Genomic DNA, 125,807 nt, shown 5'->3' with positions numbered 1-125,807 from the left:
TCGTCTGTAGTCATAAACAACAACTTCATTAATTCATCTAAAAAAACGTAAATCTGCCAGGTTTTGTCACTTGTTCTTGACCCCTAAGGTGCAGAGGAGCCAGATAAGCAAGAGGGAAGAAACTCAACAAATTACACAGCTTTTTTGGCTGGGTGCTGTCTGTGCCGCCTCAGCCACAAAGACCCCCATTGTACCTTTGGCTGCAATCTTGTGTTCTTATCATAAATCATCAGCACTTGGTGGTAGTGGTTAACTTACCCCAGCACTGATGCCCCCCAGGGCAGCGTCCTGGGAACCCAGAGGCATTGTCCTTCACCTTGATGCAGGGTTTGGTGAAAGCAAGATGGGACAAAAAGCCTTGCAGGTTTCACATGCTGCAGCTTTGTAGTGCTCTGTCAGGGGAACTGAGGACGGGGCCCAACCGCAGAAAGTAGGCTACAGGTAAACTGCGCTCAACACAAAAGGAACAAAACAGGAATTGTGCATTTGAATGGCCTAACATTCATACATTTGAAATGTGAAACCTGTGGTTAGAGACGGAGCCTTGGTATTTCATTTCACATCACCAGCAAAACTGATCCAGAGGACATTTACTCCTGAAACTTTATTTTATTGTTCAACCTTTAATGGAATACTTTGACGTTTTAGGAAATATGCTGGCTGTTTTGCCAAGAGTTAGCTGAGAAGATGAATACCGAAATCTCTGTTAAATATGAAGCTACTGCTAGATGACAGCTAGCTTAGCATGAAGACAGGAAGCAGGAGAAACAGCTAGCCTGGCAAAAACTATTCCTAGAGTTTGACTTTGGAAGAGATTAAACAAACAACATAATTTAGTGAGTTTAAGGGCGCTATTTGGCAGATTTTTGTTATAGACTATTTAGAGCAAGGTTAGCTATTTCCCTCAGATTCACGTCTTCATGCTCAGCTAACCATCTAAACGTAGCTTCATATTAAAGAAGTATTGGGGAAATTGGGAAATACACTTAATTTCTTGTTGGATGAGAAGATTGATATGGTAACTATGGAGCCAGCGGTCAGTTGGCTTAGCTTTGCACAAAATGGAAATAGCTTACCAAATCTGTCCAAAGGCAAGAAAATGGACAGATCCAAGCCAGCTGTTTCCCTCTGCTTCCAGTCTTTATGTGAGGCTAAGCTAACCGTCTCCTGGCTCTTAGCGTCATATAAGACAGATATGTTCTCAACTTACTCTCAGCAAGAAAGCAAATAAGCACATTTACCATCACCTCTTTATAGAGTGCTGTAGGGATGACATATTTTTGAAGGCCGACCCAGAAGTTAGCATCGCCCTGGTTTCCTTGTTAGAAAGTCAATGGGATTTTGTAATTGTAATCTACAGAAACAAACATCACTTTTATGTTTTTTGAAGTGTAAATGCATCTGCCAGAGTAAAAAGCTACCATTAGGCTATAAGCTAACGTCACCCCCAACTAGCTTGTAACTTGCTCACGGCTTAATGACATACACTTAGCCACTTTCTTTTAAAGACATGTACAACCTTAAAAATGCACAACAATGCAAAGTGAGGTATTTACTGACGTATTAGGTCGAAAAACAAAATGTTAAAATCTCTTAAGCCTATGTTAACCACCTTACTTTAGGCAACCAACCAAAAAAAAAAGAATCCACTGACTTTAAGGGATCTGGAAGTGAAAAACGAATTTCGTTTTTTTGTCAAAGTTACATACTTTTTTGATACATTTTGTGTGCGCTTCTGCTGTATTTGTTATATGAGTGAACCATCTGAACCTTAGTTTAAACATGTATTTCACTAAATATTAGTTAGCAGATGCTAAACAGTTACATTCCCAGTTTTGAACTTCATATAAACACTACTATACTGATGCATCTTGGTCCACAAATAGAAAGAACATCCTCTCCAGTGTGCATTGTGTTCCAATTATAGGGACTGGCTGGCCAGAGGGTTTGATAGATTGACTGTTGCTGGGTTTTAATCCAGTCATCAAACTCAGTGCCAGATCCACTTACACAACCTGGCGTGGGGAGTGATCCTCATCCTCTTAAAACTCTCAACTCAACTACATTTAAAGAATCCTTTGAATGAACTGCCTCATGGTTGTTTTTGCATGAAGGAATGTTTTAAAAATCGCTTTCACACACTTGCTCTGTTGCAGAGTCATTTCCACCTGTCCTAATCCTAACGCTGCTGGGCTTTAAATTTGGGCCTTCATGTGATGTTCTAATCCAGCCAAACATTTTGCTGCCACGAGAGAACTCGTAATCTCTCTTCTGCTGAACGTTTTGAGTCACTCTGGCTCTGCAGCCAATGTTCGTAAGAATGCTTCAACAAAACGTATTATTTTACGGTGGAAAAATGCGGATAGAAAACAATGAAAGCATGCTTCAGGGAGCAATGACATACAGAAAGAGAGTTAGTATATTTTGCAAGACATCACATCAAACTAGGATTCAGTCACTATGGCAGACTACAAATCCGCAGTGAGATGTGTTCATCGCTCATTGATCTGTATAGAGTGTACTGCCAACTCAAGTGAATTTTTTTGCGAAAGAACCACAAAAACCGTAACTGTTGGCTCTGAAACTGTTGAACCAGTGAAACATTTTTGTCGTTTGCTTGGGAATTCTTATACACACATGTAATCCAGAAATATTGTGAGTTGTTTATGTGGGGAAACATCATCCATATGTTGGGAAAACTCAAGTTCTCCCGATTTGAATTATGAGTTTAATACACAAATTGCATTAAATGCATATAAACCCCATGTCTACCATCACATAATGCGAGTCCTACTTACATCAGTTTAAGTTATCCATTGTCTGGATGAGGGTGCACCAGCTCTTTAGACAATAGCTCCTCTCTGAAACCAGGGAAACCTCGCCACAGTGTGGGTCAAAAGAGTTCTATTGTCCTGTCTTCTATTGTGCTGCTCGAGTAGCTTGCAAACAGAACACTGTCAGCCTTTGTCTTTGTGCGGATCAGCTGTGCAGCCCTTTTTTTTCATGCTCCACGGAGTCCCATGTGGCTGCCATGCCCTACATGTCACCATAATAAAGTTAAGCACACTGCTTTTACAGTTGAGAATGGAAAGGCAAATATGTTTCACCAGTTGAACGTTGAGGAAACTGGAGAGTTCAGCATATGTGTTGGGCCTCAGGGCAGTTTCCTTGTGCCACACACAATGATGTCCCTGTGATCTCGTTTGCTCACTTTAAAGGTCTGAGAGACTAAATGGCAGAGTGTGGGAATAAAGTGTTTAGAAGCTCATGGCTAGCTGATTATTTAAATGCGTTGTGTGATTGGAAAGTGTGTCTTAATCAACACTGATCATGGTCCATTGGTATATGACTTATTTTATCTGTTTCATAACTTACTTTCAGTAAACATGCAGCTGTATTAAAAGCTCAATATTTAAAGTATCAAAAGTACTCATTTGTAGAATGGCTGGAGTGTTATGCTATTACATATAGAATAAAAAGTATATTTAAATATTTCCCTTTCAAATAAAGTGGAGTAGAATTACAAAGTAGCCTAGCACAAAATAAAGTCTTAAAAGTACCAGTAGGCTATCTCAAATGTGTACACTACTTGAGTACATACTTGCTACTGTTCATTTTTATGTAGCAGTTTGTCAGGAGATATGTAGTTTATTATTTATTATTATTATTATTATGGGAATAAACTACTGAATTATTAATAAATATATATTCATTCAATTCAATTCAATTCAATTTTATTTATAGTGCCAAATCATAACAAAAGTTATCTCAGGACACTTAACATGTATTTCAATTACATTCTATTACATTTAGGGAGATAATATCACAACTTCAATGAATACAATACACGTGAAATAATATTGGAATAAAACATCAATAGTGAAAGTAAAGTGGAATAACTACTATTTTATTGAAGTAAAAGTACCATTACCACAATTTGAAAATACTCCATTACATTATTAGAAATGCAGAATGGTCCATTTCAGAGATTTTTGTTGTCATAAATATTATAGTATTGGTTGAGCTAGCTGCAGCTAATTTGAACTACTTTAAATAGTGTTTAGGGCATTGTCGTCTTGACAAATGCACCATATTTTACCACAAGGTGATGTGCTTTGTATAAAAACTTCTTATCTGGAAAGTAACTAGTAACTTTAACAATAAAATAAATGTAATAGAGTAGTAGTGCAGCATATAGTGGAAAAGCTCATGTAAATAAAAAAAGTACATAGTCGTTACTTTCCACAACTGCAGATCAGAACCTGTTTTATTGCCATGTAGGTTTTCACATAGAAAGTTTGGCTTCAGTGCATAACATAATTAAATCAGCAATAAGCAATTAAAAATATTAAGAGACAAAAATACAAAATATACGAAATGTACAATCAAATTTATAAAATAACATCATATGTACAATATTTGTGATATATCTGAATATACTATAAGACAAAGTTCCTTAATACTGATTTTCAGCCCAGTGACCAGAACGGACCAGCTTCCACTCTTTATTGAAATCGTTATGTAACAACGCCTCCAATTGGCCCGCTTCGAAATTCCAAATTTAATCCGCCCATCTGATTGGTCGACGCCCTTCGGAGGGAGCAAAGCGGAGGGGCGGGGCTTCAGCAGAGCCTTGGAGGTTCGTCTAACTCCACACACAGATTGTCGCGCCGCCAACCGGGGACCACGGAGGAGTACATGTTACTTTTGGGGTTTGGGTCTATTTGGACTGTTTTAAACATCGAAGTGAAGCTTTGAAACGATGGGAAATGAATGAACACCGGAGGTTGCTTTTTCACGGGGTGTTTCATACAGAAAGGCAGGCTGCTGGGCGTGCGCCGTGTTTTTCCCACTGTGTTTTCCCTAACAGGTAGTGAAGCCTCCGCGGTCACGAAAGGAGCCTGAATATCCCGCTCCGTAATCTCTTGACAGCCCTTTTTGACCCATCTTCGGACCCGCTCTTCTCACCAACATGGACCCGGTGTTGGGCGGGTTTTTTCGGGCTAGTTTTGTGCGTTTGTAACAGGTAGGTTCTTTTTTTGTTTTGCCGTTGTTCTTTATTATAGACCGCAGCAACAACCTGTCGTCCAAGGGGGGGCTTCCTTTGCTCAAAGCGACCTTCAAAAAAAAAAACCTCAAGAAAATAGGTCGTTTTTGTAGTGCATGTGTGTCCACGTCGTAAGGGAGAGTGTTTAGCATCCAAAGCCTCTGCTGTTTTATTTTTAGCGTGTGGCTTAATTCATGATGGCCGGTGGCGTGGCGCTCTCACACCGCAGTGTGCACTTTCTTTCCCCCCGCAGAGAGAGCCGTGAATTCCGCTCTTATTTGACATGCACGTTTTGTTTTTTCACCGAGGTGGTGTGTCCCCTCTGTAATACTGTTTCCACACAGATACTCAGATATTTTTTTAATGTAAGGGTTGCAACATCGCTGGGATATCCACCTGCCATCACCCACTTTTAGCCCAACGCACCCTCCATGAATAAGATGGAAGTATTGGCCGCGTGTTTACCGTTAATTGGATTTCAGATGCACCCTAAATCACCACAATATTCTTCTTTGGGCTATATCTGAATGGCATATTAGCATTTAAGATATTATAGAGAACTGTAAGTTATTCATTTTTGTAAATAATGAATTTAAAGGTAAGATGTCCTTGTTTGACCAGGCACTTGCTGCTTTAATGTGACATTTAATGGCTGTAGTATTTTCCAAAATGCATTTCAGAGCCTCTTATTGTAGCTCTTAACACTTGATGGTGCGGTTATTTGCCCACTGTGGGACCCCCTGGCTCCACTGTGATGGGACAGGGGCAGCACTGACTTCACTCACTCCTTGTGTCCTTTTGTGTTTGGATTGCAGCCACCGATGGACATGAAGAAAGAGGACGGTGTGGATTAGGATATCTTTTTCCTTTTCCTTTTTTTTTCTCTTCTTTCTTTGGCTTCATCCTCCTCACCCCGATGTGGTCTCTAAAGGACTTCTTCCTCCTCTGCGGTTCGAAATGAAATGATGGCAGCGCGTTGGAGTGATTCACCACGGGACAATGAAGAGAGTAAACACACAGCCGTGACTCCGTCCTGCGAGGTAAGACTTTGGAGATGTGCCTGGATCCGAGGCCGTTCACTGTTCACTGTTCCCTGTGCGTGCTCGTACGACTTTGGCATGGTTGACCTTTTAGCTATTATGGTGCTTTCACAGGTATCTGCTGACATTAAGTGAGCATGTGGCCTTTGGGAGTGTTCCAGTGAGGAATTTTAACTCTGAAATGGTATGCATTTTCTTTGCCAGATTACTCTTGGAACGTCTATTTCTGACACAATAGAAGCTTTATGCTGCTTGACTGGGGTGGAAAACATGCATATGGATTCACTAGATCTAACTGTCACCTGGATACATCCTGAAAACCTCAGACAACTTAGCGACTGTCACTTCCTCAGCGTGGGTTTAAAGGTATCCTCACCTCCAGAGAACTCGTGACTCCGCAGAGAAGTGTGTCTGCGCTCAGAGAGAAAGTGTGAGCCAAGTGTTGCAGCACATCACATCTGCCAGTGTGTTCGGGGTGACTAAGTTCATTTCTTTCTCACTCTGACAACTGTTTAAGTGCACAGAGAAGAGTTTTATACACGCAGTGATAATCTTGGTGGGTCTTTTGTGGGTCTGCATGCCAAACTCTGATAAATGGCACACTGTCGAGCTCATCCTTTTCCTCTTACGCACGGTAGCCTCGTGGTTACATCATCATAATCATCATCGTAGTCCGGCTAGGCTCGATGCATGTCATAACAGCATTGCAGCGGTGGCTTATTTTAGATTAATCCATCATCAGAAAATGGCAACAGAGTTGTGTGCGAGAAGGGGCTGTAATCCTCTTACTATGTCAGAACCAGCTGAGGAAGGAGAGCAGAAATCGTTGAGGTAAAGGGGTAGAGCAGCGGCCTAACAGCGCCAGAGTTTTTGAGACCGTTGATAAAGTAAAGGAGGAGCTGGTGTTTGATACAAAATGTCTTAATGAGAAGTTTGAGCAGAACATTTGCAGCATTGAACAGTTTTTTTAATCATACCAGTGTCCGTATCGATTCTGCCTCTCAGTCCGATTCCCTTATCGATTCCTGGTCAGTTTTCTGCTGGTGTTTCCACCCTTGCTCAAAATGATCACTTTACAGACATCACTAGCTGCAGTTTGGACTGTCTCTCCTAGTGATGAACCGATACATGGGCGATGTTTGTGTTTTTTAGGTTGGTATCGGCCGATGCGGGCTGCTGCGTTCACCGGTAGCTTACCCCCCGTCATTATTCACAGACGGGAGTCCACAGGCAGCTCTGTGTTGCTGGAGACCCTTTTAAGGCAAGGCAAGTTTATTTGTATAACACAGTTCAACAAGAAGGTAATTCAAGGTGCTTCACGTAAAACATTACAAGCATTGGAAAGAAATACGCAAAAACATTTTTTTTAAAAACATTTAAAAACATTTTCAAAAGACATTCAAGTAAAATTATTCAAATTTTGAGAAAAGTTTTGCAAAACACATAAAAAATGACATTTGAGCTATCTAAGTTAAAGATCAATGAAAGCATTTATTGTCATTTAAGTATAATTTTCAAGACATTTTAATTTCAATAAATGATCCTTTTTAAAGAATCTCGTAACATTTGTTATCGTGTCATTTCGATGACGTAAATTGAGGGAGCAAAAGTAGAAACAAATATCGGCTCAAGAAAATCGTCAGTCCGTGTCGCAGGTGAATGTGGTATCGGCGTCGGCCCTAAACAATCCTTATCGTCCGATCCCCAGTCCCTTCCTCTCCACCATGACTCCTCGTTGCAAGTCTCCAGCAGCGTAGACGCATGAGTTTGGCGCAACTGTCAGAATAACATGCAGGCTTTGATAAAAGGGGTTTATAAGCTCGGAGGCAAACCATTCCGATTCCAATTTGTTGCCAGTTCTCAACTATAGAACCCCTGAGACACGGGAGCGAGGGATCATCACGAGAGAACTTTGTCTTTCTAATCTACTTGCTGCTTAAAGTGTGGTTTTTTAACTGACATCCGTTCCTGCAATTCTAACAAACGTTTCCCGTAACATCACTTAACTAAAACTACAACCCACCGCAGCCCAACAAACCCCCAGCTGTTGAGCACAAGCATCAGAAATCCGTTCATTAAAACTCAACACCAGCTGCCTCTTCTTCTACTAAATTCTTTCGCTCTAATGCTGGGAAGTTTTTCTGCAGCTTTGAATCAGTTAAACCCACGCAGATTTTTTATTTTGAGGTGTGTTACTGGTTGGAGGTAAGCAGAAGAACGGATGCTGTGTGCAGAAGTGTGTGCTGCAGGTGCGTGTCGGCCCCCTGACTCTCCGGGTCGCCCTGGTAAAAGTGAAATTTGATTCCATCGGTTTCTTAATAACCCGAGGAGCAGAATATTTTTGGCAAGCTCTCAACGGTGCCGCACAAGAGTCACCTGTGTGTCAGTACCGCTTTTTGAGCTGATTGTTTTAGCTTGACATGTCTTTTTTTCCCCCTCCACCTGATGCCTCTGACAACATGAACACAAATCTCACCAACTTTTCAAGCTTCACTGCTTATAAACCGCTGTCCTTCCCTGGGGTCTATTGAGAGTTGAGACCCCCTCGCCCCTCTCTTTCACCATCACGTCTGCATCAACTCGGCTCGCTAATGAGGGAGATGGCAAAGGGGCGTTTTCTCCCCCCTAACACACACACACTCACACACATATACAGACACCCACCCCGCTCTGCTACCGCCAAAACGATGTTAGCAACGCTGGGATAATTTAGGCCCAGCTGCCCTGATCATTAAGGGAAAAACGCCCCACGTGTATTAACGCCTCTCTCTGTCTCTCTCTCTCTCTGTCTGTCTGTCTCTCTCTCTCTCTCTCTCTCTCTCTGTCTCTGTCTCTGTCTCTGTCTCTCTCTCTCTTTCTCTCTCTCTCTCTCTCTCTCTCTGTCTCTGTCTCTCTCTCTCTCTTTCTCTCTCTCTCTCTCTCTCTGTCTCTCTCTCTCTTTCTCTCTCTCTCTCTCTCTCTCTCTCTCTCTCTCTCTCTCTCTCTCTCAGCATGTTAGGGATAAAGCCGACTGGAAGAAGATCAGTAAACTAAAAAAGTATTGATTATTTTCTCAGGGTCCATAAAACGTCAGCAAATAGAGTCAAGTCCGAAGCTGAAACTGGGGAATTTTGGGCCTTTTTTCACTCAATTTTCAATTAACAACAATTTTCAACATAAATTTGAGTTGCCCTGAAAAGGAAATTTGTGGGTAAAGGAAAGTGGAGCAATAAAGGAAAACAAGCACGGTGGTGAAACACTTTCCAGCATCTATTGATCACATCCCTCATTCATGTCGGGGGCGGATGAAACCAACGACGGCGCTGCGATCTAAATATAGCCCCTCCCAACTTTATAAACCCTTGCTCTTTTTTATTTTTTCCTCCCCCCGCCCCGTCCACATGCTTGTCTTTCACTCGTCCTCTATTCCCGCATGTTTTTTAGCGATGCTATATTTAACCCGTGGAAAGATGAATGCCGCTGAGGGGAAAAAAGGAATCAGTGTGCTGGAAATCGCTGTCTCTTTTCTCCTGAACGCCATTACAAACAGCCACTATGTGGATGTCGGTCGGGACTGTGTCATTGTAGAGGTCTGGGAATGTGACAGTGGTCAGTCTGAGCCATGTGACAGCTTGTTTTTTTTTCTGTGGAAACTAGAAGGACACAGTCTCTTTAAGGTTTTCCACATACCCAGCTGGTAACAACTTACATTTCCAGTGTCATATCCCAGCCCTAATTAAACTCACAATGAGCTCACTTTTTAAAAAAGTCTGATGGTTTATTGTAATCATTGCAAGGGGGGAAAGAAAACGTCAAAAAAAGCGATTAGTTTCCGCAAGCAAATGACTCTGTGTTTAAGGCCGTGGCACTTCATCAATCAGAGAGACAAAACAATTTTGATTTGCATACATTTGAAAAGCAAATGTGTCTTGTGCAGCACATCAGGGTTTCTCTCCTATTCAGCAAACAAGACGCTGACCCGGACATGCCCTGGCTTCTGTTTTAGCACGTACGCTCTCAGAGAGAAAGTGTCTTGGGAATAACCAGGAGCACGCTGACTGAAGGGCTTCCCCCTCAGTTTGGAAACACCAGAGGTGCGTCACAGTCATCACCACCAAACTGAAACCGGGTTGTGTGTTTTGGCATTTCTTATCTGAATCAAACTTCCTAGATATTATTGCTATTTTTTCTTGGAAAAAGACTCAAGGTCAACCAAAATATGTGTGTCAGATGGTCCCTTATCTTTTTCCTTTTGTGAGGTGACGTTTATGGCTCCTCTGCATGTCATCGTTCAGTCTACTAAAATCCCAAAGGCATGGAGAGATGGATGATTGATGGATGTGTTATAGGAGGAAAAGGATGGAGCGTGAAGAGGGCAAGGGTGTCCTTTTGCCAATTGGCTCAATGTCACAGCCTCTTCTGCCTAGATGCCTCTGTAAGATGAGGGCAGAAAGAAGATGGCGAGAGGTTGGGGAGGTTGTTGCAGACGCAGGCAGACAAGCAGAACAGAACCAGTCTAATGCTCAGCGAGGCTGAGACGCTATCCCTTACACATGCCCAAGGCGTCTCCGTCACAACACTCACAGCCTCCTATCTGGCTCCAAGACGTGACATACACCAGTTAGTGTGTAGAAAACAGTGTGTGTGCAGTTAGTGTTAGTGTGTGCGTGTGCGAAGAGCATTTAGAGCCCAGTTTTTCTCAAGGCGGTATCATGTGTTACACCCTACAGACATTATAAGCCACACATTATGTAACGCACTGTGTAGTGGCTGGTATAGATACATAGACTGCAGCCATGTAGCATTTTCACATGGGAAAGACCATACGTTTCAGATCACAGTGCACTGTGACTCCTGGAGGCACTTCTACTTTTTTATTTCTTATCTTAAAACCGCACATAACCACGTGTGTATAAGCGGTATTTGTTTTTATGCGAGCCTTATGTAATAGGGTGTTATCAGAACGTATCTGAACCCACGGTATTAGTGTGGGCTTTGAGGTCTTGGCAGGAAACCACATTATTTCCTGTCAGCGTCAGCAGTGGAAATGAACAAGGGCACCCTGATGAAGGAATGGTTTCATGAATGGATGGCAGAGAAGCCACCGAATGGCAGAGCCACTCTGTTTTCGGGCCGCTCCGATCCTCTCTGATTTGCTGCGAAAGCTTCTCGAGCTCAAGACCGAACTCTCGGCAAGTTGTCTATGACAGTAAATATAATTCCCTCAAATTGACCACAACTGCTTAATTGTAGCCTAGCAGTTATTGCAAGAAAAACCACTGGGTTTATGTCATCTAAGGAGAAGGCCAACACGCTGTCAGTTCAAACGGGTGAAGTTGAGAACCTAATTTTACACAGATTTGAGGTCATGGATATATAAATGAGGAGTATTTTCAGAGCTAACGAGATCACAAGTGCTTGATTCAAGAGGCAAAAAATGAAACTATAACTATTTTACACTACAGTCAAGCAAACGTTCCTGCTTTTATCAGCTATATATCATTTGAGTTTTAATATCTTTGAATTTTTGACTGTTGCTTGGACAAAACAAGTCATTAGAAGACGTATTATTGTGTTCTGGAAACTTGTCCGGGCTCAACACTTACTTTTAAAAGTAGTTTCCAGGCAGGCGAAAAGGCAAAACTGAAAAAAATGGCTGCCATTTTTAATCACCTTATATTTTGAATAATTAGGAAACTAAACAGTTATATGTCAGCTTAAAAATGAAAATGTGACGAAAGAAAGGACAAAAGAGCGGACAGAATAACTTTATTTAAGTTTCCACAGTCCACAAACTTAATTTGCTTCACCGTCTCTAAAACAGAGGAAAACGCACCAACACAGTGCAGCGTTGTCACGACGACTGTAACAGCAATATTTAAATATCACAAAGAAATATATACACTATGTATATATTGGATTCTATTTATGTTATGTACAAAGTGTTTATTTTCTGACCCACTACTGCTGTTACAAAATAATTTCCCATTCTGGGATCATTTAAGTAATTCTATTTTATTCTATTCTATTCCAAATGTTTTGATTTTGGAATGCATGTTTTGCTGACCCTATGAATTGGTTGCCAGTTTTCTCAAAATGGTTGCCAGTGGCAACCTGTCAACTGTTACTGTGGAAACGTGCTTGTGATGAGTGTTTTTATAGACTAAGAAATGATTTAAAGGACATTTATCAGCAGATTACACAAAAATGATGATGATGATGATTATTAATTAATTAATTATAAGTTTATGCTGTAAAACATTGCAGGCTGGAGCAGCTGATGGACACCATAGAGGATACAGATGTTGACTAAAATGTGTGCTACCTCTCCCTCTTCTTCTCTGGATTTGAATAACTCCTGTCCCCACATGACTGTCACACAGTTCTATTTCTCTGCCTGACGCCCTCATCTATTTTCTGTCAGTGAAATGACCTCAGCATTCTTAAACGTGTGTGTGTGTGTGTGTGTGTGTGTGTGTGTGTGTGTGTGTGTGTGTGTGTGTGTGTCCCACAAGATCCATAACTCACAATTGATTGGATTATATTGGGTTCCGTGTGGGGGTAGGGTGCATGCTTGTGCTCTTAACTGGCCAGCTGGCCGGCTTGTGATGGGGGGGGGGGCTCATACACATGTTGCTGCATGATGTCACAGCGGTTTTGTGTGTACATCATTTCACAGTTGTGTCTTATCAAGTTTCTGCAGAGCTGCACAAACTGTGCTCTGTTACACGCTGCATCTTGAACAGTGAGGTAAAGCTTTGTCATCTCACTTTAAAGGTAGTTTTTTTTTATTTTGAAGCATCGCCCCACGTTTTGGGCGATTTGTGAGATTTGCTTGACCTAGATATTTGTGAACAGTGCTTCACTGTTACAGCTCTTTCGTAGAAGATTTGCTCGTATTAATCCCTTCGACTTCTTAAACATTTATAATGTTTTGTTTTTAGGCGTAAGATGGTGAAACGGGGACTTTGAAGGGTTTCATTATGCCCAGAGCAATCTGGTATCTGGGTGGATTCTTGGGTCTCTGATAATTTATCTTGGTCATGTCATTACTTATTTTTCCCTTCATGTGATGGATGTGTTGAGGGTGTCCGACAGCAGTCCTGAGGTGCTTATTTTGTTGTCTTCAGCATGAGAATAAGCTGCTTTCCCGGTGAATCATTCCAATTCAGGCCTGGCCTCCCAAGTTAAGGAAAGCAAAGAGGTTGTGTGTTGTTAATGGGGAACACGAGGTGGTTTAGGACAAGCAGAGGAGCACTAAGTGATCACCTCCCCAACTGGGCTGCTGATAGTGTGTTATGGGGCCCAGGGTTGCCATGTCTGGCCACTGAGTGTGACCTGTGGGACTTGGCTGACCTTTCTGACCAGACTGTGTGTAGCCTCCTGACCTAACACACAGTCTTGAGTCGGTATTATCACTCAACTTGTCTATACTCGTCTTTTTGTGTTACCTCTGATATACAGTTCTGATATTGCTGCATCTGTGCAGCTACTAGTCGTCACAGTGGGGTGCTGGTTACCACAGGGATATTGTCTCTCCTTCAAGGCTGGATCAACACAATATCTGCGTCCACACGAAACCAGTTAAACCAGATGAAAACACTGTAATACACATGCCAGGCCTGGGTGTGGCGCTGTAACTGCCACAGAAATACACCAACAAGGAGAAGAAATGATGGAGCGCTGCTGTTGTGTAGAATCATAATATAAACACCGGAGACTTTGTTGCCAAATCTGGAGACCTCCCAAATCCTCCTCCATCGAGAGAAATGTGTCGCTGGTGTTAGTGGAGACTTTTGTGGTGTTTTGGACTCTACAGTTAGTGTCCTCACCGAGCAGAGGGTGCTGTTGTGAGCCCCTTCCCCATCCCAAAGCACTCACAGGCGGGAGCTCTCTCGCTACATTTTGCGACCTTCTTGGCAACTTTATTTATAAAAAGCTACTAGCGACCAATTTAGCGACTTATTCAGAGCATCAGGGAAAAGGGAGAAATATATGGTCGGCCTAATTCAGAGTATGGCTCAGAGTCCAGTTCAGTCTATTGGTCTGTGTCTCTCTCCACGCAGCAGCGCTGTTGTTGTTCTGATGGGGTTAGAGGTCCGAGGTGTGGAGATGACGGCATCGTTAACAAAGTATGCGTTTTCGCCGTCCAGACGACAACGCCATTGGGGGCGTTCTCAAATATTCCCACTCTGGGACCCGGTTACAGAAAAGACAGCTTTCAGGCTCCGATAACGCCAACTGCCTGTGGATGATCGGCCTAACCGGTATTAAAAATGTGCGTTTATAGGAAAACACGTTCTCGTGTGGATGGGCCCTTACTGTATGGGGTTATTAAAACATATGAATATCTTAAACCCCACCTGAGGATACTCCTTGCCCCTTAGTGGTTGTGGCATTTTTCTTATTTGAAGTGATCTTAGAGCATCTCACTGATGAAGCCGCCTTACAGCTAATGTCACAATCACAACCATCTGGACGTCACAGAGCATCAAAGGGTGCCAGCAACATAAACAATCCCAGACTAACTATTTACTGGCATCCAGTAGTTTCCTAATCCTCTCTTTGTGCATTTCCGGCATATTTTCCTTCCCTAAAAAGGTTTGTTTGACATCCCATGGTGACACGGAAGTCTTTAACTTGACGTTAATTAACTTTAAAGAGACGACTTTGAGTTTGTGCTTTGCAGCGGTGGGGGCTGCGGCACTCCTCTTGTCTCCTTTTGTTGAGGAGTCTTCCCCCTGCAAAGTAGAGAGACGATTTTGCAGAGTAAGGAAATAAATAACTCAGGCGGGATAGAGCACCGCATTGCCGGCAAAGTGAGGCATCAGTCAGAGGCAATGAGCTTGCACAGTCCTCTGGAAGGTGCACGTTCAATCGATGTCCAGCAGAGTCAGAGGGAGAAGAGGTGACACCGTCTGGTCCCCGGTTGTGTCCTGCACTGCGGCCTGATGCTTGATGATTTAGAGTGAGCCTTCGCCGCTCTGATTCTCGGGTCTGCCTCAGCCTGGTACGACTGCGGAGACGAGCACAGGGAGGCACCACCAGCTGGGAGGAGGCACCACAACAGAAAGAGAGAGACAAGGAGAATCAAAAAAGAGGGATGGTAACCAAAAATGCAGATGACAAGAAAAAGTGCACTCTGGTCCGTCGTCTTTAAGGCTTCTCCTCCGCCGGTCAACCTGCATTGTGCTGCGTAACCATGGTGATGCATCTACCACACAGTGATACCCGGTTGGACTTTTTTGCTACGGACTGCTGATAACTCCTGCTGCATCCCTCTCTCTCAGGAAGGCTGTTACATCTCAAATAATCCCTCGAGATTCTGCGTTAACATATTGTTAATGAAGCGCGGCAGGGACGACAGCCACGGCGGATAGGATGCCTGCTGGGTTTGCAGATGGGCACGGAGATGCACCCTTCGCCGTCTGCTGATGATCTCCCCTCCCGCGTCCTCTCCTTCAAGGTGGCAGCGAGAAGTGTTGCTGTGCCAGCAGGGCGCCGCTGGGAACAGCAGGGTCTGGTACACACAGCTGAGGGGCAGGTGTCTGGGCAGCTTGGAGTTCCTCAGTGAAACATAAAAAAACAAAAATGGCTCATCTTAAAGTTCTCGACTGTATGATTCACAACAACTGGAGCCTGATCTGTGATCTGTACTGCGCCTGGAACAGTCAGGTCAGTTTTCTCTTTATGTTGTAAGAATTTTACTTGTAGAATGGACTGGGCAGGTAGGGAATTTTTTTTTTTTTTTTAATATTCTTATTATTTTTTTATCATACAGCAAACTGGCAGTTAATGGAGCATCAAACTAGTAACCATGTGGAGCAGGACAGCCTCTCCAAATGTCAGACTACCCTCCACCCTTTACAGATACAGTCATAATGTATTATAGAGTCATTCTTGCTGCAGCTGGATGTGCAGCAGCTTTTTTCTACCTGTACACTTGGTCACCCTTTTACCCCTTCCTCTCTGTCCTGTATTATCTCTGGAGTTCTCCAGGAAAGGCATCCCTGACATCTCGTGTATTAATAGCCAGAATTCATTCAGTAATGCAGCGTTGAACTGGAGACTCTGGAGTGCCTGGCACGCTGACCTCTGAGTGTCCCTGCCCTCGCTGTCTGCAGCGCCTGGTGCAGTTTCGGGTGGCTCGAAACTTAACTCTATTTTAAACAATGATTCTTATTTAGTTATTCAACAAGTGAGACTTGGATTGAAATATCACATTCTCTTTTGTGGCTTCTTTTAGACATTTGACGCTGTGTAACCACCTTGAAATGATTCCTCCCCAAAACTAGAAATCTTGGACGCAGCCTGATCTAATCAAAGGGTGTCTGAAAAAAAATAAAGTGGAAGATTCATTTCCAATAGGATGTGGTATGTTAAGTGCAAAGGTCAAAGCTGGTCTATGTTCAGAGAATGACATATTTTCCTGTGAAAGTGATCATATGAATGTGGACGTTCTCTCTATCATATAGCGCTCTTTGTTGAGCTGTGTTGTATGTATTCGTTTGTCTCTATATGCACAGAAGTCAACTTGGCACCCTTATATAACACTTCATATCTCATATTCATGCCTTTTTTGGCTTTTTTACTGGAAACTCACACAGACAACTCATTGTTTCACTCATTTTTCCCCTCTTCCCCTTTTTCATTTCACCGTGGAATGCCCGATGTGAGGAGTAAAGAAGTCTTGCTGTGTCAAGCATTGCAGCAGAGCTTCTCTCTGGCATGCCCCTTCTCCTAATTTAATTTTAGCAGTGCTGAAAATTGTTTGCGTCCCAAGTCGAACTGATAGGCTTCTGTTTCCAGAGAGCCTCTGCTGTCCGAGGCGCTGAAAACGGCCTTTGTGCGCCAGTAGCACAGCACAGAGGTCTCATGAAATATTTACAGGCTAACACCTGGTGTGAGACACAGAGAGAGAGGAGCCAGGGAAGCAACAACACTGCCACCAATAACCGCAAAGCCTCAATTCTATTAATATGTTGGCCTGACAGAAAGATTTGGTTTGTTATCATCTGATCTTTAGCATTCTTGTGAACAATAGCTTTCATTTAAGTCTCAGTGAAGCGAAGAATGAAAAACGACCATAAAACTATTCAGAGCAGAAACGGTTTGTCACTCGATGAGTTCGTTGACCAACAGAAAAGTAATTGAGAAATCATTTCATTTGTTTTATATAAGGAAAAGTAGTGAAAAAACCTTTTATTTGCCATACATCATTGTATATTGAATTTCTTTGGGTGTCTGCCTTTTGGATCAAACAAAACGACATGTAAAGACATCATTGTGACTTTAAGGAATTTGTGATGGTTAGTTTTTGATGTGTCAGTTGTCTGTTGTTGCAGCCCTAAAAGTATTACTATTACAACAAAGGATATATTTTTGCACCAGGTGAAGATAAAATCTCATCAAGATTTTTGCCAATTAATCCCAAATCGCAGATGCCATCAAAAGAAACTCTCTTTCAGCACTGGGTGGATGCAACATCAGATTGCACACTGTAAAATATTACTTTCCTGCCCCTAAATCAGTTTTAGCAGAGAAATATGATTTCCTCTAAATGGTAGCATACTCTAACTACAACATTTCAAAGTGCCCATTTTGGATGTTCTTGTAAAACAATCAAAGACGGTACCATTCCATCCCAGGTTGTCCTGGAGTCCCCCCACTTTGTTCTGAGGAGTAGCTTTAACATGGCACTGGGGAGGGGCTGGTTAAACAGGAGAGTCTATGTGTCAGAGGCCACACTGTCATGACCCTACCCTGTCAAAAACCTCAAAGAGCAAACCAGGATTAATAATTCATAGATGAGGAAACCAATTATACAGGGCTTTGCTTGCATCTGGGTGGGGTGGGGGGGGGGCCCTCGGGACCCTAATTGGCCCACCTGCTCTCTGTCTCTGAAGGGCTGGGCTGAGGTGGCTGGCTGGATGTCAGGGTGGTGTGTGCATGTCCTCTCTTTGTTTGGATGCCCCTCTCTCTCTCTGAGCCTTTAATGTGGGGGGATGGCTTCATCAGTGGTAGCCACCTCAGCTGACATCCCTGTAGTGATGGGCCACACCCAACACAGCATCCAGGGCGTCCCATGTGCCCGCTGCTGGTTCTGGATCGGAAGGCCGGCAAGGAAACCCCAAACTGTAAATGATATAATAGCCGGGCTGTTTGTGTTTTTATATTAAGTTGAATATCTTTTGGTGTTGAACTTCAGGTCGAACAAGACTTTGAGACGTCACCTTGGATTCTCAAAGGTTTGGTGGCAATTTCTTCACTATTTCCTAAACAAAGAATGGGTTAATAGACAAAATAATCGGCAGGTTAATCAATAATGAAAATAATCATTTGTTGCAGCTCTAGCCTTAGTGTTCCTGTATAAATGTAGGAAAATAATGAGAGAATTGGCAGCCCAAAATTCAACATTCAGTTGACATTGATATCAATTTAACGGTCATCTACTAATAATTTAATACCTAATGTATCTGATATATTATACAAGATGTTGCATAGTTAGACATTCTGGTTTGTTGGCTAAATAAAACTAGAGCTGTAACAATTATTTGATAAATTAATAGACTGAATCTGCAACAATTTTGCCAAGTGATCAATCCTAAAAGGGATTTTTTTAAAGCAAAAATGCCAAAAATATTCACTGGTTCCAGCTTCTCCAGCTTCTCTTGTGAATATTGCCGGTTTTTATTCATCTTCTATGAAAGTTAATTGAATATATTTGAGTTTTGGACTCAACACAAACAATTTGGACTCTGGAAAATATTGATTTTCGAAACTTTCTAACATCTTACAGACTGAACAATTAGATGATTATTTAGAAAAATAAGCTGCAGATTAATGCTAAACAAATCTAGTGTAGTACACTGACTAACATATGCTGGAAACACATTAGAATAGAGCCACACTTGGGCTCTTTGTGCTCTTGTTGCGAACCCTTCTTTAGACGGTGATTTGAGCCTCCGATGTGCATCAGCCCAAAGTTTTGTCTGGTCTCTCTTTCTGTCCGTCTGTCCCTTTCTCTCCTCTCTCCTTCCATCTCTATTTCTCCTTTGTGGAGAGGAATTCCAGGCTGTTGGCCCGCACAATTGCCCCGTCCATTAGCATATGAAAGCAGCCGAGGGGCAGTGAGGGAGGCGGGAAAAAGGGAGGGAAGGGGAGTCATAAAACTTCCAAATCAGTCCCAAGAAGACTACTTTTAATCAGCCTCATGGTAGCACATGTGGCGCATATTTCCCCAAGGGAAGTCCTTCATACTTTAATGCAAAAAAGACTAGTTAGTGTGCTCTTTATGTTTCATCCCTGTGGCTTTATTCATGTACTGTGTTGACTGCCTGACTGATGCAGCATGTCAATGATAACTGACAAGCTTCTCTTTTTCAGCCCCTGGCAGCGACTCTTGTCTTCAACCCAAGATGTGATATTGCTCTGCTCCTTATACACTTCTCTCAGCCATAAAATCAATCAATCTGAAGGATTCGCTTCGCTCCCATGAGATCTTAATGTGGTCCCAAATGAGGCCACATGGCGTTGTAAGGTGGATACATCTGACAAGGCTGTGTATGTTTTTCTGGTCATGATGAAGTAAGAAGTGGGGCTGACGTGGTTATTGCGCCGAGTTTCAGCCGTTTAAAGCTCTGTTAGTATGGGGCAGTGTTGTATTTTATTATAGCGGACCACACACTTCTGGATCTGGAGATCAGGGGCATCATTTACAGAAAAGATACTGCTGGTCCTATCTTAACTCGAGTTTCATATATAGGAAAAATCTAATTTTCCTATTACAGCAGGAGTTCTTAAAATCCTGTCTTATCTTAACTAAATAAGTCATAACTAGAACTGTAAACTTGATTTTTCACTCAGCACTCTTCCTGTCATGTCTTCAGAATGTTCACAAGACCGCCTGTATCCATGACAACAACTGTCTCACTTCAATTGATACTAGCTAACGTTTGCTAGCTCGCTGTAATAAACGGATAACTTTTTTTTGGAAGCTTTCTTCAATAAAGACCCTTCCTTAGTCTGACTCCTTTTCACTATGTGTTCCAATAACATCTGAGCAAAACCGATAACATCCAATAACATCTGAGCAAGACATTAGCAAACTAGCTAATCAAGAAGAATTGGCTTTGATGTTTTCTTACTAGCAATAACTCAACCTATTTCTCCTTCTCTATTGTAAGCACAGTAATACGGAGGACGGAAACGTGGCTTACTTTGGTGACCGGGCGTTAAGCTAACTCCCCTTTTAAGTAGCTATAAGCTATATTAACTACCTATTTAACTACCGTTTTTCTAACATGAAAGGGGAAAGTTGAGGTTCTGCTAGATACCAAGCTTATCTTTGTTATACAAGAACAACCGTGGTGATTTTTGGCAGTTATTTTTAATTTAGGACAGGGTCTATGCCATCCTAACTACAGTTTTCTATCTTTGGAAATTCTTCAGGACAGCTCTGTAATAGCTATTCCTACATGCACTTAGGAAACATGTTTCCGTAATGCCAAAAACCCTAAATGTCGTCATAAACTGAGATAAGATAAGGATTTCAGGCTTATGAGGCTGGAATGAGGCCCCAGATCACTATTTAACTAAACATTGATAGTTCAAGTAATTCAGAATGGATCTCTTAACATTACTGCAATACTGCACCTGATCATGTCTGTGAAAGCTCGCATCATTATAATGGGAAAGCTTTGTTTCCACACTGCATTACCTTTCCAGATTTATACGTAAGTGTGGAGCCTCCCTCTAGAGGAAAAGATGATTTTCTGAAGTGAATGCAGCTTACTAGTGGACACACTGGAAAGCATGTGTATGTGTGTGTCAGTGAGGTAGGATGCACTGAGGCGTTAAACTCTGAAGTAATAGGCCTACCTCCCACTGAGACGGGTTAATGTTTACACACAGAGGACCGTTTTGAGCTCTGCGTCATAGATCTTCTTGTGATACCTGAACCTGTGACTTAAGCATTTTGTTATAAGCAGCAGTTATTGGACGTTTTATTGAATCAAAAAGCAAAAATTGTGTCCGGTTTGGAGTAGAAAAACCACAAAATAGTCACAATAAATGATTTCAATTGTCAGAAGTGCTCAACACTTGTAGTTTTTACTCAACTTCAGAAAAAGGGCACATTGGGCTGTCTTCATTGTCTGCCTGTGGTCGTAAATTTGAGCCGCACTGTAGCCTAGTCCTCAGCAGTTTGGCTCAGAGTTTTGTAGTGAACAGAATGCTGATTCACCTCACTCTGCCACAATAACCCCTCACCCCGCCCTCCTCCCCACGCCTGCACACACACAGACACATAATCCCTACGACATATGTGCACGACGCTGCAGTAAACATACAGGGATGCTCTTTGTAAAGAGGCAGAATTACAGAAAACAAAGCTGAAGAGAAAGTGTTTCTAGAGGCTCGGACAAAACACTTTGTCCTTGGAGGGTAACCTTGGCAACACAGAGAAAGATGGCACATAAAGACACCTTTCTTCTGTAATACTTCAAGTGCGCTGTTCTGAGCTCGAGGAAAGAAAAGGAGAGAGAAGGAAGACAGAGGAGGGTGTGAAAAGAGGAAGTAGCTGGATGCTGCTGAGTCTTCTCGGTCCGAGTGATGTAAAAAAAAAAAGGCTCAGGGAAAAAAGATGCAGCTCTCTTTGGTGCAATGCAGACAGGGCTGGGAGGAGCCTTGGCCGGGTGGGTGGAGCTGTATGCGCGTGCATGTGCGACTGTTAGAAGGTGTTGTTTTGTTTTCGTGTGTATAAGTGATTACACATTTTGCCCAACCCCCTCTGGCTCTCTCGAGGTGAGGTTGTAAATATCGCCGGCACGCTGGAAGAGAACAGGGTTGCTATGGTGATTTTCTTTTTTCTTTTTTTTTTGCATGTGTGTTTTGAATGCCAGAACTGCGCTGTGGTGCACGGTAAATCTAAACTCGATCAGCCTACTAAGAGCAGTTACGTCATGCAAGACAGTCAGAGGGGTGGAGAACAGGGGGGGGGGTGAATAATCCCTCTGCAGAGCCCTGACAGAGAATCCATAGATCACTGGTGTGTGTCGGTCACCCTCTCTATAATATTCTAACCCTCTCTGCTGCTGCGATCAGAGCCACACAACCTCATTTAGCTGATACGGATGGATCAATAACTTTAGGAGAATAGTTAAAAACTCAATAATGCACAACTCTCCAGAAACTCTTCCAGAAAAAAGTGAGCCCGGCATTTTTTCCTCACATAAGCCCAGAGGCATCCCAGTAAAAGAGGCGTTAATTGGCTGCATGCTCAGTGCCAGAGCATGCGATTGGCCACGCGGTTTGACAACAGATGCAGACAGTGATAACGATGCCCCCTGTCCCGAGTGAGTCAGTGCACGCCGCATGCTGCTTTGTTCGCTGACGAGACGGCGTCACATTTGCATTCAGAGCAACTCCACACCTACGGTCCTCTCGACAGTGTGACGGAGATGTGCTGAGCCCTCATTTACTAATCAACAGTGATGAATTGCAAGCAAAAGCAATCTGACAGTGTCACAGGAGAGGTCACCAGAGGAACATGGGTCCAATTTTTTCTTTTTTTAGCAAAACCAAATACCTCTCCGCCCGCTCTAAAGCTATTTTGTCGCCATTGTCTGTCTTTATAACACAAATGACATCCATGTGTTTCTCCTTCGCTGTTTTCGTTTGGCTTTTTTATTTTTTAAAAGGGGGCCTGTGCGTGCATGCCAGAGAGAATGGCTCACTCAAGTCGAGTGAGTGTTTACTGTGGAGATGGAGAATGCAGTGGACACTCCCTCTCCTCTCGTGTTAACCCGGAGGACGATTGGAAAACAGTCTGATAAAGGCAGACAAAAGAGAGAAAGGTGCCAAGAAAAAAGCGAGATGGTGAAAGAGAAAACAAGACCAGAGCTCAAGATGCTAAAGTGCTGTGAGGTGCAGCGAGAAGGGGACACAATAAGGGACAGGAGATGGAGAGAAAGAGGAAGATATGAGGAGTATGAGGTTTTCATTGTTTCCAGCTGGGCCTGGGTGTGGTCATTATGGCCTGGAGACCTGCTGTGTTCAGCTCTGCTCCGAGTCCTCCTTCATAGTCTCCCACCCATCTGCCAAAGGGCCTCTCACTGTGTGCTGTTGTGGTGTTTGCATATGGTACAGCACGTGTTCGACTTAATGACGTTTTAATTGCGATATTGTGTGATATTATTATTATTTCACGTCAAAATATTTACATTTGAGGGATTTCTGTGCAAATTGGAGCAGGTTGATCAATGCTGCAGTGTTAGGCTGCAGGACACACATCAGCTGCTGCAGGAATCACCCCGGGGCTCTTTCCATTGCGAGATGATCTATTGAAATATTAGGAAACCCAGCAAGTGGAATATGTGTCTGCAGGCCGTAAATCTAATTGGGCGACAGCTCATTTTTTTTTTCATTGTTTGCTGTGACGACCATCGGTTTTTGACATGTTTTATTCTCTGGTGAGGGTCAGCCGAGGTAGTGACAGCGGTGTAACTTTGTCAGCACTTCCTGTCCATGCTGGCATGTATATCAACATTGTCAGCAGTGTCTTCTCTTTCTATGACTCACAGACAAACTGCTTATTTATTTATTTCATTTCCCGAAAAGCAACAAAATACCTGCAAATCAATCAGTGCTTAAAAGTGAATTTGTAAAAGAGACGTCCCCTGTTATTGTGTTGCACCACAGTTTGAATATAATTCAACACAGTGTACAAATGAGATGGAAAAAGCAACAAACGCTTCCAGAACAGCCAAACATCCAAACAGTTACGGGAAGAAAACAAGCTGCCAGATGGACTTTTGAAAAGCATCCATTAATGAAAAAACACCAGTTAACATGAATTAAATTTGCTTATATTAAGCCCAACTAAATTATGAAGCATGGATTTAATTACGTAACGTGATGCTGCACTTAAAATGGCTTCTATCGTGATCACAATGATGGATAGAAAGGACAAAGGGAAGTGGGGAGGTGGGGTGGTCAGTTTTAGTTATAAATTTAATTTAGTCTGAACAAGTATAAAAGATGCTGAAAGTGCTGCTGACAGACTTGTTGCCACAGCGCTTCTTAAAAGGCCGCTTTAAAACCAAAGCATTCGGCCTTCACCGCACAATCTTCCTCTGGCAGCCTTTTTGGTGCAGTCCTCTGCCGCGTGGTTTTTCCTCTTCTCTCATCGCTTCATTATTCAATTAAGGAGTAAAACACATGTTTAGCTCAACATTAACCGCATGGAGGATCCCCTATTGGGACAAGAGCAGTAAAGATCAACCGTGGACTCTTTTATCATGCTCCATCAGTGGTGATGAGACTCTCTGCCTGGTTTTCATTTGGACAAAGGTGATGCTGCACGACGGGCGCACCTAGTAAATACCTTCTGGTTTGGAGGGTGAGACTGCAGAGCTGGATTGCCAGGTCTGGGGTGGATGAGGCACAGATGGATGGGTAGAAGAGCCAGGGAGAGCCGTTTTAGATAAGTGGAGGAGACGTTTGGTTTCTAATAGTTGTGATTGCTGTCGAAGGTTGTTGCTGGCAATAATCCTAAACACTATATCTGTATTAGCCTGGTAGAGCAGGGCCTGACCAATATGGACTTTGTAATCTATTTAGACGGGAATAATTCACCAATATAGCAGGTAAAATAGTGCATTTTTGAGCTGGAATTACCTTGTGTGTATTGTTATGTGTATTGTGCACCGAAATTACTCTGAAAAAGTGCTCAGAAGGCTGTTTTCTTAAACAAATAACTTTATTGAAGTATATTTAACATTATGGTACACTATTATACATACAATGTATTTATCCATCTCTAGAAATTGAAACTGATAAAATAAAGAATAAATAGAAATAAAACATAAAAGGTTTTCATATCGGCACAAATTGGAAACATATATGTCGATACTGATAGATGTAGAGGCTAATGGGGTCAATAAGCAGCAGGGTATAGAGCTGTAATTCAGGTGCAGAGATGCTCCCATCCAACCATGCCGTCAGTCCCAGTGGGGGCATCAATCAAACGAGCTCCGGGGCTTTTTCTACTCTGATTTGATTGATTGCTAATGACTGGCACTAATGGACATGTTGCTGCAAACGCACATGTGATACAATACCAGGCGCATGTGAACACAACAGCGTGCAGAGTATCACATCCCCATTGTAGATATTCACACTCCTCTTAGACACACTTATTCCGGGCCTTTCCACAGTCTCCACATTCCACTGGCCGTATCTCACCGAAGGCCCCAACTGCTTTTAATCAGTTGGGTCACGAGGCGCTCCAGATGGGCCTCAGTGTTGGGTGGGACTGCCGTGGACGTGGTGGAGGAGAAGGAGGAGGAGGAGGGTGGCTTGAGCTCGTAATAGTCAACATATTTGTGCCCCCCTCTCCTCAATCCTCAACAACCCCTCCCCGTCCTGTATTGCGTCACCCTCCTAAGAGACCCGTGCTGGACAGCTTGAGCTACACTGCTGTATTCAGCGCATGCATTTCTAAAGGCTCTCACTTTTCCAGCGATTTTTACTAGCTAACATTTTCCATCGTCAGACTGCATGCTCCGAGTGTTTTGAAAAGAGCACTGTGTACTTTTTGGAGATCGCCATTGCAGGATGTGCTTTTTACAGTCTGAGGAAAGATGTAGGTGTACATTGCAATTTTTAGTATTTTTCCCCTCCTCAGATGTCTGTAATATGGAGTTCACTAAGTACAGAATGTCTTGATCTTGTACATGTGGAATCACAGGGCAAGATATGTGCAGAATGCCTGAAATCTCTTAGTCCAGTATGTGTCAGCCTAATGAGGGTAGGACTAAGACCTCATGGGTGTACCAGCATCGTTTTCCGTCAGCATCCCGCACGCCCTATTTAGTCAACATTGGAAAAGAGGAGGAGGTTGAGGAAGAAGAGGGATACATTGTAAAGATAAGATGTCCAAAGCTAAACTACTATGGCAAGAATTCTGCTGGCAGGTGTAATATCAACTTTCTTTCTTGCATAGTAGCCAAAACAACACACAGCGTGCACATAATCATGCAGAGTAATTTCATCCCTTCAGTTGTTTAACTTCACAAAAGCTGGTCTTTGTCAGCATGTCATTATTCAGTCTTGTGCATTGATTCACTCTGTGTTCAGTCTTGCTTTGACAGTGTTTACGACTGTTACCTGGATACTGTAGTACTAATCTCCCCTTTCCTCTCTCCCCTCGTCACATCTCCCACTTACTGCCGAGGTCTCACGTTACAGGGGGCTGACGTTGCCTCGGTTCTCAGTTCTCAGCACAGGCCTGTTGGGTTAATACGTATGGGGCGCACGCCCTGAAGGTGAAGGTCACAATACATCCGCTCTACAGGAAATGTCTGGGATAGCCTCACATATTCTGAGCGGAATGGGATCTAACATGGTTTTGAGTTGTTCCTCAAAGTTCATCCCCAGCAGAGTGATTCCTGTCCCCATACTGAGAAAGGGGTTAAGTGTCAAAATGTGACACGGCCAGCTGCCCCATGATGCTTCGATTGGCAGGCAGAGTAAGATGAGAGAAAGAAGTGGATACAAGAACAAGGAAGGGACTTTCCTCATTTATGGGCAAGCAGATCTTATGAGTAGCCTCTTGGGAGACTGTCCTCCCAAGAAAAATAACACAATCAGTCATCTCAGTGCCCTGAAACGACACGTTTATGTTGAACTAACAAAATCTTGTAGCAGATGAATTAATTGTGACGGGAAAAGAGGAAATCAAATGAAATTATTATAGAGCGACAAAGTCTACATATGGACTTAAACACTAGTGGCTGCTGTTGTGTCTGGTTTCCAACCGCCAGTCAATGTTTTTCTCGTTTTTTAAAACCCTGAGCGTTAGCCTGGTATAACCAGACTAATTGGAAATGTGGATTTTTAGGGCTGATGCCGATACCGTTTTTTTCCCATCAGCCTTAGACGATGATCAATACGGACTGCAGATTTTCGTGAGCCAATGTTTGGAGCCGATACTACTTTTGCTCACTCAATTTGAATCATAAAAATTGCACAATGATTATGTCCTCTGATATCAAGAGTAGTCGTTTTAACTCAAACCACGATGCCAAAGTCATTTTTGCGCCTAGCGTTATCACATCACTTTCGGTTTTGCAGCCAGTTCAGTGCATTTAAGGCCTCATGCAGCAGAGCAGAGTGAAAGTAAAGTGTCCTCTGACACGATGGTAGAATATTCTTGTCAATGGGATTGACTGATCACAGTTTGCTCAGTTTAGCATCAGCTCTCCTAACAGGATTAGAGTGGTTGAACCTGTGTGGTAGACATTGTGCATCATCCATTAATGTTTCTACTGTAGCTTAAAGTTGCCTGTGACTGTACCACTGCCAAAGTCTCGTCCACATACTTGGTTTGTCCTTTTCAATTAAGACCGGCAAGGTGCTAAACAAATAAGCTCTGGATTTAGTTAACCCCTTGCTGCTATCTTATCCGTGTCTTCTAACACTTTCTCTTTGCTAGCCATTTAATCATGACTTGTTGCCCTGTCAGCAATCCCCAGCCCTCTGGGCAGGCTGATCGCCACTCTGATCGACGCACCCTTTATAGGTTATTGAGCAACTTGTTTGATTGACTTTTTTTCTTCTCTGCTGCCAATGCGTTTTCCTTGGCTGGAGAGTCCCACGGGTTAAAGACAGGAAGCTCTTTACTGTGATATAATACTGCTTTTTATGGTAGGAAACATTTATAGCTAGAAGGTTCCTTGATGTTTAGGATTATCTTCATTCGTCATTGAAAGCCAGGCGTAATAACAAAAACACATCTGTGGTTTTTAGTCTGTTACAAATTTATGACATGCAATATTTCTTTTTTTTTTGCCATGTTGCCCTAGTAGTAGCTGAAATACTGCATGATTCTGAAATAAAAAGTGGGTGCTCTGCTGAGCACCCACCCGCCCACCCACTCACCTGGTCTGAGTCAGTGCGACATTCACATAAAGAGGTAATGGCATCATCTGTTCAAGGTCACCATTAAGGCAGAGCGCCTTTTCTGGTGTTACTCACATGTAGCCCTTCACTTTTAAGCCCTAACCTCGAAACCTACTTGCTGGTGAAAGCTCAGCATGTGTGTCAGTGTTTTTCACCGCTCTGATTAGCACTAATATGTGTTGGTAAAGAACATTCAAATAACACGGGAATGAAGAAAAAATATATATTAAAGTCTACCAAACTAGAGGGGCTGGTAATATGGTCATTTGGCTCCCAAACTGGCAGAGAGGCAAGGGGGTGTGCCCAATTATTTTGTTTGCTGGTGAAACCATCTGGTGCTCAATATGGACTTGCAGTTCCACCAGCAGCTCTTTCCTGTTCTCCTCTTACAGTAACACATAAGCTCACACGTGTCATGCAAGTGCAAACAAATGCTGCTGAGTCACTGTTTTTGTACAACTTTTTGTTTAACTAGGGCTGTGATCATTCTGTTTTTTAAAGAGTTATTTCATATTCTTGTTATAGTAATTTAATGTTCAAAGGGCCTCCAGGTCTTCAGTTTGTTTGTGTTTGATAGCCGTTTCTCTAGGGCAGCAGCAGCAGTGTGTATTATACATTAATGTATACATGTTTAAATTTGAATGGCTGCTGCAAGGTAAGTTTCCATTTTAACAAACAAGGAAGTAAAGTTATTCATAACAGCAGAGAGTTTTAAATATTTCACTTTGGTGCCTGTACCGGTTCAATTATTTAAATGTTGATATAAGACATTTGTTTCCAGCACAGCTGAGATAGTGATTCTCAAAATAAACTACTTTGGACAATTATGCAGAAGTGCATGCATTGTGTTCATCTCAAACTGTTTTTTTGTCAAGTGTCTATGTGACAGGTTGACACAGCCTCATAAATTGCTCATGTTCACATCTTTTTGCACATCACCCTCCACTTAAGTCATTCCAGTCTCAAATGTACACAAACCATGCATTCACACCAGCATGACAACAAAACACAAAACAAAGAGGACTCATTCATTTCAAATGAGCTCTGGGAGATGAGGCATGACAGAAAGCGTATTGGCAACAGGAGAAAGTTGAGTAAACAGAGATCAATGTTAGTCAATGATGTACGCACGCCATGTGATGCAGGGTTGTCTAGCTAATTAAATGGGGATATCTATCGAATTATGTTTTACTGATACTGTAACTCATCCAAGGAGCTATCATAAACTAAGACTGTTTAGTTGTTCTAGCTTTTGATGTGTAGTAGATGTAAGTTACACTGTGTCACTGATGAAATCAGTTAGAACTCAAAGTGGTGATGAAGTCTTAAAATGTGTTACATTTAATTTGAGGATTCCTGCATACACCCTGCTCTTGTTTTCATTATACATTTATTTAAACATGCAGTCGGCATCATTTGTTTGATCATTTTCATTGAAGCAGACACTATGCTCCGATAGAACAACTTCAATCATCCGGCCTCTATGTGCACGTAGAGCCTGTTGTTTGTTTTGCCAAAATCCACAGCACCCGTATCATTTTGTCCACTCAGCGCAGAGCTGACTCTCAGACACAGTTTGTGCACACGCCACAGATCTCCCCTCGTGCATGTTACAATGTCACAGGCACACGTCTCAAGCTAGGCATACGCTAAATTATATTAGCAGTTGCTATCTATGAGTAAGTTAGCCAGCCTACCTCCATGTACTCCATGCTGTTTAATGATGAGAGAAGATACAGGTGCGTTCACAGAAATCTGGTGCATGCGCACTGACGAGCACTCAATTGGAGAGAGCTGAGGAGCTCATGGTAGAGGGGGAGGGGCGTGAGAGTTGTAAACATTTGAAATTCAACTCGACCTGCCAGACTTGCCGACTGCAGCTTTAACATTTAATACATACGTTGAAAGAGGGGTTTTGTCTCATGAAAAAATGTGAACATAGCGGCTGTGGTGGTTACTTGCCACCGCTTGTGGTTAAGTATGCCATTATTATACAGCCCTAATGTTATGTAGCAGTCGCCGATCAAAGGGCATTTTATTTTCTTCTGCTGTAAAATATCATTAGCTCAGTTCCGATCATTCTGCTCTCTGTGACTCACAAAGCACAGGGGCTAATTGCTGGGAGGAAAGTACGGTATCCACAAAAGTACTGTATCAAAGGCCGCAACTGACGTCCACCCTTTTTACTGATGTATCATTTCTGTCAGACACCTACCTGATGATACGGCATACAGCTGTGATACAGTTTGGGCTGTTTGAGAGAGAAGCCTTGAACATTTAAATAACTGCACAATAGTACGCACTGTGCCTTTCATACAGACCACAGTGTTTAGCACATCCATTGGTGTGGAGCTGCAGGATGTCCCTGGGGGCATGAGGACATTTTAAAATCCTTTTACAGTTACACTCTTGGCATTTAGCTGTTGAGTTAATCCCAAGTCTGACAGTGAGTTCAGTAAGTAAGAGTTGAGTGTCATCATAATGAGTGCAAGAGTCTCACTTTTGGTGTTTGTTTGTTTTTTTTTGTTTCGGTGACAGTCTGAAAACTGATCTTTTTGTAGATGAAAATATCTTGCCCTAACTTCCTTATAACAATGCAACGGTTATGTTTTTTTTGACCCTTTAATGGTTACATGAAGGGTGCGTTTGACTAGACAACTCATCGGTAAAGAACCCTTAAAAACTCTTTTTATTAAGTGGTTCCTATAAAGGGTTACTCATCAGTCAACTTGAGCTCATTTACTGCAGAGTAAGAAAATACAGACGGACAGATAGACAAACACACACTCACACAGAGCACTGATTTGTCAGCCCTATGGCTTCGGGGTCTCAGCTCCCCCTGGACAAACATTGGGAGGAAAACATTCCAGTGAATAATGGCTGAGCTGCTCTGCGCTGCATGGAGAGAGGTGGAGAGCTAAATGGTCTTTTCTTCAGCTCATTTAGCCAAGGTCCTCATTACATAACTAAGGTTTTATTGGACAGACGCAATGAGACCCGGCTTAAGGACAGAAGGGACTGTGAGCCTCTGATGTCCGCTGATAAAGGAGATACTGCTTGGGTAAACAGTCAGCAGTACAAGAATGCTTTGATGCAATTTGATATTTGTATGATGGGCTCTTTTGAATGAAACGTGTCTGGCTACTTGTTAACAGTCAGACAGACATCAAACAGCAGCAGCAGCAACCCCCTGAACAGCTCTCCACCGGGTGACGTTAGCGCTCAGCTGAAAGACAACATTCTTCTCTCCTCAGCTAATACAGGACATTACTGTTCGGTCACACCAGCCCCGCCCTCTTATAATTCCCATGTCTGTATGTCTGCTGCAGGTCAGATGAACTCTCTTGAACCCCGCCCTGAATGGCAGTCCTGGCTGGGCTGACATTATAACAAGCAACGCGCCGTCCAAACCGTTTTTCCGCATCTCTTGAGGCTCTCAGATTCTCTGTATTTCACTCTGAATCCAATGCCTTATCTTACGCACTTCCCCTGGCGCCTCTTTTCCTCTTAGGATACTTTGCTTCCAATGTCTTCCACATTCCCGTCTGTATTCACGGATTCTTGCGTCAAATTCTTGTCCTCGTATTGGTTCCCACCCCTTAACCCAGTCCAATAACCCCAGGCTCCAGACCCTCATTGACTTCAGTGAGAAGTACCAGCTGACATTAGACAACCGCTCAGACAAGATGTTAAAAAAACAAAACAACCCCTCTGATTGCAGTCATGCTGCTGATCCACAGAAGGACCATACATCAGACCTGCAACGTCTCTGAGATGCTGCCATGAACTCAGAAGAAAAGCCTTTCCCTGTGTGTTATCCTATCTGGGGAATCTTGTTGGGTTTTCCTTGGCCATGAACTTTTAGTTTTTTTATTTGTCACATGACTTATAAGTAGAGCTGCAACTAATGGTTATTCCATTTGTCCACTGTCCATTACCTGCAGAGGTTTTGGGGGGATTTTTGTCTATGAGATGTGAGAAAATACTGAAAGAGAATGCACACTCTAGTTTCCCAGGATCACAGTTAGTTAGAAATGCTTAGTCGACTGTAATGTAATCTGAGTTTCACCCCAAAGAACCCCTAAAAGGTGACCAATCGACTAAAGAAAGAAAGACTAAAAAGGGAAAACTGGAAGATATTTAGTTTACAACGATATGAAATAAAGAAAAGCAGCAAACCTTCACATTGGAGAAGCTGCAGCCATAAAATGATTAGCATTTATTCACAATTTTTGCTTGAAAATGACTAAAAGAAGTAGAAGAAGCAGAGCATTCTCTTGTCAGTTGACTAAGTGACAAATTGATAGTTTTTAATTTTCTGCGGTGACACTCTGACTTGTCTGCTGGCCTGGATCTTAACCATAAGACTGTGGGTTTGCAGGGACTTAACATCCAAAAACACCATCGTGGTCCCATTTGACGAGATGCAACATGATGTCACTAAGGGAATTTACGGGCGTGCATGTCAACGTCTTAATTGATGAAGCCGCTGCGGCTAAACTTGGATGGTATGATGAAGTGCAGCAGAGGGCGTCTGCATGAAGGGTGGAGTTCAGAAGACACGCCCATTAGCAAGAAAATTAAGGATTGAAGAAGAGCGGAGAAAGAAGGAGGGCAGGTCTACAGTACTGCATGTGCTCCATGTGTTCACATAGGAGAGCAGCGTGGTGTTTTCCAAGCTCCCTTAAACACTACAGCTATCCACAGTGCACATTTTCTTCTCTCTTCACTCTTCCTCTCACTTTGCCCCCCCCCTCCATCAAATCATCCTTCTCTTGGTTGGATCATAATAGTGGTGTAATTTACAGCTCTTGGTCAGCCCGGGGCTGTGCGTCTGCGTGTGTGTGTGCGTGTGTGTTTAAAGGGTGTGTCCCACAGCCCTCATCAGTGTTGGCTCCAGTGCGGAGAGCCTCTCTTCATAATCAATACCAGATCTGTCTCATACCAAATTTGTTACAGTCCACTGAATGCCTTTAAAAAATGCAATGACACTAGTGTTGCTGATGATTAACATTATTTAGTATATATAATTGTATGAATGGTTGCTTTGTGTGGATAAAATATAAGTAGCATATCCACTGTGGTACCCATAATGGGAACTGTCAGAAAATAGAAAAACAAAATTCTTCAAATTGCTCATTTTGTCCAACCCATGGTCAGAAATCTTAATATATTCAATTTATAAGGATATAAAACCTGGAAATGCAGAAAAACCTCGCACTTTAGAGGCTAGGGCAAGCAAATATTTTCTTGATGAATTTACAAAAAAGCACCAAAATACTTTTTAATGATTCTCCTGTCAGTTGCACTAGAGAAAATATGAAAAAGTCACACCGAGGAGCCAAAAGCCTGAAAAGTGTTTTGGCCAGGGATGCCCAATCCTGCTCCTGGAGAGCCACTGTCCTGCATGTTTTAAGTTTCTCTCTGTTCCAACACACCTGAGTATAGTGATGTGCTCGTTATCAAGCAGCTGAAGCTCGCCACAGGTTTGATAATCGTTAGACTCAAGTGTGTTGGAGCAGAGAGAAACCTAAAACATGCAGGACAGTGGCCCTCCAGGAGCAGGATTGGGCAGCCCTGGTTTAGGCAATCTTGTGTGAAGGCCCATCCTTCCTCTGTAGAGCTGTCTATCACCCCCCCCCCCCCCCCCCCCCCTCCCCCGATCATGTGGGATGAGTTTCTACAGTAACAATTACAATCAAGAGAAAAGCAACTTCTGTTTTGGCTGCAGTGTTGAGCAGCAGGAACGCATGTAAAGAGCCGCCGCACGTGAGGGAGGTAAACACGAGATCGCCAGACACGGCAAAGGAGTTCATATCAAGATGAATATTTGATATGCAACCATGCTGTAAAGGAGTATTTTTAGAGTTTGAGCATCTCTCCATTCGCTTATGAATTTTAAATGGTAGTTGTGAATATTTTATCAGTGGACCAGAAGAGTCAAGAGATAAGTGTTTGCTGTTTCCTGGGTGGATGTAGTGGAAGGTATTTTCACACTTTTCTGTACTCCCTTGTAGGCCTGATGATGATTCTTTTTATGTGCGATGAATCTGTACTTTTTAATTAATGGATTAACTGTAATAGGTAAACACATTTCTAATATAAACTGAGAAATGGTTTAATGAAATTGGTTTAAGATGGATCATGCAGTAGCAGCGTTCCAGGTGTGATTTCGCTGGGACCTTGACTTGTACTTACATCAATGTTAGTCAATACAGGGTGGGGGAAATCTTTTTGTATGTTGTTAATAACATATTTTGATAAAAATGGTTTAACTCAAACCTAAATTATACTTTATTTTAACTTGTTATACAGCCAGAGGACTGTCGCATGTTTTAACATTCACACATTCAATTAAGAACGGGTTTTGAATCGAATCATCACGTCCAGAAGCTGAGGCCCTGTTGAGATGAAGATGATCTAGAAAGGAAATGCAAAACTGGCGCTGTGTTCTCACTTTTTTTTCTGCGTTTAAAGGAGCGTCTTTGGGGGGAAATCTATGTGCATTCAGTGACGCAAAAGTGTGTAAATTGGATGTAGTGTGCACGTCAGGTGTGTGGGTGGAGCTGTGAAGCACTGCCACACAAAAGCACCCAGAGCTGGTGCATGCGTAGAAACGTCCTTCTCCTTCTCTCCCTAACAGCGGAGAAGCAGGACGCCGTACAGTGTGACAAGGATCTGCAGCACGTCCTGCAGCCTCCCACCGCCTCGGCTCCACCCAGGACACTTGAATGTCCCACTGATGGTCCCACATGTTTGTTGTTGTTTACCTGTACTCTGCACATGGATGTTACGGAAACACGTACGTTTACGCAACATGAGCATATCAGAGCACGCTTTTGTGTTTTTAACCCTTTACACGGAAAGACAACGGAGGAGCGTTATTACCTTACCACTCTGGAGGGTGGTTTTACTTTTTTGCGTTTTAAGCCCCAAAAACGCTCTCTCCGTCTAAACGAAAGGCACATCTGATCAATTATTTTGTCATTTTCACCCGGGAGCGCCTGAATCTAATCCAGAAGTGAGATTCCTTGGTCTGTTAAACCATCCTGAGCAGCAGCTATTGGGGAAAAAAGCGGTTTGCCATTGTTGTTTTGAACAAACAGTCATCTCTCCATGTCGACGTCACGCACACCTAAGCCACACACGTAGCTGGCAGTAGCTCCTCATGGGACGCTGATTGACCTGAGCAAATCCTCACAGACCCGCCTTTGCTCCGCTGTGCCCTACAGAGACTTGCAGGTGACGTTATGGAGACTGTGTCTATATTTCATACAGTCTAAGGTTCGTAAACAAACACATTACTTAAAGCCGGATGGATTCTCTCTCCTGCTGCCGTGTAAGGTGAAAGATTCCCTCCCCTATAAGTTAAATCGTTTTAACATGGTATCCCATTGTATTTTGTATTACCTAAATATGCTTTGGTGCCAGGCTAAATGATATGGATTACATTTAACAGTCAGACCAAATGACTGTAATCTCTTGGCAGCATTAATGCAGTTTTAAAACGTGTAATCACAGTAGAGGACGTGACTCAGTGTTCAGTTATTTTCATACCGTGCTGCTTAATGCATGTCAGCCGTTCATTAAAGCACTTAAACAGCAGAGACGACCTGGACTATTTAGTCCCTTTTTTAAATGAATAAACACCTTTAATGAATGTGTGTTGTCACCTATTACACCGCAACTATGCGTCCGTCAGGCGTGCGTCTGGTATGAGTGGACCCTCCACCCTTTGGCCTCCCTCTGAGTCCACAGAGGTCCAACCTCAAACCTCAGCCAAGGGAATTCCAAGATCAGCTTACACCGCTTCTATATGGGCTCTTTATGGAGCACACGTTGGCTGAGGGCAGCGTCACACTTTCTTAAAGGAGCCCTTTCAGAGGTGAGGAACTTCGTTTACATTCAGGGCGGTACATGTTAGTCTATATGTTCTATTCTCGTATTTTAGTCGCCCCAGCGTTTTGAATCAAGTGTTTGTCTGCATGTCTGATTGATGATGTCTGTGTGGAGTTTCCAGATGTGGGCGGTTAATGCCGTTGGTAGGTTTCTGAATAGAGTAGTGGTGTCTTATGGAGGGTGAATCCTGCATTACCACTGGAATGACTTTAGCACACAAAGCCCGTGTCTGACGTGTTGAACTTGACCGACTGCTTGCACAGGTTAATCCCTGTCCACTCACGCAACACCTGCTCCTGCTGCTGCTGCACTTCAGGCCTGCTATTTAAACAGATTTGTTAAACAGATTTGACTATTAAAAGCGGTGTCTGCAGTGCTTACACTGGAAATAGCACACATCTGAGAATGTGAATGAAATGGGAGTTCTTTCATTTGTTTACTTGAGCTGGTAATAAAATATTAACACAACAAAACACATGATGTACAGGAATCTCTAAGATTTTGAAGAGCAAAATTAAGTGTTTGGAGTTCTTTCAGTCAAGACATCTATTTTAGGGTTTAGGGCTGCACCATATTGGAAGAAACTGAGACAGACATATCTGTAGGCTATAAGTGTGTCCAAAGGTGTGTATGATGTTTATAGCTATTTTATTTTTGTAACAAGTGAATTTGTTACAGCAGCAGGTGTGTTTTCAATAAAGTTTTTATCTAAATCAGGTGTCTCTAATCCAGTAAAGGGCCGCTGTGGCAGCAGGTTTTCATTCCAACCAAGCAAGAACACACCTGATCCAACAAATCAACTGTGTGAAGGCGATTCAGTTGGTTGAATAAGTCTAGTCAGGTGTGTTCTTGCTTGGTTGGAATAAAAACCTGCAGCCACAGCGGCCCTTTACTGGATCAGTTTGAGACACCTTATCTAAATGGTGATGACACCACAAAAACAGTAACACCCGCAAAGCATGGTAAAGGAGACAGTGTGTTTCAAGACGGGTCGGGTGAGTTGCATTGCTCCAGACTGTTGATGCACCGAGGGCAGTCTCACCTGGTCAACCGTCGCGTCCGCAGGGAGAGAGGGCGCCACACTCCCCGGGGAGTGGTTAGCTTTTGGCAGGTGACGCACTGCCACGGAGGAAGGTTTGAGGCGTGAGTTGAGTTGCACAGACCCCAATTCATTTGACAATACACGTTTTGCGGTGTGACTATTGCGCACATCAGTGTCGATCCTGAGACGATATATCGTCGTATAGCAACCGTTTCACCTGTGTCTTATTGTTTTTTCTTTCCTAACTTTCTATCTCACGTTTTCTATAGATTATTGTCCATATATTTAAAAGTCACAGGCTTATGGTTATGGCTATTTTTCCTGTCTGATGCCCACCTGTTATTCTAAGTATTTCAACAATATAAACGTGTAATAATCATGTAGTAAGATGCAGTCCTTCATCCTCTAGCCAAGCAATGTTAGACCTACATGTCACAGAAGCAGGAGTTCAAAGGTGGGTCAGATAATGCACGTTGACCTTCATATAAGCTTATCTCAGACCCCTGTGTCCGTGTGACAAGAGCATAACTGTGTCTTCATTAGTGCTTTTCTTCTTGTCCCCTTCCTCTTTTTAACCACGTGGTTTCTTCCCCTGAGGGAAACCGTCTGAGATGCAATAATTAAACAACGACAAGAGAAGGTTTTTTTTTTTCTTTGTCAAGGTGGGGGCTACGCCTGTCATCACAAACATATTTGCTCCTTTTTTCGCAGTCTGAGAGCAGCTGCTGAGGAGTGAATGAGCGTGCTACTGAATGCTTGATTGGCAGAGGCATTTGTGTGGAAAGTGTCGAGGGACCTCTGGAGACAATCGTCCAGATCAGGCAGGGCTCCTTCACTTGGGGAGGTGGCTAATATGCTGAGCTCATGCAAACCGCCCCCACTCTGGGCTCTGAGCTTTTGTCTTCCCCTGTTAGTTTTTGGGTGAGTGTCCAACCCACAACCTTTCCTTGCTGCAGCCACAGCTCCTGCTTGAAGGAAATCCCCTGTATTTCTTTTTCTGTGTATTTCTTCTCTGCTCTACAGATGGTCTCCATAGCAAACTGAATTTTGATCGTGTTTTTTTTTTTTTACCAGTGGAAGGAAAGTGATGCATCGGCTCATAAATATGTTGTGTGCACGACTCACAGGGACTTAAACCGGTAGCATTTGGGGGTTGTTGCGTCATGACTAACATTTGAGTTGGACAGAAAGCTGGTGCCAACTTCCTTCTCACAACAAAAGCATGCATGAGAAAAAGCATTGTGTTGCTAGTCTTTTTTATAATGAGGACTTTTAATGGGAGCTTTAACATTTGTTGTATTAGGATCCTTGTAACATAGAGAAAACATTGGTTCCTCTTTGATATGAATATGCAAATATATGAATATTACAACAATAGGCCGGATAATTGAATGATAGTGATGTTGAACACCAACATCTAGCCTTACAGTCCCAAAACTGGGGCTCCAACCAACGATTATTTGTATTATCGATTAATCTGCTCGTTATTTTCTCGATTAATAGTGTTGCTGCTTAAAGTTTATCGCCTAACAGGAAAAGTCACGCCATTTACCCTGACTCAGACTTTTATATTTATTTCATTTCTTTAGGCAAACAGCTTGTCTCTCTCACTTTCTTTGTCCTCCTTTACTGTCTCAGTTTCTTCCCTTCCATCTATGAAAGAAAGGCAGGCTTTGTATGTGTACAACCAAAACTCCTCTCCTCTTATTGGCATATGCAGTAAAATTATATTATAGGCCTTCATATGCCTCCATTATTGCATCCTACACTCATATTGAGGCACTTATCTGAGCCTGAAACACGATCAATCTGCTCCAGTATCTGCCTGATCAGCCTGCTACCTCCCCAGGGTCGTCTATTGTGGAGTTCGTACCCCTTCGGTACCCCCCGAGGGCCTTATGAAGAAGGGCATTGTGGGTGTGCAGTGGTGTGGGCGCATAGTGGTAGCAGTCTGTTCCCTGGCCCTCATTAGCCGGTCCTTTGTGACAGTAAGCCATACCTCGCGGAGCCCAGATGCAGCATGTCCAGATTAGATCGTACACCCGCCAGGAGTTCTGAAAAGCCACCGCGAATCGAGCCTAATCCTCCTGCAAGACTTTCTCTTTTCTTCGCGCTCCCTGTACCACACACAGACACACACACATAGCTGCAGTTATAAAAAAGTTGGTCACACACGAGCACCATTTGGAGACTTCTAAATTACTTATTGTAGTTTTTAGAGCCCTTTCGGTGCCTTGTGTCTTTAATCGCCATCCAGAGATCCTATCAGCTGCTTAAAGACCACGGGCCACCCCCCCCCCCCCCCCCCCCCCCCATTGTTACACAAATCAGAGCTGCAGATAATCATCTAATAAATCCTAGACTTCAAGATTTGAGTGGATTAAAATGAAACGGCATCATGAAACAACCTGGTTCTCATTGGGTTGTGTTTTTCAGAAATGTAAACATCTGAAACAAGTTTAACATCTTAGGGAACAGAACTTTGGTTGTTAGGGTTTGGATTTTAAGTTGTTTTTTTTGTCTGGGGTGAGCGCTGGAGTGCTGCTTCCATTGTAAACACAAAAGACAGAACATCAACTTCTCCCGTTTTGCTTCTTTAGCCTCTGGACAAACTGGACTCTTCTCTACACACCGCTAATGTAATGTCAGCTCAGAAACTTCCCACCAGTCTCTCAAAAATCTTGTTGATTTTTCCATCTTTGTCTTTATGTCACCACAGCCTCAGCCTGGATGTTGTCTTTGGCCCTGCATGTCATGTTGTGTGAAGCCACAAGGCCATTTGCAGAATTATCAGCAGGGGGACTCCAAGATCAGACTGCACTGTCGGGTCCAGCAGCCTCGAGTGGTAACGGCGCAGAGAGCGATAAAGACCTCCTAAATGTTACAACACATTCATCAGTTTAACCCTCCTGTCTGTTGGTCAGTTATTCATAGTAGCTCCCTCCACACCAGCTGGTAGAATGTCACAGGCGTCTGTGGCTATGCTCAAGTTGATCTTATCGACTCCACTACACTGGTATTTGTGGTTATTGCTGCTTTTCTTGGAAGGACAGCGTTGCTAACAATTTACACTTCTGTGTGATCTCATAAATGTCTTCAAAGCATTTTCCTATCTGGCATTAAAGAGCTGCGGGCAGTTTATTGTGTGTTTAAACGTGGATACCATCCCATTAACCTGTTGCTGCTTTTTCTCTGTTTTATATTAATTTTTTTATATTTATATTAATAAGTGAACATTGTTGGAAATCCACAATAAGTCAATTAAAGACGTTCAGGCGCTGCGAAATTGGGTTGGCCGTTCTTGCCCCATTGTCTGACATAATAGGCCGAGTTAAATACACCGACTCATATCACTCATCGTATGTGTCTCTTTTGGCCAGGTCTTATTCCAGTCTTTCTTGGTTTTCCCAATCCAGAGAGATGGTGTTTATGCACCTGAAGCTGTTTGGTAACTGCCAAAAAAACGCCAGAAACAGAATAAAAATACTTAAACGGATTAATTGGATTCATAGATCAATAGTCGTTCTAATCACGGTTAAAATAAGCACTTCACTGTTGAAATAGCTTGAGCGGATTTCTGTGTACCTTCAGCTGCCTTTAAGATAAGGAGAGGCCATGGATTTACCATGAGAAAGGGATGTGAGTGGCTTTTTCTACTGATGGCTTCCTGATGGACTTACTCTCGGTTGGAGTAAAGACTTTGTTATGGGGTAGCTGTCCAATCTGCCCAAGACATGTGAGATGGGAAAACATCAGGGGAACACCTTCTTATTCAGTATATTGCTCTTTGCAGTCAGCATCATTCTGTTTTTCTTTTTTTTTGTGTTCAAGTAGGCCTTCAAATGAATATGGCCATGACCTGTCTAGAGCAGCAAAGATGAATGGATTAGTTGTCAACTGTTAAATTAAAGGCATATATTTTAATCCAGGTCTGTGTCCTTTCTAATATGTGCACTGTATTTGGTTAAACAGTCTCAGTGGTGGAAGTCCCTTGGGAATGGAGCATTGGTTTAATTCTGAGCTGGATTAAAATTTGCAAAATATCTCTTTAATCTCCAATTTTAAGATAATTGATAATTTTGAGTAATTTCTCAACAACAATTATCCAATTCCAGCTTCTTAAATGTAAAGAAAAATCGTGTTTCTCTCCACATCTATGACAATAAACTGAATATCTTTGAATTTTGGACAAAACAAGACATTTGAAGACGTTGTCTTGGGCTTTGAGAAACAGTTTTCTCCATATTTTGACATTTTATAGACCAAACAACGAAACGATTGATCAAGAAAATAATCTTCAAATTAAGAAACAATGAAAATAATGAAAATAATAGTCAGTTGCAGACGCGTCTCTGAAAACAAAGTCAATACCTGAGATGACCTGAGTTATCCTTAAAGCTGTGTGAGTCCGGCTCAGACATTAAAGCATGCTCCAATTTACCCAGTATTAAGGCAAACCGAGCACAGCTAAATCCAGAACACACACACAAATCCTGCCTTTCACTTTTGCCTGTTTGCACATGAAGCGATCCTCAACTCTAGTCTCAAATCAGCTCCTCCACACCATCATGGCCCTAGACACACTGATCTGTACATCAACACAGAGACATAATCACATGAGCGCCCACGCAGGACATCCCAGTCCAGTGGCCGACATTGTTGTGGTGCGGTGTTTGTCGGCATGACAACTGCACAATATTTCTGGGCGGCGTGTGTCTAGTTTTTGTGTCTGCATGGCACCAAATCCACTTCCTGAGCTCACAGGAATTCCATTCAATCATCTTTTTTTCCCCTTCCTTATCATGTGTTTTAGATTTGCAGGAACTCAGAGACATATATGATGTGGGTTGAAACCCTATAACGGTCTGAAATGTATTAGTGGAGGTAAGAAGTATTGTTTGGAAGGAAATTGTGCCTTTAATAGTGATGTGGGCTTCCACAGAGTCACTCATATATATATATATATATATATATATATGCAGTAGACTGTATATATATAACCATTCTTGTAAAACTTAATCCTTGTTTAGGCTGGCACAGGTCAAGTGTCTCAACCGGCTGTGTTTGGTGGTGCCTATTTCTACCGTCTTTTCCATACGGAATACCACATGCTATATTTAGCCGAGTGAATATGGTAACAAGATGCTCATAACAAAACGCTGAGAAGGAACATTCCACCACTGGGTTCCTGATGTTGCTTTCATGGACGCCGACGTCTCAAATGGCAAATATTCCCTTCAAAATCAAAATAGACTGGTATTTACATTTTGGCCATCTCATCCAGTGCCACTTTACTTTTAGCCATGCTGGCTGTTGACTTACGTGCGTTAGCTGTCGTTGGAAGTGAACCAGTAAACTAACAATTATAGGACAATTGGTCCAACTAATAACTCACACCGGAGACTCTGATGTCTGGAAATTCAAAATGGACGGACCCATTGTCCTCAAGCGAGACTTATTCAATATTAAGTAAGAGCACAGAGTCCTGATGTTGCCGTCGGAGTAGCGCGAAGCTCCAGAGAGCCCTGAGATGAAAATGTGATTAAATATTAAATGGATGTTTTGGCCCTGCTCTCTCTCTCTACCGGAGAGATTTACAACTAAAAAGGTATCAGGGACAAGTCCATCCTGCTCCTCCAGTCCTCTTTCTCCTCGGTCCTGAAATAAAGGCAGCTGCTAAGCCTCTGTGCAGTTTTGTTTACCTCCAAGGATTGAGGGGGTATTCCCTTGTGGCGTAGCCGGCCTCTTATGTAATCCTACAAGGCGAGTGTGAAGAGGTAATTGGTGGTTTCAGTGGAGGAGTTGAGATTGACATGTGCCCTCAGGGCAGTGTCCTGAGTGTCACGGTCATGGTGATTTTAACGGTATGGGACAGTTTTAGGGAATTGAACATGTGATCGTTGTGTCTGTTGTCTAGATTGGTTCCAGTTGTTCCTGTTGGCATCTTCAGTTCAGCATAGTTTGAGAGCTTGTTTGTGACAGAACTCCGTTGTAAAATAACGTCAAATGAAACCTCAATTTGAGTTTAACAAGGGATTGTTTTATTAGTTAGTTAGTTAGTTTGCTTAACGATCCTGCACACCCACACAAATGTTCTTACTCATTACACCACCATTACTCAAGTACAGTAAGTGAAAATCCATGAAGTAAATAACAATGATAAAGGCGAAAAAGATGCAACAAAAGTAGCGAGGGAGCTGTCACTCAAGCAGAGGATCTGGAGAAGATCAGGCGCCTTGGTGGAAACACCTGTGTGGGTGGACTGTAGGTACGTTGGTCCATCAAGAGATGCTATTTTATATTGCTAATGCAATATATTTTGTTTGATATATTAAACTTTAAGTTAGAAAATCAGAGTGAAACCTTTTTGCTATTCTAGTGAATTAAATACCTGTAAAATCTAGGCTGTTTTAAAAATTCTATACATTCAATTGCTTAATCAGCAGTTAAACTATTATTATTCCAGAGCACGCCTTCAATCAGCCAAACTAGCTTACGGGGATTAAAGGTCTATTGTCTGGCCGTCCCCAGAGCCCACTCCAGGAGTAAAACATTAAATCAGGTTTGTCATTTTTGATGGCAGTGGTGCGGTAACCAAGCGCAAAGACTTTCAGGAAAGGTTTTGAAAAAGATGGTTGTTGCGTTTTCAAAAATGAACAGAGTCGTCTCGTTTATTATTATTATTATTATTATTATTATTATTATTACATTGTTGTTTTTTATCTGATGCAAAAAAACACAACATGTATTATACATCGCCTATGACCCACCGTGCTCTCCAAATATCTGCGTCGGTGCTTGAAAACCTATATCGATCGACCACTACTTTGTTTCATTACCATCTTAAACTTAATTCCAATGTCTGTGTTTTTATTTTGGTTAATTAAGCTGACTGTACACTAAATATTGTATATACATGGCTGCAAATTATTTTTTAATGAGACGCTCTTTAACCACATCTGTTCTATTGCTTATCCTTACGTAACAAATATCTGTATAGACCCTGTTAAACAAATAAACGAATATACAGGAGTTTCTGTGTTTATGCAACTCCTGGTAATCTCACAAAGACCACAAAGCCACCCAGGCATTAGGTCTTTGTAGTTGCCAGATGAGCTGCAGGCATGCGAAGGTGGGTGTGTCCGCTGTGCATTTTTGTGCCTTATAGATTTCACAGGACCTGCATGTTTCCTTATCTATATTAGCCCCACTTGACTCCTTCCACAGGCTGTGAAAACAATCTCAGTTATTCCTGTCTCCTTGGACCAGAGCAGCTTTGTGCTACATCCTACAGTAAAATGTGTTTGCATGTTCCTTGTATTTACCTTAGCTTTGACTTATTGTGTGGTTCTCGTCTTCTCCTTTTCATTTTATCTTATGATTTATTGATCAGCCTCAATGTGTGAATCTGTTGGCGAGCAGTTAAAACTTTTAGAGGTTGGCAGGGGAAGAGGTAAGTTAGAGAGAGGGAGAGGGAGAGAGAAGACAGGAAAGGAAGAGAATTCACTTCAGGCCGCCTGGTGTGTGCATGTGTGTGTGTGCATACTTCATAGAGAGATTTGTGTGGTGAGTGGGTGGGTGCGTCAGTGAGTCTGCCTGGGCTCTCTGCAGTGCACTCAGCCTCTGTGCTCTCATCTCGGCTGAGTGGAAACATCATGCGTCTGTGGGACGCCCAGAAGAACAGCCCCGTTCCTCCAAACTGAGACCAGAATAGACAGTTGAGGACGGACCGAGGGAGGAAGAGGACGCAGCATGGACTCAACCAGAAACTTGGAGTAGGCTACATAGAAAAGAGGAACCAAAAGAAGAAAAAAGCAAGAACTGGAGCATTTTTTGAGGATAGTTTTTTATCTATTCTGCCATTTGATCTCACCACCTCAAACCTGGCTATGCCATGCTGGCCCAGAGGAACGGGCTCCCTCCGGGCTGTAAGCCGGTTCCTCTGAAGGATCACCCGGAGCTGCGGGATGTGGACGTGAACGCCGAAGGATGCTGCTCCCTCTCTCCTTCCCCGTCATCTGGAGGTTGTCCCTGGGCTCGCCTGGCCGGCGTGGACGGCTGCCTTTCGGAGCCGTACTGCCTTTGGTTCCAGCTCCTGGCCAGAGCTTACTGGGGTGAGGTGGAACTGGGCCTCACCAGTCCCAATCGCAGCGTGTCCTGGGCTCGGCTCAGAGAAGCGTCCAGGAAGAACTGCGTCCGCTCTCGGGTAAGGACAGTTAGGTATGAGAAAGATGGAGAGCATCCTCATGCATTTTTGAGGAGGAGATTTGTGTTACATTTTTTAAGGCATTTAGGAAAACCCTGTACTTGTGTTAGGACATATGTGTTTGAGAGCTATCGGTGTCTGGCAGAGATATTCAGGTTTACATAGGAAGCATTTGCTCGGGGAGGAGAGGTTAGGGGCGGCTACACTTTGTTGTGCTGTCTGAGGAATTTTGTGTGCGTCATCCTGCGCTCCAGCGGCAGGCAGGGTAGTCCTGTTTCACTGACCGATATCTTTTTGTAACGTGAGCGTGTCTGTGTTTTGGTTTGGGGTTTTAGGTTTCCTTTATTGTCGGCCCCCTCGGTGGTTTCAGAGTGACACTTTGCTGTATGCTGTCAGAGGAAGGTGAAGTTTATTTTCCAGCTGCTCGTATTTTAGAATTTCTTCTGCCATTCCTTTTTTTTTGTTAAGGCTTAACAGACTGAACCTTGATAGAATGAAGTCATTGTGCAGTGATGGACCAAAGTAGGGAATTGAAGGCATATTTTCCTATAGCATAGTGAATCAGTGTGACTAATGTTAAAGTCTGTGGTCGGAGAGGGAGAGAAGTTTGGGAAGAAAAGGCGAGAGGGAGTGAAAGAGGTAGATCCACGACCCACGGGTGACTCAGACTTAAAAGAAAGAAGAAGAAAAACAGTTTGTGGAGGAAAGCTGAGCATTCAAATTCATCTCATATACATAAAGAAGCAGGCATGCAAATGCGCCATCCCGCAGGCCAGGGCACCATATGGCAGCATCAGTGTGCAACATAATGGTGACTGTTTTGATGAACAGATTGGGTCTCATTTATCAGGTGTGTGAGCTTGTTTGGTGCAGATTAACCGTACACACAGTGCTTTCCTGCTGCTTCTCTTGCTGTATAATTCAACATGTTATATATAGAGAGATGAAAAATGTGTGTGTGTGTGTGTGTGTGTGTGTGTGTGTGTGTGTGTGTGTGAGAGAGCCAAATGGCTTAGCAGTTGCATAATACAACGTTAAATTTTTAAGCGTGAAATCCAAACAAACAGCTGAGTTGGACCATCAGCTCTCCTCTCTCAGTTACAGTGTGGACTGTGGCTTTCTTCCAGCTCCACACCACTGGGTATTGGGTGGTGATTTCACCAGTCAAGCCCACACCCATCCCTCTCTCTGGAGGCCTGTACATCTGCTGCTCCCAGACAGACCCGGGAGAGGTGCAGAGAGAGAAGCCAGAGGGGTGGTGGGGGAGAATGTCTTTGTTTTGGATCCACACCTAAGATGTATTTTGGTAGGAGGAGAGCCCACGGAGAGAGATCTGGGTTGAGGCTGGAACTCTTGGCAGGCTCTCGTATAGCCCCGGAGTCACTGCAGTAGTGTTAGCAATAAGCACTAACGCACACCCTGCGGTGCAACGGTTCAGTTCCATCATAACTTTGATGATGGATGTGACAGAAGTCTCGCTGCTCAGACAGTTCGCAGCAGCAGGAGAGTGTTTTTTTAGGGACGGCGCAATTAGGGACGTTGTGATTAATCGAATATTATCTGCTGTATTTTTATGATGAAGATGATGAATCTTGGTTGGAAAGTTAAAATCTGAACAAAAGTAGATTAAAAATAGAGTTGAAGTCTTGGATAAGGTATTCTGAGTGTGTCTTGTATGTTTATTCATTATTAATGAATGATTTTGTCTCTAAGGTACAATGATTTATGAGGAGGAAAAGCTGTGAATCCTTACATTTAAAAGGGTAGAACAATATTTTTAGGGGACTGTTTCAACTACTCTGTTGTGGCTGTCGTGATTTAGTTGGATGTATACAGTACATGTGTTTTTTTAGAAATGTTTTTTGATTGGGTCACAAAATCACATCATCCTGTTCTAGAGCTGCAGTCAATTGTAAATTGAGAGTTAATCATTACTGTCTTTTTCAAAAGGGGAAATGGGAAATATTGCCTGGCAACAGCGTCGGTTTTAGCGTGTGTGTGTGTGTGTGTGTGTGCGTGTGCGTGCGCGTAAACTGAGGTGACTCACTGTATTTTCAGCTTAGCTACAGTTGCTCTTTAAGACCGGGTCAGCAACACCTTTGGTTGTGGAACATTTCAAATCAGACTTGTGCTGCATGTGTTGTGTTATGTAGGCAAAAACAATTTAATGTTACGCAACCTGCCGGCATTTAAGGCTTGTTTTTTTTTTTTTTATCCCATGTTAGTCACAGTAGGAATGTAGAAGATAAGTCTGTCATCATGCAAACACGCCAAATAGCCCTGCAAAGCTCCAAATGTGCAATAACCGAAGCCATATGGAGGGTTGTGAGGAGGACAAAATGTGGCTTAAATGACAATCCTGATTATTTTGACGCACATGATGATCACTGACATTAACCACAACATAGGAACAAGATTATCTGGCTGCATTTTTGGCTTCTGACACCAACATTTTAACAGTTTTCATGTGAGGATACCGGGTGGGATGAGTGAAATGAATGAATGAGACTCAACTGATGTTTTAATCAACAGCTTCTATTGAATGCTGTTAAGGCAGCAGCAGAGGAGCTTTGCTGGTAATTGAAACCCTTTTAGCTTAACTGTTGATGTCATCTTTGACACTTAAAGTTCCGATCTCGAAGATGAAGGGCGAGTCTGGTACATTAGCTCTGCCTACCTTCACTAGCGGACCAACCACTTCGAGGTGATGGAAATCATGTCACTAAAGAGCCCTGCTTTTGATTTTTCCCGGGACTGTCGCAACAGATATCCAGTTCATAATACCTTCATCAGGATGGTGACTTAAAGGAGCACTGTGTATCTCCCACTGTGTGGTAAAATTGTATATTGCATTCAAATGAATAATGCTTTTTAGCGCTTCCCTTTTTCAAATGTGCGTTGCAACCTGGTTGCATCTACGGTAGGAGCTCTACGGCAAGAAACTGTTCACCCGTTTCTCTGAATTCGCCGGGCATGTTGCCTTTTTAATTCTCTTTTTCCCTTTTTTGGGGACAAGGATTCCTTCTCCTATGGCATGGCATAATTATGATAATGCATTATGAACAAAAGTGCAGTTCAGGCTTTCAAATTTGCCGTTGTAGTGACAAGCGCGTCTCACTGAGCTCCTCCAGTCTTCCACAGTCACGCTGGCTGAGCGAAAATGCCATTAGCCTTACCGGAACCACGTAGTGCCTTATGTCCCTCTCAGCAGTTCATGTTTTTTTAAAGACCAGAAGGACATGGAAGCCTCCATAGAGCTTACCCGTCCTGTGAAAATACAGATAAGAAATGAATCACTCAGGAGCAGAAGTCACATTGTTGGCAGAGGTAATTGTGCACCAATGAGGACTTATTTATAAATAAAGATGTGGATTTGTGGTAATAAAGTAGTAATAATAGTAATTGTTCAGTAGGAATAATGACTTTATGTTGGAAATGTTTGAAAAAGATAGATATGTTTGTTTTTGTGATAGAATCAACATAGTGTTTTGTGTAAATTGAGAATTTTTGTTCCCAGGTTACAGTTCACAGCTGATGTGTCATTGTTTATTTATGCAGCAGAAACACTCTATGATCCTTATGTTAACAATAAACCCTCCTGTTCTCTCTGCTCTTTTTTATAATTCCCAAAAGTAAAAGTAAACCTCGAGCGCAAAGTGACACCTTAGCAGAAACAACAGCGTAATAACTGAAGAATCACCATCAGGGGGGATTTCTCGTGTTTTTAAATCAAGTTGATTCATAATATCTACGCTGAGCCGTGGGCTCCTTTCATCTGTGAAAACACAATTACCAGGGCTGAAGTGAATGGAGTGTATTTCTGTTGTCAACAGGCAATTAAATCATTATTTTCACAACCACATTGTTGTGGAGCGGTGCATCATTTCCAGCAGAGTGGTTCTGTAAACTGGGTTGTGAGGATGGCTTTTATTTACCGTGCAGACATGCAAGTGCTATCAGTCTTCTCATCTAACAACAAGAAAGCGCTCCTCTCCTTTGCGGTTCCTGTCTGTGTTCACGCAGCACTGTAGCTTCTACACACTGAATATGTTGTGAAGATCAACACTGATGTACCCGTGTTTTATCATCCATTCAGGCCAAGCAGAAGGATGGGCGAGATCAGAGCGAGGCGTCGGCCGTGGCTTCTCCGGGAGCAGACGAGGAGCCTTTTTCCTGGCCGGGGCCCAAGACGCTCCACCTGCGCCGGACGTCCCAGGGCTTCGGCTTCACACTGCGGCACTTCATCGTCTACCCGCCCGAGTCTGCTGTCCACAACTCTCTGAAGGTGACAGAACGTCGTCTCTTACCCCCTTTGAGGACACTAAGATCTTAATACAACAAAACTATTTATATCATCTAATGCCATTTACAGGGTTCCTACGCAGTATGGAAAAATATGGAATATAATTAGAGTCATTTCCAGGTCTGGAAGTTTGGAAAAAGGGAAAAAGAGTTTGGAAAAATGTTTGTGATGTTTCCAGACTATTATCCCACTTTCTAAAATAAAATATATTAATATATACAAATCTTACTAACGCAACACAGCCGACATGTGGATGACATGAAACCAGTCAACCTGGCTGTAGAATAGTTGGGTTACCATGGTTACCGTTCACCATGCGACTGCCATTCTCATTTTTTCAATTGTTTCCATATGTTATCTACATTTTATTCATGATTTTATCATTATTTTAGTTATTTACAGTATGTTTACGCCATCTAAAGTGTTTTATTTTGTAGTTCATGGTTAATTATCCATCTCTACTGTTCCTGTCTGTAGAGTTACAGGTTCACTCATTCATTTAATTATCCATCTCTACTGTTCCTACCTGTAGAGTTACAGGTTCACAGTTATTCATTTAATGATCCATCTCCACTGTTCCTGTCTGTAGAGTTACAGGTTCACAGTTATTCATTTAATTATCCATCTCTACTGTTCCTGTCTGTAGAGTTACAGGTTCACAGTTATTCATTTAATGATCCATCTCCACTGTTCCTGTCTGTAGAGTTACAGGTTCACTTATTCATTTAATTATCCATCTCTACTGTTCCTGTCTGTAGAGTTACAGGTTCACTTATTCATTTAATTATCCATCTCACTGCTCCTGTCTGTAGAGTTACAGGTTCACGTATTCATTTCACTCTTTTAGCATTTAGCTTGAATAAAATGCTGTGCGTTGAACATGTGTCTGGTTGCCATGGTTTGGAATTCATTCACTTATATGAGCTACAGTTTGTAGGTAAAAATGTCATGTAATTATTCAGCAACATAATGGCATAGATAGTCAGAATTTAATATACGTGTTAAAAGTTAGATTTTAAAACTGTTTATTTACATAATAAGCATCTAACAATTGGTGGTCAGATGTTTAATATGAAAAATCCTCAGAGTCTGGAAAAGTGTGGAATTTTGAAATGGAAAATGTGCAGGAACCCTGAATTTAGAGCTGGTGATTTTAAAATGAGAAAGAGACTTTATATTGGATACAGATGAAATAATCTCAGACCGCAGGCGGTTTTAAGGAAGTAAAACTTGATTTTGACATATATATATATATACATGTATATATATATATATATATCTAGTTGAAGGAAAATGTGATTGTTTTGAGAATGAAATGCATTAGTAGCAACTGTAATGTAGTACACATTTGATGGGGCAAAGTAAACCAGTGCTACAGTAAATCCAGTACACAAACATCACTTGTGGCCACACTGACAGACTAAAGAGCGGTACAATGTTGAACTGTTCCATTAATCTGTCGTGTCAGTAAAGCAGCAGGGCTTTTTTCAGAGCCTCCCTTGACTTGTATCATCCCACCTGGGAAGTGTGCCAGCCGTCCTCTGGATAACATCAGTACCAATCTGCCCTTTGGTATTAATCCTGACATTACAGCACTTCCGGCTCCTAATGGGCACACACTAACACATGCTAACACACACTAACACACACTAAAGGGCTTTGGGTAAATACGACAGGGCTTCTTCTTTAATGGGAAAATGTGCCCGGTGTTTGAGTTCTCGAAGCTTATCATGGCCTCCTGACTGATTCGTTTTTGTTAGTGATAATTCAGGATAAGTTGGGTTTACTTTTCTCTGAAGTGTATTTTGACAACCTCTTCAGTTTGCACAGAAGGATTTCCTCCAAAGTTAGCGTAGTGCTTTTCTGTTTATAGCTTTTGGCTTCTGTTGGCTGCGTGGTTGAAAGAGAAACTGTTGCACGACAGTTAGGATCTTCAGACATTTGTGTAACTAAAAAAAGTTTCTCCCCAGAGGCCTTCTTGGGTATCACCATGTTGTTTCGGCCACTTTTAAGTCTTGCCGCGTCCTTAATTTTTGTGGACTTGAATTGAACTTTAAAAGCAGCAAGTTTGTTAACCAGCAGCCTCAGATGCATACGGTGCAACATTAGGGCAGTACATCCATCTTAAAACACTGGCAGAGTTTAGTCTTCTGCATGAGAAGTTTATATTCTCTTTTATTGCACTGATTCTTTCTGAGGCATTGACATAAAGAATTACACAAGTAAAACTACATTTTGTCCGACCATCTTGAGCCCGCTGTGGCCTCCTTATCATAAGACCAGATTTTGGGTAATATTCAAACTGAAAGCTTTAAATTTCAACCCGTCAGGTCACACTCACTGTACGCCCTGAGCAGTTCTCCCATTACGTAACCTAAACCAACAAGGGGAGGGCGAAAAAATCTTCACATTTCATAGTAATTACTCTCAGGGTCTTGGATTGGAGCACTTGATTAATCGCAGTTTTAGGATATTGGGGTAAAGCTTGAAGAGGGTCAGACCGTCTTACGGAAAGCCTCGGGAGAGCAGGGAGTCTTTAAGGAGACGCAGAGAACATGTGTGTCACTGAGGGGAGGGGGATTAAAGCAGGAGTGCGTACACTTAAACTGGGACTGTGAGGGACTTTAAGATTTTAGGTGTTTTATGTGGAGATGGAAACAAACAAACAATCATGTTGCTATGAAGTGGCTTATATGGATCATGCAACACTCAATTATGTTAAATTATAATAGCACTCTTCTTTGTCTCTGTGCATTATGTAATCCATCCTTTGATTCAAAATCCATATGTTTATTATTATTTTTGATCAATCTATTAAGTAGTTTAGTCTTCAAATGTTACAAATGACCACAAAGAGAAAAAAAACGATACAGAAACGTTAAATGAAAATGACCACAAAGAAAAACGTAATGACTCCAGAATCACTAAAAGTAGGGGTGGCCGGTGGAACAGTGGTCAGAGCAGTAAAGAGGCTTATGGTCCTCGAGGCAGCGGCCGCAGGTTCAACTCCGACCTGCGGCCCTTTGCTGCATGCCCCCCCCCCCCCCCCCCCCCTCTCTCACCCCATTTCCTGTCTGTACTACATAATAAAGGCTTGAAAACTGCCAAAAAAAATCATCTTTAAGAAGACTAAAAGTCGACTCTTTGAATGTGGGTGTCTTGTTCCTTGAGTGGGGGGCCTCTTAAGTGTCTGTGCCCAGTTGCCCATTGTCTCATCATCCGTCCATTGATAGCCTAGCCTTTTTACGAATGTGTCTCTCTTTCTTTTTTTCTCTCTCTCCAGGATGAAGACAACGGCAGCCGAGGTAAGTGTCAAAAAACGGCCTACCTTTTTTTCCTGTCTTTCTTTCTTTATTCTCATTTTGTTTAAATTACTGCGTGCATTAGAGATGAACTCTGTGATCTGGGACCTCAGGTGTTGCAATGAGAAAGGCACAGAAACCATTAACTCTCAGCTATTCTTCAGTAACTCCCGAGAATAGGGATCAAATTAAGATTGACAGTCCATTTACTCTAATGTATTCTCACTCCTCACAGATTGAAATGGATGCATTTTGATGATTCGTTGTGCCTCGGTCTCCACATTTCATTAGCCTTTGCAGTTCAGTCCCATTAATTTACTTTTCCTGATTTGACCGTGGAATGGTACTAAAGCCAGTGTAAACAACATGCTGCAGGAGAGGCTGTCTTTTCTGCAGGCTGTCAGTGGAGACGGGCGGTGTCGTGCTGCACTTTGGTGTTTAAAGCTTTGCTCTTCACAGTGGCAGTCGGGGCTTTTGCTGTTAGTTTGGCAAGGTCTCAGCATCTCTCAGAGCATCCACCCCGTCATTCCAGTCCCTCTGTATTCTGCACACGTCTGCAGCCCAGCATGAATGCATGAGGATTGCTCCGCTGCACTTCCTAAACAGCCTTGCATCTCATGTCTGTGTGGCATATGAAAACACGAAGCACGCGTACGTAGGCTCCCGTAACATACACAAAGACCGGACAGCGACAGACAATCCATTGTAGTTTTATTCAAATAAATATCCACTTTTTTTGGAATTACCCCAAACTTTTTGTATTTTCTCATCGAAGCGATCTCTGTTTTTAAAAACCAACTGATACCTTTCTGGCAGAAGCAGCAATGTTTTTAAGTCTGTAATAAATGGAGGAACCGGGAGAAGATTATCATCATTAGCTGTTTGTTTGACTTGAAATGAACCCAAAGCCCTACCAGGTGTGATTCAGTGAATTGTTGTGGCATGAGTGGACAGTGAGAGTGAAGAATCAGGGGTTAGAGGAGGGTGAGCGCAGCGCTTTTGTGATAATTCTGACTCTTAAACGCCTCTCGACGGGAAATTGAGAGATTCCTGTAAGTGTCCCTCATCATCCCTCTTGGCCCTCGGTGTCACATTCCTCACACGACCCTCCCTCCCTCCCTCCCCACCCTTTTTAACCCCTCCGTGTCCACCCGCCTCATTCAACACAGGCCTCAAAACATTAAACAACTAGCACACGAGGGCCCTGCTGTGGCAAGAGGAAACCCTACTGGGGAATTGTGCAACTACACATTCTTGAAACTTGGATTTTTTGTGTGTGACTGAAATAAGTCACGTAAAAAGCGTGTGTGTGTGTGTGTGTGTGTGTGTGTGTGTGTGTGTGTGTGTGTGTGTGTGTGTGTGTGTGTGTGTGTGTGTGTGTGTGTGTGTGTGTGTGTGTGTGTGTGTGTGTGTGTGTGTGTGTGTGTGTGTGTGTGTGTGTGTGTGTGTGTGTGTGTGTGCCATTAAATAGTATGTGGTAAGTGCATGAGAACCATTCACCGCACAGCTCAATAGATGGTGAATAATGATCCCCCTCCCTCCGCTGCCACAGGAAGTCACTTGGCTACCTTCCAGCTTCTCATAAATCCTTCTTTGCCTCTCAGCGGGCTCAGAGACTCTGCAGTGGTGAAGATGCAGACAGGTAGTAGGGCCACAGCTGATTGCAGCAGAATGAATCAAGAGTGATTTTAATAGGAATCAAAATCAAGTGATGACATTCTTGTAAATCTTGTTACATGATCTGTCCAGTAAAAACTGTGAGAAGATTGTTTTACATCTTAAAGCGGAAGTTGGTGGCTTAACTTTTTTATTCATATTTGCTGAAGAAAAATGGAATGGACACTCTGTGAAAAGGTCATGTATCTGTACCTCCACCTTCTTTTCCAGAGTCCTCTCTGCTTCCTCCAAAGGGCATTTGCTAGTTTCCACCGCGGCTGAAGAAAAACAGCCACCGATCAGAGCCGAGGAGTCTCTGACGCAGCGTCAATAACTGCACTGATCAAATATGAATCAATATTCTGTAACTGTATTGCCTGTTTCTCACAAAGTGTTTTCAGAAACATATTTTAGTGTACCGTTCTGACTGTAAAATGAGAATCTGTGTGACGAAGCCAAATAGCCAAAACCACAAACGTTCTCATTTTACAGCTAAAATGTGTTTCTGAAAATAACCTAATGTGAGAAATATGCAATAACACAATATTGATTCATCTTTTCATCAGCGCTGCCTAGTTTCACAGTTCGATCAGAGTCCAGAGCAGTCCTTGACACTGTGGTTGGTTGTCAGGGGCAGTGGATCTAACAGATGAGATTAGGAGCAGACAGAGAGAGGTAGAGCAACATTACTTTTTTCACAGATCTCCTGTCTCATTGTGCTGTCAGGATATAGTGACAGTTACAGCAAATATGGGTGGGGGTATTTTCCACACAGCTTAAGTTATCTTCAGCTTTAAAGCCCTTAGTTACCTACACATGTGCTTTCAGTTTCGGTTGAAGCTGGGCGGAGCTTTGATGGGAATTTGTGAGGTCACAAATCATCATAAGAATGATAAAGGTGAAGCATGTAGCCAAAGACTGAGGGCGTGGGAAATTTTTTTTTGGCATTTCTATGTAATTTCTCACGGAGGCCTTCAAATTGTTATAGTCAGTCACACTCAGCAACAGCCAGTCACAATCAACAACAACAACAAACAGAATAGACTTTAAAACACCTGTAACAGCATCGTAAACACACGCAGACCCAGACTTATAATACATCCCATGTGTTTAGTCGTTTTAACATTTTTTTTTTTAAAAAGCTTACATTCTGCAGTTTTCTGAGTCAGGTCTGTTTGGCTGCAGCCTCCTCCGGCCTCCCCGGCGCTCTGCAGTGCAGTTTATTTGCTTGACTCTGGGCCAGTGTGTGATGAGGCTGTTGGTGTTTGGAGAGTAGGGGGGCGCCTGCTGACCGCATGTTGACTAGCTGGGTGTTGCCACTGGAAACACTTCAAACCTCCAGAAAATACACACGCATACACGGATGGACCCACAGGCTGACGTAGATACACAGATAAACAAACGTAAACATTGAAATACAGCGTGTAGATGAACATAGTGGAACCACGGAGAACGGAGGAATGATGTCAAGTATGGATCTGTTTATTTCCCTTCACAGTGGTCCTCTACATACCAAATCTTCCTCTCTATCTCACTTCCTCTCTTCTCCCCTCCCTCCCTGCTCTGTCTCTCCCTTTCCTGTATCTCTTTCTCTCTCCGGCTGCATATTTTAGCAAGTTGTTGAAGGGTAAAATCCAAATGAGGCGTTTTGTGCTATGCTTATGAAGCTGTGGTGCCTCAGCAACATAAAAACAAACGGCTCCATCTGTTCAAATATTTCTTTTTCATTCAACCTGAAACACTTTTATCTGCAGATACCACCTTTTATATGCTTTTTTTTCATTGGGTCAGATTTTGGTTAGTTCCCATAGAGTGTGCAGCAAAGGGGAACGTAATGCAGCACAGGCAAACAGAATTCCCCAGTATTCTCCGGTGGGCTTTTTTTTTTTTTTAAAGCTCCACCTTCTTTAACAAAGCTGGATCCAAAGTTTTGTCTTTCTCTCTGTTTCTAAGTCTACTCTCCAACCTTCCTGTCTTTCTCTTTCTGTTTGTTTTCTAATTGCCCTCAACGACTTTGGTACCATGAAGCTTGATGCTGAACTCCACATAGATTAATTTAACGGCACAGTTTTCCTCTTATTTAATTCTGGCTCCAAGTAGATTTCCTGAGCAGCTTTTATCTTGAGCATGAGAAGTTGTTAATCTGACAAACTTCATTTATTATGGCATACACCCACCCACATAGAAGTTTGCTTAACATTAAGACTCGACTCAGAAAAGCTTTTTTAGGCAAATACCCAAATACAATTGACCGTTCACCCTAGTTTGTTTAATTATTTTTGCATTTTTGGCTTTATACGGCCGATGACTCAGAGAAGAGACAGAGGCGTATGATATGCAACAAAGCTCCCAAGGAATCTAGCCTGGGATGTTGCAGTCATGTGCGCTGTAACTACTCAGGTACCAAGCTGCTCCGTTTGCTGAGCTTTTATTTTTCCTCACCATAGACCGACATAGTCTCCATAACCTCACCCATAGGTTTCTGAAGAGCCAAAGTGAAGCTCAGAGTGGTCATTGCCATCTTGGCAGTGCCTGACGTCGCTGAACTCCAGGCTAATCCAAAAATGGAAAATTAAGTGACACGCAGATGGACCGAGGCGGGTCGAATGAAACCCACAGTCTCCTGCACATAAAACCACCCGTCACTCAAAGTGACCACGCCTTTAATTATGCTAGAGCTGCTGCTCCTTTGCGTTGAAAGGAGCCAGTTGAGGTGGTTCGGGCATCTAGTAAGGATGCCCTCAGGGCGCCTCCCTAGGAAGGTGTTCCAGGTACGTCCAGCTGGGAGGAGGCCTCGTGGAAGACCCAGGACCAGGTGGAGGGATTATATCTCCACACTGGCCTGGGAACGCCTCGGAATCCCCCAGTTAGAGCTGGTTAATGTGGCCCGGGAAAGGGGAGTTTGGGTCCCCTGCTAAAGCTGCTGCCCCCACGACCCGACCCCGGATAAGAGGTTGAAGATGAGTGTGTGAGTCTTAGTGTGTGTCTAAGCCTCGATATAATTTAAAGGAGTTATATCAAAATTCACTCTGTACAGTTTGGTTTTAAATTTTGGGATTAGGATATTTATTTATTTTTTTCAAAACTGTCGGATGAACAGAAGCAGCGCGGTGTTTCCATTTCTGCCCAGTCCTGTGTTTGTCATTTTGGTGGTTTTTCTCTCCTCTTTTCTATCTCTCTGGCTTAGCACTCTAACTTGTTGCTCTCGATACCAATATTAGCTGCTCTTTTTCAACAACTTTAGGCTCAAAAAAACGTGCACACAGGCTGAAATTCTCTGCGGCGTTCAAGTCCACTACCTGCTATTTTATTAACTCCACTGAAACACTGCAGCGCTGTGTGGCCCATCTCAGCTGAGAACAGAAAAATCATGTGCTGAGGTATGTTATAACCGAGTCCGATGTGAGTAAAGGTCTAGATGGTTAAACTGTAGCAGACTTGTTTAGTAGTGAGGCGATTTGATGAAGATAAACACAGTTTTCGGTTGTGCGTAATGCCAATGCTCCTTCCTGATTCATGCTGCTAACAGATGTGCTTGACAAATGTAACGCTATCTCTCTAATGTTGGCTGGAGATGCTGGGTGTAACTTGGCTAAATCTGCCGACCTTAGCCAGAACTCTGATAATGTAGCATCCAGGGCTGGCTCCCACACAGTAAGGAAATACAACAGAGTCATGTGCTATTGTGAACTGTGCTTTTTATCCTGTGACCCCACAAACTAATGCAGTTAGTGCTACTGTCAGTTGTGAGCCTGTGAGCTGAACATGCTAACGACTGCAGTTGACGTAACAGCAGATAAACGCACAGCTTAATCCATTCCTGTCACTCCTGCTTATGTGTTTTTGGTTTTGGAAAGGTTTAGAAAAAACACCACCCTCCACATTCACAGCCAGTTGGCTCATTTCACACATTTCTTAAAGCAAGAGACAGTATTTCAGGCTCAAATCACCCCATCTGTTTCCAGATGTTTGTCACTTGTTCCCTCGGTTGAACTTAAACTCCCTTGGTGGATAGTTTGGCTTGTTTTACAGAAAGAAAACAAAACATTGAATCAACTTTTTTTTCTTTTTTTGCCGTGTGGTCAGTACACATCCTCTTTCCCCCTGGGTGGATTTAGGTATTTAGAACTCCTAAAAAAAAGAGAGGGAGATGGAAAGTACTCTACCACCTTCCTGTCTGTGCTGGAAAAAAACACCCGGTGTGTGTGAGTGTGTGTGTGTGTCTGTGTGTGTGGGAGTGTGTGTGTGTGTCTGTGTGAATGTTAAAAATACTTAATAAAATACAATTTTTCATTTTATTAAAAATGCCAGTGCAAAATATATCATAAGACATTAAATTTGTTAATATGACATAATCCTGCATTAAGATAACCCGATATATGATTTCATCACTATACAATACCATTAAAAGACAATAAACGATGACCAATCTCTACTTAAATTCTCTGGTGTGTGTGTGTGTGTGTGTGTGTGTGTGTGTGTGTGTGTGTGTGTGTGTGTGTGTGTGTGTGTGTGTGTGTGTGTGTGTGTGTGTGTGTGTGTGTGTGTGTGTGTGTGTGTGTGTGTGTGTGTGTGTGTGTGTGTGTGTGTGTGTGTGTGTGTGTGTGTGTGTGTGTGTGTGTGTGTGTGTGTGTGTGTGTGTGTGTGTGTGTGTGTGTGTGTGTGAGAGAATGACAGGGAGAAAGGATGCTATGCAGAGATGAATTAACGGAATAATATCTATAATATATTTCCAAATCGCGTTGGAAAACCCCCCCCCAAAAAACGTAATCAATTTGTGGCGCTCAGTGTTGATTGTGTGGCGCAGCGCCACACATTGGTCTCTGTATGGGAAACACTGTGCTGTTTGTTATGAAGTTTGGAATACGAACCATCAGGTGTCTCTATTCTCTAGTCTCCACTGTTTAGAAATGTGCTAAATGTACTACTTACACGCAAAGACAAACTGCTGACTTGACAGCGTCAGAGACGACGGATGCTTTTAGGCATATTGGCTTGTCCTCCCCCTGTGTGTGCTGAGCTCTCTGACATAAAGCTGTGGCTGTTTACAAAGTGCAGTGATTAGTGAAACGAGACCTGTCCGTCTGAGGCTGGCACCTGCGAGTGATTCTGGCCTTCGGACAAAGTCACAATTGACACAGTTTCTGAGGTTGTGGCTTTATTAGGTTTCTTGAGGAGGTCACCTGCAGGTGTTTTTAGCAGAGTTTAGCCTTTCAAAGCAGAGTTGTGTTTGGACTAGTGTGTGTGTGAACTGCACAGTGCGTTTCTTCAGGGGAATGGGTGAAACAAAAGGCAGAATATTTATTTTCATGATGGCTTCTTCAGCTGTCGTTTTTTAGTAGGAGTTTCACAATGAAACATGCCGTTCTTTTGGAGGAAACTGGAGTTTATGGATTTATGTAAAGTGTACTTGTGCTTTGACCTTCCCACACTATGGGGGAGGACATTATGCCTAGATTGTGTGTCTCTCACGTTCATATTTCCCTGCTGGAAGAGACCCGACACAGATAGCCATCTAAACACACACACACACACACACACACACACACACACACACACACACACACACACACACACACACACAGCCCTCCTCCTCAGTCTTTGAAGTGTAGAAAAAGCAATACATCTGCATAGGCTTGTGTTTATTTTTGTGTACATTTGTATGTCTGGGTGTGGTGTTTGTAAATGCGAAAGTGACACAAATGGTAAAGAACAGCGAGGTGGAGGGAGAGGTATTAAGCCGGGGTTAATGCAGTGAGCAGGCAGCGCGCCCAGCCCTCTGAAGAATAACATTATCTAACCCAAAACAATGGGGGGAGTGGGGGAGCTGGCCGACAGAACCGGGTCCAGCTGTGCAGCCAGGGACGACAGCCAAACCAGAGCATGTCGAGGCCAGAGAGCAGCGCTGACATCCAGCCAGAGGACGGCTTCGGACTGTGCACTGCTGGAGTGCACCAGATAGGGTTTTATACAGTCAGGAGGAGAAATGACAGTTTTTGCATCCTATGTAATTAAAAGTTAGTTCACATAGAGACACTTTGCTGCCTTTCTGTGCTTCAAAAATGTGGGTGAAGCAACAAACATGGTCAGTATGTGGCTTTTTAGATGATACTAATAGCTTTATTTGTATAGCACCTTTAAAAACAAAAGTTTACAAAGTGCTTCGACAGAATGCAAAAGCACATACAAACACATACACACATATACACATCTTTGCAATGGAAAAAAAAAATATAGGACAACTTTTAAATTACAAAAACAAGGAAAAAAGAACATTTGATAGGGTGAAAAGACCATAAAATAAGTTATCCACAGCATCAAAAGAACTTAACAATAAGCTGTTTCAAAATGTGAAATTCTTGGTAATTGCAGATATTCATATGGGTATTTAGAGGGTTTTTGATCAATGTGTGTGAAATAATGTGAGTTGCTGAAAAAGAATCAGCATGTTTTTCTAACTATTTTTGATAAATGATTAGTGTTTCTCTCATTTTTCAAGTAAAAATGCCAAAGACGCACTTGTAGACAATCGATTATGAGCATAATCATCAATCGCAGCGATACTTGTAACACTGTTTAAAAAAAACTTTGTCCAGTTTACAATTAACACGTTTCCCACGGTCATTAAAAACCTGTAAAACTTGTGGAATTGTGTTGTGTTTATTAAATTAATTGTTTCAGTAATCTTCTGAAGATAACCTTCTATGAAATGTAACATAACACAGTTTTTTTTATTTTTACTGCAGCTGTTGACTTAACAGTGGCTTTAATTCACGTTTAACAAGTGTTTTGTTCTCCATCACGCACGTTACTTCATTTTCTTTCACTTTGACAGCATTATCTTATCATGTCTGCTTCCATGTACACCTGACATGATAAGATAATGCTGTGAAAGTGTATATTTAAGATTGCATGGCTTCAGAGAGTACATTAACATTTGGAGTAAAGTATACTACACACTACAGTTCTGTTTGTTTTTCTACATTGTGAATGCTCATGGACATTTTATTCTCAAAAAGTCATGGAAAAGTTTGTAAAAGTTGTCGATGAAAATGTGTGGGAACCCTGCAAACAACTTTTAGTAGGTGTCAGTTTTAACTCGGGCTTGCAGAGTGTTTTCACACTTCTGGATGCCAAATGGGAAAGTATTTGCCACATAAATAAATAAAGCAGGCATGAAATAGAATACAAAATGTGTTTGTTTACGGTTTCTGGCAGCTCACACAGTGCTGTACTGACCGGTGTGGATGTGGTAAAACTTCAACTACGTGCCACTTTCTGTTATTATTTAAATCTACTTTCAGGCCCAAGTTCTGCTTCGAGCGTGCACCTGCTGCCCAGAGTGTAAACTGATGCAGCGACGAGCAAATTAAGCGCCTTTTTCCACCAGCAAAAACATTTGTCCGCACCAGTACCACCCAGGAGAAGCTGTGGTTACTCGACTCTCAGTCTGTGTTTTGGAACAGTCAAAGTCGTTTTAAAGGCAGGCTGATGTATTTCATTAATCCACACAGTAGTTGTATGCTTTGGTCAAGACAGTTGGTAGCATTAAAAAAAATATCCAGAGATTTAGATTTTCACATTTAATCCCGTTCATCCAGCTGCGTGGCATGGAAACTTCCAGAAATCCAATTCGTGCTGCAGAGTTGCAGATTGGGAATTTGCCGAGTACGCGAAGAGAGAGGGGGAGAGAGAAAGAGGGCGAGGTAGAGGGAGCATTTGTTAACATCTGTATCTTCCACTCGGGTTGGTCCTGTCCTACAGTGAGTCAGTAATGAATGCATCAGAGGGGCTGCGATAGAGCCATTGAAGTTTTTCATACATGAGGTTTCGGTCATGTGATCAGCTGCCGGCTCTTCCACTAAGAATGTGAATGGAAATACATTGTTGCCCTTAACAGTTGCACACCGTCCCTCACTGGAAACCATGATTGAATGTGCTGCACTGCCTTCTACTGGATGGGAAACAAGCCTGCAACTGTTCACTGGAACCTCCACTGTGTTTATTTCTTCACAGTGAATGAGCACATTGGTTGCGATGGGTGTCAAATCTTTCATTTTTGTAGAAACAGCTTTTGTTGATAATTGCATTGTCTTTGTAAACTGTAAACAGGTCAGATTGTTGAAATTGTTGTTCTCAGATGTTGTTGGACAGTTGATCTCTGAAGTTGCTGCAATATCATATTTACGTGACTTTTTCACAGACCGTCTGTCAGGATACAGATAAAGTTTTTAGTAAATCTGAAGAAAAAAAAATGTTTTCATGACAAATGACCAACTTCAGCTTTAATCTCTGAATGAGAACATTATAAATCACACATTTTGCAGTCAAAGTTGTGAAAAGCATTTATACTTCTAATCAGATTTTTAATCCAAGGCCGCACAGATCAAACATTGGAGAAAATCCACCGTGGTTTTTCTTCTTTTTTCCGTGATATCGAAAGAAGTATCAAGTTTGTGTCGAAGTTTAAAATTCTGTTACCCTGAAAACCTTATCTGCAGTGTCACTTTCAGCCACAGGAGGGAGGCAGCAGGGTGTATGCACTGGCAAATACTTTCAACATACAACACAGCAGGACGTCTGCGGTGACATGCTTACTTTAAAACGGCTCAGTCTGGAAACATTGACATGTTTTGGGCTAAAAGGAAGCCAAAAAAAATATGCATACAAGCTGCCAATGGTCTTGGACTTGAGAGTATCATGTTACAGGTTTGGATTCCTGAAGCAGGTTGAGTCAGCTGATGATTAAACGACTCTCACCTCCTCCTCCTCACCTTTGAAGCTACTCCAGTCCAGCTGTTTAGAGCTCTGCAGTGCACTGGGTCATAAATGCATGTATCTGAAAAGAGCATGCGCACTTAGTCAGCGTTCCCTGGGGAAAGAACAGAGGGATGCTCTGATGCTGCACTTCCTTTGAAGCCTCTGGGCTCAAAGAGGCAGCGAAGGCCAACTGAGATTGAGTCTTATGGGTCAGAGAAAGGCGATTTCACCGTCTTAATGAGACGCACAGACATAAGTCCCTCCCTCTTTATTTCATGCACATAACTGCTATAAAAACACATATTATGCATGCATTTTTAAAGACGTTATTAGTGATCTTACTCAGTCTTAATAAGCTGGATTTCCTCCTCGTGCACATCTCACAACATGGCGTGCTGTCTCTTCTCCTGCTATATGAAACTCCCTCATGGCCGGTTTGCCTGTAGCCTTGTCAGCAAACTCTGGCCTCTCCTCACTGTCCTGCTGTGCAGCTCAGGACATGCGTCAGGGCACAGAGCGTGTGAGAGCGTGAGGAAGAGACAGTTTGTGATTTAAAGGAATATTTTGAGAAGACAAATTAGTTTTCCCATCACCACCGGGAAAGAGTGTCCTTATTAAGGCTGCCTCTAAAAATCCTTTCTGTTATCAGTCAATCTGCTGACTACTTTCTCAATTCATCAGTCCCATCAGCTGTGATTCAGGAGGTAGAGCGCGGAAGGTTTGATCCCCTGCATGTCACGTCATGTCAGCGCAGGACGCTTAACCCCAAATTGCTCTCGAAGTCTGTGCCGTCGTTGTGTGAACGTGCGTCTGAATGGTTAGAAAAGATCCTGATGAGCAGCTGGCACCCTACATAGCTGCCCTTCACATCAGTGCATGAATGTGTGTGAGTGGGTGAATGTGGCAAGTAATGATTTGATGTCAATCTTAGGTACTTTATATTTATGATGTTCATGTATGATTTGTATGAAAATATATAAATAATTTGTGTGATTGATGTGTGATCTGTTGCCACCTGCCCCATAGGGACCGCAATGGAAATAAGCTTTAGGGCTTTATTTGGTTATGCCTGTCTATTTATGTATTTTAATGTATGACACAGAGTGCTGTTTCATATCAACTAATAAAATAAATAATCAATTAATTTATGGTCATATAAAATCAATCAATCAATCAGTGTAAAAGCACCTTGAGCGGTTGGAAGACTAGAAAGGCGCAAACTAACTGTAGTCCAAGTCCATTCACCAATAATACCCATTTGTCCCCAGGAGATTATTTTATTTGTTATTAAGACACAGCAAATTAAGAAAATCATCCCGGCTCTGGAGCTGTACACAAGTCTGTGTGTCCTTTTTACTTTAAAAACTAACTTAGTGTTAACAAACTATAAAAATGCTTATTCATTTTTCTGTCTGTGTCTGATTCATCGAATAATCCTCTCTGCTCCACTGATAACTAAGCTGTTTTCTTTACATAAATTGGACTTCAAATTTTCGCACCAAGTCACCCGTTTATTTCACTTTACAACCAGAAATCCTTCCCATCGGTATCGTTTGGGCGTGTGAGAAAATAACTGTGTCAATTCCTATCAGGAAGTGGAAGAAAAATAGGATGCCACGGTGTTGCTGCAGCTGAATTTCCCGTTCCGGTGCGGTGTGATGTGGCCTAGTTCTGATTCTGCTGCTGCTTCTCTCCCTCGCTTGTGTGACCAATCGCCAATCGGTGCATGTGCTCTCTTGTTGCCAGGGAGACAGCGGAACCGTCTGGAGCCAATGGACACCATTTTCGTCAAGCAAGTGAAGGAGGGAGGCCCCGCCCACGGAGCTGGACTCTGTACAGGTACACACACACACACACACACACACACACACACACACACACACACACACACACACACACACTCACACACACTCACACACACTCAGGCTCTATAGAGATTGTTGCTGATAACCGGCTTGATCTCATGATTACCTCGCCTGTCTCATGTCTGACCTCAAAGCGCCGTTTGATGCCAAGATTTCTTCACGTTTGTCCTGTAGGTAATAATTCCACTTCCTTGTAACCCGCCAGGCAAAACAGATACGAGTTACAAAATAACAGATGGCTCCTTCGTGGGAGGTTGAACAAAGTATAATATGCACACTTGTTATTCTAACCATCCCTTGATTCTGTTTTTTTTTTCTTTTCTTCGTCTCCCACCTTGTTTCTCCCCTTATTGATTAGTGAGTCACTTCTACGCAGCGAGGGTAAGAAATACTTGGAAGAAACTACCTTCTGGTGAAAAAGTGAATCAGCTCCTTCCAGTTTCCCTTACACGGGGGTTATTGCCAGATTAGCACTCTGTTTTACAGGAAATGTCAAGCGGCCCCAGACGAGCCCTCTCAACTGTCTGCTTGTATCTGTTCGCTCTCCTCTCCTGGGATAAGGGAGTGCAGTGTTTTCCCACAATTATCTAGTTTCTCTGCCAAACTCACCTCGCCTCTCTTCCTGTAAGATGGCCATCTTCAGAAAACTTGAATGGACATGGTCTCTGCTATCGGGGGAGGGGCTTCAAATAAACAAGTATTGGTATTCTCCTTTTTGATCCAGACACAGATGTGTGTTTGTGCTGGAAGGAGCTGCTCCAGAGTGCTTTTCTCGGTCAATATCCATATTGACCAGATTGCAGATCTTTTATCCTGAGTGCAGAGTTTATTTGTCACGTTGCTGTTAGCAGTAGGGTCGTCCCCATTGTCTGTTGTGGGTTTTTTGAGGTTTAGAAGGAAGCTTTGAATGTCTTTCACCATATTTTATAGCCCTTCGTTTTGAAAGGGATATCGCAGGAACACCTGGCGAGAATTCCTTTAAATTTGGCACCGAAATCGATTTGGACTCGAGAATGAACTCATACCATAGTTAAATAATTCCTACGCTAATGATGAGAAAAATTTCCCGCAAATGTCTAAAAGGATAAAAATTAAGTTAAGTAAATTAAGTAATGAAATTTTATAACCAGAAGGTCAAAGGTCAACTTAAGATTCAGCAAAAAAAAACTTTTCTGTCCATTACTCACCATCATAACTCATACTGGATTAGTGACATTAATCTTGAAACTGAGGTGATTGTTTAGATCTTGAAGATGTGTGTGAAACATCCACGTTTCACCAGAATAATACACTTAATACCTTTTATTAAATTCCCTCTAAGTCTACACATATGTGATATTATTTGTTATTTATGATGTTGCTGTACGTAACGTATTAACCCAACTCTGCTCAGGGGACCGGATAGTGAAGGTGAATGGAGAGAGCATCATTGGGAAGACCTACTCCCAAGTCATAGCCTTGATCCAGAACAGGTAAGATATGCATGATTCAACATTCCATTTCACGGTTTATATAGAGGAAAATGTGCACAGGGTGAAAGAGCCTGCCCCGAGTCTCCATCTAATCCCATCACTGCCAACACTCTGCTGCACGTTTGTGGACCAACAACACCGAAAAATGAGACGGGGCCATTGTGAAACTCTGTAGGAAAAACACGTCCACTTCTCCACAGAGAATAATTTCCTTGCTGCTGACAGGCACATGTGTAACATTCTTCCACACTTCATTAAACTGTAGCTATTAAAGGCTAGATTTTACAAGTTCAACGGATTCTCTTGAGAAGTGCCATGACTTTGGACAGTTTGAGCCCTGTGTTAAAACGGTTTCTCTCTCTCTCTCTTTCTCTCACATTCACTCTCGTTCTCTCTCGTCCCACGCACCCTTTTCCTCCATCAGCGATGCCTCACTGGAACTCTGTGTGATGCCAAAGGATGAGGACATTTTGCAGCTGGTAAGCATTCATTCATCAGTTTTTTTGTATGTACAGAAGACCGTTATTTAATTTAGTCTGTTGGTCTAATTGTAATTAAAACCTGGATGGATCTTTGTTTGTTTAACCTGTAAAATAAATTAAAAAATCACAATTTGTGGTTCAGAGAGAGCAATGTAGTGTTATTAATTCTCTGATTTGTCCATCCACCAGTACTTCTGTGCTGTGTCTTCTACTATAACACAGGTCCTCAGATCATCATGGTCAGTAAGCACAGGTTATTTTTCTTGTACAGGTTAAACAAACCAGACCTAACATGTTAATTTGTCTGCTTTTATGTTGTTCGTGGAGTGTTTCTTGGCTTTTCCTCAGTGTTTCCAAGCTTTACGCTAAACAAGCTAAGCTAAATACTCCAAACATAACCCACAGACATGAGATTTATATTTATCTTCTTCTACCAAACTGTGAAACTACTCCTTCAAACGTAGCCAGAACTCTCTATATGAAGCTATACTCTGACTCACGATAGAAAGCGTGGACAAGCTGTCCATACGTTAGCAGATTAGCTTCTTGTGTCGCAACGATTAGTTGAAAAATAACCGCTAACTATTTAGATAGTGTTTTTTTCATGAAAAAGCTGTTTTTAGACTCTCAAATATGGAGATTTCCTGCTTTTCTACATTTTATTTCAAATTAAACTGAATATCTTTGGTTTTTGGAGTAATAAGTCTTGACATTGAAAGACTTTGACAAACTGTGATGGACATTATTACCGTTTTTCTGACATTTTAGAAACCAAACGATTAAAAGTTTAATGCAGATTGATTGGTAATGAAAATAATAGTTGCAGCCTTAGTTAGCTTATAGTGGATACAAGCTTGAATGAAAAATAAACATTTCAGTATATTGAGGATTATTTCATTGTAATGACTTGAAACATCACAGGTTGATCGTGCCAGGCTTTCCAAAAAAAAGGTGAGAATTCTCAGTGAGAAAAAGCTAATAACAGAAGAAGTAGCTCCACACCCCCTCTACCTCCATCACGCCGATGAGCTCAGTGATGCAAACAGCCAGCCCACGCCATCAGTCAGGGTCCAGAGCCCCACAGACGATAAAACCAGCGCCACACGTTATTCACCTCTTCTTGTTTGGGAAATTCTCTCTTGGAGCAGAGAACTGAGTCAGATCCCACTGTGTTGATAAATTCCACACATATCTTATGTTAGCTTGGCCGCAGCTCACCAAAAAGCCACAGTAACTTGCTTTTGGCGTTTCTGGAATGAGTCTGAGCGCTCACAAGGCTGAGGGACTCGAGCTAAGCAATTAGTTCTTGCACACTATTTGCTATGAGCTTACAGTGAAATTACAGATAGCAGAAGACAAAATGTGAATTAAGTGGCAAATGTTTCTGTCCGTATATGATTTAGTTCAGCTGAGATGTATGTGCTAATCCGAATCAAGTCTTTAAAATGTCAAAATATAAATACTGCTTTGTGAGAACTTTTATACTAAAACATACATATACCAGGTTGTTTTAAGGAAGAATGGAAGATGCAATTTTTGTCGATGTATCTGTGTTTTTAAATGTCTTCATGTTTGTCTGTTTTTTTATTTATTTTGGGAGACATTGAGCCCACTCACTACCAGAGGGAGTGCAGCTGCAGTCAGCTGACTCCTCTCAGCTCACTGTTTACAGGAGTGAGCGGGGAAAAGGAAGCCAGTGCAGATCAGGCAAGCGTGCTGTTATGCTCACCCTAAACATACGATAGATGGATAGATAGATAGAGCGGCGTCTAACTGGTGAGCGAGAGGATGAAAGCGGACTAGTGAAGAGAGAGTGTGTGCAGTGCAGGAGAAAGAGAGGGGGGAGGGGAGGTACCACAGTGAGCAGGTGAGAGTGACAAGGAAAGAAATGCTGAGTATGCTGAGAGAGAGAGAGGCATTCATCAATGTATTTTGACTGCCGCTGTGTTGTGGGTTGGAGGAAGACATGGGGGTAATAGGAGGAGATGATGGTGATGAAGATCAACTAAGAAGATAATTCAGGTCTGAGAAGGACACCTCTATTCTTCTTTCATCTTCTTCCACTCCCGACTGATGCTTCTGCTCAGCAAGTGTATTTTTAGCCCTGTGGTGAAGTCAGAGAAGTAACCTGCCTCACCTCCATCGATGGCTTTTCTTTATTCTCACCTGTGTACTTCTCTTTATTCCCTTTTCTCCTCTCTGCTTGCCCTTCTCTAAACCTGTGGACCTACAGTTTTCCAGGGATATCACTGCTCTGGTAAGAAGGGAAACTATACTAACTAATCACCTTTTTTTTTGTAAGTTTTCTTTCCTGATGATTCACAGCCCTTGTGATGTGTGGCACCACCTTTAGAGCCCTTAGAGCTGGCAAACCCCAAATACACTGTGGTTTAGTGTATGAAGGTTCAATTTTTTTTTGTTACTTTCCTCAATAGCATTTTGAAAGAAGGATGTGTGTGCTGAAAAAATCAGTCCGAGTTCAAATGTCAGCAGACCTTAAACACTTTGCTCTGTACTTTCCACATTGAGGAAATTGGTTTCTATTTAACAGTATGACTTATACAGATCCAGAGGGAGGTGCCAAGCAGCAGCAGACTCACCGTGGCTGCTGTTAGTACAATTGTAACCTGATACCTCAGGTAGAGTGCTATCGATTAAAGTCCAACAGCACGACTCTCTCCCTTTCATTTTCTCAAGAGCTCTTGCACCCAGAGGGATATAAGCGTGTTCAATATGCACACAAGAGTTTTCTCTGAAGCTGTCCTTTATTCACTGGAGTGTGCGCGGGTGTTAGAACTAGCCAAGTTTTGAGTTGTTTTTCCTCCAGTTTTAACTAAGGAAAGTACCCTAGTTGCTACAGTGACAGTAGAGTTGTGGAGCCATGCTGACAGAAGTAGCTTTAGCTGCCAACAGGAGACAGAGGCGTCCCCCGTTCACCCTCTCCTCATGCCTCAGGGCACACTCTCCAGTACCAAAGGTGGGTAAGCCGCTGCCAGCTTAATCCTCACTCCTGGCTCCACGGGTTTATTCTGGACTTTTCAGCCTTTCTTTACTTATTTGCTTTTCTGGCTATCCTCTTTCCTCACCCTTTCACATCTGTTACTCCTCAGTATTTGTATCATGGCATGCTGTGACTTTTGTTAGCAGTCTCCCAGGGAAAAGATTGAGAAACTGTAACTGAAGCAGAGTGTATTTGATTTGGGAAAAGAGCACTGTGGTGCACTGTGTCTACTTTTAGCACGCTGTTGTTTTATTGCAGGATGAATGAAGTTGTCTGTCTGTCATTTACAGTTCTCTTGAGGGAATCTGTTTGTTTTGCTGATAATCTCATCAGCCCTCACAGAGGCGCTTGTCAATAAATGACTACCATTATGTCTCTACTTTCAAAATGTGGCGCAGTTGAGGTATTTTAGAAATATAGAGATATCTAAGAGCAATTCATAGGTGTGAAGGTGTAAAGTTCAGCTTTAGTGTCAAAAAAGGACAGAGAAAAGAGAGTGACTGTTGTAAAACTACAAGGATCAGTTTTTGTATTCTCGGATTTGCATTTGCAGCATAGTTGCAGAATAGTTTCACATATGTTAAATATCTTTGAGGAAAGCCTAATGTATCCTGTCCCTGGCTGGGTGTGCTGTTCTCCCAGGGTTTAATGTGATCTGTTTCAGCTTTCCAACCTCTCTGCAACCAAAGTGACATAATGTCCTGTAATCTCTTGCAGGCGTATTCCCAGGATGCATACCTCAAAGGAAACGATGCGTACAGCGGAAATGCCCAGAACATCCCCGAGCCCCCTCCCATATGCTACCCTCGGATAGAAGTTAAGGCTGCGGGCATGGCTCAAACGCTTGAGCCCGCCACAGTCAGTGAGACCCCCCGAGGGCCGGCTCAGGGACCAGGAAGAATAGGGGGCACCGTGGAAAAGAGCTACCGGGTTGAGATCCCTGTTCCGCCGTCTCCTCCGCCCCAACAGACGTCAAAGTCTCAGACAGTGGTGTGTGTGTGTAATGAGAATGTAAGGACAGTGGCCATGCCTCCTGATCCAGTTGACAGGGGCCCCTGGGTGGCTCGGGCTGGACCCAGCCACAGGACAGAGGAAAACAGGTACTGTCCTTCGGCCGAATCCGCCTCAGCTAGACCGAGACCGCTTATCCCTTCAGTCCCTGGGGGTGCACAGTTGCAGTACCCCTCCACTTCCCGTCCCACAGAAAGCCCAGGCTACTCCCCTTCCTCCAGACCTGGTCCGATCTATCCCGACACATTATCTACACCTGCACGGGCTGCCGCCTCACCAGACACGTTCTCCTCTGCCATCTCACCCAGCGTCAACCACTACTCACCATCTCCCACTGCCCCCTCCACCTCTCCACACCAGAACATTGACTGGAAAAACTACACCACCTATAAGGACTATATAGACGCCAAAAGGCTGCACACATATGGCTGCCGTACCATTCAGGAGCGCTTGGACAGCTTGCGTGCAGCTGCCAATTCGAGCTCTGCCTACGCCCAGCAACGTACACCACCTCCTCCTAGTACCAGTCAAACAGCGGGCTCCCAGGTCAGACGGAGAAGCACCTCCAATGACAGCCAGGTGGATTCAAGTAGCCAAGGCGCAGCAGTGACTCCATTACGTAGCCTCTCCCAAGAGCGGCTCGGAGGGGGAACAGAGACGATAATACCAATCAGGAATTGGCCTCGGAGTGCATCAGAGAATGCTCTTCCTTTCTCAACCCCCACAGGAGTCTCCAAACCTCGGGCGCGGTCTTGTGACTACCTGGGGCAGCAGCGGCCTGGAGAGCCAGGAGGAGCCATCTTTGGAGATAGGGCCGGGCTGGATGACAGGCTGCTGTTGTACCGGGGAGAGGAAGCCAGAGCCAGCAGGCAGGGAACGGGCCTGAGAGCTTTACCTCATCTGAACAAGAGTCTCACTGGACAGGAGGAAGAAGGGCGAGGAGGTGGATTATCTAACTCTCCGTTAGCTGCTCCTGTGTTCACTAAAGGTACAATGGATTCTGCGCGGACATCAAGGACAGACGGCGTCATAATGAGACCATCACGTCTGCCTGTCAAAAACTCCATCTCAGACCCTTCACCTGCCTTATCCTCCGCTAAAACCACAGACCCTCTTAAAGACCAAAGAGCTAACATCGTGGGCAACCATCTGGGCTATGCCTCCCCTCTGCACCTACAGCTCCGAGGCAGGGCTGACAGTCTGAAAATGGAGAACAGGTCAGAGGCTGGGCTGGCAGCCAGGTCCTCCTCTTGCTCTGGCACCTCCTCTAAACTGCCCTTGCAGAGACAAAGTGGAGTAGCTCCCTCTTCTTCCGGTCCCTCCACCACTAATGGATCTTTGACCAAAAAACCAAAAGCCAGTTCCACCAGTGCTCTCATACGGTCTAACGGTGGTGTTGCAGATGGCGTAGAAGGACTGGATGCAACAGTCGTCGTCCTAAGAAGGGACAAAAACACCGTAACCCCCCGAATTCGGCCTCCGTCCTATGTACTGGCTGTTAATGACAACCAGGGAGGAGGGACTCATAAGTCACCAGCGTTGGTGAAGGCAGGCTCTGCAGATGGAGCTATGTGCTGGACGTCTAATGACAACTTCAGGGAGATGCATCTAAGAAGGCTGGGAGACACACGACAAAAGTCTGGCTCCAACAACTTGGATGACTCCCTGGATTCAATCCCCTTCATAGGTAAGACTGCACCCGTCTCTATACCACCTTCCTTCAAAACTCCTTCCTGTTTCTATAGCAACAGCAGTGGCAGAGTAGTGCTGTGATGAAAAAAAAATGACAGTGTGTGTTTGTGTGAGTTGAAAAGTATGTTTATGCATTTAAGCCCAGCAGATTTTTGAGCCAATTCGACTTTGTACCAAATTCACAGCAGGCTTTTAAGGCGCCGAGAGCATATTATGTGCATATTTTTTTTTAACATATCCAGTCAGGGCTGGGCTTTGAACCTTGATAATTCTTGACTACTGACCAACATTTGTTTATAGCACTTCCTTATCTAAATCAGGAAATCCTGTAGATGCGAATCAGGAAACTTTAAACGTATACAGCTGCTTGTTCTCAGAAATAGTTTGGCTAAAAACTGTTATGTTTTGCAGAAAAACATTGTTCTAGTCCTTAATTTAATATAGAAAAAAAGTGTTTGGTATCTGTACTGAAACGTGGGTATTGTATTGGCACCAGTATGGAAAAACTAAATTGATACCTCATGCCCTTATATACAGTGGATGAAATACTGCATGTTGGAGGCTGTTGGGGTCGAGGCAGTATGCTATTTTCTGCATGCAAAATGGAACTGGCGGGTTATAATGCGAGGATTGGACTTGCAGTTTAAGGTGGCCTATGTGGTATTTCTGTCCAATATTAGGGGGCACATACATGTGGTTTCATTTATAATAATAAATATCTCCTTGTTTTGTGGATTAAAAAAAAAATCCACATCCTTTCTCCACGGTAACCAAAGTACAACACAAAACAACCCGAAGCTTCTGTCTGCTTCAGGCGTTCAATCACAAAAATGCATTGAAAATCCAGCATAAGCCTTCTCATTTTGCCCTTTTACTTTTCATACAACAAGGACATCTGTTGTGTCCAAATGTCATCTTGAATATACTGTGGCTCGTCAGAAATGATGGTAGTCTTACAGGAAATACCCGGGGAATTTTGTACTCAATTAAGTAAAAAAACAACAAGCAGATGTAACATAGTGTGTTGCAGCCACAGCAGAACATTATATAGGTGTTATGATATAATAAATAGGTTCCTTGTGGCATTTTGAACTCCACTCAGGTGTGTGGTTATGTGACAGCGTGTACTGCAGGCAACTATGACGTCAGCAAACCACCCTTTAGCATCTGAGTAGGGCAGCACAGAAACTAAGAAATAAGTACACACACACACACACACACACACACACACACACACAAACACACACACACACACACACACACAGGGCTGCTCTCCATCTCAGTACGCCCCTCCAACCACTCCCTCAAATGTCTTGTATTTACCCCCAGTGTTGTGCAGCAAGAGAAACCTAAGAACACCGTCCTAATGGTCTGTGACATAACAGAGAAATAAGAGCATTCCTGCAGCTTCATTTAGATCTTTAGCACAAACAATAAGTGGAACAACTGCTGTACATTGCGATATCTGACAAACATTCGTGCTGGGAACAGATCACAACACAAAGTGCATGCGTAGCGTCACGTCCCCCTGTGGTGAGTTTTTGTGATTTCCCTGTGTCTTCCGTCTGTCCGCATCTTTGCCAACTTATCAGCTGACATAACCGAACATGCTTGAACTCGACCTTGCATCGGCCTATTGTGTCGTCATGGGTGACTCATCAGCAGCCAATGAGAGCAGCTCTTGTGCTGGCCCCAGAACCTGCAGGGGTTAATGATATCCTCTGCCAGCGTGCATTTCCCTCTGTATACACAAACACACCTCAGCTCTCGCTTTTTAGTTCTCTATTTAGATCGAGATAAGATTAGATATCAGCACTGCCAAGTGTCCTGTGTTCAACACCTGTGATGTGAAGGCAAAACATTAAAGCAACATTTTCCTTTTTCACACTGATCATGTCAGATAGTTGAAGTTTTATATTTGTGCAGAACTCAAAGGAATAGTTTTGACATTTTAGGAAATGCACTTTCAGTTATGATGAATTCACCACTAGTGTCACCACTATTTCTTTGTTGTCACTTTGATCTGTCTGGGCTCTAACATTCCTTGTTTTGTACAAAAGCCAAAGTGTTAAAACGACAAGTTGTGCTTACCGTCTATGCCGGACTCTTTCTATATAGCTTCCAGTCATTATCCTAAGCTACATGTAAATTTATGTAGCTTCATATTTAACAGAACTGTTTCTGCTGTTTGTGCCTTTGAGAGTAGTATTGGATCCTTTCATCTACCTCTCAGTAAGTTAATTTTTTTCCCAAAATGTGTATTTGTTTGAAGATCTGCATCTTCTGTTTAAAGCAACACCAGTCACGATGTTCATAAATGACATCCCCTGAAAATAAACTGTAATTGCACGTGTCAGACATCACTGACTGCTGCCGTTTTCCCAGAAACGGGATTGGAGGTATACAAACAAGTGATTAAAGGAAATGGGCATCTGGCAGAAATGAGGTTTGCAGTGTCATGGGAGATGTGTTTGAGGTTTGAGGGGGGAGAGACTTCACAGCAGTAGTTTGTACACAACTAACAAGCAGATCAGATTCAAGTTTCATATTTAAGTTGTGCCATTTAAAGTGAATGCATCAATGCAATTGGCACTTGGAAGAATTTAATAATGTCTTTTCTTTTTTATTTATTGATTTTGATTAGGACAATGCACATCGATTTACATATCAAAGGACATCAATGTGAATATGCCGGAGTTAGCATAGTTGCTAAATTTCATCCGCCGTCCTTAGGCAGGTATTATAAAAACATACAGACAACACACCATGACACAAAAAAAAGGTGTGAGAGCTGGTGTGGGTTGTTTTCAACCACTGTTTAAGGATCTTTTAAAGCTGCTGTAATCGTCACAGTTTCTGACATGAGCTGGCCGTGTATTCCAAGACTGAGTTTCTCTGATGGAAACCACCATTTGGCCAAATTCAGTCCTTGGCTTTTCTACATCAGTCTCCTCTACTCGGTGCTCTGGTGTTTACTCTGGAATGTTCTTCAATGCACGGTGGTGTGGTGGTTAGCACTGTCGCCTCACAGCAAGAGGGTTCCTGGTTCGAATCCCGGCCTCTGTGTGGCGTTTGCATGTTCTCCGGCTTCCTCCCACAGTCCAAAGATATGCAGGTGTTAGGTTCATTGATGACTCTAAAATTGCCCGTAGGTGCGAATGGTTGAGTGTCTCTGTATGTCTCTATGTGCTCTGTGATAGACTGGTGTCCTGTCCAGGGTGGACCCCGCCTCACGCCTGGTGTCAGCTGGAATCGGCTCCAGCCCCCCTGTGAGGTTGAAGATGGATGGATGTTTTTTCTTTATGAGGGCCTGTAATAGTGGAGGGACTAGTCCATTCAAAACCTTAAATATTTTTAATCTTGTTTGCTCTTGTTCCTTTTCACTTGTAATGGTTTTTGTATTTTAATGGAGGCTATGTGGAGTTCTCTTAAAGTCTAATATGAGTGAACGCTGGTTGTGTTACATTAGGTTTCACCTGCGTCTCTGCGGTCGCAGATATGATTCATCGTATGTGTCTCTTCATTTGTTTTTAGGGCTTGCCATCTTCCTGATATTACATATCAGACGTTATGACACAGCGTCAATGATGATGTAACGTTAGCTGACTGCCCTGTGCGTGTGTATTTAAAAAGAAAGGTGTGTGCCAGCTTATCAGAACAGAAACGCCTATCTGCCGGCTGACTGCGTCTCTGTCTGCATCACTTTTATTAGCATGTTGCTCCCTTATAACAAGGTTTTATTGTTTTCTCCTGAAATGTTTATTCAAGTGGAGATAGCAGGGATGAATTTCATACACAGGCTTCCACACAGTGTGGAAATGCTGCACAGTGGGTCATGTAGTGATGGACGTTTGTTTTGCTGAACTGGATGTAAACAAATGTAGTAATATTAACCAGCGTATGTTGTGTCTTCAGAAGGAGGAAGGAAGCTAGTTAGTCCAATATGCTAACAACTTTTTATTCTATTCCTTAGACTTTTGCGCTTGTGTTTTTGGTTTCTAAAAAAGGCACCACCCCTCATACTCTTTTAAATGCCAAGTAAGCTACGCTACAATTGGACAGTCACTGTTTTGGGGAGGGGTTTAGCTAAGAGTCAGTTCAGAGCTAAAATGCTCAAGAGGCAAATTCACAAAAGGATTGAGGAGCTTTTGCAGCCTCTAAACATGTACAGTACAAATAAGACAAAAAAACCTGTGTAATTCTCAAAGCCCATTGAAAGGGTGAAATGCACCCTAAAGGTAAGCAGCGTCTCTGTGCTCCTGCGATGTTTGCACATATTTTAAATGAGGTAATATGCATACATTTGGCCTCATTGCAAAAACAGTCCAATTCACAAAGATCAGCGCTAACAGCCACATGCAGTTGCAACAAAATGATAAGTGTCCTCAGAAAGTTTGTGATAATGAAGTGTATTTATGTTCTCCGCTTTAAATTATGCCATCTTCTTCTACAGTTAGATGGTGTGTGTTTGAACACACCAACAGCACTGACACACTGGGATATTAAAAAATGGTTTCACTCTGTCATGTTTCAATTGCTTGGCAGAAGTTCTTTTTCTCTCTGCCATTGTTCAGCCTGCTGTGTTTTTTGCCACATGGATAAGTGCAATAATAAACCTAAAAGAGTAAATTGCACTCAGCTGCAAAGCGTTACGGGCGTGAATGTTGTGGATCGGACCTTGAAACTGTCGCAATTCTTGCACATTCATGGTGATATCAGCTCCCGCAATCCTTCCAATCCACTCTTGAACTCGCCACTTATTGTTTTCTCCTTCTGTCCTCAGATGAACCATCTAGTCCCAGTACTGACCAGGACAGCGCACACATTCCTGCCTCTGCTGTTATATCTGGAACCCCAATCATCACGACCATCCCACCCAGCCCCACCTCTCCGTCCCCTCTCATTCGACGCCAGCTCTCTCATGACCAAGGTATGTGTCTAAGCAAAGCAGCAAAAATGTATAGGTTATGAATGGTCACAAATAACTGTTCAACCCTCTCTTAATAGATTCTCTCCGTCTCACAATTATTGAGTCAGATTCTGGTACTAAAACTGAGCGGTCCAAGTCGTATGATGAAGGCCTGGATAACTACCGTGAAGAGAGCAGAGGGTAAGTTATACCCACAATCAGTAAACAATACCCATTATATATGTATATTGAGGGAAAACTGAAAAGAAACTGTTCAAATTACTTGAAAAAATAAATAATTTCTCCCTTCTAGGAGGTCCTTAATACCTGGTCTGAAAAGTCTGAGGAAGGTGAGTTCACTCCACCTAATCAAGCATGAGTTTGTTCATGACTGGTTTATCTGCCTTTCCTGCCTGAAGGTTTATCAGCTCATTAGTTCACACCCAGAAGATAAAACTTCCCCCAGTGAAATGTGAATATATTATGGAAAATAGGGACGGCTGTAAAAGTGTCAAAACACTCCAGTCTTTGTGGTGTTTTCTCGGCTTCATTCTTTTTTCCTCACCCATCACAGGCGGTGGCGGACAGGTCGTCTGAAGATTCGGGGTCCAGACGTTCATCGGACGTCTTCTGCGACGCCACAAAGGAGGGTTTGCTGCATTTCAAGCAACTGAACACAGACAAGGGCAAGGTGCGGCCCGTCTCTGTCACATCATACAACTCACACACTGACACAGAAAAAGCTCAAGCAGTACATGACCTACTGTGGTTGTATAAACAGTAGCAGGGCTGCCCTTGTTTTCCAGAGTATATCTTTATCTTTACCTTTGACCCCCTTGTCTCGTATTGTCCTCGAAGCGGTGATTATGTGTGATGATGCCAACAATAGGAACGTTTACAGAAAGATCCCTTCAGATTTTGCTTTGTAAGACCCGTCTGCTTCTCGTGACCTATTTCTGCAGCGTGTCGGAGGAGGTATGCGTCCGTGGAAACAGATGTACGCTGTGTTGAGAGGCCGTTACCTCTGCCTTTACAAAGACAAAAAGGAAGGGCAGGCTCACGCCAACTGCCAGGCGGTAGACGAACCTCTGCCCATCAGCATCAAGGCGTGTCTGATCGACATCTCCTACAGCGACACGAAGCGTAAGAACGTGCTGCGGCTGACTACGTCAGACTGCGAGTACCTGTTCCAGGCTGAGGACCGAGAGGACATGCTGGCCTGGATCAGAGTCATACAGGAGAACAGCAACCTGGACGAGGAGGTGAGAATCCCATTGATTCACTTGCACACACAAGGGATTTGAGATTACGAGCGAATTGCATCAAGTCTGGTTGTTTCCAAAGGGGGAGGAAAACCCCTTTTGACTTAAGAATCGTAATGATTTTCCATCCATCCATCTTTAACCACCCTAACGGGGTCCCTGGAGCCAATCCCAGCTGACCTTGGGGCGTGAGGCGGGGTACACCCTTGACAGGACGTCAGTCTATCATAAAGAAACAGACAGAGACAACTATTTGTGCTTATACTTTTGGGACTGTGGGAGGAAGCCGGAGAACCTGAAGAGAACCCACGCAGACACAGAAGGGCCCTAGCCCGGATTCGAACCAGGGATTTAATTTAACTACACCAAAATCATAAGAATATATGTGCAAAATACATCAATCACCATATTATTACCTTTGCCTTGGCTTGAGCAGCTTTTTCTTAATAGATTTTATCTAGTTTTACCTGAATAGTTCCCATTGGAACAGCTGCCTCAGGGTCTCTCTCCAGGTGAACATCCTCTTGTTATAACACACCTGTCAGTGTGACATCACCTGCTGTAGAATTGTCCTGCTGCCCTAAAATGACTGTCACATCCTCTCGGCCCCCTCCTCCCATCTAAGTCATGGCCCACTTTTGTTTGTGACCTTTACAGCATGCTCATTGCAGCTCAGCTATTAATGTTTTCTAATTGTTTCAAGACCTCTTATAACGCATATTGAGCATATAAATATATATTGGAAATTATAAACTCCACTGTGCCTTATAAAACACCTCATTAGAAAATTCAAGCTTGTCCTTCCCCTCTCTTTAGGACGTAACCACACGCTCCATACTTTAACATTCCAACGCTCTTACCTGCGTCACCCGATAGCAGCAGGTTATAAAAAGATCCGTTATGGCCTGTCACTGCACCTGATGCCTTAACCATCACCTATTGTGTCTGACCTGCTCTGCTCCCCTTTCCTTCCTTCCTTTTTCTTTCTTTTTTTAGAATGCGGCCTTCACCAGCCATGACCTCATCAGCAGGAAGATCAAGGAGTACAACACCTTGATGAGGTAAGCTGGAGTTAGGGAGGGGACCAAAGAGAGAGGAGGGAGGTCGTAACACTTGAGGAGAACGTAAGTTATCTCTGATTGGAAAGTTCATGTTTTTTTTCGCGTTCCTGTCTTACCCAGCCCGACAGGCAGCAAGACGGAGCCGTCGCCCAAACCCTCACGCCAGTCGTTAAGCATCAGACAGACGCTGCTGGGAGGTAAAGGAGAGACCAGAGCCACGAGTCCACTCACACCCAAACCCGAGCAGGAGAGGAAGAACATGCACAAAGGTAGGAAAAGAAACAACTACCTTTTAATATCATGTAGATTTTTCTTAAGGTTTCATGTCTTGACAGAAAGAAATATGACACAAACCAATTCTGTCATATTTTAAACTGAAAAAAAAAAATCCTACTAATACTATGGCTGCACAATCAATCAGTTGTTTTTTTTAAATTGTAATCACAGCACCAACTCACCACAGTAAACACATCACGAAAGACTTTGATAGAGAGTATTAGTTACATTTTACACTTGACTCTGACTTTGAGTGCACTCACACCGTGCAGCCCTAACTCATATGTACTCATTGTACTGTACTTTCCACTGTGTTTGCAGATGACACCAGTCCTCCCAAGGATAAAGGGACGTGGAGGAAGGGCATCCCGGGGCTCATGAGGAAACCTTTCGAGAAGAAGCCTTCTCCTGGAGTCACGTTTGGAGTGAGGCTGGACGACTGTCCTCCTGCACTGACCAACAAGGTCTGCACTTGTGTTATATGTAAAACAACACCAGGAACAACAAATACACCCTACTTGCTTTTTTGTTTTGCACCTCTCCTCACAGTAATTTCACGCTGTATGTCCATTTTCCCGTGTCTAGTTTGTGCCTCTGATCGTGGAGGTCTGTTGTAAGCTGGTGGAGGAGAGGGGGTTGGAGTACACAGGCATCTACAGAGTCCCAGGGAACAACGCTGCAATCTCCAACATGCAGGAGGAGCTAAATAACAAGGGCATGAATGATATCGATATCCAGGATGATGTGAGTGACACTTTATTGATCCATGTTGCTTAAATTAAAATGTCCTTGGAGTCTCACATTCTACATTCCTGAATGTGTGACGGACAAATGAGAATGGATGCCTGCCTGAAATGTGCCTTAAAGCGTGTGCAAATTAAATTAAAGTCAGTTCTGTATTTATGTCATGTTTGAGCATCCAACGAATCAGAATGCCAAAGCAGAGTCTTGTATCTAGATTGTGTGCAGTATTTGGAGTGACAGTACCCCGAGTCATTTTGCATTTTGAATAAAAAAAAATTGTTTACCTTTATTTTACCAGGAAAGTCCCATTGAGATTAACAACCTCTGTTTCAAGGGAGTCCTGACCAAGAGGCAGCAAAAAGTTACAAAGTTACAATATACAGACAACAAATAAAATTATAAAAAACAGTAACAAGTAAAGGAGGTCGTCTTAAGTGCTCTCAGTCTGGATTTAAAAGCATTCAAAGAAATCAGTTGAGTTGATTTCCAGTCTTTTTGCAGCATGTTCCAGGTAGAAGGGGCAGAGTAGACGAAAGTCCTTTTTCCCCAGTTCTGTGCGGGCAAATGGAACAGACAGCAACAACTGATCATTTGAAGCCAAATCATAAGAATCGACACTTCTCCGTGTGACTAAGTTACAGATGTAAGAAGGCAGTAGCCCAAGCATGGCCTTGTAAATAAAAGTGCACCAGTGTCCCAGCCTCCTGATGGACCAAGAAGGCCGTCCACCTCGAGAATACAACGCACAGTCATGGGTCAGGGCTCTACAGCTAGTCATAAACCTCAGAAAAGCATAATAAACAGCATCAATCTTCTTTAGATACTGAGCTGAGGCGTTCATATACATCAGATCTCCATAATCTAAAATGGATAAAAAGGTTGCAGTGACGTAATTACTTACTCTGCATTCTATTTTTGTGTTTTACAGAAATGGAGGGACCTCAATGTGATCAGCAGTTTACTAAAGTCTTTCTTCCGTAAACTTCCAGAGCCGCTGTTCACCAATGGTACGTTTTTCTCAAAGGTTGTGCACTCTATCTAGTGGCCAAAAATGAGAACTACAACCCAGTAAAACGTCTATATTTCTCCTCCTTCTTTTTCTTTTGAACTGTATTTCTCCTCCTCCTTTTTCTTTTGAACTGTATTTCTCCTCCAGCCTTTGCCTAATTTTTCCTTTCTGCCCGCAGATAGGTACGCAGATTTTATAGATGCCAACAGAACGGAGGACCCAGTGGAGAGACTTAAAGTGCTCAAGAGGCTGGTGAGTTCATAAACAGGTTGCACACAGTCAGGGAAAAACCCCGGAAAAGTATTTCACAATCTAATTTTGCATGGAATTAGTTACATTCTTGAAAGTTTTAAAGTTGTTCATTTTAATCACCTGTGGCTCCACCTGTTTAATGTTCCTTCTCTTCTGACTCAGCTCCACGAGCTGCCGGATCATCATTACGAGACCCTCAAGTTCCTCTCGGCTCATCTCAAAACTGTGGCTGAAAACTCAGAGAAGAATAAGGTGTGTGACTTACAGAATTCTTAATCAACTTTGATTTAAAGAAATTAAAAAAGTATAATTAAAACTTCTTGTTTGTTAGATGGAACCGAGGAACCTGGCCATCGTGTTTGGTCCCACTCTGGTGCGCACCACCGAAGACAACATGACCCACATGGTGACACACATGCCAGACCAGTACAGGATAGTGGAGGCGCTCATTCAAAATGTGAGCGTCAGATCTTTAACTGCCGTTACAGATATTACATTTCTACATAAAAACACAAAAATGTATTGTTTTTTTTAAATGCTTTGTTTCCCCTTTTAGTATGACTGGTTTTTCACTGACGATGGAAATGGAGATCCAGTGGTGAGTACAGGCATCACTGCCATTTAAATATCATATACGATATTTATTGTTATATAAGCACTGCCCGCAGCATTTGAGCATGACCAGCTCTAGCAAAACTTCACAGAACAACAAAAAAAAAAAAAATCTTGAAAAAAAATGTTTCCATCTTGGTCCAGAGGTGATCCGTACCAAATTTGGTGATGATTGCTCAACATTTGTAGGAGGAATAAGCAAAAAACTGATTTGGGCTCAATTCGAAATGGCGGAATTCATTATTTTGTTTCAGTGACTTACAGTTCAACAGTTTGTTGTCATAGCGCCACCATCGTGCACCAGATTTGACACTGCACTCCCCTGGGTTCCCAATACACCTGTTAAGTGTGAAGCCGATCAGATTGACAGTTCTTCAGATATATGAATTACACACACACACACACACACACGGACAGACAGAAAGACACATTTGACTGCAACACAATAGCTGATGAGTATATTGTGTTTTATCTTTTAGGACTGCACATTTCTCTAAAAGCTCCCTGTTATTTCAGACCGTGTCCCGTGACGAGAGTGCGGTGGAGTCTCAGCCCGTGCCCAACATCGACCACCTGCTCACCAACATCGGCCGGACGGGCACGTCGCAGGGTGAAGTATCAGGTAACGTGCTGCCTCTGGCAGACCAACTCTTTGGTGGGTTTAGTCTTTCTCTACCCTATTCTCTGCTGAGCGCTGTCATAGCGGGACCAGTGTGTGTGTGTGTGTGTGTGTGTGTGTGTGTGTGTGTGTGTTTGTGTGTGTGTGCGATCTAAAAAAAAAAAAAACAATGTTGATAACGCTGCTTCTTCCCTAGACTAAATTTCCCCTTTTTTGCTTATTTGGCTGTTGCCACTAGATAGAAATGTCTATGGCTAACCATGAGTCCAAATGCCTGTGACGGTTTCAGTTGGTAATTTATTTGCATCACTAAAAAGTTGCAATAAATTGTCACGCTTCTTCATGTGCTTTAAGAGATATATCCCCCTCCTCAGTATTTGATCAATTTAAATGTCCGTTTCCTTTTTTAATCACCCTTTAATACTTCTTTTTAGTCCAACTCCACGACTGGGCTGTGTTCTCTCCCTCCCCTTATCCTGTTGCATTAATACGGCATGTTCTTTCCCACGTCACAAATAGATGTTTTTACAGTGAAAGGCGACCTCTGATTCCTCTTGTCTCTAGTGAGGCTCTGTCGGGTGTCCTAAAGGCTTTCCCAGCATTCACACATACATGATCTTGACACAGGCCAAGTGGGAGGAGTCTATCACACCATGATGACACTGATGGACTCTATAATGTCTGTGATGGACAGCTGGAACTGTAGGAAGAAGGAGGATTGTTGCCCCCAGTGTAGCTGCCTAGTCTGCAGGAACCCGCAGTTCTTTTAAGTGCAAGAAATGCCAAAGAGAGAGGGAGAGAGGAAAAAGAGAAAGAAAGACACCGGAAGCGAAGCGTCTACACGGTATTGTGCAGTGTCCGGTGTTATGGGTTTTCTATCAGAGTATACCCAACACAGGCCGGTGCTACTTTCTAAAAGGCTCTCCGCTGTCTCTCCTCACTGTCTCGCAAGCTTTCCAACAGGAGAGATAGCCATGGTATGGTTTCTACGTCACCAGTCAGTGTGCACTTGCGTATTGTGCCATCATCTGTATTGTAAAGGGGTGTGTATAGGGGGGCTTGGCTACGACACACAAAGAAAACTTAAAAACAAATTTTAGCTTTAGAAGGATGATATATGAGCAGGTGAGGACTGACTAAAGGTTTTCCTTGCTGACACTCTCTTTCTCATGTAGTGTCCCTTCTTTTCATATAGCTAGCCCCTCTGTGACCCCCCCTGTCACTTCTCTGTTATTTGTTCTTTTTTTTGGTTTCTTCCATAGCTGTCTTCGTCTTCACCGTGTCACTGTTGTCATGGCAGCTCATGTCACTCCACATTGCTAAGAAGCTTCGTCATAGTGTATCTGTGAGGTTGGGTGTCAAACCTCAGTGTTTTTTTGGCTTTGACAAAAACCTGTGAGTACTACAGGCTTGCATTGAATGTCCAGACGTTATCTTGCTTATCAGACCGACAGCACACCAAATTATTTTGCCAATTGAATGATGTGTTCACACCAAATTGAATTTTCGCACACCAAACGCCGTCATGTTCATCAAATCGTCCACAGGCGCAAACAGTTCAGTGAATTTCACAGCCTTCTCCAGGAACCGCAGGACTGCTGCTACTGCAGCGGTATGAACCCAAAATAAACACATTTTGCTGTGATTTAATTGCAATAAACGGATCAGACGTATGTCGAAATAACTACATCATGATGTTGATTTGAATAAAGTCTGACTTTACGATTTGTTGCGTCTATCCGCAAGACGATAAGCAAACATTTTAAAGGGCTTGTTCTCTGATTGGAGTTTGGATCGATCGTCACTGCGTCATGCAAATTTATCTTTTTTTGTCATTCACTCTGTATATAATCATTCTGCGTGAAAGGTTTGCTTTGCGTTTGGTGTGAACACGGCATTAGACTATTTTCTTTGGGCAAAGCCAGTGGGTTGAACACCAGTGTGAGGTGAATCTCTGACATAGTAAGCAGGGTTCTTTCATCTACACAAAGTTATGTATACTTTTAGACTGTAGAACTTTTTGTCTTGTAAAATACTGGAGAGTTTTACCTCTTTATGCCTCAATTCAAATAAAATAGTCTGAGAAGGGACCGTCACTCAACCAAACTCCTCAGAGCTCATTGACTGGTTCATGTCAAACATAAAATATGATGATTCTTAATTTTTTTCTATTAAACCGAAGGAAGCTAATTCTACCTAAAAAAAAAGTTTTAAAACTTGAGCTTTGTTATAATGTATTTATTGATCTCCCAAAGTTTGAGTTTGGAGAAAAAAAAGTTAGGAACCACTGGTTTTGAACACAATTCAAATTTAACAACTGTGGTTTATTTTGTTTCAAGAGAAAAACTTTTTTTATGGGAGACTTTTAAAGTACCACAATGCACTGGCATTGAAACATTTAAAAGAATGCCCAGCCCTATGTATCTGTGGTTTAAGGTGTTTTTTATCAGTAAATGATACCGTAGGGTTCACGTCTGCATACCTGGATTTCCCTCTCCATCCTTGTGTTGCATTGCACGTTTCCTGCCCCGCTGTACTTGTGTCCGTTGCTACAGTTGCACTCAGTATCACTTAGAAACTTTAGTAAAGATGAGAACCGACTCGATGTTCGAGTGTGTTGAGGAATAACGGAAACACGCCCATGTGAATGTGGACCTGAGTGTAACTGTGGAGCTCATCCGTCTCTGTGTGAAGCATGGCCTGTTGTCTGCTCACCTTTGTGCCCACTCCTCTCAAAGTCGCTGTATTTTCACTCCACATCTCATCAACATTGTTCTCCTTTTTTTCTCCCTGATTCATTTTCCCATGTAAAAATCATCTAACGTGTCCCTCTCTTCTCTCTCTTTCACCCACAGATTCACCGACTAGTGACTCTGCTAAATCAAAGGTGAGTGTGTGTCCAGCGTTCACCCTCTCAGGCAGCTGCTAGTGTTAAAGTGATGACAGGAGGTAGGTGACGAGCAAGAGAGATCGCCTCCACCTTAGGACAGGATCGGCATCAAATAAACTTATCGCAGCCTTCACCTCTTAAAGGGTAGTCTCACTTATTTCTTTCAGATACATGTGCCCAGCTCATATAGATGTCCCACATTTCTGGATAAAATGGAATAAAATGTATATTTGGTGCATTAAGGTATTGGAAAAGGTAGATTTCGGAACGTGAGCAGCAACATCTCTTGAGAAAAAAACGTCCCTTTAAATGGCAAACATGATAAAGTCTTTGCCCATACTAAGACTTGCACCTGGTCTTTTGCCAATTCAGTCGTAACTCTGCGTTCTAAGTCCAGCCTAATAGTTACACCGGTTGCACCATGTAGGCTAAGACTGGGTGTTCATCTTAGTCAGTAGAAGGCATGAAGTCTCGGTCGTTTCATACATCAGCAGCTTGATAACGGTACACAACACAAGAGCTAGTAACTCGAAAACAATCCACATTAGTTTTCCTGCTAAAATCTCCTTTTACTTACAAACATGAACACATGTCAAACATTTACAGGTGAAAAGTGCACTGTTTATCGCAGTTATCAAGCTAGGTAGCTAGCTAATCAGTCTGTCCCTGAGTTGTAGGCTACAGTCGAGTGTTTAGTTTTCCTCCTGTCATGTCCCCTGTGGAGCTCCACCTGCCAGCTGCTGTCAGACAATCAAACACATATCACACTTATCTCTATGTCCAGGAATTACTTGTTGTGTTTATCTCTCTGATCCTCCATAAAAAAAACTGCTGCAAAAGGATTAGCTACACATTTGCAAGGCAGTGGGAGATTGTGTACGGGCGTTCACATTAACACACATCACTAAGACCTGCCGTAGTTAAGACTTGGCTTAAAGGTTGAATGTGGAGAATGAGCAGAACACCGCCATCTAGAGTCTCAAGATCGTAGTCGCAACAGCAAAAAATAGTTCCAGCTGTAGGGTTGCCAGGTTGGTCAGACCCGGCCCAGTAGCTACAGGAGATCTGAGTCTGTTTGAGCCTGTTTGAACCCGTCCCCTCTGGCAAATCACACCATAAAAACAAGGATTAGAGGAGTTTGAATGACAGTTAGCATTAGCCATTAGCGTTAGCCATTCCAGCAAACAAGTAAACATGAAAGTGATCTTACCAATCAAGGAGAAACATAGGAATTTTGGCGTGTATTTTGATGGTGTTGAACTCCTTTCTCTCAGTACACAGTGAGTGCAGCAGCACAGCTAAAGACGACTAGCATGCAGCTTGAAGTGAAGAGAGACAGAGTGATTCGTGTTTGTATCTTTCTCAACTGCGAAACAAAAATGAAAGCTTTAAACCCAGAAACTTTTCATAGGCTGCCATTGCGTTTTCGATGACCGTGCTCTGATAAACCAGCGGCTTATTGTTTTGAATCTGGACATTGAGACGCCGATGGAGACGCTTAGGCGGAGGGATTACAGTGTGTCTGTAGCAGACCACAACGTTTACGTGTTCTGCTGTAATAAATCATTAGTGGGCTCCTTCCTTTTGGATTGTGTTTGGTAATTAACTGAATAGAGCAGCTGGTACAGGGGCCAGTAGCTAAGTCTGAAAACACTCTTTTAATAAACTCAGGGTCCACTACATTGTTGGTGCTTTGTTTTCTGTGTAAGGACTCTTACCATGCTGCTGCAGAGGTTTGCTGTTATTTTAAGCAGTATTAGTAACAAACATTTTAATGTCCCAACACACCGCCCCGAGCTAATCCGTGTTAGCCGAGGCAGGCTGTTAGTGACCGGAAAATCTACGTTAATCGTTCATACACAGATAAAATTGTGTCGATGGCTTATTTGATGACCCAATTTGCCTAAAAAGACCCTGGGATGATTTTACACTGGAATTTCACTTTAAGTTCATGAGATGAGCAGCCCGTCAATACTGACCAGATGAACCCGACTGTACTTCCAGTGAGCATCTTTTTCTGCTCCACGCCACCTAGAACTTGTGGCTAAGAAGCTCACGATTTTGCAGTTGCTTGTTCTGAGTTTAAAAAAAGAAGAAGAAAAAAAAGCATTTTTGACAATTGAGATTTTGTCATTAGCAAAAGCAGGTGCCATTCATCACTGCACTGCTCTTATGTGGCTGCTTTCATTCAGCTTTTGAGCCAGTCATGCCACAGCTCAGGCTCGTGCAGGGATGCTTCAGTTCATGCGCTGCTGCTGCTTCTCCTGCTTCTGCTTTAAGGCTGGCATGGAAACAATACTGTGCTCCCTGTTAATTACGCCTGTTAATGTTCCTCTCTCTGTCCACTTCTATGGTTTATGATGCTTCACGGGGAGCAGGTGGAGTACAGGTTTAAATTTTCAGGCAGGGTTGAGGGGTTCTTGTCCTCTTCAGCATCAGCATACTTATTTTCCTCCTCTCCGTCTCCCTTTCTGCAGGGTTCCTGGGGCTCAGGGAAGGACCAGTGCAGCCGAGAGCTCCTGGTCTCCTCCATCTTTGCTGCAGCCAGCCGCAAAAGAAAGAAATCAAAGGACAAGCCGCAGCCTAGCAGCTCAGATGATGATCTGGATGCCGTCTTCCCCAAGAAGGAAATCCCCGGCCCGAAGCCGAACCACCACGGCCTCCAGACTGAGGTAAAAGGCGGGACTCGTCCCGGCCCCAACGCGAAGCAGCCAGTGCGAGCGGAGGAGAGGAAAGAGAACGGGAGAACTGTAGAGCTCACACCTAAAGCCAAGAGAGAGCACAGAAACTCCTTATTCCTGAAGGAGAAGACTCCACCCAGACACCCCTCACCTTCCCCCTCCCCGTCCCCAAATATCTACCAAACAGCTCCTCAGGCGAAGTCCTCCTTGTCAGATCCCCCATCCCAGCTTGATGAAAACACGTCAGACCTCGGGACGATGAGCTCTGGAGCGTCTGTTCCACGGTCAAGACCAAAGAAGTGGTCTGGAGCGTCCTCTGATCTTCCTGCAGGAGCATGTGTCGGACTGGCGGCAGGTCCAGGGGCGTCAGCCGGTGCAGAGGTGAGTTCCATCACCTCAGACTACTCCACAACTTCTTCCATCACATTCTTGACCGGAGCAGAGTCCAGCGCGCTTAGTCCGGAGCTGCAGGGTGGGGAGGAGGCAGACGACGAACGCAGCGAGCTCATTAGCGAGGGACGACCCATGGAGACGGACAGTGAAAGCGACTTTCCTGTTTTTGCCCCAGGCGGTGGCAGCAGCCAGTCCACACCCTGTCCGGAGCAGAGCCTAGAAAAGTCTGAACAGAGAGGAGGTGGAGCAGCTGAGGGCAGCACCACACCAAAACTGGAAGCACGGCGCCTTTTCCCGTCACACAGGATGATTGAGTGCGACACGCTCTCCAGAAGGTGGTCGCTGAGACAGAAAACAGACAGTGAATCATCGGTGGAGGGTGTCGCTGGGAGCGGGGAACGTAGCGAGGGGAGGGCAGAGTCTTCCACGCGGCTCTCTCGAGTCCTGGAGGTGATGAAGAAAGGGCGGTCTACAAGCAGCCTCAGCTCGTCCTCACGCAGCGAGTCTGAGCGCCCCGAACCAGCCTGGCACCTTAAGATCACAGAGCGGCTCAAATTCAGGTTACGCACGTCTGCTGACGACATGTTCACCCAGAAGAACCGAACTCCGGATGCTCGCGGGAAGAAGAAGAACATCCGCCGCAGGCACACCATGGGCGGGCAGAGAGACTTTGCAGAGCTGGCGGTCATCAACGACTGGAGGGAGCAGGGCGGGGTGGACCAGACGGCTGAACTGTCAGCTCTGGACCGCCTCAAGCCAAGGTGTTCCTCTCAGGACTTCTCTATCCGGGACTGGATCACCAGAGAGCGACACAGAGGCTCAGATTCGACCGTTGAAGTCGCACCCAAAGCAGTTCCCGAGGACGATCATCCCGAACCCCAGGACGTAGCTCCCGAAAGACCTCCTCCTTCAGCGTCCCCGGGCGCACAGCCGCTGGCAGGGGAGCACGTTAACGGGAGTGGGCTGCAAAGCAAAAGCAAGGCCAGCCTCGGGGCGGACGCTCACCCACACAAACTGTCTGGAGCACAGGTTGTCCGCTCACGGTTCTACCAGTATCTGTGAAACGGCCAAAGTGGTCTTGTCTCGTGTGTGTGCAAGGATTTAGGACCCGAATGAATGCGTAAATGTACAAATGTAGGTATTTTAGCTAAGGTTACGGCACAATATTTTTTCTACAAAGTATACTTTATGTATCTACTGTACATACTGTGTATAGGCTTACATGATGTTACTGGAATAATGCTGAAGAGATGTTTTATGTGTGTGATTCCGCTGACTCGCTGGCCATACTGGAACAGACGTGGACAAAACTCAGACTTCCTCCTGCCAAGATCCAACCCTGCTAATGCAAGAATGGGACTGTTGCTTGTTGTTTCAGTGGGACAGAAATGGACTGTGGATTGTTTTACAGCACTATTGGAAAGTAACAGGTTCAGCTTGACTATTACTGAACGCAGGAGGAAGCTTTTTTATATGGAATCATGATTCAGTTCTTCCTATTATAAGCGGTATGAAGAATGTATTACTCTCTTCGGACTAACACTAGTTGCTTGTGACAATATTGTCATTTTTAAAAGAATATGTATGTGTTGTTTTTATTTTTCTTGCCTGTACTTGAAGTATGTGGATGTAACTGAGGGCTGCTTTCTGAGCTGGGTGCTGTGGGAAGTTTGTTTTTCACAGTACAGTCACAACAGCCAGATATTAGCTTGATGGACTGGACGATTATTATAGTTTTATCAAATAAAGACTGAAAAACAGTCATGAAATGCTGATACTATAGTATGTTATGCTTGGTACAGTAGTTTATTTCCAAACTTTCTCCAGTTATAGTCCAAAAAGTATGTTTTTACACGTTGTTTTTATCTCAAAAATAAAAAAGTGCCTATTTTCTCCCTCTTTTTTAAAACAGTTTTACCAACAGTTGACAAAACATTTTTAGAAGAGAATGATCTCAGGCATTCCAGAGACGTTTTCTGTTTCAACATCGACATCAGAGCATTCAAATGTATGTCAGTGTCTGCGTTTCATTATAGTTTGACTTCTCACTACGTTTTTATTCCCCATCTGTATTTTTCAAGTGCAGTGAAATGCATGGGCGCTTAAAACCTGGGAGGAAAAAAACCCCAACAAAGTTATCTTTAAAACTGCATGAGACAATGTTTTCTGAATAGTGAACATCTCGCCTATGTACAGCAAAACATGGGTGTGCAACGCCCTCCCTCAACAAACACTGGAAATAAATAATCTTTATTACATTCTTGTGTCCGTTTGGTCTCATTGTCTTTTATTCTTTTCAAATGTTTCACCTTATTCTTAATCTTTGCTCAGATACATACCTCAAATATGAACGCTTGTCCTTTCTAGTCTGCCTTTATAGTTTTACTACATAAAGTCACATTGTAGGTAAAGTGGCATGTTGCTCAATTTCTTACAATAACAGAAAAGTAAACATGCATATGAAATAATAGAAATTGCAACATGGATAAATGATAAATCAATCCGATCCATATGTCCGACTATTTTGAAGGCTTTGGGAGAATAAATATCACAGAATTCCAGGTACTGTAAATGTAAATACTATTCTATGGCATAACAAAGTAAGTTGTTCTATGAAGTACTAGCCTATATGAGCCATATATATATGTCATCAAAAAGTCAAAGCATGTTGTGAAAAATCAATACATTAATATGCAGTCCGTATGCAGTAATATGAGTCCTTACCCCAAGTAATGGAGTTCAAGGACCTCTGGATCATGTTCACGAGTGAGGGGACGATGGAGCGTGAGTTTGGCCGGAGAATCGGAGCAGCGGGGGCGGTGTTGCAGTCGCTCTACCGCACCGTTGTGACGAAAAGAGAGCTGAGGAAGGCAAAGCTCTCGATCTACCGGTCAATCTTCGTTCCTACCCTCACCTATGGTCATGAAAGCTGGGTCAGGACCCAAAGAACGAGGTTGCGGGTACAAGCGGCCAAAATGGGTTTTCTCAGGAGGGTGGCTGGAGTCTCCCTTAGAGATAGGGTGAGAAGTTCAGCATCCGTGAGGAACTCAGAGTAGAGCCGCTGCTCCTTTGCGTTGAAAGGAGCCAGTTGAGGTGGTTCGGGCATCTAGTAAGGATGCCCCCTGGGCGCCTCCCTAGGGAGGTGTTCCAGGCACGTCCAGCTGGGAGGAGGCTTCGGGGAAGACCCAGGACCAGGTGGAGAGATTATATCTCCACACTGGCCTGGGAACGCCTCGGGATCCCCAAGTTAGAGCTGGTTAATGTGGCCCGGGAAAGGGAAGTTTGGGGTCCCCTGCTAAAGCTGCTGCCCCCGCGACCCGACCCCGGATAAGCGGATGAAGATGAGATGAGATGAAAGATAATAAGCAATGAAAAATTCAGTTATAAGCAAGTCAGTAAAGTAAAAAAAAAAGAAAGTCATAGTATATAGTATGTTGAAAATGTCAAAGTCTCCAGAAAAGTTATAGTAGAATAACTTGAAAAAATGCCATAATCAGTCACTATAGCATGTCTAAAACAGTCGTACGTTGAGGAAGTCGTACTGTAGTGGCGAGAAAGGACGTACCAGTAGTAGCCTATATCATTTTGAAATGTTGTAGTAAAACATTCATAATATATTGTCATAAAAATGCCATAAATACCTTCAAGATTCATGAGAAATATTACAAGATGCAAATTGCAGAAACCCTGATAGGAATTCGAACCCACAACCTCAGATATTCACATGTGTCTTTCAGTACGTTCTTCACTCCTGAGCTAGTGGATCACACAGATATTAAGATGAGATAAGGTAAAGTTTTTATTTTATTAGTCCCACAAAGGGGGGTTTCCTTATTACGGCAGCAAAGTGGAACGCAAACATAGAAGAAGCATCAATAAGAAACAATACATTGTAGAAAATATGAAGAATATATAGTGCAGTATTTCAAATGAAGTCATAGTATGGTATGACTTCTAATGACATAGTATAGACCTACTGGCATACTATGCATATACAAATTAGAATTGTAATTTCAAAGTTGTTATAAATACAAAATCATACCTCTAGTAAGTGAATAAAATGAAAATATATAGACCTATGCTATAAAACAATGTTCAGATTGTACCTTCTCTGTGCTTGTTTCTACTATTCTGTTGTATTAACTGTCTTAACACATAAGTTATAGTCACATTACTATAGATATTATTATAGTTACTGTTAGGCTTTGCTTGCTTGCATTTCTGGAAGTGTGTCTGTCTGTCTCTCCCTGTCCATCTGTGTGTCTTTTCTCTCTTTCTCTCTCCTTTTCTTCCTCCCCAACCGGTGCAGACAGATGTCCGTCCTCCACAGAGCTGGGTCTGTCAGACGTTCCTGTCTGTTATAGTGAAGGTTTACGTTGCCACCGTACTCTACAGAGGAATTGTTGGGTCTATGTAAATCATAAATAAGTCGTTGAGTGTGGTCTTTACCTACTCTGTAAAGTGTCCTGAGATAACTTTTGTTATGATTTGACACTATAAATACAATTGAATTGAATTGAATTGAATTGTGAGAGAGTGTGATTGAAAATCAAAACACTGGAAACTGAGCAAACCAAATATTTCCCCCTCGTGTGTCTGCGTTTTCACAACCTGGGAATGTGCGCATGATGTCAATTAAGTTAACAGGCTGCCTCGTGCTGTGGGAGTGACATTACCCAACACAATGTGAACACACTCACAGTCCCTGTTCGTCCACACAGCTCCACACAGCAGCTGCAGCCTCCACCTTACCTCCACCTGACACCTTTAACCCTCATACAGCTGAGGTAAGAGCCTTCTATGCTTAAATAACACTGATTCTTTTCTGCACTATACTTGTTTTCCACTTCATTCTTTGTGTTTTTCAATCTGTATTCAACTTGAACTTAGTAGCCTTTTCTTTATTTTATAGGCTGACATTTCCTGCAAATTGGAAATGATTAAATTGAGAAAGTATCAAATGTAGTGTTTGTTGTTAGTTTTACCACATTTCCACGGATAATAAGTATCCTTTTGGCCTTATGAAAGTAGAGCAAAACCAGAAGAACAGGTGTGGCGACATGTGGTGTTGTGTAAAGAGAAAAAAGAGGAGATGAAATGATCAGCTGCAGGTCAGAGAAAGAGCGATAAAGAGAATATTCTTGGGTGGGGTTATTTTCACTGCTGTCATATTTCACAAAAGCATGAACTCATTTCACATCTCTGAAGGGAACAATAGAAGAAACTTAGCATGCCACTATGTGACTGATGGGCTTTATGTTCAGATCCCTCTGAGGACACTGTAACATCAAGTAACCTGCCAACAGAAACACATTCACACAGCCATACGCTTAAAGAGAAGCAAACTCCTGTTATGAATACAATACAAAGAATAAAAGAATCATTCTTTACTGACAGCTCGACTGGGATCTGCACTCATTATTTGACATTGACAAAAATACAAGTAATACAAGCAAGATAATAAAAAATGTAACATGGAAAAAACAGCATCAAACAATGGGTTCCTACACAAAATAGTTACCCAATATCTATAAAGTTTACTCAGCTTTACATTTCTTTTTAGGGCAAATATTCACTAAAATACAGAACTTTCAACAAAAAGCCCCCTTTAATCTATGACTCAACTACATCTGAGTTTATTTGCTGCATTATTTTAGTCCATTATTTCTGACATAAAGACTAAACAAGGAAATATTTAAGATTGTTAGATTTGGTCAGATTTGCCTCATAGATGTAGGTACATTTTTTTTTTTTTAAAGTACCTATTTATCATTACACTATCATGACACTTTGGGACGCACAATCAATATATTAATATAGTTATATATAATAAATAATCAAATCTGGAAGCAGCGATGAGCAGGCCCTCGCACCTGGCGCATGTTAAGGGAGCTGGCCAAAAAAATCTGTATCCGCAGATAACTTTTGTTTGAAAAGAAGACACTACTCCATGTTTACCAAAGTTACCAGTTATGACTGAAATATGTGCAAAATGAAACATTTGATGGCAGGACATCATCTGTGTGTTTTAGAGAGGGGATACATTTTGTGGCAGACTGAAAATCACAGAAAATACAGCCTGAAAAAAATAACCTCTCCTAGGAAAGAAGAGACTTCTCCATATTTACCAGTTTTACTATTCATGATCTGAAATAAGTGCAAAATGAAACACTTGATTGTAGGACATCATCTGTGTGATTTAGAGTAGGGAGACGTTTTGTGGCAGACCGAAAACTGCAAAAATACAGCCTGAAAGAATATGAGTTCCCCCATGACTTTTCCTAGGAAAGAAAAAACTTATCTAAGTCCTTGATTTAACCTTTTTCAAGTTTTTGAATATGATAAAGCCCTAAAGGTAATTCATTAAAGGAATTAGAAGAAGACACTGAGCAAATCTAATCTAATCTTAAAGGATCAGAACCAATGCAGCCGAACCAGAGATAGTGTTTTTCGATTCCACACATTCTCCTTTCTCATCAAAACCCGTCGCCTACATTACCCACAATGCAAATTGGCCAAAAACACGGTCTAAGATCCAGGTAGTAAAACTTTGAAGTACTTGTATTTGCCTTTCCTGCTACTGTTTACTCCACTACACTGATGCATTTAGTTACTTTCCACACTCAGATTAATGGTAGAAAATATAATCAACTAGGACATTAGCCTTTAATGGCCCATTGTATTACATATGCACAATGAGTACTTTTACTTTTGGTACCTTAAGAATATTTTGATACTTTTGCACTTTTAGAACAATTTAGAACAATGCCTGCCGTCTGCCTCCTCCTCCTCCTGCTCCCCCTGGTGTCCGCACAGACCTTTCACTGGGGTCCATGCCCTACTCCCAAAGTGCAGCCCAACTTCAACCTTCAAAAGGTAAACACACACACACACACACACACACACACACACACGCATAAACATGAACAAACACACACACACACACACACACACACACACACACACATGTACAGTGACTTACACAGGACTACTGGGACCTCTCTGTTGACAGTATCAGGGCCGGTGGTATGAGATCGAGAAGCTTCCCGCTTCCTTCGAGAGAGGAAAGTGCATCGAGGCCAACTACGCCCTGAGGAAAGACGGCACCATCCAGGTGTTGAACTCTCAGTTCTAGTGAGTATTGCAGGATATATATTATTGATTTTGACTTGACCAATCATTTGATTTGATGTTTAGATTATGCCTGGGAAACAACCCCACAAGTCTAGAACATCAGCATTCTGGGGAATATTTCCATTCACCTTCTTACTGAGAGGTAGATAAGAAGATTAATACCCCTCCATGTCTGTATGGTAAATTTGAAGTTTGAGCCTCTAGCAAGTTAGCTTAGCATAAAGCCTGGAGATAAGGGTAAAAGCTAGCATGGTTGTCCGAAGCTAACATAGCCTAACAGCACCTCTAAAACGTGCTTATTAAGTTTCTCATTAGCTTCAAAATGTTCCTTTTCAGATGAACCAGGACTGTTTTGTGTAATATTGAATTCAAGATTCATGATGGATTAAACACATCCAGAATTAGTTGTAATTGTTAGTTTCTAGAAAAGGTTTAAATCTGAATTGTGAAGGTTTCAAATGACGGCTCTTTGCAGAAGTACTATTCATGTAATCTGTGTTTACAACGGCCTCATAACAATGAATAAAAAAGGCAAATTAAGCAGCAGAGATGAACTCAATGTAACTTTCACAGTTTAAATCAAACCATTTCACTTCACTCAAAAACTTTCTTCCCACCAGAAAAAAAAACAAAACTTGATGCACACATATCGGTCGGATCACAATCGAAACACACGGAGTAATATTGAATCATTTTATATAATGATTATTTTTGTGGATCTTGAGCAGAAGACTGATGGCCTGGTGGTGTCACACCTCATGCTTAGAACTGAGGAAAGACTAAACCTTGTACAAATGTGTCATTTTTACTAATGGGAGTGTATGTGTCATATTTAATAGCTCATTGTTTCTCTGTCTCTCAGTAAAGACAAGGTGGAGGTAATAGAAGGGACCGCGGTGGTACAAGACGTGCGAGAACCTGCCAGGCTGGGAGTCAGCTTCTCGTATTGTAAGCACTCTTCTTCATCCTTATCCTCCTCATATTGTTTTTGTTCCTGTCATCTTCGCTGTTTGTTTTTGTCACTTTTTGTCTGAGATAATAATGTTTTTAATAATTATATGATTAAAATCATTCCATAGATCCTTAAAAAAAATCAAACCGAAAAGCTGACAGTATGATGACCTGTATTTACATTTGTGGTTAGGCAGAAACCTCTAGGGACTGCAGTAACTCTGGCAGGACTAAAGGAGGAAGTACGGTGACATAGTAGGCTATAAGAGCACCAAGGTCCACCACAGGACTTTCACCCAGGAGACGACACCAAATGTCAACATGGAGATTTTTAACCAACTTTGTGACGGACATAACTATTTCAAGCTCCTACATCATGCACCTATGTGTCTCTGATCTGAACTAACTCACTTGGAACCAAATCTTTTCCTATCCCTGATCCAGTAGTTTTGTTGCGTATGCGTATGCGTATGCGTATGCGTATGCGTATGCGTATGTGTATGCATATGTGATTCCCACGTTCAGTAGATCAGTCATAGGTCGTTTTGGGAGTCAAAATGACACAGTCTGACGTTAAGGTATGTTGTTGTTGTTTTTAGCAGACTTCACTCATCACTGAACTTATGTAGGCTCATCCTACATGCGGAGCTCACATAGCGTCTGAATGATGATTATCGGCTAACAAATGATGCAGCAGCCTCAGTGCATTTGGAATGACGATGAGTCTGTCTGCGAAACATGTCATTGTCTATCTTTCCGGGTCCAGTTATTAGTGGAGGTTCATGTCCTTTTTCAGCCAACTTGAACATTACATAACTGGTCTGACCTCTCAGGCGAGAATTCCAGTGTGAGCCATAGTGAATTAAGATGTTAAGATCAGAAATTAGAGGAACCAAGTGCCCTGATGATTAGCATTTAGCTCACAGAGCCACAAACATGGCCTTGTGTACTTAAGCTGTTCTGTTTCATCAGTATGCAGATGATCGTAGCATTTATTTAAGCTGTGATCTCCCTTTGGACCTTTATACCAATATATACTTGTACCAAGCTTTATTCTACCTACACAAAAAAAAACCTGGCAACTGAATTGTTTGTATAATCAACTATTTAATTTGTATTTTTGTTCATGTACATCGGTTAAAAAAAAAGAAAAAGAAAGGTTCTTCTTAAAGCTAATATAAGCATTTACTGTAAATTATTTTATCACGACGTGTGACGGTGAATACATTTCTAAACTGCTCTAAGGGTATGATGTGTAGTAAAAGTTGATTATTAAATATGTAAATGGACTTTTTCTTCCAGTTACTCCCTATGGACCCTACTGGATTCTGAGCACAGACTACACCGGCTTGTCCGTTGTGTACTCTTGCACAGACATCTTCCGTATTTTCCACTTCGACTTCGCCTGGATCCTTAGCCGCTCTCGCTTCCCGCCTCCAGAGACCGTGAGGTACGCCAAAGACCTGATGATCAATGAAGGGATCGACCTTTGCAAGATGAAGGCCACAGACCAGACGGGCTGCAAGGATGACTAGGGATTCATGGAAACTTCCACTCATTAGGGGCTGAATACTTGATCAACACTATCTTATATGGCAATTATATATTGAATTCTCAGTGTGAGTGGCTTTTATTTCCTATACTTATCCAGCATCATCCAGGCCTCATGAAAACATTTAATGATCTTTTTGACAATATATTTTTACATTTTAAAACAGCTCAGCGCTTTGAAAGTGGATAAAATACAAAACCTACAAATACACAAGAGTTCAATGAAGTTACTGGTTGTTCATATATTCTATTTTGTATTCTAGTAGGACATGTTAAACTATGTGCAATAATGTGTTACATAGTGTTGAAACAAGCATATTTGTGGTGATGGCAACACATGTGTGGGTGAGTTACTGTTTATTAAAGATATATTAAAGCTGTATTCATTAAGCAGATCATTTGGTCACTCTTTAATTATCTGGTTAACATTGTACTGACTAACTGAGCAACAAGGAGACGATACGAAGAATCTAACATAACACATAACAAAGTTTTACGGTAACTGTGGAAGAAAAAAAGTTACACCTTTAATCCTTTCTCAAAGAGTTGAACTCAAATTGGATTGTCTCTGAAAGCCTTGTAATGTTACTAATACTGAATGCACCAACACATTATTTCTCAGTTAAATGCTAAAACCTGAAGCACGATTAGCGAGTGGCGACGTTGGAATAAGTATTCAGATATGAAGATAAATAAAAGTAATAATTACAAGTTAAAGTTCTGCATTTAAACTCTTACTGAAGAGAAAGTAATAACAGTGTGACTGGTGGAACAGTGGTTAGAGCAGTGGCCCCATGTAAAGAGGCTGAGGGTTCTCAAGGCAGTGGACGCGGGTTTGACTCCAACCTGTGGCCCTTTGCTGCATGTCTCCCTCTCTCTCTCTCTCTCTTACCCGATGTCCTGGTTGTCCTATATAATAAAGGCTTGAAAGCTGCCAAAGAAATAATCTTTTAAAAAAAAAAAAAGAGAGAGAGAAAGTAATAACATCAAAACACACGCCGGGTGTCGAACTAATTTAAGAGTTTTTCTTATAGTATATCATTATAATTAGTAATTAATTAATGTGTTCATCACTTTGATGTTTGAACTGCTAAAACCGGAGCTTATGTTAGATACTTTACATTTTAATGCTGAATAGTTTGATCCATAATGCGACATATATTTTGAATTATTAATCTGAATATGCAAGGTAACTAATGTTGTCTAATAAATGTAATGGAGTAAAAATGATAATATTTGACTCAAGCTAAGTATAAGTATTTTCCAGCACTGGTCAAAGGGAAATGTGTGCACATACAGGGGAAAAAACCCAACATGCGTGGACAGGTAGGACTTCATTGTGTGTGTGTGTGTGTGTGTGTGTGTGTGTGTGTGTGTGTGTGTGTGTGTGTGTGTGTGTGTATGAGAGGTGGAGGTCTGGCTCTTCCTCCGCTGAGCTCCACACACACACCACAGACCACAGTCAACCAGCAGATGAACAGCAGCATCTCTCTGCACAGCTTCACAGACCATTTACAGGTAAACATTTGATTTCAGCATTTAAATGATTTTGACATCATTCAAAACTCACAAAACTATGGTAACCTTGAGAAAATTAGGCTTTGGAGACCGTTACATGTACTGATAGACAGACCAGTGGGTTAAAAACCAAGAGCTTCATATGCATTTGTGTTCATTTAGGAGGGAAAGATGCAGCTGTTGGTTTGGATCAGTGTTCTCCTCTGCCTCTTTGCCTGCCATCCCAGCGGTGAGTTTCTCTTTTCTTAATCTGTAGATTGTGCTTCAGGTTGAATAATAATAAAAACATGTAGTTGTGAGGTAATACAGTGGATATACGAGTGCATAAATGCTTATGAATCACACATGATTCCAGATGGGACTGCATCTAGAGGAGAGTGTTTGTTTTCAGTGACTGCATGTGCACAAAGAGGACTCTGTCCGAGGGTGAATTCTTGTCAGCCGTAATATTTGAGGAAGGAGCAGGTATCCTGAGGTATTCCCTCTGGAGGGAAGCTCAGTTTTCACACTTTGCACACTTGAATCCCTTCTTTGTGCGTGGGAAGCCGTGGAATGTTTGAGAATGTTAATTTTGTTTCCCTCTCTCTCTCTCTCTCTCTCTCTCTCTCTCTCTCTCTCTCCTCACAGAGGCCAGAGTCATCCCAGAAGGAGGTACCGTATAGAAATAACACCTTACACCTAACTCCTTTTAGATGCCTTCATATTATTATTACAGATATTATAGATAGTTTTTCAGAGTATTCTTGCACTTCCAAAAACAGACAGGCTTTGTGTTTGTTTTCGAATGTAATGAACACATCATGCTCAGAGATGAAGGTTGGAAGTAAATGCATTTTGGCAGAATTATAATGACTATCAAGGTGTAACCGATGTGACAGTAAAAACAAAACACATTTCCTCTAAGGTGAATGTCAAAGTATCAATACTTTGTTCTCTACTTTGTATCTCCAGGTTATATGTGTATGTGTTTATATGTGCTTTGGCTTTCTGTGGGAGCACTTTGTAAACTTTTGTTTTTAAAGGTGCAATACGAATAAATGTATTATTATTATTATTATTATTATTATTAGGGTAGCTCAATCCACAATTATACATCATAATGAATTAGTTGATTTATATTTGTATTTATTTATTTACATATATATATATATATATATATATATATAAAGCACCCTAAAATGATAATACTCAAGTTAAGCAGAGGTGGAAAAAGCACCATTGTCTAAAAAGACTCCATAACAAGTAAAAGTCCTGATTTCAAAATGTTGCTCAAGTAAAAGAAATATTTTCTCAAGTAAAAGTACTCATTATGCAAAATGGATCCTCGAACATCTGCTATGAAACTGAATTTCCTCTAGAGGGATTAATAAAGTATGCCTGTCTGTGACATTCTGTTTTTTTTAATCACTAGCCAATAAATAAAGAGCATTTTTATGGTGTAGTCCTTCAATGTTTTGTTTAGATACTTTGTAAACTCCTGGGTAGATTAGTCGGCCTATAATACTGCAATCACATCGTATGATTTTTATATTAACAACAGTAAGTTTCAAATAAAAGAATTGGAGAAACAAGTACATTATTTCTGTCGGAATTGTAGTGGAGTAAAATGATTTAAAGTAGCATAAAACTGAAACTCAGGTGAAGTATACCTGCGTCAAAATTGCATTTAAGTCAGTCCTTGAGTAAATGTACTTACATCCCACTGCTGATCACAGCACGTGTTGCGTTTTGAACCAGAGGTGCGGCTCACGTTGTCTTCAGTGGAAAGACTTGCTTTTCATCTCTTTACATCTAAAGAGGCCACACGCTCACACCCTTTGTTCTGAGGTTGTGTAAAGGCATTCTTGGAATATTTCAACATACTGAACTATGTGGAATATGATATGTTATAGTTTATGATGAGAGTGGGTTTATCCTTTAAGTTCCCTGACCTGCTGTGTGTCTTTAGTGCCATATGAAGAACCACCAGGTGTTCCCTACTGGCCCTACTCCACCTCAGACTTCTGGAACTACGTTGAGTACTTCAAATCCATCGGCGCCTACAACCACATCAACGAGATGGCCCGGGCCTTCTTCGCCCACCAGCACCTTGGAGACACCCTGGGATATGAGACCAACGCTGGACATGAACACTGAAAGGGATATCCTGAGTAAATACAAAGGGAAGATTGTGAGGAAATAAAGAAAATGATATTGAATAAACAATAAAAAATAGCATGCAAGAACGCAAATGAAGTGAATACTGGATTTCTTTTCTTTACCAAGTATGTCACTGTTTAAAGCATAGCTAAGCAAATAGAATAGAGATGTAGAGTATGTAGCTCTTTTGTAGGATTCCCTGTTATCTTTATGTGCCACAATAAAACATGTTCCAAGTATGTAATGATGTCTATAAATTCATTTGATTTACCTTTTCTCTTTTTACTTAAATTCTTCTCAATCTCATAATGTATCTTTTCTCTAATTCATTTTTTTATACAGTGTATGTTAAAGGTTGAATATGGAGAAAGAGCAGAACACCGCCATCTAGTGTCTCGAGATCGTAGACACAACAACAAAAAATAACTCCAGCAGTCAGGTTGCCAGGTTGGTCAGACCTGGCCCAGTGGTCTACAGGAGACCGGAGTCTGTTTGAGCCTGTTTGAACCCATCCGCTCCAGCAAATCTCACCATAAAAACAAGGATTAGAGGAGTTTGACTGACTGTTAGCGTTAGCCGTTCCAGCTAAGTGCAGATGAAAGTGATGTTACTGATCATGGAGAAACGTAGCCATTTGGGCGTGCGTTTGAATGGCGTTCCTCTCCTTTCTCTCAGTCCATGGAGTGAATGCTCGGCCTATATTGACTCTGGTTTTTGCACGTCTCCGCTCACTCAGCTGCTGGAACAAATAACACCCCCTTCTCTGAGGCTTTCACCTGAGTGCCAGCCTACAGTAGCTGGGCCGAACAGGACAACCCCGGCAACCCGCAATGCCGGCAATTCAGATTAATTTTTTTTTTTTATGGAAAAGCAATACTTTCATTCTGTACCCCTAAAATGTGGGTGTATTTTTTTAAATATAGCTTTTAATAAAGATTCTACATATTCAACCTTTAAGCAGAAAGCGGAATCATTGAAGCGCGCTAGTGGAGTCAGCCGAGCACATAATAGTGTTGCACACGTTTGTTTTGTTTACGTGCTAGCGCCAGCTAGCCACAAACTCAAGAGCTGCAACATCTTCTTAAACCAGTAGAACTGCTGAACTGAAACCAAAACACAATGAAACCCGCGGTGGACGAGATGTTTCCTGAAGGCGCCGGACCGTACGTGGATCTGGACGAGGTGGGTTCGGACACATTTGGACCGAACGTTAGCGACATAATCGTCCAAAAATACTGACTAATGCTAACTAGCTTCGTAGCAAATGTTCTAGAAAAATAATGCTTTCAGATACGATCGATTTACAGCCTTTCGGGTGAATAATAATCAAAATAATAACAATGTAGTGATAAAGGGCAAAGTCTCTTCGTATGTATTAATACTGTAATGAACAATATGATGATAATAATGTTACGTTTATAACAAATTGTGTATCCCCTCTTTATAAATTACTATACAACTATTTTCTGTATACTCAAGATCATAACTAATAACGTCAGTGAATATGGAGCCGTTTCATATTAGCAAACGTTATAACGGGATACAAATGATGTCGACCTGCCACAACTTGTCCCTTCTCTATAATGCACAGCTGATACCACACCAGCAGAAATGGTTCAGTATTGTGTTATTCAGGTAATCAGATTGTCCCTTAGAAGCTTCTCTATACTTTTGGTTACATTTAACGTGATGTGTGTGTTTGAGTGTGTGAGTGTGTGGTTTGCCAATGCCATAAAACCAGTTGTACTGCTGTGTGTTAACAGGCAGGAGGCAGCAGTGGCCTGCTAATGGACCTGGCAGCCAATGAAAAAGCAGTGCACTCTGATTTCTTTAACGGTAAGCTACAGTTTTCTCTCTCTTTCCCCTTCAAATGCTTCACTTAAACAAATAACATACCATACAATTTCATTCGTTGAGCAGACATTAAGCAGACATATCTTATGCGGTGTGGCAACCAGCCTCCGGAGTAATCTTGAATTTCTTTATTTTTTATCTCGACTGCAACTATAACCACATGGTGTGATGCAACAAAAGAGTCATCAAAATACTCCTTTGTCTTTTAATGATCACATCTGATGAAGTGAAACCCTTCTAGAGTTGCTGACTAAAACAATGAACCATTATGATTTCTTCCCACTTGTCCTCTTTCTTTATTGCCCACATTTTTCAGACACACAATGGAATGGCTGTGTTTACATGTGTTATCTGATATTCGGTAACATATTGTTAATTATCTTGCAAGGGGAAATTAATTTTTTTCACTCTGTTATTGTATTGTTCACTTTACACACACACACACTCACACACAGGCCTGAAATACACACATGCACTAACAGGACCTATATACATGCAATTAATGTAGAGATCTCAGAGCGAGGGGGCTGCCAAGTGGATTGGCGCGCCGAGCAGTTGGGGGTTCGGCGCTTTGCTTTACAGCACCTCTGCAGTGCAAAGGAGATGAACTGGCATCTCTCCAGCCACCAGCCCACACTCCATTCATGGTCCACACAGGGACTCGAACCAGCGACCACTATGGTTCTCAGCCGAGTCCCCTATGGACTGAGCTACTGCCGCCCCAAATGAGAAACCCAGTTGCCTTTCAATGATCAAGAGATCAACAGAAACGATTATATTTTAGAGAAACCTGATCATTGGGCAGCTTTTAAAGTAAACACTATACTACAAATTTGTCTAAGACTCAAATGCTGCAGATATAGCTTCCTCCACAGTAGCAATTATAAAAGACAAGCAAACATATAAACAAAACAGCACATATCACAACCACAATGTACACACATTGCACGTGACACAATCAGTGATAACACCATGAAGCTATTACAAAACCCCTCAAGCAACGTAATTTAAATTTTTAATCGAGGTAGATACAAATGAGTTTTTAATTGAGTTTACATTTGGGTACTCTATATCTCCTGCCAGAGGGCAAGAGCTCATACTCTGCATGGAAATTATGAGATGGGTCAGACAGTAAAGCGGTAAAACTTGAAATGTACGTCTGAAGAGTTTAAACCCAATGTATGCAGTAAAGAAAATAAAACTGGAGCATAATTGTGAGCACGTTATCCTGTTTCTTGCCTGAACCACACTGTCTTCTCTGATGAACCCCAAAAAATCCTGTCCTTCCCCCTGTAAACACCCGTTTCACACACATAAATACACAGGACGCACAAAAACACTAGGCTAATCTGTTTTCCGTCTTGCAGCGTCGGCTGAAGGCAAAACAATTTTGGCTCAACAGCACATGACCCAGAAAGAAAAGAGCTGATTGTTAAAAAGGAGGGATTGTAAGAAAAAAAGAGAGGAAAGAGAGGAGGAGGAGTGAGTTTTATAGCTGCTGTCAGACTGAAACTCAGCGGGACACCCCGCCAGTCAGCTGCTTTAAAACACACGCGATCCTTTAAATCAATTGTGTTGTTAACACTACTAAAACTGCCAACTGCCTTTACTGAATTCTCCTTGTATGGCACGTTTTAGCTGGTGGCGCTAACAGAGTCCCATATTCATGCTAATAGTGTGTGCACTTAAAGTACTGTAATGTCACGTTTGATTTGGATAAAAGACACAGTTGGTGCACATGATTAGACGGAAAGTCCAAAATAATTCACCTTAATGGCTCGTCATTAAGTTAGCCGCTCATCTTTTCATATGTGCACACCAGACACTTACTCAGGATCAGGACTCGAGGTGTGAGCTAGGATTAGAAACAACGTGACGTGGTTTTTTTTTTTAATCACACTGTTGAAAATAAGGATCTAAAGACAGACTTGCAGCCCCTGGTGCTGCGGTGGCTTCTGTTAAAAGTTGTAAGGGGGTTCGAGTAGCCAAGGGCCAAGCTGTTCTCGTTTGCTGTCCCTTATTAGGCAAAACAGGAATGTCCTGTTCCTGGAAACCACAGAGACATGAAAGAAAGAGTTTCTCCAGCCTGGTGCACTGAATCCGCTTGAGCAGATAGACCTTCCGGCAAATGTACGGCTGCAAATTTCTTTCTACATTCGGAAAGTCCTTGCAGCTATATTGGGCTGGACAAATACAATTGACTTGATTAAAAGTGGTTATAATGATGTGTGTCTGGGAAAAGAAAAAAAAACAGTTTGTTGAAGGACAAATGGTTTGTTGTGTCTAAAACCCCAAATATAATGAATTTAATATCACAAGAGAGTGCAGACCGGGCCAACGCATGCTCTATCTCACAATGTAATTGTACTTTGAATTTTCTCGGCAAGGAACTCATTTTTCTGAGGGACTAATGAAGGTGTGCTGTATTCTGACATGTGAATGCAGCACAAAGGCCCTCTCGAAAAAAATAATTTGTGTATACACCCCTTGATTTGGAGCCGCTCCAAAATGTAATGGGTTCTTCTGTTAGTCCCCACCCTTCCACCAAGCTGCATGAAAATTGGACGAGTAGTTTTTCCACTATCCTGCTGACAAACAAACAAACAAAGCTTAAAAAACAACCTCCTTGGCGGAACTTTGTGAAGCTGGAAACAGTGAATTTTGAATTCTGTGGTCATTTTACATCTATTTTAAAATTATTTTGCGTGTCTTTTCGCAGTCGTTTTGTATTCCTATAGTCATTTTTGTCTCTTTGTGGTCATTTCTGGTCATTTAGCATCTCTTTGGGATCATTTTGTGTTTTTTTTCAACAACATTTTATGAGTCAGGGCCCCTGACATTACGGGCCCCGGGCCTGTGTCTGGTAAGCCTGTTCAGTAATCCATCCACGGTGCTAATCACCAACAGGAATCACCCTTTTTATTAGTATTATTATTTATTTATCCATTGATGTGGAGAACTTCCTCATCTGGAGTCTCCAGGTACCTTTGTGTTTATAAGAAATGGCTAAGGCATAAATTGAATGCATGTATGCAGTTCCCATGTCACATTTTAAGTACAAGTAAAAGACACCCTGGTTAAAAGTCTGCTGTCATTCTCACCCTGTTCTTGTGTTTTTTCTCTATTTTCTCTCTTCTCTCTGCAGACTTTGAGGATCTGTTTGATGACGATGACCTGCAGTGACGACAGCATCCAAAGTGTTTCTGTGAACGTGTACATAAACGAAATCATGAGAATGGGTTTATTCTGACTGCATGTTCTCTCTCTTGTACAGCCCCCTCCTCCTACATATCACTTACCACCACACTGAAATAAAGACTTTTTGTTTTTACACAAAAAAAGCTGTCGTGGTAAACCAGGTGTCTGTGAATTCTGAGAATCCCTTACATTCCAGCTTTAGAGAAAATTATGAGTATGGTTTTGGCATTGTCGTGTTTGAATCTGCTCCCGGCTGGATTGTAGGTTTGTTGGCTCTGCGAAACACCTGTTAGCAAACTTAATTACATACGAGATACAGTGTTAACATCACCACTAAATGGTCAGTTGGGGCACGATGGGACAGGAGACAGCTGCACAAAAATGTGGAAAAAAACAGCAAATAAAGAGTTCAGCTGTAGACTCTACAGCTATTATAAATAAGGGAAATGGATGGGATTTGAACTTTTAGATAAGAATAACTTATGTGCTTTAACTGTATCGGCTGTTCTGTGAACTTTGGAGTTCAAATGCCATTATAAATGATTCATTAGGACTTTCCCTGAGGGGATGCGAGCCCACATAAAGCAGCTGCATGTGTGGGCTTAAAAGACAAGACTAAGAAAATATAACGCTTCAGCTCAATATATTAACACCACGCATGTACATTAGAAATGTAAGCATACTGCAGAATTTAGCAGAGAGAGAGAGAGAGAGATTGCTGTTCAGTGCAGGGGATTACAGTGTAAAGAAGCTGCAGTTCATGGCCAAAAGTATGCGGATGATGTGTGATAAGTTCTGACTCAGGTGTTTGATGGGGTTAAGAGGTAGAGCTCTGCAGCCAGTCATCTTCTTCCACACCAAAGTGGGAAAACAAGTCTCCATGGAGCTGGCTTTATGCACTGGGTTATGGTTATGTTAAACCAGGAAAAGACCTTACCCAATATTGGAAGCACACTGTATATGTAGGATATCAATCCTGGAAAAGATCTTTAATCTTAATGTGGAGTTTTCAAGGTTTGATAAGTGCAAAAGAAACTTTGTTGTGTCTTAATTTGTCACCCTGTAGAAAACTTTCATGAAACATCATTTTGGTTGTTTCATAGCACATAACATCTAATTTAAAGTGATGAAGAAATGCAATAATCAGTATACTGGATATGTAATTTACCACAGCTTTAAGTGCTGGAACAGCTTGAAATGCTGGAAAAGTGCTTGAATGTGACTTGGGGAAAGGTGGAGGAACCCTGAGTGACTTAAAGGGCCTAAAACTGTTGTGTCAACCATTTCATTTTTATAATGAGCAGCACATTCCTACATGAACACGTTGTCATTTCTGCCAAATTTACAATGGTTTTGGTTGTTTCACACAAGTTTTTGTTTCTCCCTGTGCACTGGTTTTAAGTGGGCGAGCTCAGTTGGAAAACGCTGATGTCACATACTGGGCGTCCAATCAGAATTTAGCAGTATTTGAATCAAAACAGGATTATACACCAACAGTCCTGAAGAAGCAGATAAACAGAGATTTTGAGTGTTGAACTCTTGATATGCTTTGTAATAATTTCTCGAAATGTTTAAGTCAGATTGTTGCTCGTTTAGAATATTCAGTGTTAGAGAAAGAAAAAACCCATATAGATTCAGGGATTTTAAGATTTCCCTTGACTTAACTTTGGCATCTCAGTGTCCATAAAATAGAGAAATAAAGACGTTTAGTCTGTGTGTTCTGCATTAAACCAATACTCACTTTGCAAAATTGAATACATCCTCTTAAAACTCTAAACAACTGATGTAGTCCTCAACAAATATGATTGATTTTGGGTTAAATCACTTTTAGTGTTAAAAATCTGATCTCCATAAAGATAATAACACCTCCTCAGGAGCCGGCCTGGGCACAAACCTCATGAGAGTGTTATAAAGAGATTACAGGCTAATGCAGTCAGATGTGCTGATATTGCATCACACATCACAGCCAAAAGGCTTCTCCAGAGACCCACTAAATCTGTGTGTGTGTGTGTGTATGTTACAAGGCTGGCATGCCCAAACACAGTTAAACTGGGAAGGAAACTGTAGATTATCAAATTCCTCATGTGTGGACCAGCTGTCCCTGTGTGTGTGTGTGTGCGTGTGTGTGTGTGTTCAGGTTTAGGCAGAAGCTGTGGTTTGGCCCTCATTGAGGGTCTCTTAGAAGTGCTTATGTGGCACCTCAGCTCCCCTTCATTATTCCCTGATGTTTTCTTTCTTCTGTCCCTTTCTGTCTTTTTGTTTTCTGCTTGGGAGTGGTTGTTGCATCCAATTAAAAGTATGTCATTTCTAAAATGTGTCTTAAATGTGAATCATTATCATCATTCATTATCAATCATGTTGAATAAAAACAAAAACTACACCTAAGAACACGTCCCATACCCCCATTTCTCCACGTCTCCATCTCTGCTTCGAACCCTCCCACCTTTTCTCTTTTCCTGTCTTTAATTACGGTGCCTCCAATTGGCTGAAACTTTCTGAAAGATCTGACCAATCACGCATCTTGTTGAGGAGGCTCTTGACCCCCTCAGGTGTTCCCTTAATGTGTTTTTCTGTGTAATGTTAATGAACGGGCTCGGTTTAAAACCTTGCCAGATTTCTTCTTCAGGGCAGTCTGTCAGAAGGGCTGCGGGGACCAGTGTGCACCAGGAACCTCTATCATACCCACGCACACAAACACACACACACAAACTAAGTGTTTGAGCTCAGGTGGACTGAGTCACCTGGTCTGTCGGCTACATTTGAGTCCACATCTGGATCCACAGAAAATTGAATAACCACAGGTAAGGGATACAAAAGCAAACACTTCTGCCGTCCTCTATGTTTTCGTTCAGGTACTTTCCGATTGCAAAACCAGTAGCTTCAGACTGGCTAGGAGACCTTGTGGCAACATGCTGCAGGGGTCACTTTCCAGCTCTTCAGGTGCAAACTAGCACAGGTCTGAGGTCTCAGGTTGTGATTTGGGTGGCAATTCACCTTACCCTGGTGGCTTATGTGGTATCTAGGATTATCTGCACTCTTGGAGGTAACAAACATCTTTTTGGGCTCTTAGTTTGAGAAGACCGCCGTCTAGAAATGCAGCTAAATGAGCAATTAGTGTAAATGGCTTGACAAAAATGTAATTGTATTACCCTGGCTGGGTGAATCCTAACCATATAATTGTAGCATAAATTAAAAAATGTGTGTAAACTGGGAAATGCAACTTTTTTTTAATATAACACCGGCAACAAAAAGTATAAGTCAGCTAAAACTATCTGTCATGTACTAAGATTTGAAAGGCAAAAAAGTGAAGGAGTGTGTAGTTTAGTAGGTTGAAGCATCATTTGAATGTGGGTTCCTTTGGCAGGAGAGGAGGAGAGGTCGTCATGGCTGGAAGGAGGAGAACCAGTTTCTCTGGTGTGTTCATCACAACTCTGCTGGCTGTGATTCTGCTGCCTGGTGAGTACACGGACATTACAGGCAATGTCACATAACACAATATCTGTCACTAAATCATACAGTTACACAGCTTTTATGGTCTAAACTATGTAATCACAAACAGAGGTAGAAGTATCACTCCATTTAAAAAGTTACCCAAGTAAAAGCTTATAAGTATAACCGCCAAAATGTGCTTAAAGTAACAAAGTTAAAGAACTCAGATATTGGGCCCCTGTGAGCGTTTTTTGCAGAGTATTTTATAAATGCAGATCCATTTTCTGTTGATTGGCTAATTGATAATCCATTAACTCTTTCAGCTTTAATTTATAACAATGCATCATATTTTAAGCGTATATGTTTTGTATCGTATTCTGTAAAGCAACTACTTACTTAGTGGATTTAAAAAGAACTATATTTCCCTCTGACATATAGTGGAGTAGATTTCTAAAGTGGCAGGAAATGGAAATACTCACTAGTTGAGAAAATGTACTAGGTTACTTTCCACCTCTGGTAATCTCAAAAAGAAAAAGAAACAGCCCCACTGAAAAGCATCTTTCTGATTTTACGCATTAAAATACTGGATGAATGTATGAAGGGTTCATTATGTGAGAAATATTCCAAATTACCGCTCTTTACTATGACCAAGTATGAATAATTGGGTCATTACAAGGATGCATTGATGAAAAATGTCAGCTATTATCTCTTACTATTAGGGAGACACAGCTAATTGGTCCTAATTCAGAGTTTTTCAGTCTGTCAGACAACAAAGCCTCAATTTGATAAAATCCAACAGGATGGTGATTAATTGCATAGTCCCTGAATGATGAGCTTATGTAATGTTTTTTTTATTTTTTATGAAAATCCCTGTTTACTTAGATACATGTGATATGTAATGCAAGATACCAGAGAAAAAGTATTGTGAAATTATAAACTTAAAAACACAGTCACTTCAGATTATTCAAAAGGACAACTGGTTAGTGTTAATCATGAACACATTCACATCACTGCATGCATGTTATATTCAGTCTCTGAGACAGCGCTAGGAGCAAAAGGCCTGACAATGTGGCATTATTTCACTGGATTATCATGCAGCACTTTATGTTGTAGCTGGTCAGAGTCAAGTATGTAATGTACTTTATGTACTGTTGGGTGGTATAAGTGATAACAGTGCATCATATTATTTTGTAAGTAAAACCGTGATCTTAAAAGTAGCGCTCAAATAAATGTAGAATAGCACAACGTGCCTTAGAAAGAAGCATAAACTGGAAATACTGAAGTCAGATATTGTTTTATCTCTTGTTTTACAATCTGTATTTCATTCCTATATATGCTTGGTTACCTTGCTTCTTTAAAACTCTTAATAAATCAATGTTTACCACCTCAGAGCTTCACAATCTACATGTCAAGGCTGATGGTTAGCTGGACTGCACAGGGTCTCTGCTCTCCACAAGTTCATGGACATGGACGTCATCAACACACGATTGTAACTCAACTGTGCTTCATGTAGATGTGTAATGTGGCTCTCTAACATAGCCTGTGGTGTCCATATATCAACTATAATGTTTCAACATGAAGACAGGTTTCTCCTATGCCACCTGTTTCCAGTTTGTCTGGCATATTTACAATGGAGCAAGTCTCATTTTCCCTTTAAAATGCTTTACTTTTTAACATTAAGTGATGGTTAAAAGGGGGGAAAGAGAGTAGTAGGAGGAGAAGTGTCTTTCATCGTTTCTGATCCTGTAAAAAAAAAAAAAACGAGTACCTGTCAGCATTCCCGCCTCCTATGCCCTCTTAAAGCTCTGCCTTTTCCAGATGTGCCAGGCATTATTTTACAGGCTCGTAAAAAACAATACAGCGGATACTGAGACAGCATCATTTAGCCCACCCTCCTCCTCCTTCTCCACATCTCTCCATCACCTCAGGTCACCTTCACTTGTTTGTCTCCTTTTAATTCTGTTTTTCTCTGCAAATTCAAACCTTTACCTGTTACCCTTCATGTTTGACCTTACACGCTACGGCGAGCGTTCCATCTTCCTGATTACTTCCGTCAGTGCTCATCAAAACTCTTTTTTTAAGCAGGAGATTGATGTTTTTTTCCCACTTCTGATACGCACCACATCACCCTGAATTATCCCCTCTGGAGATCTCTTTTAAACCTGTCATCGGCTCCCCTCTTGTTCTTCCTCCTCCTCTCCTTCTGTAAGGCATTAACACCTTTTCCCTGTGGAGATGAAAGAAACCTGGAGCAGAGCTGAATGTGCTGTTCTCTCAGCTGCATGGGGTCAACCAGTGCACATACGTACACATGCACACACAGCTCTTTGAAATCGCAGCGTGGGGTTTGATGTTACAGGTTTAACTATAAAATCTACAAAGAGCTGCAGTCGCCAGCCTTTCAGGCACAGCCAATTACCCCTGCCCTATTTAATGAATAATATCTGCCTGTAAGTGTTTGAAGTTTTATGTCACATATCATTGCTTATGTATTGCAGACACATTTAAAGGTCAGATTAGAAAGAGTAAGCAATTTCCAGGACTTAATCTCCACCTCAGCAACTTTTGGATGTTACATCTGTTTTTGTTTTTCTCTGTTTTCTTGTAGCATTCTTGTCTGCTGGACCAATTGTGCAAAAGCCGAAAGGAGATGGTAAATATATGATGTCTACCTGAGCATATACTTGCAAATTGGAGTTTCTGTCTAAAAAAGTACACAGTGGCAATTTTCCAGGGGTGAGTGTAGTAGACCTTGGAAGTAGAAAATATAAGTCTATGAAAATACTTCTTGATTAAAGAGTATCACCTAAATTCATCACTACACCTTACCTTGCTTTAGCATTAACACTTAACCCAGTGATCAATATCTAATGTAATAAAGCAGCAATTTTCTTGACAAGTAAAAATAAATGGGGGGTTAACGATGTCCAACCCCCCATTTATAATGTAGTTTAAGGCCTTTAATATCTTGTTATAAACTTTAAAAGTCATTAGAAAGTCCTTGAACTAGATGTCTAAGTGAGTACAGTAGCCTTGGGATCAGCAGTGCCTTTTCTTTTCTTTCCTGACCTCAGCTGGAGAAAGTATCCAGGAGTCGGCGACTGCTGCAGAGTTACACAGGAGGCTGATCCGCAACCGCAGGAACATCAGCTGGTACCAACAGAACTCTGACTTTTGGGGCTGGTACAAGTACTTTACTGACAATGGCAACCAGGAGGCAGTAAGTACACACACCAAAACAGACTAAAAATGACAGACCACCTTAAGTCTTTCTCTTTAGTATGAAATCAGTAATGTCTGCAGGTTATATACGATCTATTAATGTTTCTCCGCAATCCTTCTGTGTTCTTCTAAACTTAGCATTATTGTAGTCAGTTGTAATTACCATGAATTCAAACTGACCACAGCTGCTGTGCTTGTTGCCTTCTTTTAACCCTTCAATGGGTATTTGATATTAAACAGAATTTAGGGCGTCACTTCAAAGTCTTAGGACACAGTTTCAAAACAAACGAAAAAGCATTCTGCATCACCCAAATCACTTCATCAATAGACTCCTCCTCCCTTCGCAGGTTCAGGAGATGGACCGCATCTACCTGGCCTACCTCCAAAACAAGAACCGCGCTGAGGGACGTCGCTCCTACAAGGCCTACTTGCGCCACCTGGGGGATGTCTACAAATCCTGCGCTGATTCTGATGACCCCAACTGCGTGTCTTCCTACACCAGCAGGCCCAAACCAAAGAAAGAGGCACCCAAACCTGCACCTGTGAAAACCTGTGACCCAACCAAGGACGCCTACTGCCTGTATGCTGCTTTGGTCCAGGGCAAGAGCCCCTACCAGCCCCTGGTTCTCCCGGCTGCCACTCCTGCCCCAGCACCAGTGAAGGCCCCAGCCCCACTGTACGTCCGCTCTGCTGCTCCAGCAAAGGACCCGCAGTCAGGGTATTACTACTATGCTCCATCAGCTGCGCCTTTCCTTTCCAAGGTATGCTTCCAGACATTTTAGGTATTTTCATAATTACTTATGTTCACATTTCTCAACCTTTGGAGTACTGTATCTGTTTGGGAGTACTGTCTGGCTAAAGTGGCTTATTATTCTGGGATAGGGGAAAGAAAAGGTTTCACTTTAAACCAATCACAATCTCGTCAGTCTTGGGTGCAGCTAAGCAGACACGGCCATTGCAAAACAGATAGTGGAAGAGGCCTGACATCTGATGCGTGAGCCCAAGCCGGATGTCATGCACCTTCCACTGTCTCTGCTATCTTATCCTAGCACTGTACATCCGGTGAGCCAGGCTAAAAATTAGTAAATTGAGGATACATTATACATTTTACTTAGCCTTGTGGTAGTTTTAAAGAAGACACTGTGGCAGTCAACTTCTGCCAACGAAGGGTTGACAACAACAACTTAGCTGCACAATTTTCACTTACACCTTAATGTTTCAACTTGCTTTCATGGGGAAATTTGGGGATTTTGGATTTAACATGACACATCACATGATTTAAAAAATTAAAAAAATCAGTGTATAGTGGCTTTAAAAGACAAGATACAGTAGTTTCTCTCGTCTCAATGACATCATGCTAACATCGCTGCCTACATTTTTCATGCTTTAGGAGCAGAAGGCTGAGCTGCTGCGCATCTGCGCCTCTGATGATGTGGAGTGTCTGCAGTACCACTTGAGAGCGGCCCACGGGTATGCACCCTCTGCCGGACCGATCCCATCCTACGCACACCTTGGCTGTGACCCAAAGAAAGACCCCAACTGCAAACCCAAACTGGTGCAGAAAGCCCCCTCTGGTCTCTACATGCAGTATCCCAACTGTGATCCAGTCCGGGATCCCCTCTGTGCCTACGCTGCTTCTCTTGTGGTATGCTTTATTTATTACAGTGAAAGATGTTTTTTTTTCTTCTACATTTCCATTTATGCCTTGAGTAGTAAGACTTATGGTGTTTCTACTGTGATGTGTTCCCCCAGGCGCCCCGTGCCCCTAACCCCCCTGCCGCTGCTGGTCCTGGATCCTGCAACCCTCTCTATGAAGACGGCTGCAACCCTCTTACTGCCACCAGATTTGCCTCTCCCCCTGAGGCATACAAAAATGAGGAAAAAGATGAAGCTGCTGCTATTCGTGCTGCTCCTCCTGCTGCACAGAACAATGACCCCTATGCCATGTTTAGGGACGCTTATGCTAATGCTAACAGAGTTGCTGATCCCTATGCTATGTACCGCCAGGCTAGCGCCCCAGCTTCTCCTTCAGCTAATGACCCATATGCCATTCTGCGCCAATTTATGGCCCAAGCTCATGGTAGCGACCCATATGCTCCACGCATGGAGGCTGCTCCACGCATGGAGGCTGCTCCACACATGGAGGCTGCTCCAGAGTCCAACCCCAACGATCCTTTCTCTGCAATCCGTGAGGCGGCCGCCGCTATGCATCGCCGTGGCCCTCCCACCCCCAGACAGCAGTACCCTTTTTCCATGCCCAATCATGAAGAGCCTGCCCAGGAGGAACGCCACCCTCTGGGCCCCCCAGGTAAAACCAAGGAGGGCTATGACTGCTACATTGGTTACGATCGTGAATGCTTCCCAGTGAAGCCCAACGAGCCTCGTTCTGGAGTTCACCGTCGTATCCCCTACCCCGCCGAGGCATATGAGCCCCACCTGAATGCAGATGGCAGCCGAAACGGAGTCCTGGAGCCTTCCAACCCACACTGTGACCCTGAGTATGACCGCGACTGCCGCCTGCGCCGCTACGAGCCTCAGCCTGAGGCTCAGCCTGAGCACCACGTTGAGGAGGACCACAACCAGGAGGCAGCAGAGAGTGAGCAGCAGCCAGGGCAGCAGGAACAGGAGCAGTACGAGGCAGAGCCCTACCAGAGTGGCCAGGAGGAACCTCACATGTCCTACCAGCCACTCTCACAGGGTATGCCCAGCCTCCAGGACATACTGAGGCGCTACGGGGACCAGTTCCCTGACCAGGATGATCACAGAGCCTATGCAGATGACTACCGCAAGAAATAAACATGCTAACACATAAACATGCATGCAGATGGACATGAATACACAGTCCTATGTGTTCTTGTAGCTTAGCAATTGACCGCCCCACACAGCGCTCAGTAAGTCCTAACTGGACCAGATATGGGACACAAGAGAAGTCTATGGACCCAATGAGCGAGTACATGCACGTACATCCACACATAGCTTCCAGCTGCAGGAGCACGCTCAGAAAGCAGAGTGTTTCCAGCAATGTTTTCATCTCTTTAGCTGCTTTAGACCTGTTGCTTTGGCCTAACGCTTTCCAGTTTCCAACGCCATCTCCTCAAACCACTCGAATGTGTAATGACTTCACAATGCTCACCTTTGCTTCTGTATCTATGCGTCTCACATTTTTTTTATTTGTTCGTTACTTTATGTCAGTGATGGATTATGTAAAGTTTTTTTTTTCATTTTGAATGTTCTAATAAAAAGCTCTAGAAAGCTGTTTCTGCATGTAATTCACTGAATCTTGATTCTGAACCATGATTAGCATGCTAATATTTGCTAATTATCAGTAAGTAAAGCACAGTTGAGGCCGATGGGAATTCCATTAGTTTACAAATATTTAGTTATAAACCAAAGTTTGCTAGATTCGTTGAAGTTAAGGGACCACCAAAGTGATTACAGTTTCTTGAGGGGGCATGAAGATTTCCAACACTTTATGGTAATTTATCCAGCAGTGGCTGAGATATTTCAGTTTGGACTAAAGTGTTGGAAGGACCAACATTGACTACACAAAATAAAAAATAAAATAAATGAATAAAAAAGATTGAGAATCAAAGCAGAAGAAACACCTTGAATTATGGATCAACTTCATAAATGTTTTAATCAACCTTTCTCTTCCCACAAAATCAAAGCATCAAGAGAAACGTCTCAAACCAATAAAACCTCGACTGTACCATAACTTCATGGTCAATGGAAGTTTCTGCAAAAAAATGTAAAGTTAGGAATGGCGTGAATGGTGACAGTTCGGGTTAGGCTTGGGTTATCAAAACGACTTGGTTGAGATTAGTAAAAAGGTCGTGGTTTGGCGTAATACTTCCTGGATACGAACAACGGTCCCCTGGATGAAAGCAAAGAGTTTATGATGGACAGATTTTTTTTCTAGGATGGCAAAGGCATGACTCGCCCTACTGTGCCTCTGATTGGTTAGCACTCGTTTCCTTCGTTGGTTGGATTGGTTACTTTTAGATAGGAATATCAGGGTAAGCCAATGTGCCCCCTGCTTTCAATACATGGAATATACACAAATTACTGCGAGAACAGCCTAAAAACTGTCACTGTCATCCTTGGTTGTTATTTTTAAGCTGATTTTGTTCTGCTTAATTATGCTGCTATAGGCCTAGTCTGCCGGGGGATAATACTTTTCCAGATACTCTGAGCTTCTCTCCTCTCTGTTTGTATCATTCATATCTCATCAATGCATGTTACTAATTACAGCTTCTTCCCCGGAGTTGTTTGTGCTTTGTCGTCTCACAGGTCTCTGCTGATCGTGGTGGTGCCTGCTGCCATGGTCCTGCATGATGCTTCCTGCTACTATTATAATCTATAACCTTAGCTGTGCTTGTTTCTACTATTCTGCTGTATTAACTGTCATAACATATAAGTCATATTCACATTACTATAGATATTATTATAGTTACTGTAAGTGTGTCTGTCTCTGTCTTTGTGTCTGTCTTTGTCTTTCCCTGTCCATCTGTCCGTCTTTTCTCTCTTTCTCTCTCCTTTTCTTCCTCCCCAACCGGTGCAGACAGATGTCCGTCCTCCACAGAGCTGGGTCTGTCTGACGTTCCTGTCTGTAATAGGGAAGGTTTTCGTTGCCACCGTACTCTACGGGGGAATTGTTGGGTCTATGTTTATCATAGAGTGTGGTCTTTACCTAGTTCGTAAAGTGTCCTGAGATAACTTCTGTTATGATTTGGCACTATAAATAAAATTGAATTGAATTGAATTGGTGAATATCAAAGAGTATCAATGTTAACTTTCTTTCCCTTTACAATAGATTCATTTGAGTTAAACCAAGACTCTCCATTCAGTCTTGAGGTTTCTCACATTGTGATGTCTGCCAACAACTTATTTTATTTAAAGGGGTATCTCTGCCCAAGTGCCCTTATACTCTCATCTCACGCTTCATACTTCATGTTTTTTTTTTCCATGCTGGTTTTCTCCAGCTCCAAACACACACTGCACTCTGTGCCCCTCCTCATGCTGAGGCTGGACTTGATTGATCTGATCTGAGAGCTCTCAGACCCATCAACATTAGCAACCACACAGGTCCATAGGAAAGTTTTTTTTAGACAGTTACAAAACTTTCAACCTCCAACTTCTGCTACCAGCTTACCTACTGGTAAAAACTGACAGGCATTTATAAATATAATTGATACATTTTCAGTACTAACCTGATCAACTTCATCAGATCAAACTATAATATTACTTTGGATAACCTCAGTTTTAATTGTAAAACATCACCTGTTTAAGCAGGATATGTCTGTTTATTGGATTACTTATTTACTGTAAATCCTGCCGAAGGGCTTTTCTTTGTTCATAAATAAATCACATCGAGTCAAGCATTAAGACAAAAGGGAAGACAAGAGGAAATAGAGCAACACGTTTTTCAGAAAGTTCTTAATCGTATATATCTGAGATAAAGGTTGTACAGTTTTGGAAATGCCAACCCAACCTTTCACGCAGTTCAGATATTGACGTTCTAAAAATGTCAAAGTAAATGACCTTCCAAACTATGAACGATACAAAACTTTGAACATTCTTTAAGATTTTGGGGTGCAGCTTTTCTCTTCAGTGTTTTTTAAGGGGATGGAAAAAGTCTTGCACCAATTTGACGCTGGGTAAAATGATTGATGTAAGAATATGTATTAATCTGAAATGCGACGTATATATATGGATAATAAGTGCCTTTACTTTTGGAACTTTATTTTATTTTGAGGCCAATACGTTTGCACTTTAATTTAAAAGTAAACATTTGAATGCAGGACTTTATAGGCTATGCCTTCCACCGCTGGTTGAAAGGCTTTTGGTCCACGGCTCGTCGATACATGCACAATGACATGGGGAGTCACTGTTGATATCACCCTGCCCCTCCTCCACTCGTCCACTAAACATTAATGTGCTTACAGACTAAACCCACGTCTTATCATTATGTCGTCTTTCATTTTCATCTTGCATTTGATGGTTGTCCTGTTTGAATCATCAGTTACTGAAAATTTGCTCAGACAAAACTTCCACTTACTTACTAATGTCTGTGTCCTTCCTTTTCCTTTATCTTATGTCATTTTTGCTCGAAAGGACATTGTGCCTTTATGAAATTAACTTCCTGATAATATCTGAAATTGCATGAGTGCCTGCAATTTATCGAAATGACCATAGACAAAACCTGTATTCAGTCAGCTTTAATACAGCAGATTGAATTGCTCCCATTTTTAAAAAGGGGACATATGACATACTCAGTTTTTCAGTGCTTGTTCACATATATTTGGGTATCTAGAGTGCCTACCAACCCACAAACTGTGAAATAAGACACCACTCCACTTAGGCTACGTTTACACTGCAGTTACAAGTGACCTGAATCTGATTTTTCCCGCTGAGTGTGAACAGCACACGTAACATTGAATCTGACATCTTACAATCAGAATTAGGCCACTTTTAAATGTGCTACTGAATCAGATACGTATCAGATTTTTTTGAATGAGAACGCAATCTAAACAGCCAGGTTGCACTGAATGTGGCTTTGACTTCATTCTGACCCGCGCTGCATTGTTTTGTAAATGACTGACAAATAAAGTTGATTGAAAAAAAAGTGTGCCACAGGCGGGAGCCAGGAACAGATCAAAACAAACATGGAGGACAGCAGTGAAGCAGGCGACAAGTGGAGGGAGAGAGAAGTTAAGTTATTAATGAAGTTGCCACACACTGTTTTTAGCATAAAGCCATAAAGTCCTACAATTCCGGTTGCCGTTGCCATGTTCGCTTCCGTAAACACCGTTCGGACGCGATGTCATCAATGATCGAATTCACATACGGGTCACTTCAGGAGCGTGAGCTGTTCACACAGTAATCCGTAGACAGGCCACATTTAGAGACGTAAAGTAGCCATACAAAAAATCAGATTGAGCAATAAATCAGAATTGTGCATTAAGACCTGCAGTGTTTTTTGGGGTGCCTGGATCAGAAAACATGTAGCTTCCCCACTGAGATGGGCTGTTAAAAAGGTCACCAGAAGGTTCAAAATCATTGGAATCATCTTTGAAACATTCAGATAGACGTTCACTCCGACTAAAGTAAAAATGAGATTATTAAGGCTCCGATATTTGGGATATTTTTGCTTCAGGGTGGTCTACAGCAAAGTAACAAACACAACGGAAGTAAATCAATTTAAATGGCCTATACAAAAAACAACAAAAAAAAGCTAAACAAAAACACATATCGCTGACCTGATCTTCTAATTTAACGGGGCACATACATAAGAACCCTTTTTTTATGATTGGGGTTGACACTTTAAGACCCTGAACCTGAACTTGTGTCTGTCGTTGAACACTGAGGGGCAGCATAGGGTCTCAGTGAGAAGAGATGAGGAGAGCCAAACTAATTACAACTGTACCAGGCTGCTGTGACATCCTCTGACATTGATGTTAGTCAGTAGATTAAATGGAGCAAGTCTGTGAAATGTTGGTGGAGCATGTGTTTCCTTTAGAGGTAAAGGAAATAATTAGGGCAAATGAGGGATTATACTGCATGTGAAAAAAAAATACAATGGCCTCCATCATCACCTTTTCTGTTTGGACTCCTGCGGGGCGAAACACAATAACTAGAAACATGAAGACACAAATGATGGCATGTGGTCTCATCTGTTTGTGTCTGACAGAGAAAATAGACTGTCACGCCTCACACACACACACACACACACACACACACACACACACACACACACACACACACACACACACACACACACACACACACACACACACACACACACACACACACACACACAACTCCCTCTTGTGGCTGCCGGAGTACAGGAGAGGACAATGTGGATGTCCGTCACTGCTGTCAAGGCGGATTATTTGTTGAAGACTTATACTGTCAAACTAATGACTACACCTCCCTTACACCGCTGCCATGTCATTAGCTGTTATATGTAACACACAAGACATTTGATTTCACCTTCACTTGCAGGTTCATTTATGACTATCAGGTCTTTTTGTTATTATATATGTTTATTTAAAGTTAATTATGCCGTTAGTGAAATCTCTAAAAACTTCTCTTAACTCACGACATTGCAACAACATGCCATTTTTTTATTTTATCTATTTATTTAAATAAAATGCTGTTCTTGCTTATTCATTTGTTAAATTGTAATTTGATTATTGGGTTTTAAATTGAGATTTTACGGTATTAAAACTAGACACACTTTCATGCTTTTTTTCAACCCAACCATTCTGATTATGTAACTCTGACGTCACATTTCACTGAAATTGTATTTTATATGACTTCATGTGAGAAATAAGTTGAAAATGCCTCCATGTGTTTCTGTTGCCTTGTAATAAGCAGATAAAGCTGAAGAATGCCAGTTCCCTGCCAGAGATCATCAAGCTTTATTTGGGCAAATGGTAGCAGGCACAGTGCAGTCTTTTTGAGATTTAACAGCCACACTGACCCTGTTGTTGAACCGACGCTTATTAGAAAGTTAGAGTGTTCTCTTACTTTGTTTTGGAATTTATTGATATTTTTTTCCACCCTAATCATACTGCAGCAGCATGAACCAACAAAACCCATATGAAGTGTAATAAAAACAAAGAAAACAAGTTTTGGTGTTAAGACCTCTTCAAACTGAATGGATAATATCCTAAAATCAAACAAACACTCCAGGGGTGCTGGGTGGTAGTTTTTTTTATTTATTTCCATCCATCCATCCATCCATCCATCTTCAACCGCTTGTACCTATCGGGGAGGCTGGAGTCGATCGAGCGTGAGGCGGGGTACACCCTGGAAAAGGCGCCAGTCTATGACAGGCGTTATTTATTTGTTTATTTTCTTCTCTCTTTAAAGAGTCTGACGGTTTTACAGTGTATCACAGCTTTTTTTTTTTTTTTTAACCTTTTCTACTGTCAGTACTACATAGAATATAAATACATTTTAATTTCATCATGTATATTGAAGGCTCTAATTACTACAGTGTTTTCTTTGCCCCACTTAATTATATTATAAGAAGGAATCAGATAGCATGAAACAGGTGCAGAATGTTAACAATTTTTATTGAGCAACACCGTAAAATAAAAAAGGACCTAAAAATAGATATGGAAACGGGTATGCTAACATCCTTTCCTTTTCAAAAAAACTTGTAACCAGCTTGCTTTAGTGTTAATATAGTGCTTGAATGTTGGGATAGCAGTTTGGCTTAAGTATTTTCCCTCCAGTGACAGCCAAACTACACAGTTAGCAGATGCGCAGCCCAGGTAGGTGGGGAGCAGGAGGGTTTTTCCACCGGAGCATCGGGACCACGCCCTTGCATAGATGGATTTTTATTGCCTTTGTAGCGACGATCATCCCCTTGCCTTTTCTGTCATATGCAGTGTCTCGAGAGACGTCAGACCCTTTGGCTTCACTGTTTCACTTGCGATTGGTTGATGGTTTTGTATCCAATGACTGTATAGCACTCTTGATAATGTTGTTCCAAGATGTTTTCTGCTGAAGTGACGGAGTAAGTTGCTAGTGTAAGCACCACCGGTAACAACAACACTGGATTTTTAAAAAAAAACTTTTGACAGAAGCCCAAACAGCAGGCAGCTCCTCTCTTGGGCACAACTTCTTCTGGTGCATCTCAAGTTTCTCTGTCTTGATCCTCCACATTTTCTGCTCTTAAATGTGCAGAAAGGACGGAGCCTCCCCCAGATATAGTTATTCTACTTGGCTGGCTAGTCTTTGTCCATCAAACCACACAATAACAAAAGACCACACTCGTCTACATAGAAGAAATAGACAGGCACGGTGGAACAAGAAGGCTAAATTGTATGTTGGTTTTGTATGTTTTCTTCATCCCTTCAAAGAAAAGTGTTCTGGTATCTGGCAAGATATTTAAATCGACAGCATTGAAATGTAACAATATTGCTCAGTTATTGGTCAAAAAATTCTTTGCACAAGATTTACTTACTGATAATGCTGGTTAATGATAGTGCTGAAAACTGTTGCACACAATGAAGAGGAGTTGGTAACGAAGACCGGTGTGACTTGTATCATATAAACATGACTCCGATTTAACAAGTCAGACAACCAGCGAAGACAACCTGCAAATTATGTTGGGGCGCTGTGGTTGCGAAGGGAGGTAAACACAAGCAATCTTTTCTATTACCTTAAAATCAAAACACTTTCTGGCATATAAGGAAAGCAAGAGAAGAATGTGTCCTTCCTCCCCAAACAACAAGTGAATCATTGAACAGAGGTGGGAAGAAAAAAGGTTAGCTCAGGCATTTTCAGAAGGCATGAGTCACAAACAGTTGATTGAAAAGACTTTAAAGACAAGGTCAAAGCACTCCAAGGTAACTGGTACATGGCTGCAAACACTTGAGCCAAATTCAAATGCCCAAACTTGATAGTGATGTTTGTTAGTAAGTGGAGAAAGAGATTAGAAAAATCAAAATCCTGTCACCTGACATACGTTTGATCACCCACTTTATCAACGACGAATGGGAGTTGTGCAGCAAATTTTTACTAACTCCATATTTCCCCAATGACCACACTGGAGAATCATTAGCCCAAGGCTTGAGGATCATCTGTAGCTTAAAGGAGAGTCGCAAGAATGATGGTGCAGCTGACTCAGACCAAGCACAAGATTCACGTATAGCTCAGGATCTGGCAAGCTGCAACCTCTCCCGGGAACACCTGTGAGGGGTAAAGTGGAGCAATGCCAAAATGAGGCCAGAGGAAATGCCGGAGATGCGATCGGAGCACAAGGTGCGTGACCATCCATATAACCCCACAAATCCCACGGAAACAGTATACCAACGTGTTGGTAAAGGCATGTGTAGAAGCCAGATACCCTTTGTTTAGTAATTTAGGGTAATTGGACCTTGTGGTATGAGGTTGGAGCAAGTAAGGGTTATAAGCTGTTCACCTGGGTTGTTTTGTGTGAATTTAAGAAGAGGGGGTGTTCGGTGGAAGTCTACTTTTTGCTGACCGCTATTGCATACCACGCTTTCGCATACCACGCTATCGCATACAACGCTATCGCATACCACGCTATCGCATACCACGCTATCGCATACCACGCTATCACATGCCACACTATCGCATACCACGCTATCGAATACCACGCTATTGTATACCACGCTATTGTATACCACGCTATTGTATACCACCATATTCTATACCATGCTATTGCATACCATGCTATTGCACACTTTTTGCTATTAAGCCATCTCACTATTTGGACTTCAAAAAAACTACAAACTCATTCAAGGATTCAATTCATGATTGACAGCTGGCGCATTGAGCAAGTTTCCCCTGTTCAGCCTCTCTGTGATTGGTTAAGTTTTTGGATCGTCACCGAGAGCAGGGT

The 125,807-nt window shown here is 42.3% G+C and overlaps 5 protein-coding genes across 8 annotated transcripts; all 5 read left to right on the top strand.

Annotated features, from left to right (window-relative positions):
- Positions 1 to 4,711: 4,711 nt before the first annotated feature.
- Positions 4,712 to 91,648, top strand: arhgap21a (Rho GTPase activating protein 21a). 4 transcript variants are annotated; one of them, XM_083936346.1, is made up of 26 exons: positions 4,712 to 5,026; positions 5,863 to 6,087; positions 49,273 to 49,461; positions 52,763 to 52,784; positions 64,944 to 65,036; positions 66,456 to 66,534; positions 66,959 to 67,013; positions 69,250 to 69,273; positions 70,735 to 72,715; positions 77,504 to 77,650; positions 77,728 to 77,830; positions 77,943 to 77,979; positions 78,204 to 78,320; positions 78,592 to 78,891; positions 79,888 to 79,952; positions 80,073 to 80,221; positions 80,550 to 80,692; positions 80,814 to 80,972; positions 81,901 to 81,979; positions 82,160 to 82,233; positions 82,396 to 82,485; positions 82,565 to 82,690; positions 82,790 to 82,831; positions 83,362 to 83,467; positions 86,320 to 86,351; positions 88,832 to 91,648. In XM_083936346.1, the coding sequence occupies exons 2-26, from the start codon at positions 6,010 to 6,012 to the stop codon at positions 90,488 to 90,490; spliced, it is 5,949 nt and encodes a 1,982-aa protein (XP_083792472.1). In that variant the 5' UTR covers positions 4,712 to 5,026; positions 5,863 to 6,009; the 3' UTR covers positions 90,491 to 91,648. The 4 variants fall into 4 exon arrangements, with proteins under 4 accessions (XP_083792472.1, XP_083792473.1, XP_083792470.1 ...); XM_083936347.1 differs by lacking the exon at positions 69,250 to 69,273; XM_083936344.1 differs by lacking the exons at positions 4,712 to 5,026; positions 5,863 to 6,087 and adding an exon at positions 44,648 to 45,176.
- A 2,486-nt stretch (positions 91,649 to 94,134) lies between these two features.
- On the top strand, positions 94,135 to 99,404 carry apodb (apolipoprotein Db). Its single transcript, XM_083936608.1, has 5 exons — positions 94,135 to 94,215; positions 96,180 to 96,304; positions 96,441 to 96,562; positions 97,425 to 97,510; positions 98,816 to 99,404. Exons 2-5 carry the CDS (start codon positions 96,194 to 96,196, stop codon positions 99,046 to 99,048), a joined length of 552 nt encoding a protein of 183 aa, XP_083792734.1. The 5' UTR covers positions 94,135 to 94,215; positions 96,180 to 96,193; the 3' UTR covers positions 99,049 to 99,404.
- A 1,122-nt stretch (positions 99,405 to 100,526) lies between these two features.
- Positions 100,527 to 102,952, top strand: otos (otospiralin). Its single transcript, XM_083936019.1, has 4 exons — positions 100,527 to 100,582; positions 100,745 to 100,811; positions 101,210 to 101,233; positions 102,531 to 102,952. Exons 1-4 carry the CDS (start codon positions 100,538 to 100,540, stop codon positions 102,716 to 102,718), a joined length of 324 nt encoding a protein of 107 aa, XP_083792145.1. The 5' UTR covers positions 100,527 to 100,537; the 3' UTR covers positions 102,719 to 102,952.
- Positions 102,953 to 103,753: 801 nt separating this feature from the next.
- On the top strand, positions 103,754 to 108,475 carry cops9 (COP9 signalosome subunit 9). Its single transcript, XM_083936318.1, has 3 exons — positions 103,754 to 103,903; positions 104,485 to 104,557; positions 107,721 to 108,475. The coding sequence occupies exons 1-3, from the start codon at positions 103,841 to 103,843 to the stop codon at positions 107,756 to 107,758; spliced, it is 174 nt and encodes a 57-aa protein (XP_083792444.1). The 5' UTR covers positions 103,754 to 103,840; the 3' UTR covers positions 107,759 to 108,475.
- Positions 108,476 to 110,427: 1,952 nt separating this feature from the next.
- and1 (actinodin1) lies at positions 110,428 to 117,574 on the top strand. The gene is made up of 7 exons (XM_083936320.1): positions 110,428 to 110,574; positions 111,138 to 111,229; positions 113,811 to 113,855; positions 114,277 to 114,422; positions 114,772 to 115,185; positions 115,815 to 116,069; positions 116,177 to 117,574. Exons 2-7 carry the CDS (start codon positions 111,157 to 111,159, stop codon positions 117,218 to 117,220), a joined length of 1,977 nt encoding a protein of 658 aa, XP_083792446.1. The 5' UTR covers positions 110,428 to 110,574; positions 111,138 to 111,156; the 3' UTR covers positions 117,221 to 117,574.
- Positions 117,575 to 125,807: the final 8,233 nt, after the last annotated feature.

The sequence above is a fragment of the Echiichthys vipera genome (genome assembly GCF_963691815.1).
Source record: "Echiichthys vipera genome assembly, chromosome: 21".
NCBI classification, from domain to species: domain Eukaryota; kingdom Metazoa; phylum Chordata; class Actinopteri; order Perciformes; family Trachinidae; genus Echiichthys; species Echiichthys vipera.
The sequence above is the reverse complement of the archived record's forward strand: the minus strand, read 5'-3'. Positions and strand labels throughout refer to the sequence as shown.

Excerpts from the sequence above, each read along its gene's own strand:
- otos (XM_083936019.1), top strand. The coding sequence starts at position 100,538 with ATGAACAGCAGCATCTCTCTGCACAGCTTCACAGACCATTTACAG. Across the intron at positions 100,812-101,209 it reads CTTTGCCTGCCATCCCAGCG|AGGCCAGAGTCATCCCAGAA; the intron begins GTGAGTTTCTCT and ends CTCTCCTCACAG. Across the intron at positions 101,234-102,530 it reads CAGAGTCATCCCAGAAGGAG|TGCCATATGAAGAACCACCA; the intron begins GTACCGTATAGA and ends GTGTGTCTTTAG.
- and1 (XM_083936320.1), top strand. The coding sequence starts at position 111,157 with ATGGCTGGAAGGAGGAGAACCAGTTTCTCTGGTGTGTTCATCACAACT. Across the intron at positions 113,856-114,276 it reads GCAAAAGCCGAAAGGAGATG|CTGGAGAAAGTATCCAGGAG; the intron begins GTAAATATATGA and ends TCCTGACCTCAG. Across the intron at positions 114,423-114,771 it reads ACAATGGCAACCAGGAGGCA|GTTCAGGAGATGGACCGCAT; the intron begins GTAAGTACACAC and ends CTCCCTTCGCAG.
- cops9 (XM_083936318.1), top strand. The coding sequence starts at position 103,841 with ATGAAACCCGCGGTGGACGAGATGTTTCCTGAAGGCGCCGGACCGTAC. Across the intron at positions 103,904-104,484 it reads CGTACGTGGATCTGGACGAG|GCAGGAGGCAGCAGTGGCCT; the intron begins GTGGGTTCGGAC and ends GTGTGTTAACAG. Across the intron at positions 104,558-107,720 it reads GCACTCTGATTTCTTTAACG|ACTTTGAGGATCTGTTTGAT; the intron begins GTAAGCTACAGT and ends TTCTCTCTGCAG.
- apodb (XM_083936608.1), top strand. The coding sequence starts at position 96,194 with ATGCCTGCCGTCTGCCTCCTCCTCCTCCTGCTCCCCCTGGTGTCCGCA. Across the intron at positions 96,305-96,440 it reads CCAACTTCAACCTTCAAAAG|TATCAGGGCCGGTGGTATGA; the intron begins GTAAACACACAC and ends CTCTGTTGACAG. Across the intron at positions 96,563-97,424 it reads GTGTTGAACTCTCAGTTCTA|TAAAGACAAGGTGGAGGTAA; the intron begins GTGAGTATTGCA and ends TCTGTCTCTCAG.
- arhgap21a (XM_083936344.1), top strand. The coding sequence starts at position 44,865 with ATGCTGGCCCAGAGGAACGGGCTCCCTCCGGGCTGTAAGCCGGTTCCT. Across the intron at positions 45,177-49,272 it reads AGAACTGCGTCCGCTCTCGG|GCCAAGCAGAAGGATGGGCG; the intron begins GTAAGGACAGTT and ends TCATCCATTCAG. Across the intron at positions 65,037-66,455 it reads CGGAGCTGGACTCTGTACAG|GGGACCGGATAGTGAAGGTG; the intron begins GTACACACACAC and ends AACTCTGCTCAG.